The sequence below is a fragment of the Panicum virgatum genome, chromosome 5N, assembly GCF_016808335.1.
Source record: "Panicum virgatum strain AP13 chromosome 5N, P.virgatum_v5, whole genome shotgun sequence".
Taxonomy (NCBI): domain Eukaryota; kingdom Viridiplantae; phylum Streptophyta; class Magnoliopsida; order Poales; family Poaceae; genus Panicum; species Panicum virgatum.
In genome coordinates, this window is record NC_053149.1 from 24,073,999 (window position 1) to 24,195,894 (window position 121,896).

The following is a 121,896-nucleotide window of genomic DNA, read 5'->3' on the forward strand; positions in this document are numbered from 1 at the left end:
TAACGGTGAGGGAAGCTAGTCGTTTTGCAAGTAGCTAGCTATAGAGGAAATTAGAGGGTGCCAAGCATGTCAGAATTATAAGAATATGTGAGCACCCTCAGCAATGTGGAAAAGTGTGGGCTTAGATTACATTCGATTTCTCCTGTGCTAAAATATTGGAACAACAACATCTGTACATATCGCTCATGTTCTTGGCTTTCAGTAACCTGGAAAAAGCGGTGGCGGTGGTGACTGGTATTTCGTTCCTCGTACGGGTGGGACGATAACTGGTGGCGGCGGTGGTGGAGAGTAAACTGGTGGTGGAGGTGTTGCTGCCGGCGGTGGCGGAGATGCCACAGGCGGTGGCGGAGAGAAAACCGGCGGTGGCGGAGAGGCTGCTGGTGGTGGTGGAGACGACATAGGCGGTGGCGGCGGCGGGGATGCCACAGGTGCTGGAGGTGGTGGTGGCGGCTCGACCGATGGCCACCCACATGATTTGACCTTGGTGCAGTCCACCTGGTGATTCACCACCGGCGTACACTCGCCGGCACTCCTCTGCGCCGGCCTTGACTGCCCCATGCAGTTTGCCTCGTCATTAAAGGACCCGTTCATGTTCCTGTCCAGCGCGCTGCACGCGGCGTCCTCGCGCGTCAAGAAGTTATACGAGACCGACAGGTTCGCCAACGCCGGCAGCTCGCACAGGTCCCTCGGCACGTCGCCGGTGAACATGTTGCGCGACAGGTCCAGCTGCTCGACCATGGACAGCTCGGCCAGCGTCCGCGGGATCGCGCCGGTTAGTGCGTTGCCGCTGACGTCGAACACCGTCGCATTGGCCAGGAGGCCCGTCTCGACTGGCAGGCAGCCGGTGAGGCTATTGTTGGTGAAGATGAACTGGTCGAGCGTGGCCGCGGCGTCGCCGATGCTCCGGGGGATGCACCCACCGAGTTCGTTGTTGGCCAGGACGATCACCGTCGCCCTTGACTTGCCGATGGTCTCTGGGATGCCGGAGGTGAACCGGTTGTTGTTGAGGAAGATGGCGTCGTAGGGCTTGAGGAAGAGCTCCGGTGGGATCGGGCCGTCGAAGTCGTTGAACCGGATGTCGAGGTAGCTGAGCTTGGGGACCCCGAGGACGGCTGCGGGGAAGGGCCCCACGAAGCGGTTATTGCTGGCGTCGAACTCGTACAGCTCCGTCATGTTCCTGATCTCCTCCGGGATGACCCCGCAGAAGCGGTTGGAGTTGAGGTGGAGCACGGCGAGGTCCCTCATGAGGCCGATCTCCTTGGGCAGGTAGCCCGCGACGTCGGCGGCGTTCATGTCGAGCGTCGCGACGGCGCTCTCCGAATCGTTGTGCAGCGAGGGCACGCAGAACACGCCGTTGTAGGCGCAGACGTCGGGGCCGACCCAGTTGCCGGTGAAGTTGTTCGGGTCGGAGTAGAGCGCGTTCTTGAGCGCCTGCAGCGCCTTGTGCGCGGTGAGGAGGTTCGGGTTGGTGATCTTGATGTCGATGTTGATGTCGATGTGGACGTGGTCAGTCGGGTGGTGGTGGTTCTCGAAGGCGAGCTTCTGCCGGAGCGCGATGGCGGCCTCCTCAACGGCGGTCAGCGCCGCGGAAGACGAGGAGAAGAGAAGGGCGGCGACGACGAGCAGCGGGAGATGGAGGGCGCCCATTGCTGGGAATGGCTCGTCAGCCTTGGCCGAAGCCAATGGCTGGTGGACGAATTAAGAGATAGGAGAGAGAAAAACCGTAACACAATGTGTGGCGATAGAGGTTTTATAAGAAAAGAGGCAGCTTATAGTTTGGATGGTCGGGAGGATAACGAGGAACGAGAATAGGCTTTTGTGCCGCGATGTGGTTTTGTTTGCTACTAAATGAAAAGAGGCAAATAAAACTGTTACTGCTTGATAACATGGTACACCAAGATGCAACGGATGTAAACATAGCAGCTAGCACAGAGAGATATAACGGACATGATTATGGAGACGAATACACTACAACAATTCACAGTATACTTGACAGTGGAAAACTGTTGGCAAAAGCAAGGAAACTGTCAGGTTTGAGTTTATATGACAGTCGGCTGTCATATATATGCTGTCGGAATTGCAGTGTCAGAAATCTAGTGTGATATATGACATCCTTGTTGGTATTGTTGATTTACAACAGGGCATGCTGTCAGCAAACTTATGTGTCAGATGTGGCTTCAAACAAGGCATGTCCTTCTTATTTGATATAGGGCTGTCATATATCTTTACCCAGATCAATGACAAGCTTGTTGGAGTTCAAATTAAGCAGTACCGACAACACTGTTGTGTAAAGTTAATCATATATATGGAAGCCTTGTCAGATATAACATATCATATAGATGACAGCACTGTCAAATATCACCCTTATGATAACTGATTGCCATGTCATACAGTGTCTAAATTACCCCAACAGGCATGCCGATTTTTTAGAGGCATGCTGTTGAGTATTTTTCTTTTCCACATATACGCACCAGAAATCAACATTCAAATATGAACAAATTGATGTGCAAAGATAACATTGGAGGTTGGACACAAATTTCAATTCAAACATATATGTCCCAGGAGCTGTTGAAGTAGCAACAGAGATAAATATCTTTTTAGAAATAGCAGTAGGTGCTAAAACATGGACTCTGCATGATAGTAACCTAGAAACATGCCTGACTCAATCTTTTGATGATCATAACTAAGCTGATGATAGACTTCAGTTGTTGGAAACATAATAGAATGATGCCACAATGACACGTATACATTTGGCCCGAACCACATTCGAAGCTCGTTGCGCTCACAGTCAGTCATGTCATCATTGTTGCTTCTATGCTCGTAAGAGCTTGGATCATCATGTTGGGTGTTACCAGGGTTCCTTCCAGGCTGCTGTTGGAATTCATTTGAATAATTTGATGTTCCATCCTTCAAGCCTAAAACAGAAATAGGCTCAAATTAGTGCATAAGCTCTGTGATTAATTAATAGCCTAACATAAATATTCAGTACTTGCAATAAGAAGAGGTATATTTTCTTTTGCATTTGTACCTGAGCATTAGTAAATGAGGAGAATAAAGAAGCAAAATTGAGTTGTGGTGGAGGTGTGCTTCTCTGTCCCTGACGCATCATGTACTGCCAAAATAAAATTGTAGTTACAAACTCTAGTAAGCCAAGAGTTCCCAATAATTTAAATCAGAATAGGTATAGACACATTCATGTATAGTAACCTGACACATCTGCTGAGTGTATTGAAGCACTTTATGTAATGTTCCTTGATCCTCCTGTCTCTGTCTTTTTAGCTCTTGAACCTCTTGTTGTAGCTGTACCACTCTCTGTGTAGAACTTTGGGCACTTTGGGGCTGAGATGGATGTGCAGTGGTGGAAAATATTATGGTAGAGCTATCAATAGCTCCATCAGCAATGGCAAACTTCCCATGAGGCTTTCTTCCTGTGTTGTTATACATAACTTGTGCATCAAAGGGACCCCTCACCCACTGAACCTCAGGTCCATAAGTGTTTTTCATACCATCACCATAGTTATCCTGATAAAAATATGAAATTTAGCTCAACTAAATGGGGCTCCGTAATGTAGTCAAGGTAGCATAAATAAACACTAGAGGCAAGCTACTAAAGAAATATGAGCCAGCCAAATTTCTAAAGTTGGCCATGAAACAAGCACACATGCCAATACAACTACTATATTGGTCCAATATGGGAGGCAAGTGGAGGCAAGGTACTAAAATAGCAGGAGCTCGCAGAAGTAATGTCTTCTTTTATCAACGTAAGATGGAGATATATGTTACCAGATGATTTTGGGCACGTTCATTAGGAATAGGAGGCAGCTCATTGCCCTCTCCTTGTGCCACAGCATCCTTGGATGCCCCCATATGCACAGAGAATGACTCAATCAGGCTAAAAGGCCTCCCATATGTTTCCTCCTGCAAGTAATAATTTGATAGTCATCGAAATCAATATGGACATATATGCAAAAAGGTGAGGTAAATTATTTCATTGTTACTAAGCATTGCTGTGTACATGCAGTGGACCGCAATCCCCCATGGTTCTGTGCATCTGGCACACTAAGTCTTGCATTCCTCTTCATAGCACTAAGTCTTTTGAACTCATCTGAGCCCCACCAAGCACTCAGCTTGAACCATGTATCAGTGTTTGTCCAACGAAAAGGTACCAAAGTGTAGTCATATGAAAACAAATGCTTCAGTTTTGCATCTTTAAATTTAACTGGCCGGTGTATGATTTCTGCATAATAGGCCACCACTGCATATATCCGCGCATTGTATATCTGGTTTCGAGCCAATTTCTCACAACATCTTTCTAATGTCTTCATCCATTTATCTTTGAGTTCTGGCTGTTCACCGGCCATTTGTAGCGTGCCTAACATGAAAAGTATGTATTGATTACTCCATTCAAAGCAGTATGTATATATTATTTCTCCAGCAAAGTATGTACTGATTATTTCTTATGCAAGTAACAATATGAACATACCATGAAGTCATTCTTGACCTTCTCTGCACACAACTCAACAGAAGGGTCCGCATCTGGTCCCCTCATGTACCAGTGGCGCCACTTTGATGCTGCTTCATAAGATGGTGGGACCAGGGAGGTGTCCAGGAAAATTTGTGGGTAATGATGTCTTATCAAAGATCCAAGGATGGTGTTTGGAACACGAGCTTTCTTGTTAGGGTTTTTTTGATCCATGCCATTACAATTTTCCAACTTCTAAGATATGCCATTATAATTCACCTATTTTGAAAACTGTCATTACAATTTTTCATTTCTTTGAATCGTACCATTTTATACGTCTTTGATGCCCATGGACCCACTTGCAGACCCTCATATTTTCGTATGGCCCAAAATACCACTGCTGCTTCTCTCTCTACACTCACTGACGTGTAGGGCCCACACATCAGCTTCTCCTTCAATCTCCTTCCTCCTTCAACCTTCTCCTCTCCAAGGGCTGCTCACCTCTGCACACCCCCACGCCACGAGCGCCGCCGGCATGCTCCCCCGCCGGGAGAGCCCCCTCCCCCCCCCCCCAGCCGAGCCCCTCCCCCGCTTGGCCTTGCGCGGGCATGCTGTCGCCGGCGCCCCTCACGCGGGCACACCGCCGCCGCGCCCCCAGGCGAGCTCGCATCCCCTGCTCCGCCCGCATGCCGCTCTCGCCGCCACCGCTCCGACTGAGGAACTAGGGAAGCAGAGGAGGGCATGGAGTGGGGAGGCGGTTCCCCTGCGCTTCGGCTCGCCGCTGCCCTAACGCCAGCCATGGGCCCGCACGGTCGCCGCTGCTCTCGCCTGCAGTGCGCCACGCCGCGCCGCTGCTACCGCCTGCCCTGCGCCACGCCGCGCGGCCGTCCCGAGCGCTCCTCCACGCCACTCAAAGCGCCGCCGCTAGTGCACCTCCGCGTTGCTGCGGGGCCATCCGGAGCAGGGGAGGGGGGTGCCCGGCCCGCCGCGCGCTTGGCCGCCGCCGCGAGCTCCGCCGCTTGGCCCGCCGCGAGCTCCGCCGCGCGTTCCACCGTGCAGGCTGCCACACGCTCCGCCCACGGCCGAAGCAGGGGAGGGCCGCGCCCGCTCGGCCTGCTCGCCCACCCACGGAGCTCGCCCGTCCGGTGAGGGATGCGGGGTAGTGAGGCGGCGGGGGATGCAGGGGTGTGGGCGGCGGGGGATGCTGGGGAGGAGGCGCGCCGGCGGAGGGGAGCCAGGGGAGGGGGGTGCGCCGGTGGAGGGGAGCCAGCGGAGGGGATGCAGGAAGAAGAAGCACCGAAGGTTGAAGAAGAAGCTGACGTGTGGGCCCCACACGTCAGTGAGTGTTGGGAGAGAAGCAACAGGGGTATTTTGGGCCATACAAAAATATGGGGGTCTGCAAGTGGGTCCAAGGACATCAAAGACGTATAAAATGGCACGATTCAAAGAAACGAAAAATTGTAATGGCAGGTTTCAAAATAGGTGAATTGTAATGGCATATCTCATAAGTTAGCAAATTGTAATGGCATGCATCAAAAAAAACCCTTCTTGTTAAAGGGACGCTCCCTCCAATTTCTATATGGGCATTTGCACTGGAAAAGGCATGGCTAACAAACTCTTGTGTTCTTTTGCACCAATTAGCATTAGGACCTGCTTTACTCCAATCATCATACATCCATCTATGGTTCTCCGACATTGATGCTAAATTCTGTAAATTATCAAGAATATAGTTTTATTTAAATGTTATGCCGAGAAGTATCTACAGGCAGGTGATCTAGTAGTTCTTTGGTACAAAAAAAACTTCATGTATATCAGGTTTCAATAGTGATGCAAATTCATCAAGCAACAGACAGTGGAAAATTCATGTCATCAAATATATTCATGTGAATGACTTGCTGGAAGAACTACAAGAGGAGAGTAACTTACATGTCGATCTACTACCCTGGAATAGCTTGCTGAACTATCAATGCCGTACTGCTCCTATCAGAAAAAATGAGAAGAAATGGTTACCCATATCTTCAACTAATGTATAAAACTATAGCATAAGAAATAAACCAAGGCAAAACATTCATTGTCCTCTTCGAGGCAGAGCTTGGGGATGCGGAGAGGCACAGCGAGCAGCCAGCCATCGGAGGGGCAGGGCGGCGCATGGAGCGGGCGGCGGAGGGGTGCGGCGGCGCGGAGAGCGGCGCGTGGCAAGCCGGCAGAGGGGCGGCACAGCGCAGGGAACAGCTGCCCATCAGAGGGGTGGTGTGATGTGTGGAGCAGCGGACGGAGGGGCAGGGCGGCGCGTGGTACTCCGGGCGGCCCACCATCAGAGGGGCATCGCGGCGCGGGGGGCTGCTGGCGCAAGGGATTTGGATGTGGAAGCTGTCGCCTGAGAACTGGTCTATTTGGTGGATGGGGATGGCATGTGTCGCCGGCTCGCTGCCGCATGACCGTAGGGGTCAATACAGATACAGGAGATAAGTACCAATTCAGGCTGGGTCACCGTGCAATTTTTTTTGCAGCTGCAGTTCAATACATGACGAGATGCAGATGAAGAAGATTACAATCTTACAATTGGGGCTCGAGGTTGCCGCGCAGTAGCGCAGGACGGACTGATCGAGAGAGATGATCGGCTTCAGCGTGTCTGGTGCGGCCGTGTCGCCGGATATGTACTTCGTCGGAGATGAACTTCGTAGTGAATGCCGGCAGCAACAATGGTGAGAACTGCGGCAGCGGCTGCAGCACCGACGCCAGGACTCACGATCGCGAATACGAAGAGACGTGGAGGCGGTTGCCTATCAAGGTGCCGATGGAATCGCTAGCTGAGTTGTTGGCGGGCAAGATTGCTAGTGGGCAACGAAATTTTGGCGGCAGTATTTTCGCAGCTTGGCGCTGGTTGTTTGGTCTGGTCATTTTTTTTATCAACTTAGACGAATCTGAGTAGGCTTTTTCATCCACACGTTTTGCATGGACGTTCGAAAAAAAAAGTTACATCATCCACACACATATGCATGCAAGGTGCACACACCTTAAACAAATTGTTACACATATGGATCCATCCTCCGTGTAGCATGCATGTTAGATATAACTAAAATATATATTGTCTAATATAACCAAAAAGAATCGTTACACATATGGATCCATCCTGAGCTAATGTTATCTTTGCAATTCTCTATTTGCAGTACCATTCAAGTTATCTCTATGGATTTCCAAAAGCAAAAATATTCTTATTTCTAGATGACCAAATGGATGATAAGAACAACTAGAAACTAGGGAGTACTACTTGCCATCATTATTCTGGTAATACAATGGCACTAAAATCATCAACATACTATCTCTAACCTCGCAAAGCCTATTATTGACACCATCATCTTGTTCATGACGATCGAGGACGTCGGCATCTGCTTCTTCTTCCAGTTGCTGAGCGTGGCTGCCTAAGTACTTCCATGCATCACCTCCCTGTCCTTCAATGCCCTGAACCAGCTGCTCCTCAACGGCATTCAGAGGCTGATCCATGGAGGGCGCCTGCTCCTCGGTTTCAGGGAGGAAAGAGCCCTCATCACTGATTTCATCCTCTGAATCAGAAATAAAGAGGTAGTCACTGCCACCACCCTCATCTGAATCTTGAGCAAAATCAATACCTTCTTGAACCACAGCGCCCCTATCCTTGCCGCAGAGGCTTATCCAAAAACCACACCGCTCAGCACCTCACTGCCGGGCTCCTCCACCTCCGCGCGCCACTCTCCATTAATTGTTCCTATGCATTTCTCGATGGTTGAAGTTTATATGGCGGGTGCGGCTGCTCTTTGGAGCGGATCTCGCGGCCAATCAGTGCGGACTGTGGATGAGGACTGCGAATCGGATGCTGATTCAGTGCGTAAGGAGAACGAGCAATGCGTGAGGAGAACGAGCAATGGGGTGAGTGCATTGGGAGGGCAGATGACGGCAATACACATGCACATGCGCATGCAACCTTTTTTAACCGACATGCACAATCTTTTATCTAGGAGATAATTTGTAAAAACAATTGTGATTTGATATATGACAAGGCTATCACATATCTGACACAAAACCATGATAGCACTCATTTTAGTTGGGACCTCTTGCCGTGGGCAAATCAAGGATGGCACCATGCCAACATACATGACAGTGCTGTTAGTTATGCAGTGGTTGCCTGACATGGCTGTTAGATAAGAATATCTTAACAATAATAATGCTCTCACTAATCCTACCAATGACAGCCTTATTGCCCATCTAAATTCAATGTTCATCAATACTGTTGACAATCACTATAGCTGTTAGAGAAAACTGCAATCGTTGTAGTGATATGGCATAACCTTATAGAGCATACCTGCGGTAGAACGGAATAATTTGGTAAAACGTACGTTTGTCCCTGCGGCCTGCAGTAAAGAAACTCTTCCAAGTTCAGATGGCTAGCCCCTATGGATGAATTAGCAGTGTTAAGAATTCCACGAAGTAACTATTGAGCTCCTACCTTAATACCATGATGGTGCTCCACTCATAATCCACTCATGATGGTACGTACACTAGAGCTTGTACCAATCCCATATATACGGCCCTAAGGCCAGTCCCAATACAAGTTTCATGGAGGTTTCATGCATATTAAATGAGGTGCCACATAGGCAAAAATGATGACATGACAAGAAATTTATAAAGAGAGAGAAGAAATGGGTTTCATCTAGATGAAACTTGGGTTACACTGTTTTCAAGACTATGAAACTTGATGAAACTAGCATTGTGGGCTAGAGAATTTCATCTCATCTGATTTCACCCAATCACGTTCATAGTAACTGAATGCAATGGCTCGCCTATGAAATCGTGAAATGAAACTATATATTGGGAGGCCTCATTTCATCCATAGTTTCAAAAGTTTTTTGATGATATATCACTCTTGGTAATCGTGTATTGAAACCTTGCACTGGGATTAGCCTAATAATCTGAGTTTTGTTGGGTGTTAGCTACTGAATATAAAGAGTTTAGAGCCGTCTAAAAAAATGTAGACGTGTCCCTAATGGAAATACAATATACTCCCTCCGTTTCATAAAAAGTGTTATCCTGCATTTAAAAAAATCTCACAAAGAGTGCAATTTCAGAGATTGGATCTCACCTACCTACCTAATTAAGTGGTGCATTCCATAACTAACCGCATGTGGCAAATAAATGAGGATATTAGATTCTTTTCACGTTACCACTAATCGAAAAAATCTACAATTGCACTTTCATAGAACGGAGGAGATACGGCCCAACATCCAAAAGACTGTAGCACAACACCCTGATCGATTCTGTATTTTCACTTATTTCAAAGTCCCGTTGAATTGGATGTCATATTGATATGAGACAAGCAGCTATCACTACTACACGTCTCCTGCAATAACACCGCCCCTTTTATATTAACAACGGGCACTGTAGCAAGCGTTATTGCAGTGGGTGGATGATGATGTCACAAGACCGTCCGTTATTACTGTGCACACTTCAGTAACAGGCGGACATGACGTCAGCGCACCGAGAGTTTTTAAAAATGGAGGCGACGCTGACAATGGTTTGGACATGTCCAACGAAGGCCTCCTAAGGCGCCGGTGCATAATGGGGTTCTTGAGCGGATCGATAATGTAAAGAGGGGTAGAGGTAGACCTAAACTGACGTGGGATGAGTCGGTTAAGAGACACCTTAAGGATTGGAATATTTCTAAAGAGATAGCTTTGGATAGGAGCGTTTGGAGACTAGCTATCAATGTGCCTGAACCTTAAACTTATTTCTTTCGGGTTTCATCTCTAGCCTACCCCAACTCGCTTGGGAAAAAAGCTATGTTGTTGTTGTTGTTGTTGAGGGGACGCTGACACATACAAATTTCTATTTTTGTGATTTTGCCTTCAACATGTTTAACAAAACTAGTTCAACATTTCATAGAAATTAAATCAACATTTCACAAAAAAATTGAAATGTTATTTTAAAATTTTAAAATAATATATTCTAAATGTTAAGTTTTATGAAAAGAAATGAAACATTTAAAATATATTGTATAAGATCTTATTTCACTGGATTAATTCAGTAGAATGCGATGGTGCGAATGGATTTGAAACACATTTACCTTTTTAGAGATTGAAATTCATTCTAGATTCTCTACCAGCTGCACTAATCATGTGGTTTACACGTGTCCTCACCAAATGGGCACAGCTGCACCCACGTGACTGCTCGGCGTCAGCGACTCTCTCCGGAACCTGCATGGGATGCGATCTCAGCCATTAAACTTCCGTGCACGCATCTCAAACGTTGAAAAATGGATAACAAAAATCTTCTGTGCTGGCTAGTCTTGGCTTTGTTACAAGTAACATATCTGGTGGAAACTATAACTTCGTGAAAACTCGTGCAAACTACGGCAAAAAAAATATCGTCTAAATTCACCAATAAAATCACACATGTAGATGATATGATAATACTCAGTCTTGTAAAATATCTTTTCCAAACTCGACTTCGTTTGTGAGATATAAAATTAACAAATTTCAATCCAGAAAGTTGACCAGATGATTTTTTAGAAATTTATTATTTTTATATCTCACATGTGTAATTTTTCTGGTGAATTTAGACGACTTTTTTACCGTGGTTTGCACAAATTTTCATAGAGGTTGTGGTTTGGACTAGATACGTTCCCTTGTTACAAAGACCGCAGGCCCATAACGACAGAATGCCAGACAGCCTGCCATAAAGGTCGTCGAGTCCGTAACTAGCAAGCCCAACCAAGGCCGTGTTTAATTGCAGTCTATAAAGTTTTTGAAAAGGAATCTTTCTACATTTGAAGTACTAAACATAGACTAATTATAAAATTAATTACAGAACTCGTCTGTAAATCGCAAGACGAATCTAATGAGCCTAATTACGGCCTAATTAGGTTGATTAGATTCGTCTCGCGATTTACAGGCAAGCTGTGCAATGCATTTTTTATTTCGTCTAGATTTAAGTCTCCATGCAGGTGCCGGAAAAAAAATTGGAATTTTGAACTTTACAACTAAACAAGGGTTAGTCAATATCCTATGAAAATCCACAATCGTATTTCCGAGGTAGACCTGATTATCTGTCGAGTCCGGTCAAAAAAATTTATTGGGCTGGATTTTTCGGTCCAAGCCCAACCCGGTACGCGGTCGGGTTGGGTAAAACCTGAATTTTCAAATGTAATTTTCAGGTCAGGTCGGATGGGTTTGGTTCGGATTTTTTAAAGTTTCGAATAAAAATTTCAGCCTATATCTGGCCCATACATTCGGGTTGGGTAAAACCTGAATTTTCAAATGTAATTTTCAGGTCAGGTCGGATGGGTTTGGTTCGGATTTTTTAAAGTTTCGAATAAAAATTTCAGCCTATATCTGGCCCATACATTCATCTGGTTGGATTTTTTGGAACAGGTCGGCGGCCCATGATCAGATCTTTCTATTTCAAAGCTCTCACGGCGGAGCGCCAGCGAGGAGCTGATCAGCCGAGCAAAAGCACGAGAGGACGAGCAAAGCCAAGCGGGCAGGGAGGAAAGCGACGGTGTACCAACTAGACCTGGGCATGGGTCACCCGACCCGAACAACCCGACCCAACCCGCCCGAAAAAAACCCGACCCGACCCGACCCGAGCTACGTGGCGGGTGGGCGCGGGCCGTATTTTTTGACCCGCAACAATCAACGGGCCGGGCACGGGCCGTGATTTTTGACCCAAAACCCGACCCAACCCGAAAAACCCGACCCAAAGGCCAAAAAACCCGACCCAACCCGAAAAAAACCCGACCCGACACGCCCGCGCAGGATGCACGGGCCAACCCGACCCGACCCGGTGATAGGTACGGGTCGGGCGCGGGCTGTCCTATGTGACCCGTGACCCGACCTTGACCCGACCCGAACCCGACCCGACCCGACGTTTGCCCAGGTCTAGTACCAACCAGCCGAGCAAGCAGGCAATGAAGAACGAAGCGAAAGCGCTGTACTGGCAGTTCCCAACCACCTGCTTGCTCCTCCGCAACAGGGTTCACTTTTTCGTTTTTTTACGAATCCCGCCGATGACCGGAAACGGAATTCCGAACGAAATTCCGCCAAAAACCGTATTTTTCGAACGGAAGGTGAATTCAAATTTAAAAAACGGAATTCTGGAAATTCCGGACGAAATTCCGCTACTTTCCGGCGGAATTCCGGACTTTCTGGTGGAAAATGTCATTTTTTGACTACAAATGCTCCAAACATATGAAGAATTAAATAATTTAATAGAATATTTTTTGTATCTATTGTATATTGCAATGTACAATGCATATTAAATATATTACACACAAATTATTCATAACAAAAGTATATTGTCACATGAAATCACAAATAAAATGCATGAAAACTAAATTTATCACAATAACTTAAATTGCATAGACCATAATATAAGTTTATAATACATAAATTGCATAGTCTATATAAAAACCCAAGTTCAATCCAATAAACAATATTTATGTATATCACGTAGTACTTAATAATTAATGAAGATATGATGAAAGTGTAAGGATAAATAAAGGAGACCTCTCATTCCATTCAAAAGGTATACTCTTTTAACCCATTGATAGTACGGATATTAAAAAGCTATAAATCATACCTCATTAGACTACAAATAACCTTGTTTTTCAACTAAAATGCAATTTTAGTCTAGCAAATGATCTTAGATTTGAGTGTGTTCTAGTCCTATTTGCTCAGAAGAACACCTAGTTTTTTATCATATTTTTTCCCAATTTTTTACAAATATTTTTGAATTTTTAAATTTGAAAACGGAAAATGACGAAAAATACCGGAATTCCATTTCCCGGCTACTAGCGGAAACGGAAAATTTTCCGGTTTTCCGGCGGTTTTCCGGCGGAAAGTTTTTCCCTGCTCCGCAACTCGCAACATCACCAACCGGCCCCCATCCATCATCATCCATGCATGCATGATATCCTAAAGCCGTTTTCGCTAACAACCACTCCAATCAGAGGTCGCACCGAATCCTAATCCCCGGACAGGAAGCCCTTTTGTGAGCAGAGTGCTTCCCCTTTATCTATCCTAGTAGCCCGGGCCGGCTGCCCGGCCCCAACGGTCCTATGCACACGACGCGGTGTCGGTGGCTGAGCTTGCCGTTTCGTTTTCACTGTGCGTTGTTCCCTGGTGGCCAATAGGCTCGCTCTAGCTCCTCCGTGCCCTGCCCAGCCAGCCAGTATCCGACTAGTCCCTGTCTGTCTGGCCCCGACGGACTGAACGCGGGGAAGGAAAAGGGCTGATGCTTCTTCCTCCTAAACTAACGGCCGCTGCCATCAGCTTGCGCTATCGCTGACCGTTTCGTTAGGCCACTGGCCCACTGCTAATGAAGTAATCATGGCGGGCGGCTGCTGGCGTGGATTGGTTGAGTATCTAGCCGTAAATCCTAGCTGTCAGCGAGTATTCTATCAGCATACAGTATGACACAACAACTAGCACTACTACTATACTTTGCGTTGGAAAATTAGGAGTACGGGTTCGGGAAGGAAGGAAGGAAATGCAGTACTGTCTGTAGCCTTGCTGGACGGCAACGCTGCAGCTGCAGCTGCAGCAGTTATTTCTAGCAGTTGGTACACGTGAATGAAGAGTTGAGAAGAGAAGAAATGAGGCGCGCGTCCCTGACCCTGAGGGAGGGAGGGGATTCAGAATTCCGTTTCCCCCTCGTCGTCGCACTGAGTTTAATTTTTCAACACCTTAATTTAATGCACCCATGTGCCACGCATGAACGGTAGCATGAATGACCGAGTCAATGGCGTTGCAGGACGGAACGGAGTAAAGGATTCCCTTTCAGAAAAGAAAAACGGAGGAAAGGATCGACGGAACCAAGATATCTCCTCCCGAATCGCGTCCTGGGCTCCTGGCGATCGATATCCTCCGTTACTCGAAGAAAAAAAAAAGTCTATATCACCCTCTCACCTATGGGAGGTGGACTAACCTCCCAATCTATGAAATGGTCTATATCACTCCCCGAACTTTTCAAAATCAGTCAAATTACTCCTAAAAAAGTTTTGAAAAAGCGTAGTAAAAAACAGAAAAATTATAAAAATGGAAAATCTAATTGTGTTAGACTCCAAATGAGTAGATCTACACAGTGAACATATAATATGGTATGGTTTAGTATATTTTTTTGCTGTAGCTTTAGATCTATGCTTTTCTTCATAGTTGTAAAAAAATGTATTAAAACATATCATATTATATGTTCACTGTGTAGATCTACTTATTTGGAGTCCAACACAATTGGATTTTTTATTTTATGATTTTTTTGTGATTTACTATGATTTTTCAAAACTGCTTTAGAGGTAATTTGACCGGTTTTAGAAAGTTCAGGGGGTGATATAGATTGTTTCATAGGTTGGTGGGTTATGTAGTCCACCCCATAGGTGAGGGGGTGATATAGATTTTTTCCTTACTTTGGTGGCGATTATAAACGCGCAATAAGTCCTCATCCCGTACTACATGGAACGTACTATACTCCGTAGCAGCTATCAGCTGTTGGATGCTCCTGTAGCTAGAGACGAACTCAATTTAACACTAAGAGCAGCACAACTGCACAAAGTAACGGCTACTACGTCCCAAATCATCCAAGGAACCGAAAGCAAATGCTGTGAGAAATCAAATTATGATTCGAAGATATGTTTTGCAGAATCATTTTAGGCTTGGACGACGAAACACGTAGACCCAGAAACAGATTGCGATGAGAGGAAAGAAAAAAGGAACTTGGTCCAAGAACCCGTTCTTCTATTCTCGTTCCCGTTTCTAGAAATGCCTCGAGAGAAGAAAAGAAACAAAAAAAATCTAGTTGACCTCGCCTCCTCCGAGGCACGATCCACGGGCGGTGGCCGGCAGCCGCCCGGCACAACGGCAAGATCGCCTGGCACCCAAGCAAAATTTTGCAAGTTGCAAGCAGAGCAAGCAAAGAATATCGTTGCACTAGCAACTGGACGACTCTGAAAAATCAAGGAGCTAGCTGCGCAGCTAGTTGCTGCGACACGAATCCGGAATCCCTGGCTACAATCGCAATCAACACATGCAGGTTCGATCATCATCAGTTTATACACCAGTGGATCAATGATCACACAAATCATGCGCGCAATTTACAGGGCCGGACAGACACGGATCCGACTGGAATCGCGCGGGCGCCAGCCAAACCACCACCAATCATCCTCGGTTAAGCTTGGACGACAAGACAAATAATCCCAATACTACGAGCATCTCTAAATTAGCCTCCAACAGACTCTTCAAATAAATATTCAAAAATAAATATCATCTATTTCGGATTTCATGTTATCCAAAGATGGAGAATACAGATGGCTCTCTAGACTACAAATAAGATATAGAAGAGCTATTGGAAAAGACAAAGATATGAAAAACGATTTTCACTCAAATGACTCTCCAAATGATAATTTAGAATGTAGATTTTGGAAAAGCTAAGATACTCTAACAACAATAATTGATTAAAAAGGGCAGATGAACAGTTTCTTCTCTCTCTTTTGTTTTTTTCTGAACGGCGAGGGACTAACGGGATGAATTGAACCTCCTCCTCGTCCTCCCGGCAGTCGCCGGCCGCCTGCGCTGAAGCGGGCGGGCGGATCAGCCGCGGCAGCGGGCGATGGCGGAGCAGCCGCGAGAGTAGGGGTTGGCCTGCGCGCCGGGGCGGCAGTTGTAGTAGGAGGCCCCCCGCACGGAGCACGGCACGTTGTCCCTCCGCAGCGCGCCGTAGCTGATGTACCCGGGCCCGCCCTGCAGCACCCGGCGCGCCACGGAGTCGCCGCCGGCGGGGAAGCCGAACTCCTCGTCCTCCGCGGCGCCCACCACCCCGAGCTCCCAGCCCAGCGCCGCCGGCACGTCGCCCGCGCGGGCCGCCGCCGCCAGCGCCAGGAGCGCGAGGAGGAGGAGGAGCGCGCCGCGCGTCGATCTCGCCATGGAGGAGGACTGAGATGGGGGGCGGGAGGGGAAAGTGGTCGCTCTGCTTTGGCGCGGGGTGGGGGTTCTGCTATGGACTATGGGAGAGTGCAGCGGCAGCGGCAAGGAACGGATGCTGCGCGTGCTTCTTTCTCTCCTTTGGGATCGTCCTCTCTCTTGCAACCCTTGGTGCGGTTGGGTTTATAGGAGAGAGAGTGAGAGAGAAGGAGCGGTGGGGCGGAATGAAAATTTGGGAAGAATGCGCGTGGGGTGCAGGCGGCTGCGCGTTGGGGCCCGGCTGGCCGGCGGGCGTCGGGTGCAGTTGGCGTGTGGGTGTTTCGGTTCCAGAGCGCGGGCCCCGGCGGCTTGGTCCACCCAACGAATAGGCTACCTCTGTATACGACTGTACAGATGTTAATTTTTTTAGGATTCAAGGTTGCATAATTGGAGAGGATTTGAATCCAGAAGAATAAAGTTCAACCACGAGCGAAAATGTGCAGGGGTTAGATCTGACCAGGGTTTATGGATGAAGAATGTCCAAATGGTCCGTCATATACTGCTACTGGGCAAATTATGGTATTATTTGGTTAGTAGGGTGTACTAGGCAAGGTCTGAGAGCGGTGAGCGAGACTGAGATTTAATGACATTACACAGTGACATTTTTGGTGACATTAGTTCAGTGACATGTGAGACCCACTTGATATGAATCTCACACGTCAATGATTTAATGTTACCGTGCAATGTCAATGAATCTGTGTCCTGATGGGCCACGGGGATGAGCAGCTCCAGCGTGGCGAGGAGGGACGCTGCGTGGCTTACCGGGTAGCCTAGCGCGAGCTGCAGCGAGGATCGCGGGGATGCGTGGCCGAGCGGCGGGGCGTGCGCGGCTAAGCCGCAACGCGAGGCACGCTAGACTGTGGTCGGGCGCCGAGTCAGCTACGGAGGGTTGCAGTATGATGGCCAAGCTGCGAGTCCAAAGGAAATGAAAAAGTTTATAAATCTTTCAACATATTTTTTGAAAACAATTATAATCTTTAAACATGTCACCCCCTCCGAACTAGGTGTCTAACCACCTCACATTCACAAAACCAGACATTTAATCCCTTAAGGTAGTTTTGCAAGACCGGTTTCCACTACAGTGATATGGTTTTATCTTCATATTTTTTATTTTTTCCAATGAATCTTTAAAACATAGTAAATCAAAAAAAAATCATAAAGTATAAAATTCAATTTTGTTGGACTTTATATGAGTAGATCTACACAGTAAACAAATCGTTGTGTTCACTTGGTTTGTCAGCCAACCAGCCAGCAGTACTATTCTCTCATACTAAAAGTACCAGCCTTCAGCTACCAGCCAGTCAGCAGTATTATTCTCTTATAACAAATCAGCACCAGCCATCAGCCACAGCCAAGCGAACACAGCAAACATATTATGCTTTAGTACAATTTGTTTTGATGTAGCTTTAGATCTTTGTTTTTCTATAAGTAATTAGAATAATTCATAGATGCAGCTTCTACGGTTCAATTGTGGTGAAATGTTTATAATCGGCTAATTACAGTATGCTTGAACTGTAATTAAAATTTCATACAAATTGGATCATGTATAACTTAGTTATAAATAAAACATAGATTTAATAAGTATAAACCTAAATAAATCTATAACTAAGTTATACATGATTCAATGAGTATAAAATTTTTAGTACAGTTCAATAATACAATAATTCGTCCACCATAAAAGTTTCACCATAATTGGACCATAGAAACCGCATCTATGAATTATTTTGAGTAATTGAAGAAAAGCATAGTTATAAAGCTACAACAAAAACTTTGTGCTAAAGCATACTATATTTTATATTCGCTGTGCAGATCTACTCATGTGGAGTCCAACAAAATTGAATTCTATATATATTTTTTCTGTGATTTACTATAATTTTTCAAGATTCAACGAAAATAACAAAAAAAGAAAATGATAAAACTATGCCACTGTAGCAAAATCGGGTTGCAAAACCACTCTTGGGGATTAAATGTCTGGTTTTGCAAAAGTGATAGGGGAGGTGGGTTAGAGACACGGTTTTGTAGTTCAGAGCATGATGTGATTCGCCATTGATGCATTGGGGGTCATATAAACTTTTTCCAAAAGGAAATGAATGGAGGGGGCTGCGGAACTGCAAAAATAAGAAGACGGAGCTTGTATGACTGAAAGGACCTTAAATGTCACCTAGAGGGTGGGGTGAAAAGGTTCTACAAATTATGCAAATTACAAAACTCAAACCAACACACCGATTTGGGTGACTGGTCAGACCGGTCTTGTGCAGAATCTGCCCCAAATATCAGAGTATTCCACTCCAGATCTAGCAGAAAAACAACTTGATGTAAATCCCCTACAGGTGTTATCAAGTATATTTCAAGTCCCTACACGCACAGAAACAACACACCGAAGTAGATCGAAGCGGAAGCACAAAGAATAGCTAGAGCAACAAGTAGTGAGGCAAACCACAAGGGAGACACGAGATTTGTTTAACCGAAGTTCAGATTCACCAAAGTGAATCCTAGTCTCCGTTGAGGAACTCTTTAGGAACGTGAGTCTATTTTAACTCACTTCCATCAAAGTGGGTCTTCTTCCAACCATTTCCTCACTTTCACTATCTTGATCTAGATCACGCCCGTACAAACTTGTCACTACTCACCACACCATTGGTAGCTAGCCGGCGACTCCTAGCCGTCTAGGAAGCAAACCTTCAAAAGTAACAAATGCTTCATGAGTTGCCTTGACATAACCAAGAGTGCTCAAGCTAGGGATTGCTCATTGCTACTCAAATTTGAGCTCTCAAAATGCTCACGGATAAGAAATCAAGTTAGCACAATTCACAAAGAGTGTTGGGGAGAGGTTGCTGGTCAAGAGACTAGCTTCAAGTAGCTCAAAGATGCCAGGGAGCCAGCAACCCACAAAAGAGAGGGCCAAGGAGTACAAATACCCCACTCAAGAAAACTAGCTGTTTAAACTGGCAGTATAGACCGGACAAAGGATCGATCAGACTGGTCTCGTTAAAAAACTAGTCATTAGAGGTAGGACCGGTCAGACCGGTCTAGCACAGAGAAAATCCAAACCTAAGATAAAGAGCTCCACTTGGTCCACCAAGTAATCAAGATTTGATCATCCGTGTCACATAAAGTTAGTTCTCAGGAGTTTCTCTTAGGATTCTTACTTAGGTGATATATGAGCACTCTTTAGTGTTGTCAAACAACCAATATTGCAGCCCTCTTGATAGTATGGCATACTTATGCTCAAGATTAAATGTAAAGCACTATTCGACCACTTGAGTTTTGCCATACTTTGACTTTGTCAATTTTGGGATTTCACCATTGAACATCTTCTCTTGAGCAAATCCATACTTGAGCTAGTGCCTTCGAATTTCCATCATGCTTGCAAATCTATCCTTGAAGCTCTAAGTCACTCCATTGTACCATCCAAACAATATTTGGTGCATTGCATTGCTTCTCCCAATAAGACTTAGATATAGTACTTTGAATACCTTATGGATACTAACCTTTTCACCTTAGCAATTTGCACATGGTAAGATGTGCTTCACCAAAGATTGCTTAGTCCCTCGCTCTTGTAATCTTGGTTGGTTTTTTCACCACTTATCTTCACCTTATTGAGTTAAGTTTTGCACATCAACAATGAATTCCACTTTTCATTCTCATATCTTCATATCTTTATCTTGTTTTGTAATCATGAACCTTTTGATCCTTTTGACAATGAACTCTACATAATGCCAAGCTATAATTAGAAACCATCATTGATCATTGCATGAACATCTTGTTTTTGTTATCCTTCACAATATACTTGACTTTCAACAATATATCCCTTTGATTTTATTCTTTGATACATGAGCCAATGCCATTGATTCTTTTGCAAATAGATTCCTGCTCATGATATCTTCAACAAAAACATTAGTACTTTAATCATGTTGTCATTCAACTCACCAAAATCCATTAGGGACCTATATACACTTACCTGATGAGTGGAGCCGTCAAGTAACATTGTTATCAGAATATGTGGACTTTCCATCCCTCATCCCTCCAACCAAACATACAAATTGAATTATTCCATCCTTCCAACCAAATGCAAGGATATAATATCAAAACCACTCCATCCCTAAGATTAGGAATAGAATAATTCCATCCCACCTCGCTCTTCAATTAAACTCCAAAGGGTGAAAAGGAGCACGAGCACTTACGAGAAACTCCAAGAGACTCTCTTTTTTTTCCTCATTGTTAGGAATAATAAAGATTTTGATAGAAAAATACCCACCAATAGTTTCTCTAAGTGGTTATCCAAATATAGCCATCCTCCATTCCGCATTTATAGCTAACCAAAGATAAATAACGAAAATGGCTTTCTAGATATACACATGACATAGAAAAGCTGTTGTAGAGTAAAAACATATAGAAAGCGATTTTATGCAGAAGCCTATTCAAATGATAATTTAGAGTGTGAAATTTAAAAAGACTCTTGAAGATGCTCACGCTTATCTATATATCCTGCACATTGACTGTCATAAGAGGCAAAATTGCAAGGGTACTGTTGCTGATGCGTATCCCCTCCGCTTTTATTTACATGCCGTATTAGGGTTGTCCTAAAATAAAATTAACTAATTTTGATCAAATCTATAGAAAAATATAGCAGCAACTATACTAACCAACAAATGCAATATCAACACATATTTCATAAAGAATTCAATTATTTAAATGTTATTATTTTCTCTATAAATCTGATCAAAGTACACAAATTTTCTTATCCGAGCTCGCGAGTTTAATATAATAATGCAGGGAGACGGGCGGGGCGTCGCATCGCACTAGTAACCAACTTCAGTCACCACCATGGGCCGTGCGTAGGTGTGGTAAATGGCCTTTATTTTTTGCTTAGATAATTTAAGGACCGGGCTCTAAAAAGATCGGACTCTAATCTTATTCAATTTTGAGTTAAAAAAATTAAGCTCAAAAAAATTAAGGGCCAACTAAGATTGTGAAGAGAGTATTAGGGACATGATCCATTACCACTCCGCGCGTGGACGTTGCCTTCGAGTGAAGCATCAGCTGATCGATTGGGAGCGCAACCATGTCTGCGGCCCTGCCCCCTTTCCAGCTGATCGATGCCCCGGATGCCTCGATCACTACCGTCCGTTTTGCGCCCGTAAACCGGCTGCCACTACTAGTCTCTCCAGTGCGAAATGGCATCAAACTCTCATCAAGCTATAGCTTCATGTCCCATATGTACCAATTGGTGGTTGTGCGCGTACGGCGTTTGACCGTAACAACTAGCGAGCAAGTGATGAGCAGGTAACTAGCTGGCATGCATAATACATATGCATATGCATGTGCCGCGTCGACGACGACTTGTGCATCCAGAGGCAAATTAAAGTCAATTCCCACAATATATATACTTGCTCATCACCTAGACACACGAAAAACAGTTGACATTTTGGTCCATTCCGAAAAGTCGCCAAGTTGCACCAAACTTTCTTCACGTTGCTGTGTTCAATCCGGCGGTCCCCAGCCATGAACCGGAATATTAACAGCCAGTTCGGTTGGCTGATCAGCCATAGCTATGGTAGATACGAGAGACAACGGTAACAAGCCATCACTGTGTAACGGTCATCAGTCCAGCCAAAAAATCAGCTAAAATGTCCAGCCGAACAGGGCCTAAGTTATTTACTAAGATTTTTGCACGCTAGCCGCCTGATCGCCCGCAGCATGGACGATAAATGGCGGCATGGAGCGAATCCGTTGTTAATTCGTACGTATACTTGGAGTTGCATTGCAGCCGGGTAATTTTTTGTGGTGACAATAAATGGCGGCATGAAAAGGTTGGTGCGAGCGCTACGACGGAGAGGCTAAGAGGCGGCCGGCCTACGACGAAGGACGGAGGTCAGCTATGTATGCGGCCTATGCGTGTGGCCGCAGCCGGCCAGCCGTTGGGAAGCTGCTGCTGCTGGGAGCTGCGTCTCTTTGCGCGTCGTCCGAGTCGGGAACCCATCACCAGACATTAGCCCTTGTTTAGTTGGCTTCAAAATTTCAAAATTTTACAAGATTTTCCGTCACATCGAATCTTTAAACGCATGTATGAAATATTAAATGTAGATAAACAAAATAATTAATTATACAGTTTGTCTATAATTTGCAAGATGAATTTTTTAAACCTAGTTAACCCATAATCGGATAATAATTACCAAATACAAACAAAAGTACTACAGTACTTCACAGTTTCCCTTTTACACATCTAAACAAAGATTTAGTCAAAACCTAAAGAGTCCTTTTCGACTTATCTGTCCTGGCCCTGCCTCCGTCGTCGGCTTCGGTTGATCGGTTCGATCGCCGACCCGACCTTATTAGCTGGGATCCACCATGCAACGTACGTCCTCTTCATTATTCGTTTAGCCTCCACGCAACTGCTCCAGACTAACGTTAGTTAGTACTCCCTCTGTTTCTAATTATAAGTCGTTTGGTTTTTTTTATCCCAAATTTGACAATTCGTCTTATTCAAAAATTTGTACAAAATATCAATTCTTTTATTGTGACTTACTTCATCAATACAAGTTTTTTAAGAATGAGTTAAATTTGACTATGTTTTCATAAATTTTTTGAATAAGACGAGTGGTCAAACTTAGTGTCAAAAAGTCAAACGATCTATAATTTAGAACGGAGGGAGTATATATCAATATTAATTCTGCCATGAGAGGTGGAGATGACAAAAATATGTTCAGGGTCGCGAAAAAAAGAGAGAGGTGGAGACGATAAAGGAAGAGTGGAAAAACCTGCCGCTGATCATTGCTCGGTCGCTGCGCAACCTGCAGCGCGTTGTTAATTCGTACGTTAGGTCCCTATTTTTAATTATGCTGCTGCCTGCTAGTGGCTCGATCGATTGGTTCCAGCTGACCTCCACACCTGCAACATCAGCATCAGCAGCGGCCGCCTGGGCCGGACAACTGGGCTGGGCACATCCCTTTCTCCAAGCGGATCGACGGTCCATGTCGTCGAGCAAGGCGTGTTCGTTTCTGAGCTCATTCTTCTCTCTTCCCAGAGCCACACACGCATCCTTTATCATCGGCTACTGCCATCTCTTTCTCCACGTGCTGCGGCAATGAACTCCTTTTGCTTTTATGAAAAGGCAACATACTCTTTTTTTTGCGAGGAACATACTCTTTTTTTATTTTGCCCGACTGTGAAATGGAGTAAGCAGTAGATCGAGGAAAACACAATAGTCCCCATCAAAAAAAGCCGCTTGGTCGTTCCATTCGCGCCCAGCGAATCCGGTTCACGGCCGGCCTCTTTCGCGCGGCCATTTTTGCCATGCGATTATTCTTTCCGCCATGCTCTGGACCCTGATGATGATCCGATCAAGGCAGGCACAAACGAACACGATCCGTTTCCGGAAGCTGCAGCGATCCTTCGCTCTTCCAATGCTTCTGCGAATCCTTCTCGGCTGCGACGCCAATTACATCGATCCATCAATTTCTGACCTCTGCTACTACCAGACTCTCTGCCATCGAACTCCTGTCAGCGACCTGCAGCCCATCTTCGGGCCTCTGCATTTTCTTTATCAATAGTAAAATTGAGTGATGGGCCTGAACTACAGACTTCCACACAGTGCCATTTCGTCTGCTTGCTCAATGCTGACACAGCTAATTTTTCCTGCGTAATTTTTTTCAGACTATTTTACTATTTAGGAGTACCAAACAAGATCTGTTTATAAATTTTTTGCAAAGATAGGTGCTAAGTTGACACAGCTAATTTTTCGGTCCTGTGTAATTTTTTTAAGACTATTTTACTATTTAGGAGTACCAAACAAGATTTGTTTATAATTTTTTTTTGCAAAGTTAGGTGTTAAGTTGCGAGACGAATCTAATAAGTCTAATTAATCAATAATTTTACTACTGTGATGCTACAGTAACCATCCACTAATTATGGATTAATATACCTCATTAAATTTGTCTCGCAGTTTAGCATCGAAATTCTACAATTAGTTTTGTAATTAGACCTCATTAATACTCCTAAATATCAAAATTATTTTTAATGTGACATGGTCTAAAATTTAGCCCTTGAATCCAGTTTCAAGCTACAGAAAGGTCAGATACAGAGCAACAAGTCTACCGAAAGCGAACCCAAAGCATATGTACTCATCTATTCCAATTTAATTGGATCTTTGCAATTTCTTTAAAAAAAGTCCCAAAATAAAGTGGCGAGATGGCATATGAAGCATAACAGTGCAAGAGTACCAGGGTTAAAAATACCTGTCAAACTGGTCCGGACCGGTTCCGGTTCCGGCCGGTACCAAACCGGCCCAAATTCAAAATTCAAATTTGAATTCCAAAAAATGAAAAATTCCCAAAAAATTCCTAAAATACTTCAAGTTGCGACGAATCTAATGGTGTCAAATTTTTTCAAATATTCGTTCATTTAGTATACTTTGCGGGCATGTGAAATTAAACAAAAAAAATGGGCATACAAAAGTATACAAATACAATGTAAAAGTAGTACAAAAGAGGGTTTGAGGGTTCATTTAGACTAAAACATGTTATATAAACATTCATTTAGTATACTTTGTGGGCATTTGAATTTAAACCAAAAAAGAAAAAAAAATTGAATTTGGCCGGTTACCACTCAAACCGACCGGTAACCGGTCAAACTGGACCAGTAAACCGGTCGATAAGTCGATCGGAACCGGTTGAACATGCGATTTTGAATTTGATTTTGAATTTGACCGGTTTTAATCGGTAACCGGTCAAACCGGTCCGGTAAACTGCTACCGGAGGGCGGCAGTTTCATCGGACCGGTTGGGAAAAAAAAACCCTGAAGAGTACTAGTAGCTGGAAGCCTGGAACCGCCACTGTTGTTGACATAAAAATGCGAAGCTGCTATTAGAGTATTACTGTAGCAATTTAATATCTAATTACATTCTAATTAGACTCATTAGATTTGTCTCGCGATTTACAATCCATTTGTGTAATGTGATTTATTTTTTGACTATATTTAGTACACCATGCAAGCGATTTATAAAATTTTTGCGTTTTGTGTTTTTGCATCTAAACACAGTCTCATTAACTTAGACGTGCAAATATTGTGAGACGGAGGGAGTACCTCCTTATGGTCGAAGAAATCCCTAGTCTCACGGTGAATCTGACCGTTAGACCCGTTTCTCCCTGCCGTGTGTACATCCTATTAGCGTGGCAGATATCCTGCCATCCCATATGCTTGATGCAACAAAACGACCTGATCAGTCTTGCTTTGGTCCACGCGTCGACAGGAGCAGCAGCTCAGAGGCTTTGCCTTTCGCGTAGTCCGTCATTCGTGTCCCAGTACGAAATCAAGGACACGGCGATCCACTCGCCCCTTTCCTCACGTAGCACCTGCCGCCTCATCACTGAAAGGGTACGAGGCGACCGCATGAGCTATATATCGCTCGCGCGATGCCATCACCTGAAAGCGATTTTAGATGATTTCGGCCCAATTACCATTCACTACTGGAAAAACACGCATTCGTCCGCGGCCGTTAGTACCGGTCACGGCTTTGGCCGGTACTAACGTGCAAAATTTAGTATCGAGCCAAAGGAACAGTGGCCCTGGGAGCCTATTAGTACCGGCTGGTGGCTCCAGACGACACTAAAATGCGCCACCGACAGGCTCTGACCTCCGCCTGCAACAGCTAGTGACAATTTAGTATCGGCTAGAGCCACCAACCGGTACTAAATAGCCGCCAGGAAACTTAGTACCGGCTGAGGGCTCCAGCCGGTACTAAATGTGGCGCGTTAGTACCGGCTCGAGCCACCAGCCGGTACTAATGCGCCCACTATAAATTGGCGCATTCTTCCTTCCCGAGCCCGAGCCAGTGCCATTTCACCTGAGAAGCTCGAGCTCGGGGTTGTTCTTCCTCTTAGAGAGTTGCCGCCATTTGTTCTAGTTTTAGTGAGTGTTCTAGTCATCCAAGTGCGCCAAAGGTTTGCAACTTCATTCTCTCTTCATTGATAGTCTTTATTCTTCGTTTTATGCTCTATAGTTAGAGAAATTTGTGACTTTTGGAAATAGTGAGGATGAGCATGATTTCTTTGATTTATGCAATGATTTGAGATATATAGAACCGACGACTTGAATGTGGGAGTAGGTTTATTGGCTAGGTTGAATATGGAAAATTTATAGACATATTTTTCAATCATTTTCTATATATTAGAAATGACCGTAGCACATTTTTTATTTTTAGATTTAGATGAGCATGTTGATAGTAGAAATTTTTAGAATGAATGTAGACAAAGCATGTGATTATAGTAGATATGACCATAATGTGGATAGTTAATTTTTTTATAATGCATTAATGAAAGAATTATAATAGATTTTTTTATTATGAATTGATTATTTTGACACTCTAGTAATGTATTTATTCAGGCTCACATTGAAACCATCTAGAAGCTAAAAAAATTTATTTCGAAATAAGTATACGTCGTTAATCTCCATCCAACAGTGATGACGCTATCTTTCGGGGATACACTATGCGCTATATGGACGTCGCGAATCGGCTGGTTGCATCACCAGCACTTCAATTAATTAGATATTTATTTCAATTAATTAGATATTTATTTTAATTAATTTATTCAAGTTTTTTTGATTGAGAATTAATGTGATTTTGTATTTTAGTTCATAGACACTTACCAGCAAGTGTGAAATAAAAATGAAGTAGTGTTGCTATTGGGGCATTAGTCACATTGTGCTTGCTCCGTCACAGTTCTTTCTAGACCCTTCATTATGTAGATAGGGGTGAGGTCATGACCGAAGAAGAATAAGGGCTTACACAGAGCTGTGACATAACACGGCACACAATGATGACTAATGCCTCAATAGCAACTCTAATTTGATTACATTTCAGACTTGGTGGTAACAAGAGTACACTTTAATTGTAATTGTGAGAGCAAATTATTATTTTATTTTATTGTAATTATTATTTTATTGATGTATTGTAATTGTGAGATTATAGACACTTACCAGCAAGTGTGACATTGTAATTGTAATAGTAATTAATATTTGCATTGTAATTGTAAGAGTTTTTTCAATCAATTTGCAAATTAATGTGATATATTTTAATTAATTTATTCAGATTTTATTGTAATTGTAAGAATTTATAATATTGTGAAAAATAATAGTGTTTTCCAGTAAAATATGGCTTCAGCAGCTGGAGGGAGTGGCGCCGATGGGGGTGATCGTTGTCCTTCTGGAGAGAAGGACACAACTTCAGTAGGTCGTCGGTGCAAGAAACCTACCTCTTTTCATAGGGCAGCGCTCCGTTATTTAGAAAAAAATATATAGAGAATGTGTGGCAAGGGGCGAGGAATACCCGTTTGATCTTGAGGATTTGTTGCGGCGTTACGGTTCCTCACCACCAAATCGGGAGGTTCCAGCTCCGCCATCTTCTTCTGGGCCAGCTAGAAATCCGTCAGAGCATTCAGCGTTCCCACGCAAGGACGATTGAAAACCTATATGTTGTTGTGCGAATTTTTAAGTTGCATGTTTGTTTTTGGGATGTTTGTGTTAGTTTTCGAATGCAATCTATGTATGTGTTGTTGAATAAAATGTGTTGGATGTAATGAAAATATTTGTTATTACAAAATTGTGAAGTTCTTTTCCACTGAATGAAATTGCTTATCCAACGAGAATATATTATTTGTAGATGGATCGACAATGGATGTACGGCCATCATTGCACAATGGCGTGGATTAACGGTCTTTAAACTTTCCTCGATGCTGCTGAGGCCCACAAGTCGTCGAAAGGTTTCATGTTCTGTCCATGCCGCATTTGCAGAAATCAAAAGGAGTTCTCAAAAAGACATACTCTACATGTCCACCTTTTTGAAAAAGGTTTCATGGATAACTATACTCTTTGGATCAAGCACGGTGAACCTGGAGTTTCGATGAAAGACAATAAAGAAGATAATGATGATGATAATAGCCCAGACTGGGCTCCCTTGTATGAAGCGTGTGCCTTTGAAGATGAACCAATGCATGAGGCAGAAGCAAATGCTGCAGAAGAACAACAACCACCTGACGAACTAGGTCAGGTTTTAGTAGATGCACACAGAGACGCTGAAACTTTGAAGGAGTCAAAGAAGTTTGAGAAGATATTGGAGGATCACAGGAAAATGTTGTATCCAGATTGCAAGCAGGGGTTAAAAAAATTGGTTACCACACTGGAAATGCTGCAGTGGAAGGCAGCCAATGGTGTTTCCGATAAGGGATTTGAGGAGCTACTAGGACTTGTGAAGAAGATGCTTCCAAAGGGGAACGAACTGCCCCTGACAACTTACAAAGCCAAAAAGGTTGTTTGCCCTCTTGGGTTGGACGTACAAAAGATTCACGCATGTCCTAATGATTGTATCCTCTATCGCGGTGAATACGATGAACTGGATGCATGTCCTGTCCATGACGCAAAGCGGTATAAGATCAGGCAAAAATGATCCTGGTGATGTCAACGGTGAGCCCGCAAGGAAAAAAGTACCAGCTAAGGTGATGTGGTATTTCCCGATAATACCATGCTTGAAGCGCTTGTTCAGAAACAAAACAAACGCTAAGTTGATGCGGTGGCACAAAGAAGAGCGTAAGCAAGATCAGCTGATGAGACACCCTGCAGATGGGTCTCAGTGGAGAAACGTGGATAGACAATTCCCAGATTTTGACAGCGTCCCAAGGAACATAAGATTTGGTTTAAGTACAGATGGAATGAATCCATTCGGTGAGTGGGGGAGCAGTCACAGTACATGGCCTGTGACCCTTTGTATGTTTAACCTTCCTTCTTGGCTATGCATGAAGAGAAAGTATATATTGATGCCGGCGCTTATCCAAGGCCCTAAACAACCTGGCAATGATATTGATTTGTACCTAAGACCGTTGGTTGATGAGCTTTTATTGTTGTGGAAGCCAGAAGGTGTACGTGTGTGGGACGAGTACAAACAAGAGAATTTCGACCTCCGAGCTTTGCTTTTCGTAACCATCAACGATTGGCCTGCACTTAGCAACCTGTCCGGACAGTCGAACAAGGGATATCAGGTCTGCATCCATTGCTTAGATGAAACCGACAGCTTGTACCTAAAAAATTCTTGGAAGGTCGTCTATGTGGGCCATCGTCGATTTCTGCCCCTCAAACAACCCTTGAGAAGAAAAGGGAAACATTTCAAAGGGGAACCGGAAACTTATGCTAAGCCTATGTTCCGTGACGGAAAGCGTGTTTTCTCGATGATAAAGGATGTTCATGTAGTGTTCGGAAAGGGTCGCGACAACCAACCAGTTCCGAATGATGAAAACGGCCATGCACCGATGTGGAAGAAGAAGTCTATATTGTGGGAACTACCTTATTGGGAAGTCTTGGAGGTCCGCAACACAATTGACGTCATGCACCTGACAAAGAATCTTTGCGTGAATGTACTAGGTTTCCTTGGTACTTATGGTCAGGGAAAAGATACACTCGCGACCTGAAAGAAATAAAACAACGAGAAGATCTTCAACCTGAGAAGAGAGAGAAGGGACAACACTACTTACGTCCTGCTAGCTACACTCTCAGTAAAGAGGAGAAGCAAAGCATGTTTGATTGCTTGAACAATATAAAAGTACCGTTCGGGTACTCATCAAATATACAAGGAAGATTAAACATGAAGGAAAAAATTCACAAATTTAAAATCTCATAACTGTCATATCCTGATGACACAATTGCTTCCAGTTGTGTTGATGGGTATTCTACCGGAGAATGTTAGATTGGCAATCGTGAAGTTATGTGCTTTCCTCAACGAAATTTCATAGAAGGCAATCGATCCGAAGAAGCTCATACAACTACAGAATGACGTTGTGCAATGCCTTGTCAGCTTTGAGATGGTATTTCCACCTTCATTCTTTAATATTATAACACATCTCTTGGTTCATATTGTCAAAGAGATAAATATTCTGGGACTTGTATTCCTGCACAACATGTTCCCTTTCGAGAGATACATGTCAGTTCTTAAGAAGTATGTTCGCAATCGTTCTCGACCAGAAGGATGTATCACCAAGGGCTATGGAACAGAGGAGGTCATTGAGTTTTGTGTTGACTTTATTGATGATCTTAATCCAATAGGGGTCCCCATGTCACGCCACGAGAGGAGATTGAAGAGAAAGGGCATACTAGGGAAGAAATCTAATATGCACACCCCAGAGAGTGAAATCTGCAAAGCAAACTTCACAGTTCTACAAAATTCATCTCTCGTGGCTCCATATATGGATGAGCACATGAATATCGTAAGGTTTGAAAACCCAGGGAAGCCTGAGGCCTGGATTACTAGGCATCACATTGATGACTTTGCTGTTTGTCTTAGAGCAAAGTTGATGGGTGACGGCACGATTGCAGAGCAACTTCACTGGCTGGCAAGGGGCCCATCAATGACAATCATGCAGTACCAAGGGTACGAGATTAATGGGTATACATTTTACACAAGAGCTCAAGACAAAAAGAGCACCAACCAAAATAGTGGTGTGCGTATAGACGCAATAGGCAATGATGGAAATAAGGACAGCTATTTCGGAGTCATAGAGGAGATATGGGAACTAGAATATGGGCCTTTGATGATTCCTTTGTTTCGGTGACAATGGGTGAACCGAGCTGGAGGCGGCATAACGATAGACCGGTATGGGATGACAATTGTGGACTTAAAAAAGATTGGATATAAAGACGAACTATTCGTCCTAGCCAAGGATGTCGCACAGGTGTTCCACGTGAAGGACATGTCAAGCAAGCCTAGGAAAAATGCAGTCGCGTCCCACGAGGAACCAAAACACCACATAGTTCTTCCAGGAAAATGAAAAATCATTGGAGTTGAGGATATTTCGGACAGGTCAGAAGACTTTGATCAGTTTGATGACCGTTCTCCATTCTCGGTTGATGTTGACCCAAGCATCTTGTTAGCCAAAGAGGACGCTCCTTATTTACGTCGCAATCACGACCAAGGGACGTTCGTCAAAAAGAAAATTGTAAATGTTCCATTAAATAATATTGAGTCATAGTATTGTGTATCCATTATGTTTTACTTTATTGTTTATTTAATGAAGTGATTTTTGTAATATTTATTTTTACTTTGTGATCATAAATAATATAAATTAGTATTGTTTGCCTATGTATTAATTACTCGTTCAGTGTTTGCATCTTCAACATGATCCTCCACTATTACCATTTTTCTTGGTCTAAATAATATATATTAGCATTTTCATGATTTTTTTAAATATGTTACACACCAAAAACAATTAAAATGTAAATAAAACAATTTTCTATAATTTTTCCTGATGCAAAGTGCCCTATAAAATTTTTCATGACGTAAAGTGCCCTACAAAATTTTGCATGTTCAAAATATTATATCCTTCTATTTTTAAATGCCTTTGTCAATTTATTACACAATAGAAATGCATAATCCATAAATAAAATAATTGGTGCAAATTAATAATTTTGGAGTGCTAGTACCGGGTAAATGTAAATAAAACAATTTCTATAATTTTTCCTGATGCAAAGTGCCCTATAAAATTTTTCATGACGTAAAGTGCCCTACAAAATTTTTGCATGTTCAAAATATTATATCCTTCTATTTTTAATGCCTTTGTCAATTTATTACACAATAGAAATGCATAATCCATAAATAAAATAATTGGTGCAAATTAATAATTTTGGAGTGCTAGTACCGGGCAGGGCCTTGGCCCCGTACTGACCTGCCTCCACGAAAAATTCCCACCAGTGGGAGCACTTTAGTACCGGGCAGAACCTTGGCCCGGTACTAATGTGACCAATTTAGTACCGGGCCTTGGTTGCGCCCGGTACTAAATGTCCCAGGAGCCAGTTTAGTACCGGGCGGAACCACGGCCCGGTACTAAACTGCCCTCCCTATATAAGCTCCTAGGACTTAGATCGATTTCTAATTTGATCCCCTTTCGATCTCTCTCGCTATCGTCGACGTCGCCGGCCGTCGCCGACCCGCCCGTCACCGCCATCCAAGACCGTCGTCGCGTCCATCCATTCCGCGTGCTCCTCGACCGCCGGCCTACCGCCACCCCTCGACGACCGCTGCCGTACATTGTCGCTGCCCCGCCGCGCGCGCAGGGCCTTGACGCCGACCCGCCCCGACCCTCACCGCCGACTGCGCTGCCCCCTGGACGCCGACCGCGCGCCGCCCGTCGCCCGACCTCGACCGCCGCCGCGCCGGCCCTTTGCCTCCCCGAGCTCGACCACCTCTGCCCGGCCGCACACCGCCGCCCCTACCGCCACCACACATCGCCGCCCCGACCCGCCCCGACCCGCGTCGGCCAGGAGAAGAACACGGGCTGACGTAAGCCCTTTGCTGACGTCAGCACTGCTCTGTGCTGACGTCAGCAATTTTTTTTAATTAATTTAGAAATATTTGTAAATATATATGAAATAGGTAGAAAATTAGAGAAAATAGGTAGAAAATTATAGGAAATAGTTAGGAAATTGTAGAAAAATATAGGAAATTGTAGAAAATTATAGGAAATAGTTAGGAAATAGTAAAAAAATATAGGAAAACTATAGGCAATTGTAGAAAATTATAGAAAAACTATAGGCAATTGTAGAAAATATTTGAATATTATAGAAATTTATGCAAAAATTGTATGACTTTTTAGAAAATCATAGAAAATATATGGAAAATCGTAAAATGATGTACTTATTGTTGAAAATTATTGGAGAATTGTGGAAAATCGTAGAAATTAGATGGAAAATCGTAGAATCATGTATTTATTGTTGAAAATTATTGGAGAATCATGGAAAATCATAAAATCATGTACTTATTGTTGAAAATATGATGTACTTATATATGAGTTTAATGATTTTCCAGTTATTGCATTATGTTGTATTTAACTTATATCTGAGTTTACATAATTTTCATATTTTATGTAAATTTTGTTGTTGTTGGATTGTGTGTCACTTCATGATGTATTCAGCTTGTAAATTTAAATTCTAAATTTATCATTTATTGTTGCTTTAATTTCATGTAATTCCATACAACAACTCCGCGTCATATATAAGTCCATATAACAACTCCGCATCTTATACAATTTCGCGTATCACACATAACTCCGCGTATTATATATGTTTGCATAGGGATTGAGATGGATCCCTTTCAACGTGATTTCGAAGACGAGTACTTCCTCCATGAAATGATACAAGAAGGCACCCAGCCCGCAGGGTGTCTCCAAGAGGATCAAAACGAGGATGATGGCAGCCAGTATCTCAATGATACTGGTGATGGCGATGCAGAAACTATGGAAGATATGCATGTGGAAGATGACATCCCCGAGGTATATGGAATTCGATCATAGAATATGAGAAACTTATGTATATCAAACGTGTAGTTATATATATATGTATATATATACACACACACATTTCAGGCTTCCAGATCGAAGAGCTCGAAACATAAACGAGGCTCCAAGAAAAAGATGGAGGGGCGTACCACGATCATCTCGTTGCACCCAGATGGGGAACCCAAGTCTCCCAAGGGGGTTAAGACGACTGTGGTGAATCAGTGAGGATGTTATGTCAGGGAGAACATCTCGATTAGCTTCAAGCTTTGGAAGAAAACCAAAAGCACTAATAATGATGCTGACATCGTCCCTGAAATAGAGAAGCAAATGCTATGGGCAGATGTCAAACAACACTTCAATTTCCCAGAGGGCAAAGAAGAAATCTTTAAGGATTAGATCATGAAAAAGATGGTTATTTCTTTCCATACGTTCAAGAAGAACTTGAACAAAGACTACATTAAGAAGGGCCGCATGCCAGACTTCGAGAAGCACTTCAAGAAGCAACGTCCTTTTTGGGATGCATTTGTGTAGTACAAACTGTCCGAGACCAGCGAGAAAAGGACAGCACAAGCCAAAGAGAACGCGAGCAAGAAGAAACACTTTCATCATCTTGGGCAAGGAGGTTATTCGACGGCGATCCCCAAATGTCAGAAAATGGAAGACGACCTCACTGCAAGGGGAATCATACCGACGACTTTTGACTGGCCGCAGCGAGCAAAGCATTTCTTCTACGCTCATGGAGGCTCCCTAAACCCGGAAGATGGCTCGCTTATTACTAGCGACGCCATAAGAGAAGCGGCCAACAGGCTAGATGAGGCACTAAAGGCCGTGTCCGAAAAGTTTCAAGCCGGACAGAGAGAAAGATGAGCTGGCGTACGCTCTCGGGGCATCAGAACACACAGGACGTGTGCGAGGTATGGGTGTAGTTCTATGGAAGCATGGCTTCAGTGCTGACATTGAGACCTATCGAAGCCGATCCAGGAAGAAGGCTGAACAGGAAGATAAGATGCGTGCCCTGTAACAGAGGACAGCTTCGATTGAAGGGGCAATGGCAGGTAGCAGCCAGGCACACAAACAAGAAGCCAGATCAGCCTCCAATTTGGAGAGCAGCCCCGGCTCGCAACGCCGTAGCAGCGTCGCTTCCACGGAGCACCCAGCCGGAGGTCAACCCACAGTGGTTGCGGACGAGTTAGAACATTACCCGATGGATGACATCAGCGTGAGGACACCCTGCGAGCTTCTGTATCAGCAGAGGAAAAAGATCAAACTGGTCGCGCATGGCATTGCTGAAGTGCCTGTCCAAGGTGGGACAATTCATGGCAGGCCGATTCCGGAAGGATATGCTAGGGTCATGGTCGATCGAGTCGAGCCAGGATGGGAAGACCTTGACCTCGAGATCCCTGGAGGCGACGGAGAAGAGGAACTCGGACACGCCGTACACACATGGATCTGTTGGAACAAGCGGTACATACGATTGGCCTCTGGGATACAATTTGCCGATACATCAGCAACCCAAAGAGGTCCCAGTTAGAGTCCAGCTCCGAGATCACCACCGATAGCACATAAGAGTCCCAGTCCAGCTCCGAGATCACCATCGGCACCACAAAGGAGTCCTAGTCCGGCTCCAAGAACAGCACCGGCAGCAGAAAAGAGTCCCAGTCCGGCTCCCGATGATGCAAGGGACTCAAGTGCCAGCTCAGGGCCTTGGGTCCCACCGTCACCGCCTCCGAAGGCGAAGAAGGAGAGCGCAAAGCCTTCAGTCCCACCGCCACCGCCTCCGAAGGCAAGGAAGAGCACAAGGGTCGTGCCGCCTCCTAAGAAGAGGAACACCCCCAAGAAGAAGAAAGAAAAGCCTCCACCACCGAAGTTAGCATACCATAAGACTCAGGAGGAATTGGATGAAACTGTGCGCGAGCAAGTCAGAGCTCATTTCGTGCCAAAAAAGCCTCCACCGGTGCATCAATGGTCAGAGGCAGATAAGAAATACTTCATATCTTTACTCCAAACGAAGTACAACGCACCCCTATCAGACTACGACCGCCAGATCACAAAGTCCTGGGAGAAGCCAAGAAACCGTCTGCGCAACCAAGTTCCCCAGCTCGGACAACAGTCAAAGCAATCGATACCCCCGCTCAAAGTCCTCTCCGACCAGGATGCAGCTACTGCTGAGTTTGTGCTGGAAAGCAGCCTCACAAAAGCTCAGCTGCTCGAAGAAGCTCCAATCGAGGTTCACCCAGGGGCAAATAAAAAACCTTTCGTGTTGGGGGAACCTCTTATGCGGGAAGAGTTGATTCCGACGCTACCAACTAGGATGCGTGAGTTGCATGCATGGTACATGAAAGCAAGTGCATCGAAGGATGTATGTTTCCGTGCCCGAATACAAGATAGGCATTTCCATCGGGGGTTGGATGACTTATGGATTTATTTTGAAAATCTTTATGATCTGTACCATCAAGACGCCCTAGACAAGTCTCTCATCTGTGTATTTTGTATGTAAGTGTACTTCGTCATACCCTTTGTGTATAGTACCATAGCTATACTAATTATGTGTTTTCTCATCCTCTTCCTTCATTTTTAATCGTGTAGGATGAAGGTTCAAGAATGCCAGAGAAAAGGGATATATCACGTTGGCTTCATAGACCCATGTAATATACATGAGGAGAGTGTCAGAAAATGGCCTAATCGGACCGAGAACAACATACTCAGGGCCTTGCATAAGCAAAATACTTGTCAATTCATTCTGCTTCCGTACAACTTCGAGTGAGTTCTTTATCTTTTTTCTTGACTTCACTGTATATATGTGTATATATATCCAACATTTCATATACATATATGTGCATGAAACAGGTTTCACTGGATCCTTCTTATTATCGAGATCGATAGATGCCGAGTTCGGGTGTACGACTCCTTGAGGAAGCCAACATATTATTACCAAGACCTCATAAACATAATCCAAAAAGCATGGGCTCGCTTCCTCCAAAAACATATAGGAATATCGTCACCTCCAGCCCCGCTAGAATTCACAACTAACTGGCCGGTATGAATACATATCGCACATCTACTTTCATTTCTTTAATCAACATCAATATTTCATAACCCATATATATATGTATGTATGTATATATAGATTTTGAGACAGGCGGAAGGAAACAACCTATGTGGCTACTACGTTTGTGACTACATGATGGATTTTTGCTGCCGCAGCTCGATATCACAACATAAATTCAATGTACGTAGAACAACATTACTAACAATTACCTGCATTTAGTTCCGTCTAGGTACTAATTCAAAATATTGGTGTTTGCACTTGACAGATTTCTTGCATGGAGAATGACCTCATCCAACCGGAAAGAATCAAAGCAATTCAAGAATCAATCTGTGGATTCCTCCTAGATGAGGTCATAAATCCAACTGGAGAATTTTACGCGAATCCTAGGATAAGTGTGGGTCGAGCGGATTCGAATAAGGACATCAGCGATGATGAGGCGCCTAAAGACCCTTAGTATCTTGTAAAATTTTGTCGGACAAAACTTATGTGCACGACGACTTGTAAATATATTATGAATCCCGAGTTTATTATTAACATATTTATATTAGAAGTACATATAATATTTCAAGTTTATGTAATTATAATAAAGGTATTCAATTGTATGCTAGATACGAATATATACGAATACACAGATGTGCTATAATGTAAATACGCAGATGTACATGAATACGAATATGCAAACGTATACGAACACAAATTAGTTGAAACCCAAAAAATGGAAAAGCAGAAAAGAAAAAAAACATTTAGTACCGGTCGGTAACAATGCTCAGCTGCCGCGCCTGCGTGGCAGGCAGTTTAGTACCGGTCGGTGACCGACCGGTACTAAAGTGCACCTTTAGTACCGGGCGGCCTGACCGGTACTAAGTGGCGGCCCACTTCGTACCGGGCAGGCGGTACCGGGTGGGCGCCCGGTACTAACCGGGGGTTCCCGCCCAGTACTTATGCGCCTTTTTCTAGTAGTGATTTGAGCCCAGCTAGGTTAGGGTTTCGTGATCACGCCGCCCGCTCCCTCCTCCTACTCATGGCGCCACTCGCCATCGTTCGTTGCCATACTAGGTTAGGGTTTTGGGGTTCGTGGTTGGCGGGGCGACTGCTCACCGCCGGCCATAGAGGGAGGGCCTGGGGCGGTAGCGGACCGGTGGTGGTGATAGATTGTGGGCGGGATGGCGAGGTGGCGGGACACAATCGGCCGCGGGTGACGGAAGACATCCGTAGGTGGTGCTGGAATTTTAGTGGGCTTGGCCCACAATTTTAGAAATTCTAATAAATCTCAAAGGCCCATGTGTACAAGAGGATGTGGTGCAAGTTTAGTCCCACCTTGCTAGTGCAAGAGTAGGATGGCAAAAAAATATGGAAGTTGTCTCCACTCCTCCAAGCTATGTGATGGGGGAGAGAAGAGAAACACCACGCACATCTCGCCTTGCCGGGCTGGGCTGGGCCAGGCAAGGTGAAGGGCATGTGTTGGAAATATGCCTTAGACGTAATCACAAAGATGATCATATTTTGATGTATCCTTGTTGTATTATGTGTTCATTGAATACCCATGAAAAGCAACTTGTATTGATTGACAATTATGTGAATTATTGGTGAAACTCTTTACTTGTGTGGTTATTCTAAAGATGTTCTTAGTCAGAGTTCATGTGAAGATTAGACTAGCACATGTATTAGTTTATGACTATGTTTTATAAGTTATGGATATAGAGATGTCAAACTAATAATGTGGGCGCATGTATGACATGAGGCTGAACCAACCCAACGTGAGAAATAGTGATTCCTCATTACACAATATGTACGCTATGTCCATAGACCCGAGATTATCGCATGTACTTAAGATGTGAACCGACCAACTTGAGAGCCATCAAACGCTACTCCGTAACTGGATAGTCATAAAGGTGGTCTCGGGTTTGTCAAGAAGCATGCTATGAGACATGGTCAGCAAGAAGGGATTTGCCCTTCTCTACTTGTGAGAGATATCTCTGGGCTCCTCGAGTGATTGGATCAAGAAATGCATGTCCGTGCTAGGGTTAAGTGTTAACCAACAATTCTGAATCACAACATCGAGAAAGAGAGGTTAGCTTGGAGCTAGACCGAAAATCGTGAGGCAAAGGGAATAGCATGTATGTAAGATTGTGATGGCTCATCTGATATGATATTTGTATGTGCATAGGACTTGACCCATTTTGCTAGAGATCGAGATCAACTATTGGAGGAGTAGGAGTACTCACACTACCGGAAAACGGATGGTACCTGACGGCCTTTGGGCCAATCGACAGGAACGTACCGATGGTGGCCCGCCCCCGCATTCGCCCTATCTCAAGTCGACAGGAAAGCCGAAACACACGCCCAAACCCTATTCTTCTCCCTCTCCACCGCACTCAGCCACCACCACCACATCTCCATGCAACTGTCGCTCTCCCGAAGCTGTGCCGCCGCCACAGGCCTCCCCAATCCCCGCATCTCTCTTGTGGTGGTAGGATGAAGGTGCCGCCGCCGGTGTCCGAGGAGGGCGCGCGCCCCTGCTTCTCCGCGGCGAGCAGCGACGAGGCATCCGCGTCTCCTCCCAACGCAGGAGCGTCTGCCGGCCTTCTCCTCCTGGCCGAGCAGGTCGCAGTCCCACATCCAGCCCGTCTCCCCGTCACCAGCCGTCGACGCCGCCACTCCCACCACCGGCGATGCAGCCGACAGCGTCCCCTGCTCCTTCCTCCCTCCGGCTGCAGATCTGCAGCAGATCTGACCCAGCCCGGCCACCACCGCCCCCATCCAGAGATCTGGCGTGTGGCGGCCCCCTCCTCGGAGCTCGACGCCACGGTGAGATCCCGGTGTGGACTCGCAGGAGGCAGCGTCGTCGGCGATCGTCGCCATCGTCGTCCTCGAGCTATGCGGCCTTGCCGTCATCCCCTAGACGCGCGCTGTCGCCATGGGTCGTCCCCATCGCCATCCCCTCATGGTCGCGTGACTCGGGTCATCGTCCTCGTACTCGAGCCGGAGATACCGATGTGCCAATTTTTCCCATCTTGTTAGGTTAGCGATTCTGGAGCTCTGTTAATCACTTGGTCTCTGCTGTTTTTGGGTACGCACAGCTGGCTGAAAATTAATCTTGAGCTCTGCTATTTAGGGATAAGATTCAGATTCACAGGGACTTGATTCATCAGCAGTTCAGCACCCCCAGTTTTGCTTATAAGGTGAGACTAGACCTGGAAGAATCTTATCAATTTCTCATGACTTCCTAGTAGTTTGCGGCATACTCTCTATTTAGTTGTTGATCTCTCGGTAAAGGGAACTTTCTATTGCTGATCATAAGCTTATGCAATGACCTATATATTTAGTTATTTACATATTTCACTACTCATGAGTGAGTGTATAACTTTAATCTATTTTGTGGAGAACAGAATGTACTTGCTTGCTTGCTTATATTTGTCCTGGTTGCTTGCTTGCTTTGTAACTTGTATTTATCCAATAATAACAATTATTTACTCACATTATGTTAATCCGATAAGAACAAATATGTTGCATCAGAATTTCTTGTTTGATTACTGACCTTGTTAGCTTGTTTTGCTTTGTTGTGTAGTCAGATGATGGAGTAGTCCAATATTATTAAGTTAAAGCTGCAAGCACGCACTGAACATTGTGAGTATCTTGAACTACAGATATCCCACATAAATAGTATTTGATGATCCTTTACTAGTCTGTGGAGAAACTTCTGTTATATGTGTGAACTTTGAAGTTATTTCCAATGTATATAATAATCACATATATCAGGAACTCTGAAATTTCATCTAAATTTCAAGTATTGGTCATTTGGATCATAAATTGTTGGTCATGAGAACATGACTTGTATCACTTCTTCCATTATCTTACTATCTTTTTCTTGTACATTGGAACAGGTACGAATGGTTCATATTTGAATTGAAAGATTTGATACAAGTGGTAAGCAAGATAGTTAGATATAATATGGCCTTTAGTCTTTTACTTGCATTTATATGTTTATCAAAATAACAAGCACTTTGAGGACGTTGGAATAGCAATGATCTTTTATTCTTTAATTTTTGTAGCACAATTTTATTCTTGAAACTTTCTCAGGCTTAACACTACATTGAGTTCTGGAATTTATGAAGTCTGGATTTTGAATGCTCTGTACAATTTCTACCTGAATATTGTAATTACTGATTCGGGTGTAGCCTAATCATGGAATAAGAAATGAGCTATATGTGAAAAAAATTTCTGTCCATTCATTTATTCCAGACAGCCAGATTGGTTATTCCTGACGGTTTGGCACGTCATCAGACCATCGAACCACGGCACTGTACAAACCGTCAGGAGTTCCCGTCAGGAAAGGTTTCCTGACGGCCATCCGACGGGAAAGGTCGACCTTTCCTGTCACCGGACTCCTGTTGGCTCATTCCTGACAGTGGAATGACTTTCCCTGACGGTTTTCCGCTTTTCCTGACGGTTTTTGGCCGACAGGAATGTCCCTGTTTCTAGTAGTGTCAGGCTATGTCTATTTGCATGTGAGCCCATAGAGTCACACATTTAAGGGGCTAGAAGCCTAATGAGGGTAAGATCCAAATTAGAGTGGGCTTAAATGCACTAATGGACCACGACTAGGAAGCCCATTAGGGGGCACCTAGAGGTGCCTATATATACAGGGGTCGTGCATGGAGGGGTTAACCTTAATCCACGCCTGCTGGCCGCCGCCTGTTCCCACGCCCACGCCCTCGGTTGCCACTACAAAAAATGTTGTAATCCATGATGATCAAATTTCATCACAGATCATTGGAACCATCATAAAACAGTACGTGTGACAATCTCAAATTTTGTCATGTATTGAACGTCACATATTACACCTAGTGACATTTTTAACAAAATTGTCACAAAAAACTCAATCCATGACGTTTCGTAACCATCATAGATTGGTCTTGAGCCAAACGCACAAACAGTTGCTAATTCGTACCTGAATGAATAGCCATATCACCACTAGCTAGATTGACGCTGACGTAGCTGTCACCGTGGATGCTGATGTGACTGCCATCCTGGAAGCTGACATGACTTTCGAATTGCAAGCCCATTTTGTTATCGGCTTAGCCCAACTTACACAAAAGACAGCTATTTCAGCCTAAAAGATATACCAAATTTTCAGCCCGTCTGTCAAAATTATAGTATATATTTGAGAATCACAGCATATATTTAGAGTCATTATTGTAAGCGAATATGGCCAGGAAGATAATAGATTGATTAGGGTGCAAAGCACGATACAGGTACATATAGACAAGAATGCCGCGATGTATGGTAACAACCCTATCAGGGGGATCCTTGTCTATCCTAATCAACACAGATCTGGGGGGCGCACCTAGACAGGTGTGGTGCCCAGCCCTAATGGTCAGCAGGCCGACTAACCAAGAGGCCCGTGGGCCAGCCTATACATGTCTCTCTAACACGCCTCCGCAGTCTGATAGTCGGCAGTGTGAATGTTCAGACTGGACCTGAACTCCGTAAACACCAAAGACGGAAGTCCCTTGGTGAAGATGTCGGCATACAGAGATGATGTTGGAACATGCATGATGCGGACATCACCAACAGCAACACGCTCCCGCATGAAGTGAAGATCAATCTCAATGTGCTTAGTGTGCTGATGCTGGACATGTAAACAACACTGATGTTGTCGCAGTAGGCCAACAAAGCGCGCTGAGGCGGGGCATAGAGCTCAAGGAGAAGCTGGCGCAGCCAAGTGGCTTCAGCAACACCATTTGCCACAGCACGGTACTCAGCTTCAGCACTGGATCTGGACACTGTGTTCTGCCGCTTCGACGACCAGGAGACCAGATTGTCCTCGAGAAATACCGCATAACCCGATGTGGATTTGCGAGTATCCGGATAGCCTGCCCAGTCAGCATCAGAGTACACAGTCAGCTCGCTCTGTGAAGATGGCCGAAGAAGCCCCAGGTGCAAAGTCCCTTTGATGTAGCGGAGGATATGCTTGAGAGCAGCAAGGTGTGGCTCGCGAGGATCATGCATGTGTAAGCAAACCTACTGAACTGAGTAAGCGATATCCGGCCTAGTGAAGGTAAGGTACTGAAGTGCCCCTGCAAGACTCTGGAACTCTGAAGCATCCTGAATAGGTGGTCCGCCAGCCGCCAATTTGGGATTGGTGTCCACGGGAGTAGAGCACGGCTTACACTCAGTCATGCCAGCGCGCTCCAAGATATCCAGCATGTACTGCCGCTGGGAAAGGAGAAGACTCAGGCCACAACACCTGACATGCATGGTGCAGCTCACCAAGGTCCTTCATGCTGAACTCCTGTTGTAAGGCCTGAATAGTCTGCTGGAGAAGAGCTGATGAAGAAGCAGTGAGGACAATGTCATCCACGTAGAGGAGCAAATATATAGTGGAAGTGCCGTGGCAGTAGAAAAACAGAGAGGTGTCTGACTTGGCCTCGACAAATCCCAGACTGAGCAGATAGGCTGTGAAGCGACTGTACCAAGCACGGGGAGCCTGCATCAATCCATAGAGTGATCTGTTAAGCCGGCAGACGTAGTCAGGATGAGCAGTGTCCTCAAAACCGGATGGCTGTGCACAGTAGACTATCTCAGAGAGCGTGCCATGGAGGAAGGCGTTCTTGACGTCTAGTTGGTGAATGGGCCATGGGCGAGAGAGTGCCAAGGACAGAACTATGTGGACGGTCGCTGGCTTGACCACAGGACTGAATGCCTCATCGAAGTCCACACCTGGGCGCTGAGTGAACCCGCGAAGAACCCAGCAACCCTAGTACCATTCCAAAAAACCATCAGCCTTGAGCTTGTGCTTGAAGATCCACTTGCCAGTGACCAGATTGGCGCGCGTCGGCCGAAGGGACCAGATCCCACGTGTGGTTCTTCAGGAGAGCAGCATGTTCTTCCTCCATAGCCGCCTGCCAATTCGGATCGGCAATGGCGCTACGGAAGGTCTTCGGAACCGGAGATAGAGGGGTCGCGGTGAAGAGCGCGGGCTGCCGGAAGCCAAGCTTTGCATGGGTAACCATGCGATGCTGGTTGACAACGGGGGGTACCGGCACAGCGCCCTTGGGCAGGGGCTGTGCACCAGTGCTGGGAGGCGGTGGCGGAGCAGGTGTGCTGCGCCGTGTATAAACACGGTCAAAGGGCTGCACCGGTGGAAGAGGCTGCACCATCCGACGAGGAGGAGGGTCGGCAGGTCCCACCGGTGCGGCGGCCGGAGTAGCCGGACTGCGTGGGGCGAAACCTGGCGGGACCGTCGGGGCCGCACGTTGCAGTACGGGAGAAGACGCTCCAGAGGTCGCACGTGGCAGTGCAGGGGACGACTCTCCAGGGGCCGCACATGGCAGTGTGGGCAAGGACACTCCGGGGGCCACACATGGCAGTGCGGGAGACAATGCTCCGGGGGCCGCACATGGCAGTGCGGGAGAGGCGAGCCAGTGGCTGAGGTGGACACTGGCACCGGCACCGGGGCCGACGGTCCTGTAGGAGAGGCCAGGGCAGAACCTGCAGACAGAGAGGTTTGTGACAGTCCTATAGGAGCCGGCACAAAGTCAGTAGAGTCCTCCAGAAAATCATATGCCTGTGGGGTGGGAGGTGGAGAAAGCTCAGAGAAAGGGAAAGTGGACTCATCGAACACGACGTGCTGGGATATGATGACACGGCTAGACGAGGTGTCAAGGCAGCGGTACCCTTTATGGCGAGCGGAATACCCAAGGAAGACGCACGGAAGAGAGTGGGGCGCTAGCTTATGGCTCGCCGTGGCATTTATGTTGGGATAACACAGGCAACCGAAGACGCGGAGGTGGCTGTAGGATGGTGGCAATTCGTACAGGACCATGTGAGGTGTCGCCATGGCTATCGTCTTGGTGGGGAGGAGATTCCAGAGGTAGGTGGCAGTGGACAGGGCCTCGACCCAGTAGGAAGGTGGCAGACTCGCCTGGAACAGGAGCGAGCGGAGGATGTTGTTGACTGAACGAATGATCCTCTCTGCTCGGCCGTTCAGAGGCGAGGTGTAGGGGCATGACATGCGCAGGTGTGTGCCATGAGTGTGGAAGAAGGTCCGGGCGCTGGAGTTATCAAACTCGCGCTCGTTGTCGCACTGAATAGCTTTAACGGTGGCACCGAACTGTGTGGTCACATAAGAGAAGAAGTTAGTCAGGGTGTCATACGTGTCGGACTTGAGACGAAGAGGAAACGTCCACAAGTAGTGAGAACAATCATCAAGAATGACCAAATAGTATTTATAACCTGAGACACTAGAAATGGGAGAGGTCCACAAGTCACAATGAATAAGATCAAACTTGTTTATGGCTCGGGATGACGACACCCGAAACGGGAGATGGGTGTGGCGGCCGAGTTGACACACATGACAAGGAGATGAACTAACATCTTTATTACATGACAAAAGCATGGAAGCTAATTTGGCCAGGGCCGCCTGACCTGGATGACCCAGACGACGATGCCATAGAGTGGAGGTGGAGCCAGTAGCTGGGAGGTTAAGTGGGTACAACGGTCCGGAGCTATTGCACCTAACAATCACATTTCGAGTCCCGAGATCCTTCACAGAACAACCAGAGGGGTCAAATTCCACAGAGTAGTTGTTATCAGAAGTGAACTGGCGCATAGATATAAGATTCTTAATAAGTTTTGGGGAAACAAGAACATTATTAAGATGCAGGGGTCCTGACAGGTGTGCTGAGCTAGTAGAAGTGATGGGAAGTAAGGATCCATCACCGACAACAATAGCTGAGGGAAAAGGGTACCGCTGGGGAAAAATATGTGAAAGAGAGCGAGAATCAGAAGCCATGTGGGAGTGTTGGTGCTCCTTAAGTACCCATTTTATTATATGATTAGGAGTAGTTTTGCTAAATTCTTCGGGATGATTCATGTACTAACCCGCCACTTGGCTCCCGAACTTGACCGTTTTCGATTTTGTCTTGGATTTTGGAGCATGTTGTGTTTTGGCAGGAAATTGGACATTTTCGGAGATGTTTTGACGCATGGTCACAACTGGGCTAAGATGAGGAATAAGGAGAAGAGGCCGCACGCGAAAGATGGGATCGAAAGGGGCTAGAAAGGGCCCAGGCCGGCCGTCCTGGGGCCCTTTGAGCCAGCCGGCCTAGCCCATTCCGGGGCCCAATCGGCCACAATTTTCTTCAGCGCGAAGTATGCGTCCACCCTAATCTGTGTTTTACCAAAACCACCGACCGGAACTGCCTATATATACCCCGAAGCTGCCGTCAAAGAGGGGGATCGCAGAAGGATCGCAGAGAGATCGCAGAGAGAGCATCCAGAGACGAGTTTCAGAGATCCATTCGAGTTAGACACAAGAGAAAGGCGACACCGGAGGCCTCATCGTCCCTCGGCGCCGCTGCAAGTTGGAGGACAGCAAGGGATCCATCCCTTGCCGGAGATTTCATCACCATGATCGACTACGCTTCGCTTAGCTTCATGGGGTAAAGTCCTCGTTTGTTCATGGGGTTGTAAGTAGATCTTAAGTTGTAATTGCCGAATCCTTTATGAGATTGATCTATCACGATTCTTGTTGATGATGTTTTGATGCCTAATAGTTCGCGACTTGGCTTTGGGTTTGCTTTGCTCTTGCATGGTTTACTTAGATTACATCAACTATCGTGTTCTTGTTGATTCGTTACCGATTATCCTCGTGTAGTAACAGTATGCAGGAGGGAAATGTTTTGATCTTGGAACACACCTTTGGTAGATTAGATCCATTCTTCATTGCTTGGCGATTACATCTCTAGTGATCCTAGACCCTATGGACAAATGCTCTTCATATCTTGTGCACACACCTATCATTGATCACTAGTCTAGATTGGATTGGTTAGATTAGATCTATTTCACATTCAATCACTCAATATAGATCTTTTACCAACATCATTAGTGCTTAGTTAAGCATAGTAATACACTTGTTCCGTGGATTGATAAACCATGGGGGAATACTCTAAGGGAAAAGATACACGATCCGTGCGCTTGCGGTACGTAAATTGGCGCTCTAAGGAGCGTCAACAAGTTTTTCTGGCGCTGTTGCTGGGGAACAAGCGATTTTGTTACGTTTAACTTTGTATTAATTTTGTTGGTTACTAACACCTAACATTTTCCCTAGAAAATTTTTGTTTTCTTGTTTTTGTTTTGATTGTCTAGATGGCCCATCTCATTCAACACGTGGAGGAAGGAGAAAATTCACTAAGGGATTATGCAAGCCCGCGATCGGAGGACTTCGACATGCAAAAATCAGATTCGGTGTTGCGAGCCACCGAGTACGAGATCAAGCCTCAAATCATCAAGATGGCGGCGGCAAACCCCTTTAGAGGAGATGAGACGGACAACCCATATAGACATATCAAGTGGTTCACAATGCTATGCAACACAGTACAACAAGACGGAGTTCCGCTAGCTTGGTTTAGATGGAATCTTTTCCCATACTCACTTGCGGAAGAAGCGAGAAGATGGTTTGCACTTGCATCCTTCGAGGTAAAAGGAAATTGGGATGACTTGATGAAGAAATTTTGCAAGCGGTTCTTTCCGTTAAGCAAGGTTCAACATATTCGGAAGCAAGTGATCAACTTCGCGCAAGGAGAAAAAGAAGGAATAGATCAAGCATGGGATAGATTCAATGGATTGATTGAACAAGGACCGAAGCTCGGATTTTCCGGTGAAGTACTCTTGCATACCTTTTATTTTTCCCTAACCCCCGAGTGTATGCAATTTATTCAAATGTGTGCAGGAGGAGATCTCATGGAGAAAACACTCACAGAAGCCGCCCAACTCCTACAAAAAATAAGCAAGGGTGCGGCCATGCGAAGAGATTGGGAAAAACGATGTTCGGCAAGCTCCGAGGAAGAATCTCAGGTGCGGGTGCTTGCTGGAATTTTCAGAAAAGAGGCATCGGAAGTGAGGGAAGAACAACCGAAGCATGGGAAAGTCACAGAGACAAACCACGATGAAGAAGCATCGACCCGGAGTGCAACGAAAGATGACCCGGAAAAGAAAGGAAGAACCTTGGGCACCGCCAAATCGCTAAGGGAATTCGAGCAAATCGATTGGATACCAATTGACTTCGAAAGATTGTTCGACAAAGCAAGACCGCATCCAAATCAGCGAGGAATGGCGAAGGTGATAGCGGAAGACTTCCCGCCAGATAATCACACAGGATATACATTTGGCAAGGAATCGGCCGGTGATATTATTCGGAAACTTTTTGAAGAAAAAGAGGAAGAGATTGACTTGGACGAAGTGCTGGAGGTCAAAAGGATCATGGGAGTAAAATCGGAATCATCACCCTACGTGCACATAGTCCAAGTATATGCGATTAGAAGCGATCAAGATGAAGATAATCCATCACCAACACCTCGTGTTGATTGCATGATAGACAGAACAAAATGTTGCAATGTTTTATGTGACGTTGGCACCCATGTTAGTGTGATGAGTTCCAAGGTTTATGTTGAGCTTTTTAACGAAACACCAAACCTAGATGCTACAATCATTAAATTGATCATGGAAGATGGTAGATTAATCAAACCGCTAGGAGTGCTTAGAAATCTAAATGTTGCTATAGCGGGTAAAAAAATTCCTACCGACTTTTTTGTGATTAATGCTAGTGATGATGAGCATGAAGGCATAATCCTTGGAAAACCCTTTCTCAAATTAGTAAATGCTATTCTAGATGTTGGAAAAGGGATTGTCACTTTTGATCTAGATGGAGAAAAGCGCACATTCGAATTTCATTCGAAACCGTCTTTTGCTTCACCTCTACCTCTTGATAACGAAGAGGTAGAGAGCATTCGTTCCATCGATTCTTTCAGGGATCCTCTCCAACGCGCTTTGGAGAATGGAGACGCTCAAGATGATCAAGACGGAGAACTAGTGGAAACAATGGAAGAGTTGAAGCCGCAACACGGGAATTTGGAGGAAGAAAAATTTGAAGACATTGGAGAGTTAGATCAAGAAGAGGATGGTGCGCCCGATGTTGAGATGAAGCCACTCCCCAAGGGATTGAAATATGAATTTTTGGGAGATGGAAAGACTTTTCCGGTGATTATTAGCGACGAATTGAGCCGGGAAGAGACGGAGAAGTTGCTGAATTTATTGAAGAAGCACAAAAAGGTGATCGGCTACTCGATTAACGACTTGAAAGGTATTAGCCCCGCTTTTTGCACACATCATATACAACTCGAGGAGCAATACAAGCCAGTCGTAGAGCATCAAAGAAGGTTGAGCCATGCTATGCGTGATGTGGTGAAGAAGGAGGTTATCAAATTGTTGAATGCCGGAATAATATACCCCGTGCCACATAGTGAATGGGTAAGCCCCGTTCATTGCGTTCCAAAGAAAGGAGGACTCACAGTTGTGAAAAATGAGAAGGAGCAATTGATACCGCAAAGAACCATCACGGGATGGAGGATGTGCATCGATTATAGAAAATTGAATAAGGCAACGAGGAAGGATCATTTTCCACTACCATTCATCGACGAGATGCTAGAAAGGTTGGCAAAACATTCACACTTTTGTTACCTTGATGGATACTCGGGATTCTTCCAAATACCTATTCACCCGGATGATCAACATAAAACCACATTTACTTGCCCGTATGGAACTTTTACATATCGGAGGATGCCTTTTGGATTGTGCAATGCACCTGCTTCTTTTCAAAGGTGCATGATGGCTATATTTTCAGATTTCATAGAAGAAATTATGGAGGTATTCATGGATGATTTCTCGGTGCATGGTACTAGCTTTGAAAATTGCTTGGTAAATTTGGAGAAAGTTCTTAAAAGATGTGGAGAGGTTGATCTTGTGCTTAATTGGGAGAAGTGTCATTTCATGGTGAAAGAAGGAATTGTCCTCGGTCATGTTATCTCCGAGAGAGGGATAGAGGTGGACAGAGCAAAGATAGAAACCGTGGAGAAATTGCCACCACCTACAGACATCAAATCTTTGAGGAGCTTCCTCGGTCATGCCGGATTCTATAGGAGGTTCATAAAGGATTTTTCAAAAATCACCAAGCCATTGACACAACTTCTCCAAAAAGATGTGGAGTACATTTTTGATAGTGATTGTCTTCACGCATTTCGAACACTCAAGCAATCCCTCATAAGTGCTCCTATCATGCAACCTCCGGATTGGAATCTACCTTTTGAAATCACGTGTGATGCAGGCGACTACGCCGTAGGAGCCGTTCTTGGACAAAGAAAAGAGGGGAAGGTAAATGCTATCTACTACGCAAGCAAGACTCTTAATGAAGCCCAATTTAATTATGCAACAACGGAGAAAGAATTGCTTGCCGTGGTATTCGCCTTCAAAAAATTCAGATCATACATAGTAAATTCAAAGGTGATAGTTTATACCGACCATGCGGCAATCAAGTATCTCTTGTCCAAGAAAGATGCTAAACCACGCTTGATTCGATGGATCCTATTGCTACAAGAATTCGATGTGGAGATAAGGGACAAGAAAGGGGCAGAAAATGTTGTGGCCGACCACCTATCAAGGATGAACCATGGAGATGATGGAAAAGAACCTATCGAGGATCAAATGAGAGATGATCACCTATATAGAATTCTCGACAAAGATAGTTGGATGAATGAAATAATAAGGGCAATAAAATGGATGCCCTTGGATCACTTGGACAAGAATGCAAGGAAAAGAGTGATCGCGGAAAGAAGAAAATACTATTGGGATCCACCATACTTATATAGATATGGAGAAGATGGAGTCCTAAAAAGATGCATACCGAGGGAGGAACGTGAAGAAGTTCTAAGGAAGTGTCACTCGTCGGGATATGGAGGACATTTTGGGCACTTTAGAACACAAGCTAAGGTATGGGCTAGTGGATTCTATTGGCCCGAGATGCATGAAGACGCGAAAAGATTTGTTTCGACTTGTCCGGAATGCCAAAGGACGGGGAATATCTCGCAAAGAAATGCCATGCCGTTGAACTACAACATGCAAATAGATCTATTTGATGTCTGGGGAATCGATTTCATGGGACCATTCGTGAACTCACATGGGTTTGAGCATATATTGGTGATGGTGGACTATGTTTCTAAGTGGGTTGAAGCTATGCCATGTCGGAAGGCATCAATGGAGGAGTCCATACACATGATTAAATCGGTTATCTTCCCTCGATATGGCGTCCCGAGAATCTTGATAAGCGACGGAGGAACACACTTCACTCTGGGTGCTGTTTCAAGTGCCGCAATGAAATCGCGGATCTCCGCGCCACCATCGATAGGTGTCACGATCGAATCGTGGCAATGGATCAAAGGATGGACGACATCGAGAGCTTGGTTGAGAGAGACTACAACTTCCTTGTCCGCAACATAAGGAAGTTATTCAGGATGGTGGGAGATCTACAAAACCAAGGAGGAGGGCGCCCAAGATGCAATTGCCCTAGGTGCCGTTGAGAACGCCGACGAGCGTCACACCTGTCTTTTATATCATTGCGACGAGGACGCCGCATAATCTAAGCATGGGGGGGAAGGTGTGACGACTCGTAGATTGAATTTTGTTAGTCTTTGTTTACTCGAAAGTTCGTCGTGTGCATGTCTTTAATTCCACATGTGTGAGAGTCATAGTTTAGCGTTGTGTGCTTTATGTGTGAGAATGAGTCTTAAATTAGTGTTGAGTCATGAAAACAAAATAAAAAGAGTCTTTGTTTTTTGTTGGATCGTGCATTTTATTTATGCATTCAGTTTTACTTTATTTTCTTTAAAGCAATTGTTCACGAGCGTTGTCATGAAAATTAATTCGTATTTGTGGAGCTTAGTAAATTATTCGTCCATGTTAATACCCACACTTGAGCTTTGATCTAGCGCTTGGTTTTGATTACGCTTGCGAGTAAGGCATGATTTGGAGGACTTTAATTTCATAAAAATAATGAAACCCCTACAAACATAAGGTTGATCAAGTTCTTGGCAAGTTGAGTTAGGATTTCTTTCTCTTGGGAGTTTTAATTTCGAGCAATGATCATGTCCGTATTTTTCATCTCTAAATTGCTAGCTCCGAAAATATTCAGTAATGAGAATTCCTCATCGGAACAACTCATGAGATCTACCGGATTCCAAAACCCGAACCTGAGATTAACTTGTTTATTATCTTTTTCCTTGACCACAACCCAATTATGAGGATACGTTCTGTTTCTGCGCATGATTTGTATAAAACATAATTTTTGGATGAAGAAAGGAAGGAGTACTAGAAAAACGGACCGAAGCCGACCTGGGAAAGCCCTAGGCCGGCCGGCCTACAACACCCCTTGGGCCGGCCGGCCTAGGCCCCTCTGGCCTCGGCTCGGGCTCCAAAAATTCAGGGAGCCACTTCGGAGATTTGCCTATCTATGTTTTATAGAAAGTGTCCTATGAAAAGGTTCGGAAAAGAGAAAGAAAATTCGGGAGAAAGAAAGAAAGAAAAAAATGTATGAGAAGAAAAGAATAAATGAAGGGATTCTATGGTTAGAGAAGTGCAAAGAGATATCACCTTGTTGTTTGAGAACAATATCCTCAATTCCAACCATGTGCAATCCGACAATGAGGACGATGCTTGTGCCTTGAAGTCAATCTTTTTGTATGCCTTTGCACATGTCCACCATTCTAAATCTTCTTACCCTTGAACCCTTTACATTATGGAGAAACTCTCATGATCATTGGCTCGGAAGGTAAGCAATCATTAGAAGGTTTTCTTAATTTGACAATATATGTATATACTTTGCTAAGCCTCACCTATAGCCCCACTTTATACATGAGAGACTTTTGGGAGATGAGGGTTTGCAAATAATAATAGGATAGCCACTTATATCGAGAGACATGAAAGAACTTGTGCAGGAATTTTTGGTCTAACCTTTGTTGCAGGGTATTTTGCTTCTAAAAACTAAAAAAAAGAAGAAAACCCTCCAAGGATGGCAAGAAAAGCAAGTGTTGTCGATATTCAAGTTGCCGGCTAAAGGTAAGAGTCGTGGAGTAATATTGGATGAGTTTTTAAACGCCCATGATATGATTATCCTCGCTGCTCCTCTGACCTTTATTTGAAGAAATATTGTTAGACTTGTTTGCATAAGTAAATTTTGGAGTTTGAGAACTCTCGAGCAACCCATGGAAGGACTTGATGATTTGATTTGCTCGAGGACGAGCAAAAGCTAAGCATGGGGGGAATGTTGGCGCTCCTTAAGTACCCATTTTATTATATGATTATGAGTGGTTTTGGTAAATTCTTCGGGATAATTCATGTACTAACCCTCCACCCTGCACCCGAACTTGACCGTTTTCGATTTTGTCCTGGATTTTGGAGCATGTTGTGTTTTGGTAGGAAATTGGACATTTTCGGAGATATTTTGAACCATGGTCACAACTGGGCTAAGATGAGGAATAAGGAGAAGAGGCCGCAAGCGAAAGATGGGACCGAAAGGGGCCAAAAAGGGCCCAGGCCGGCCGGCCTGGGGCCCTCTGAGCCGGCCGGCCGAGACCATTCCGGGGCCCAGTCGGCCTCAATTTTCTTCAGCGCGAAGTATGAGTCAACCCTAATCTGTGTTTTACCAAAACCACCGGCCAGAACCGCCTATATATACCCCAAAGCCGCCGTCAAAGAGGGGGATTGCAGAAGGATCGTAGAGAGATCGCAGAGAGAGAGCATCCAGAGACGAGTTTCAGAGATCCATTCGAGTTAGACACAAGAGAAAGGCGACACCGGAGGCCTCATCGTCCCTCGGTGCCGCTGCAAGTTGGAGGACAGCAAGGGATCCATCCCTTGACGGAGATTTCATCACCATGATCGACTACGCTTCGCTTAGCTTCATGGGGTAAAGTCCTCGTTTGTTCATGGGGTTGTAAGGAGATCTTAAGTTGTAATTGCCGAATCCTTTATGAGATTGATCTATCACAATTCTTGTTGATGATGTTTTGATGCCTAATAGTTCGCGACTTGGCTTTGGGTTTGCTTTGCTCTTGCATGATTTACTTAGATTACATCAACTATCGTGTTCTTGTTGATTCGTTACCGATTATCCTCGTGTAGTGACAGTATGCGGGAGGGAAAGGTTTTGATCTTGGAACACACCTTTGGTAGATTAGATCCGTTCTTCGTTGCTTGGCGATTACATCTCTAGTGATCCTAGACCCTATGGACAAATGCTCTTCATATCTTGTGCACACACCTATCATTGCTCGCTAGTCTAGATTGGATTAGATTGGTTAGATTAGATCTATTTCACATTCAATCACTCAATATAGATCTTTTACCAACATCATTAGTGCTTAGTTAAGCATAGTAATACACTTGTTCCGTGGATTGATAAACCTTGGGGGAATACTCTAAGGGAAAAGCTACACGATCCGTGCGCTTGCAGTACGTAAATTGGCGCTCTAAGGAGCGTCAACAGGGAGGTAGCACCTGAATCGAAGTACCACTCGGTCTGCTGCGGCTGGTTCAGCATCATGGTGGTGAAGGTGGATGCAAGGGACTGTTGATTCCAAGACGGCTGACCGGCGGTGCTGTAGAAGCTAGGAAGCCCAGCCCACGGGTTGGGTGCGCCCCACTGTGTAGCAGGGCCGAATGCTCCTGGGCCGGCGGCGGCCCACGGCGCGGGCGGTGTCGCGGGGGAGACGAACGAAGCCAGCACGGGTGGAGGCACCCCCTGCTATTGGGCCAATAGGGCCTGCTGTGAAGCAGGTCGGGCAGCGGCCTGGGGGAGTAGGGGCCTTGGACCGGGCCACATCTGAATGGACTCGGTCCAGGGATGGTAGAACAACGGCCACTGGCCGGCCGCCGGTGCGCCACTCACGGCCTGCCTAGCGGGAGCGCTGGCGCTGGAGTCACCACCGCTTGGAGCGCCTCGCTTGGAGTCAGAGCGACCCTCGCGCTTGCAGCGCCGGTTCCGGCCGCCCCCGGAGCCGCTGCCGGCCCGCCCCCGGCCTTGGAAGGGGGGTGCTGTGGAGCGGAGGAGTGTGGGGCAGGAGATCCGGACGCGGCGCCGCCAGCGCCCGCGGCCAGGAGGGTGGTGGGTGCAGCAGAGTTCCGCTGGGCCGCGGTGATCTCCTCGAGCAGGAGATCATTGCGGACGTCGAGGAACGTCGGGAACGGGCGCCGCAACGGAGATGGCGGCCGATGTCGGTGAAGTTCTCGTTGGGGCCGCGAATCACGTTCAGCACCAAGGTGCGATCTGTTACAGGCTCACCAAGGTCGGCGAGGTCGTCGGCCATGGACTTGAACTTCCTGCAGTAATCGGTGATGGACAAGTCACCTTGGCAGAAGTGGAAGAACTGGGCGTCGAGATGCAAGGCGCGAGTTTCTCGATTGCCGAGAAACTGTGCCTCGATGGCGAGCCAGGCCACCCGTGCAGAGCCACTACGCCCCATCACAGCCTCGGCGAGTTCGGCGGAGATGGTGCCGTGAATCCAGGAGCGAATGACGCAGTCCATCCGCTCCCAATCCGGGGAAGAGGGGGGCGGAGCGTCGAGGAAGATGTGGTCCTGGAGGGCGAAGCGGCCGACGGCGAGCAGGACCTGCTCGCGCCACCGCGTGTAGGGGCCGGAGGTGGCGTCGAGGACGACGGTATGAGGCTGCGGATGTTCTGGACGCCGGCGGCTTGGGCGTGGAGGTTCATAACAGCAGCATCCTCATGGAGGAGCATGGCGGCGCGAACATCGTCGGCGGGAGGGCGATCGGTGTCCGCGTCGGCGTCGCGCTCCTGGTCACTGTCGACAGCGGTGGCGCGTTCCTCAGCCGCGAGGGCGAGCGCCTCGGGAATGCGAGCGGCGGCGGCGGTGGCGTCGCGCTCGGCGGCGGCGGCCTCGGCCGTCTTGGCGCGCGCGAAGGCGGCCTCGCGCTTCGCCTGGCGCGCCTTGCGCGTGTCCGCGAGACGCTGCTGCTCGACGGCGGCCGCAAGGCGCTGCCGCTCGGCGGCGGTGGAGTCGCTGGGGGGGAGGGTGCCGGCCATGGCGCAGCCAAGGTGGCGCGCGGCTAGGGCAGCGGAAGGAGGAGAATCACGGGGGAAACCCGGACTCTTGATACCATGTTAGCGAATATGGCCAAGAAGATAATAGATTGATTAGGGTGCAAAGCACGGTACAGGTACATATAGGCAAGGATGCGGTGTATAGTAACAACCCTATCAGGGGATCCTGACCCTATCCTAATCAATACAGATCGCGGGGGGGGGGGGGCGCACCTAGATAGGTGTGGCGCCCAGCCCCAATGGCCAGCAGGTCGACTAACCAAGAGGGCCGTGGGCCAGCTTATACATGTCTCTCTAACAATTATCTCAGGTTACATTTTGTCAAAAAAATATCTCAGGTTACATCATGTCAAAAAAAAGTATCTCAAGTTATATTCGTAAGCACATCAAAATAGCTAGTTACACTCATGTTTTCATCTTGCATCGACCGGACCTCCTCGTCAATAATCTGCAACCAAAATAAAAATATGCATCAGCACAAATATATATAGTCGTCCTTAACGAAAACAAGAGCATGAACTGAACTAACCTTATCAATTAGCTTGGTCAATTTTGATTAGTATTCAGCAACCTCATAATCTGGCAAATGTAACACAAATATCATAATCTGTACAAAAAAAAAAACTGGCACCCAGAAAATGACTAGAAAGATTTGAATACAAGCTAACTTGGTTGCAGCACTGCGACTACATGACAATTTGGGCTTTTTCATGCCCATCTAAGTTTCGCTAATTGTTCCTACCAGTTTCGTTCTTTCCAAGGGCCCAAAGCCTCCCCGCGGCAAGGATAGATTCGGAGACAACTCACGGCATGGACGCCTTCTTGTCGAAGACACAGCCGTTTTGTTCTTTCCAAATCATCCAGTCTGTAAGCAAAATAAAAGTGTCAAACCCTTTTCTACTCCGCTTTGGAAGGCGCTTAAGAGATGTAGTGGGAGCTGCTAGGAGTCACATATGTAACTGGCAGTCAAGGTTGTCACACAATCATTTTTTTTAGAAACCGTATATCAAAATCAAAATCTGACTGCACCACTATGTTTCTTGCGACGAAATCTACGAAATAGATTACACTTGGACAATTTTTGTGTAGAACATTTTCTTTTGAATGTGGAAAAATTGTTCTAGCAATATAAAAAACGTTCCGACTTGATGATATGACTGCTACTCATATGGATGACTCCTAATATTTCCAGATGTACTCCACCAATCTACAAATCAGAACTCGTTGACAGCTGGGGTGAGCTGCTGAAGGCTGGCCCATTGCAGCAGCCTATTCTACATCTCCCTGCTGGAGTTTGGACACGGTGAAAATGAACCTTCTTAAGAGATTTTGGGGGCAAAGGCCGTTAACACTTAGAGAGAGGGAGTCAAAGAGGGTGTTAAATGTTCCTTTCACGCATGACGCCCTGCAATCTAGGAAGTCATATTAAACGGCCTGCTCGGTGCAAAGGAATCGGATCACACGAATTCTGAGCACCCATGTATATGTGCTGCACGCGCACCGGCACATGGACCACGCACGACCGCGCATGAAGGACGCAGAGGTACACAAATTGGGCATCACGAGCAATCCGTGAAATTTTATAATTTGGATAGATTGGATTGGTTCCTCTCTACATAGATTAGTTGGTTTGTGAGAAGTGACAATCTGCACTGAAGTTCCAGGAACAGAATATATTCAACCCATTGGCGACCACTCATCCAATCGATTTACCATAAACAATATTCATGTATCTCTACCAATAAACTGTTTGTTACTGACATCAGAGGTAAAAACCTGAAATGTGAAAGCAAATACCTGTTAATTCACAGAACATGTTATTATTACAAAATCTTCAAGGCAATATAAAAAAGAAAAACACACATAAAAGCTTGACTTCTCTAACTATTCCAACAACTTAGTTGTATTTAATCATATTGTTGACAGCCAAATTTGGCATCTGCTGAGGTCGACGGTCTGACCGGTCGGGCCGACCGGTCAGACTGGTCTGGTCTGTACAGTCCGAGTAGAATTAGGGTTTTTGTAAAGAGTCCTCATGTAATCCTACTCGTGAAGGGGTACGTCTTCCCCGGCCTATAAATATAAAGGCTAAGGCCGATTGAGGTTGTTCCCAATCGAATCAATACAAAAATCGCAGTACTTTTATCTCTCAAACCCTAGCCTTTTCCAACCCTAGATTGCTTTCTTCCTTCGTCTCGACAGCGTTTGAAGACGTTCTGAGTGGCCTGCCGACCTCAGGACAACCCTACGTTCACGAGCTCCGACGGGGTCCCTCCCGAGCTCGCTGTTCTAGGTCTTCGCGAGTTCCCTGCCTGCACCGGTCAGACCGTCGGCGAAACCGGTCAGACCGGTCCGCCCAGGGTTTTCGCTGTGTTGATCATTTTGACGATCGTCGCATGTTCTAGCGCATTCGAGTGTGTTGGCGCAATTCTGTGTCAACACACTTTTTGGCGACTCCGCTGGGGAATAGATTAATCTGGTTTTAAAACCGATCTGATGTACTCCCTGAAAAAGATGGGCTCTTCAGAAATCAACAAGGAGAACATCATCACGGCTACCATGGAGGAGCTCACCGAGGAGGAACGCAAGGCCTACCTTCTTGTGGAGGAGCACGTCAAGGCACAATTCTTGAAGGGCTTCAAGAAGGATCGTGGTGGCCTCGTCAAAAGGGTGGAGGAGTTCGTGCTGCCGTCTCTCAAGCTTAACCAGGATAAGATTGAAGAGATCCCCAATGTAAGCCTTTCTCCATCTGATATGTTTGATAGGATGTCATCTTTAATGGATCAGAAGATTATTGCTGCACAAGCTGCCACAGGTGACATTTTAGTTAAATTGAGTAGTGATGTTGATGCGCTTAAAGGTAAGCAACCTATGTCAGATCCTAACTCATCAGATCCGAGTTCGGCTACCCCTGAGTTCACATCTGAACCACTTTATGGTATGCCGCCGAACTCGTTCCCAGGCCAAACCCCACCACCGTCGACCGTGCACACAGCATCGGTTAGACCGGTCCCACAGATCGGTCAGACCGGTTACTCAGTGACGCCTCTCGAGACAATTCCTGGTTCGGCTGCCCCTAGCCGAACTAATGAATTGTCACTTTATACACTGCCCCGCACTACTGTTGTAGCGGGAGGATCACAGGGATCTGGACCTAATCAAGGACCGATCCCAACTTCATTACTGACGATGGCGCATGGAAATCCTAATGCACATCGGTTTTTTGAGTTCTATACCAGCCAGCACTAACAAGCCGATCTTCTTAAGTTCAAAGAGGATCTGGCAAATGCGATTAAGAGTAGGCTTGGGGTGGATATGGGTACTACACGTTTATATCAAAAACCTTATCCCGCTGAGTTTGATTTTACTCCTTTTCCTGCTGGTTGGCGTATTCCTGAGTTTACTAAATTTAATGGTGATGATTCTCGTACAACTTGGGAACACGTTAGTCAATATGTATTGCAGTTAGGGGAAGCTGGTTTTAATGATGCTTTACGTGTGCGTTTATTTTCTTTATCTTTGACTAGAACGGCTTTCTCTTGGTTTTCTTCACTTGCTCCTAACTCTATTTGCAATTGGGCTCAATTGGAGCGTTAATTTCATGATCACTTCTTTAGTGGGGAAACCGAAGCGAAATTGTTGGATTTAACATCGATTAGGCAAGGACGTGATGAATCTTCTTCGGATTATTTCAAAAGATTTAAAGAAATTAAAAATCGGTGTTTTAGTTTGACAATTTCCGAAAAAGATTTGGCGGATTTGGCATTTAATGGTTTACGTTCTTATTTGAAAGAGAAACTTGAGGGCTTTGAATATCATACCGTGAATTTCTTGCAAGTCAAAGTCATGGGTTTAGAATTTAAACTTAAAAATGCCAAAGATACTTTCAAGCCTCATCGGTCCAACACACACATTCTTGATCATGATTCGTATGGTTCGGACGATGATAGTAAGGAAGTATATGCCGCTGAATTTGTTTGGCCATCAAAGGCCAAACCCGGTTCGGTTCCGTCTCTCAAGCCGATTCAAAATAATCGGCAAGAGGAGCCGAAGTTTACTTTTGATGTTTCTAAGTGTGATCAGATTTTTGATGAATTGCTTAAGAATGGTAACATCCGATTATCGCATGCTATTCCATCTCCCGATGAGCTTAAACGACATGCATATTGTAAGTGGCATAACTCTACATCTCATGCTACTAATGATTGTAATGTTTTTCGTCGACAGGTACAATCGGCCATTAATGAAGGACGATTAGTACTTTCTGAGATGCAGATTGACAAAACTCCTTTCCCTATTCATACACTGGAATTGAACAATCCAAATGTGCTCATTCGGCCGGAACAAGCCGAAGGAGCCAAGGGAAAGCATGTTGTCATCGGTGATCCAAGACCGATGAACACAAGTGACAAGATCCTTGCCCGAGAAGTTATCAAAGAGAAAACTGATGATGGCAAGAGTACTCTGAAGATCATTGTCAAGAATCCCAGACTCGGGGGGCAATGGAGCTCTCCACCAGAAAATCGGTCTGCTGGTCAGGCACGACCGGTCAGACCGGTGTCTCCGACCGGTCAGACCGGTCCGAACGGTCAGACCGGTTCTTCCAACCGGTCAGACCGCCCTGGTGACCGTCCCCGGACCTTCAAGCCAAAACGTCCGGAAGTGGGTACTTGGAAGACCAACGAAGTGAAGGTGTTGGGAAGAACTGCTAATCAGAAGCCACCTTCAACCAGTTGCTGAATAAGTACACAAAGGCCGTTCAAAACGATCGGCCGCTAAAAAAGAGACCGCGATCACCACTGCGCCAAGATCGTCCAGCGTCCCCGAGGAGGGAGTTCAGCAGGCACAGAGATGATGTTGTCACATTGTATCCTCCTCAGAAGATGTATGCTACCATGCCATGGATGCCACCGGCGTCAAATGCAACAAATCCGGTGTGGGAGCATGAAGGGATATGGATGCAGTGTTTTCCGATGCCTTATCCTCCACATTATCAGGGGGAAAGCTCCAGAGTACCAGTACATGACCAATTGGGATCACGCCAATCTGGTCCAATGCAGCAGGCTGCACCGGTCAGACCGGTCACCTCCGACCGGTCAGACCGGTCTCATCAGAGGCCGGGCCAAGCTCCTGTTCCAAGGTTCGAGTATCGCGTCAAGGAGAAGAAAGGGGAGCAGAAGCCTATGGCTGACCCAAAGAAGTTTAAAGCCAATGTTGTGATTCAAATCGGTGAAATCAAAGTGCCCATAAAAGATACGAGCAAGAAACCGATGGATATAGATACATCGGTTGATGTTCCTTCACAAAAGTCGGTCATGGCCAATGATCATGAGGCCAGTAGCAGCAGGGGTGCAGCGGATAAGTACCATCAGCCTAGATGGTGCCCTTCAGGATTAACTCATACGCAAAAAAGGAAATTGCAGCGCCTCCGCAACAAAGAAAAGAAGGAACAGGAGAAGGAGAAGATGAGGGATGAGGAATTCAACAGATACAGGCCTATGTTCCCTCAAGGCAAGGTGTGGAAGGCTAAGACAGCTGACCAGCCAGACAGACCGGTCGAACCGCCGCAACCGACCGGTCAGACAGACCGATCGAGCCCAGTACAGAGGCAACAGCCGAATCGGCGCCGCCTGTTTCAGTTTCTTCTGTTGATGAAGCCCCAGCAGTTCCTCCGACATCAGAAGACGAAGAGTTGGTAGACTACGAAGCGTCTCCAGAGCGCGCCAATATGGAGATCAATGTGGTGCACTTATCTTCGGATTACTTCGTGGTTCCGGAGGAGGATTTGGCTCATCTTCAGTTCGGGCCCCGTGAAGCTGTGTTCCAGAAACCAAGCGAGAAAGACAATCATCTGAAGGCTCTTTATGTGAGGGGACACATCAACGGGAAGCCGGTAACTCGCATGCTAATAGATGGTGGGGCCATTGTAAATCTTATGCCCTACTCGCTGTACAAGAAGCTCGGTGGCCAAGACGAAGATTTGATCAAGACGAACATGACCATCAGTGGTGTTGGAGGGAGCGAGCCCCTTAGCGCCAAAGGAGTTGCTTCCATGGAGCTCACCATTGGAAGTAAGACGCTTGCTACAGCTTTCTTCGTCGCGGAAATGCAAGGTAACTACAATTTGATTCTTAGGAGGGATTGGATTCATGCAAATCAGTGTGTTCCTTCTACCTTGCATCAGTTTCTTGTTCAGTGGATCGGCGATGAGGTTGAGATTGTCCATGGGGACACTTCATCCTTTGTTGCTTTAGCCGATTCGGATTCCATTAGTGCACACGACAACGTCAAGTGTTTATCGGGCGTGGACCTGTCCGATTATGATTTGATCAGTTGCACTAAGGATGGTTTTGTTTCTGCTGTACTAAAGCCGATGGATAATCGGCTAAATCATTTAATGTAAATCAGATGAGTACAACAGACACTCCAGAGGAGCCCGGTCAGACCGCCAGTGCCGACCGGTCAGACCGGTCCTGTCCCGTTCGGCGCACAGGGCCTACCGGTCAGACCGGACACCCCGACCGGTCAGACCGGTCCAACGCAGAGTGGCTGCAGCAGAGGCTAGATCAATATCGGGCGCGTACGAACGATATGTGTGAAGCCATTGAAGATTCTGGTGATCTAGATAAGTTGGGCCAAGGGTTTACATCGGCTGATCCTTTAGAAAAGGTAGACATTGGTGATGGAACTATTCCTAGGCCGACCTTTGTAAACAAAAATTTATCGGCTGAATATAAAGCCGATTTGGTTGATTTATTAAAAGAATATGTTGATTGTTTTGCTTGGGAATATCATGAAATGTCTGGTTTGAGTCGTGATCTTGTTGAGCATCAGTTACCAATTAAAACCGGTTTTAGACCATATAAACAACCGGTTAGGCGTTTCAATCCCATTATTTATGACCGAATTAAAACTAAAATTAATTGTTTACTTGATGCTGGATTTATTCGGTCTTGTCGAATAGAGATTGATCCTAAGAGAGTTGAAGCCATGAAGAAGGTTGAAGCCCCTACATGCAAAAAAGATTTACAGAAGTTCTTGGGCAAGGTAAATTTCTTGAGAAGATTTATATCTAACTTATCCGGAAAGATCGATGCTTTTACTCCTATTCTTTGGTTAAAAGATGAAACCGAATTTACTTGGGGGGCAAAATAGCAAGAAGCATTTGAGAAGATCAAAATTTATTTGTCTTCACCACCCGTACTCAAAGCACCTAGGAGAGGAGTACCTTTCAGACTTTATGTGGCTGCTGAAGATAAGGTTATTGGGGCTGTTTTGACTCAAGAGACCGAAGGGAAGGAATATATTATTACATATTTAAGCCGACGGCTTATTGATGCGGAGACGAGGTATACATTTATTGAGAAGTTATGTTTGTCTCTTTATTATGCTTGTACCAAATTGAGACATTATCTGTTATCTAGTACTTGCATAGTAGTATGTCAAACCGATGTGATCAAACATATGTTACAGAAACCGATTTTGAGTGGTAGAATCGGTAAGTGAGCTTATGCTTTGGTTGAGTATGATTTGACTTGTGAACCTTTAAAATCTATGAGAGGCCAAATTGTGGCGGATTTTATTGTTGAGCATCGGATTAATGACAAGCATGATTTAGAAGTCGGCTATATTACTTGCACACCATGGAAGTTGTACTTTGATGGATCGATTTGTGATGATGGTCAAGGGATTGGTGCCTGCTGCGTTGATGCATCCTATTATTAAACCATGGCCGTTCCGAGGTTGGGGGTTGGATTTCATTGGACAAATTAATCCTCCATCTTCAAAGGGGCATCGCTTTGTGTTGGTTGCTACGGATTATTTCACTAAATGGACCGAAGCGGTTCATTTGAAGAATATGACGCATAAAGAGGTAATTGAGTTTATTACTGATCATATTATTCATAGATTCGGCATTCCACAAACTTTGACAACGGATCAAGGTACTTCATTTATATCAAAAGAAGTGCGTGCCTTTGCCGAATCTTACAAGATTAAATTGCTCAATTCATCTCCATACTATGCTCAGGCCAATGGGCAGGCCGAGTCTATTAATAAGTTTTGATCAAACTTGTAAAGAAGAAGATAGAAGAAAATCCTAGGAGGTGGCATGAAGTGTTATCCGAAGCATTATAGGCTCATCGTATATCTAGACATGGTGCTACTAAGGTTACTCCTTTTGAGCTTGTGTATGGTCAAGAGGCCGTTTTACCCGTTGAGGTGAATCTGGACGCATATAGATTAGCAAAACAAAATGACCTCTCCGCTGTTGATTATCATGATATGATGATGGATAATATTGATGAGGTGACCGGCAAGCGTTTGAAGGCTTTGAAGAAAATTGAGAAGGACAAACTTCGGGTGACTAGAGCCTACAACAAGAAGGTAAAACTTAAGTCTTTTCAGGTTGGAGATCTAGTTTGGAAGACAATTTTGACTCTTGGGATGAAAAGCAACAAGTTTGGCAAATGGTCGCCAAGTTGGGAGGGTCCATACAAGATCGTCAAGGTTACCTCCGGTAATTCATATATGATGGAGACGGTGCAAGGTGAGCGTCTACCTAGAGCTATCAACGGGAGATACTTGAAGAAATTTTATCCTAGCATATGGCAAAGTGCATGAAAACAAAGACGGCCGGTATTATATATCGCCCTTAGTTTTGTTTTTAAACTTATATGCTCTGTGTAAAACATGTACATCAGGATAGTTCTTGCTTTTTGGCTTATGAAACTCACCAAAAAGCAGGGGGGCATATGTTGACAGCCAAATTTGGCATCTGCTGAGGTCGACCGGTCTAACCGGTCGGGCCGACCGGTCAGACCGGTCTGTACAGTCCGAGTAGAATTAGGGTTTTTGTAAAGAGTCCTCATGTAATCCTACTCGTGAAGGGGTATGTCTTCCCCGGCCTATAAATATAAAGGCTAAGGCCGATTGAGGTTGTTCCCAATCGAATCAATACAAAAATCGCAGTACTTTTATCTCTCAAACCCTAGCCTTTTCCAACCCTAGATTGTTTTTTTCCTTCGTCTCGACGGCGTTTGAAGACGTTCTGAGTGGCCTGCCGACCTCAGGACAACCCTACGTTCACGAGCTCCGACGGGGTCCCTCCTGAGCTCGCTGTTCTAGGTCTTCGCGAGTTCCCTGCCTGCACCGGTCAGACCGGTCGGCGAAACCGGTCAAACCGGTCCACCCAGGGTTTTCGCTGTGTTGATCGTTTTCACGATCGTCGCACGTTCTAGCGCATTCGAGTGCGTTGGCGCAATTCTGTGTCAACACATATATTACCAGCGTTTTGTTCTAGGTTGCTAGAAATGTCCACTCAATTGTCTATAAAAGTGTCTTTTTTTAGGAACAATTCCTTTGCTTGAGAACTAGCATGATTGGCAACTTCCACTGCTTTTTTTTTTCATGGTCCAAACTTCCACTGCTTAATCAAAGCACATATCGAGTATTTAAAATTTGATAGTTTAATATTCCAATTGAGTTTAGTTTCACAGATCTAGTTTGAGAGGTCATATATCATACTATACTCTGGATGTTACATTAGAAGTCCATTTCAGAGGAAGTTAGAAAGCAGCAGTGGTCCTCATGTCGTGAAAACAGTAGTTTTATAGGCCATGGCGGTACGTTTCTAAACATGCCTCAAGTAATCTAGATATTAAGTTACTATGCATCACCTTCGTACTGTTTTGATGGTCTTGTAATCAAAAGCTGGGGTTGAACTTACAATGACAACCACAGTGCTTTCCATTGTGAATTTTACTTGTTTATAGCATCTTTTAGGCTATTCACTTCTAACAGAAATAGCTTCATGTTCCATGAAACCTAAAGTAAAAGAACTCTTGTGTTGATTTCTTCTATTGTTAATATTTCGGTTCTTATTTCATCTATATGCATAAAGCCACTTCTTAAAGAGATCATTCCTCTATTTTGATGTCCACGAATGAAGGAAGAGCTTTGACAGGTCCACTTTTCGCAATGAAGAAGAATTTCAGTCTCCAGAAAAGTCACACTAGTCCAATTTTCACAGATAAGGGCATGAAGCATGAAATGGAGAAAAGAATAAATGGTCAAATTTCAGCTGTACACATGCCTTTTTCACCGTTCAAGTTTGCTCATAAGATCTTCAAGTCGTGGCAGTTCTTGTAATATGTCGTTCCAGTTTGGCATACCCTATAAGAACGAATCATACGCACATGTCAGTTATCATTATTCTCGTATTAGGGTATATTAGATTCAATGTTGTGTAAGCACTATTGGTGTGGTTCAATAATGTAATACCCAATAGTATTACATAATCAAGTCAAATAACAGATTTCTTTTCTAACAAAGTGAAATTGAGAGAAAAGGACAAAGTACTATTCCAGATCTTCTGACACGGCCATCCAGACGAAGGATTATGTAGACATCTTCACCAGGAGTGACGCCTTCAGACTCTTGCTGGTCACGTATCCAACTGAACCATAAGCAAGTAGAGGTCAAACTGGGGGAAACCTCTAACACAAAAAATTGATGCAACCAACTATGCTTTTTTTAGGGCAAGCAACCAACTATGCTAAAAATAACAGAAAAGGAACAGACAGAACTTGAAGTGTTGCCGTAGCTGTCCTTAGAAAAAGAAGTGATGTAGAGATAAAAACTACTAAAGTGAGTTGAACTAGCAAGTTATCATGAAATTTAGAAAAATTAAGGTACCTTAATGAAAAACCCAACATGACTTTCAAGTTTCAATGCTTATGGCATGTGATTTACAGGGACATCAGAATCTTCTACTTGTAGGGTTGATCTTTAGTTTATATATTTGTCTCATAGTTTTTGTTTTTTCCCTGCTATGCCATTTATCTTGTTGTGCTACGTTAGAATTTAGAAACAAAAAAATCATGAAACACAGTCTAATTACTTTTTGCAGTTCGATGAACATTTTAGGATTAAATGCATACATGTAAAGGGAGAAACTAAATGCACCTTTCCCACTGTTCAGGAGAGACAATATCTGCCTTAAACCGAACTTCAGCTTTCAAACGTGACTTTGCTGCAATAGATTCAGTACGTTTTTCAAAGTCACCCTGTCAAAAGAAAATTTGCAATAACCTATCAAAGAAAGGGGCAAAGCTTTTCGTACAAAATACACAAACTAAAGAGGCAAGTGAAGTGAAGTTTTTAGTATTTAGCCAATATGCTTATATGCAAGGCTGGTCTAACCCCAACTGAAGGAGCTGATGCAGCAGCTCTTCTTGTACCGAAACCCCTTGGTTTGGTTTGGTCTTTCTGAGAAGCGCCAAATATCACTGGAATAAGAAGAACACCTCGTTTGAGCAGTTCAGTCCGGTACCTCTCAGCTCTTTGCATGGCTCGAGTAACAGATGCTTTTGAACCTGCCAATATGACCTGTAACACACCTCAAACAACAATTCACTGAGTGAAAAAATTGGAAGCAATGAAAAAAGCTATTACAGAAAATGTTTGGTGGACATGAAAGATGAAAAATAAAATTATACTAACTGGCCTAGTAATGTCCCGGAGTTGAACAAGCTCAATAATGCGATTAGTTGACAGGCGCACAGGTAATCTCGAAAGGGTTTCATTACGAGAAATTTGTGTGATTTGCTTCTCTTCTTTCTTGTTTTCCCAGAAGTACAAAGCCACAAGCACAACAATACCTGCAGTATACTGATTTAAAATTTTGATCATTTTAGTGTAATTAATAGCAAAAGAAATAAAACAAAGTTGTTATTCGTATTTTCTAAAAGAAAATTGATTAACAAAAAGACAAACACATTAGATTCTTCAACCTCAGAACACTGTTAACTACATGCAAGGTATATCTTTTATTGCACGCCAATTTACCTCCAATATTGATGGCAGCATTCCCAGCAGTTTCTAGAAGATCAGGAGCACCATCACCTCCTTGAACTGCTAGTATAAGTCGAGGAATGGTAAAGAATGTTGAAATTCCTGCTGCTGCTGTTAAAGCTACATAGAAGAATCTTCGGACACCACGGAATGGTGCTTGTACTTCACTAATGAGTTTCAGGTCTCTTCGGAACCCAGAACCAATATCTTCTCCGCCACGTAAAGCCTGAAATAAAGTTTGAAGATCAAATTACTGTATTAAAGTGTGTTGTAAATCCCGGCGAGCTCCCGTCACCAGCGATCACCTGTAGGCACTCCCAGACCCAAGAACCCACGAGTTTGGGTCAAGAACACAACACGAACACTTGGACACAGATTTGGTGCTGCAAAAACTTGGCAGCCTTCTCTGTATGTGATTGCTGAATATAAAAGAGTACAAAGACTCGATCATGGCGACTATCTCGCCCTACATGTGCGGCATGCCACTTCCTTGGCCGTGCCATCCCACGTCCAGCGCCAACGCCGCACAGATCCTGAAGACGCGCTCCACACACAGGCATGGAGCTCCTACAGACTCGCTCAGCCATGTCTAACGGCTGGCTTATTCAGCTGAAGCTAACTACAACTAAAATGCGCAGGATTATAAGTATTCTTCTCCTAATCCTGACGCAGTGACTTGAGGTTGACAACGCCCACTCGATCACGTAGCTCCTGGAACAAAACGCAACCCAAGGACTTCATCAGAATGTCCGCAAGCTGATCCTTGGTAGAAATCTGCTCGAGGACGATCTTCCCACCATCCATGCACTCCCTGATGTAGTGAAACTTTGTATCTATGTGCTTGCTTCTTCCGTAATGGACGGGATTCTTGCTGAGATCAATGGCGGACTTGTTGTCCACCTTGAGTATTGGCACTCCAGGCTCCGAGCCAATTAGGTCCCTCAGCAGCCGAGTCAGCCATACTTTCTGACATGCGCCTGGTGACACTGCAATGTACTCCACCTCGCACGAGGACAGGGCCACCACCTTCTGCTTGCTCGATTGCCAGGTGATAGGACTCTATCCCAGACAATACAGCACACTGCTGGTGCTTCTCTGATCATCAATGTCACTGTCATGATCACTGTCAGCTGATGCTCCTCCCTCTTCCCCGTGCTGTAGAACACACCATGATGAAGTGTTCCAGCTACATACCGGAGAATATGCTTCACCGCTGCCCGGTGATCCTTGTGCGGCTCCTCCCATGTAAGCGATGTCTGGGCGCGTGTTCACCAAATACCGGAGCCACCCCCCCCCCCCCCACCCAACACTGTGGCACTCTGTCGCATCCACCAGAGGGCTCTTGCTTGTCTTGCTCAGCTTCAACCTGGACTCCATGGGCACAGCATAGACATTGCACCCTGCCATGCCGCTCCGCTCAACCAGCTTTTCAGGCTACTGGCCCGATGCTGATCCCTCCTTTCATCTGCCTTACTTCAAGTCAAAGGTAATAAGACAGCAACCCAAGGTTCCTCATCTTGAACAGCTTCATCATCTCGCCCTTGAACTTGTTGATGCCGTGACGTCCCGTGATGATCAGGTCGTCGAAGTACATGCCGACGATGAGACGCGCCTCTCCCTTGCCGCGCATGCACACGCCATGCTCCGTCGTGCTCTTCTGGAAACCAAGCGACAGAAGACTGCCGTCGAGCGTGGCATTCCAGGCACTGGGGTGCCTGACGAAGTCCATAAAGCACCTTCTTGAGCTTCAACACCTTGTGTTCAGCTCCTTCTGCAACAAACCCGGCTGGCTATGCAACATACACCTCCTCAGCCAAGTCCCCATTCAGGTACGCGCTTTTCACATCCATGTGATGGACCTCTCACCCTTCTTGCGCAGCGACCGCCAAGAGCAACCTGACAGACTCCAATCGTGCATCTGGAACAAAAACATCCTCAAAATCAATACCTGGGTGTTGAACATAGCTCTTCGCCACCAGGCGTGCTTTGTGCTTCACAATCTCCCGGTGTTCATCCCGTTTGACCTTGAATACCCACTTCAGCCTAATTGGCTTGTGGCCAGCAGGAAGGTTGACGAGATTCTAGGTCTTGTTCTCCTCAATCGATGTCATCTCCTCCTCCATTGCACGCTGCCAGCACTGGTGCTTCTCCGCCTCCTTGAACGACGTTGGCTCTTCTACGGTGGTGAAACACAACTCCCTAGCATCGAGGTCCTGTGCTGCCAAGCCAGGCGACGTGCTCGGACCCAGCACGTTGTCGAGTGTACGGAAGCGAACAGGGGCATTGTCATCGTGGTCGGCGTCCAGTGCATCGTGGAGGTTGCTTGGTGGCATTGCGAACTTCACGCGCTTGGGCGACGCAGGGGTCGCGATTGGTGTTGTCGCGGATGACATTGTGGGAGCCACCGGTCCGCAGATGTCCCCGTGCACCAGGTCGAGGATGTCCGCCACCCTCCGCTTTGCCTACGCCGGAACGCATTCCACCACTGCTCGCCGCTGCTTCCCTGCCAGATAGCTGTCGTACACCTGATCAACATGATCAATGTGCAGCAACCCACGCACCATGTCACCGTTGGAGAGCTTGCGGAGCACCTGGAAGCTGATGTGGCCGAAACGTTGTTGCCATCTCCACGCCGCGCTGTCAGACACACGGGACGTGCAATTGTGGAGGCGGATGGTTGTACGGACAGTTGAGGGAGCGCCACATCCGAGCAAGTAGCCTCCTCTGCTCGTCGCAGATCCGCATCACCCCATGCTCGATGTGGATGTCGTAGCCGTTGTCGTCCAGCTGACAAATGCTGATGAGGTTGGTATCGAGGCGCGGGATGTAGCAGACATCCGTCAGCTCCCTGTGTTCGCAAGTCTTGCAAGCGAACAGAATCATCCCGCGCCCTTCAATGTTGACGACAGAGCCATCACCGAACATCATCGTCCCGTAGACGCTGTCATCAATCTCGGAGAAGACGGCACGCGTCCCGCTCATGTGGTTGGTCGCCCACGTGTCGAGGTACCGGAGGGTGTCATTGACATCGCCCTTGACATCGATCTGCGCAAACGTCCTAGCCTCCTCCATGTGAACCGGTCCTCTCCACGGGACCGGCCTTGCCACTGCCACCGCGTTGACCCCAGCTGCTGGCGGCCTTGGGTGGATCTGGATGGAGCTCAACATCGCCATCAGCAAGGTGGGCTCCTCCTCTTCTCCTTGGGCAACATGGGCCGCGCCGTCCTTGGGCTTTGTGGGGCAATCGCGGGCACAATGGCCCGTCTTGCCGCACCGACGACACTCACCGCGCTTCACTTCCTAGCCCGGTCCAGCGCTCGCCCTGCCGCCGCCAGACCCGCACCACAGTTTCCCCGGCGATTGCCGAGCTTTGGTTTCCCTTAGGCTACCTTGAGCCGGCCGGTGACCTCTATCGGCAGAGTGTCGATGTTGAGGAGCATCTCGATGGAGACAACGAAGCTGCCAGTACCTCGAACGGGCGACTCGGAGGTACTTCGCTACTACCTTCGCCTCCGGCTCTGGGTTGCCGAGGATTGCCAATCGCTGCACGATGTTGGAAAGACGCAAGGAGAAGTCCTCAACTAACTCACCGTCACGGAACGCAATTTGCTCATACTCGGCGCGGAGGTACTGTACCATCGACTTGCGCACTCGCTCGTCCCCGACGCACATAGTGCAGATCGCCTCCCATGCCGCATTGGTCGACGACTTAGTTGCTAGGGTTGGGACCATCTCCGGCGGGATGCTGCTACAGATTGCCTCCAGCGCGGTGCGATCATCATGGAAGTCGACGCCGCCGACCTCGACTACTTCCCAGAGATGCGCACCTGCAGCTTCAGCTTCATCAGCAGCGACCATGAATCGTAATTCGTCTTCGTCAGCTGCGGCCAATTGCCGGAGCCGCCGGTCTCGCGGATGACGCGCTCGAGGACGATCTCTAGAGGACAGCGTGCGCCCCTGGTACGTGATCAGCGTGAAGGCGAATGGCTTGGAGACGGCGCGTGCTTCGGAGAATTCCCCTTCGGCGAGCGTGGTGGAGTCTTGTTGCCACCCGACATCCCGACCCTGTCCGACGGCTGTGACGACTGGCCACAGCCCTTGGGTGAAGCCATGGCGATGATGGTCCCTCTCTCTCGGTTGTGATGCCAATTGTTATAAATCCTGGACAGCTCCCATCACCGGTGATCACATGTAGGCACTCCCAAACCCAAGAACCCACGAGTTTGGCTCAAGAACACAACACGAACACTTGGACAGAGATTTGGTGCTGCAAAAACTTGGCAGCCTTCTATGTATGTGTTGTCGATCAAAACCCACCGGCGAGTAGTGACAGGCAACACGAGGAGCCGGGAGGCTGCCGGGGCGCTGGCTGGCACCGGTCCCTCGGTCAACGGCCCAGATCCTGGCACACGCCGTCGCTTCCGGAGATGCAGGGAGTGCCACCTGATCTATACCCGATCAGGAGGGTGCGAACGTGCCTTTGATGATTTGCCTACAAGCACAGACACGTGTAAACATTAGTCCGAGCCGTGGTCGGCTCCCCGGGACGACTCTTGCATCGGCTTTAAAGAGCCGATCGAGTCCCGGTGTCAGATTGGATCTGCATATCCAGATGTTAATGGATAAAGCAAATAACTGCAAAAACTGCTTCAATTAAATCTAGCTAATCTAATCCATGACGGTAAAAGCTTCACTGCTAGATCGGAACATCCTACACGTAGTTAGGCCTAACGAGCGTAAAAGATAACCGAACCTTGACCAGAAAAGAGGCCTAAGAACAAGCGAAAGCCGATTCCCGGATCAATCCCAATTAAGATCAAGGCAAAGCATCTAATACGTCGCCGGATCGTCCAACCCGTTTGCGAGGCCTAAACTAGCAGATATTACGCCAATTCTTAAGTATAAAAACTAACCATAACAGATTAGATCTACTAGATAAAAAAGGAGTAGAGTGTCATCTCTACGCGACTAATTCCATGCAACGAGAATTAGTATAAGATTAAAACATGATCGCGCAGAGATGACATGATGTTCGTAGATGATAAGCAACAAAAGCACGATGAATCTACTAAAAATCATGCTACGAAAATCAGGATAACTAGCACTACTCGCTATCAAAAACGCTTCAGTACGAGTAATACCAAGGTAAAAGCAAGAACAACACTGTCCTGATCGCAAGAAGCGATCGGGGCAGCATGGCACTTACTTGGACGAAACCCTAGAATTAGGAGTGGCGGTGCGCCGAGAGTTGTTGTTTGCAAAAGTTGATGACGTTCTTTCTTTACGAATGTCAGAGGGTACATATTTATAGTCTTGTAGACTTGACGACTAAGTTAAACAAAACCTAGTCCAATACGAAAACTAATCTATCTCTAATAATTACAGATAAAGAGAGCCCATTGGCTCCCGACGCACACAGATAAGAAGAGCCCATCGGCTCTTGGCATGGACCACAATCGCCTCTTCCCTGGACAATCTGTATAGGCCCATCGGCAGCTTCGGCCCATATCCTTCTCGACCAAATTCTGGTGGTAACACAGCCGATTCACGAGCCTTCTTTAATTTCCGCACTAAACCCAACTTGCTCTCGTCTCATTAATTAACCCTGTTAATTTATGGCGATAACAAGATTGCTGAATATAAGAGTACAAAGACTCGATAATGGTGACTATCTCACCCTACTTGCGTGGCATGCCACTTCCTGCCGTGCCATCCCACATCCAGCACCAACGCCACGCAGATCCTGAAGACGCGCTCAGCACACAGGCATGGAGCTCCTACAGACTTGCTCAGCCACATCTAACGGCTGGCTTATTCAGCTAAAGCTAACTACAACTAAAATGCACAGGATTATACGTAACAAAGTGGTCAACCAATCAGACTTTAAGTCTTCAACTACAATCCACAGATTACTTTCTTTATCATCATGTGGTAATGCAGTAAAGATGGAAATTACAAACCTCTTCTTGAAGTTCCTTAAATTCTGGCGATGCTCTGAATGGCGCCAAGTCTGGATCATTAAGTATGGTACCAAATTTGAGATTGTAGTCCCGCAAAGCTGTCCTTAAACATTCTGCGGCCTTTTTGCTTTCTTCTCTGGTCCAAACAGATGCAGAAATTAAAATGACCAATAAAAAATTATGAATATGTTTATGGTGGCATCAATAGAATATAAATGAGGCATGCATATATTCTACCAAAAATTCCTGAAGACCTTGATTTCTGGCTATTGTAGTTTTGTTTAACAATGGGTTCTAGTGTTTTGCTATTTTTTGCCACCTACTGACATTAATGCGAAGCATTACTACACATGATATCACTGCTTCGTAGGTGAAAATTCTGATGAGCAGCCTAAACAAGCATGGTGCAAGGGTGCAAACGTTCAGTGGACCAGGAAAGTATCCTCACCTATAAGCATGGCAGCAGGCCTTGTTATACAGGGCTGCCTGGGCTTCAATAGGTGTCGGATTCAGCTCCAAGGCATTCTCAAATTGCTCAAGAGCATCCCTCACCTATACAGGTGCAAAACAAAAATGACAACAGAATGCAGGTATGAATCATATGATTATAGACGCCTCTCCAACAAAATGATAAAAAAATTGAATCCACAGAAGTGTTTGCTCAAACATGCAGTCTCTTGAGTGAGCCCATCTCAGAAATGTACTATGGACTTGTAAATACATCTAGGCAGTATAACAACAACATCATTGGCATTTATCTTTACCAGCTTGCTGATTCTTTTTTTCAGCAGAGTTCTAATTCCAGTTTCATGCCAGCCTAACACATGGCAGGGTAATTATTAGGAGAGAGAATGGGAAATTTCATCCCATGACACTCATCCGGAGTTAGCATATTCATAATCTTGGTAACTGTGCAATCAAACTAGCGTTAGAGTCGAGTGTCACTCGAGAACTGCAACAAGGCGCCTCGGGGTTACCCTGCCCTTGGATAAGAGCTCGAGGCCGAGGTTGACGCAGGATTCCGCGGTAGGTAACGGAACCGCCTCGGCCACCGCCTCCTTCTCCGGCGTCGGTGGGGAAGACGGGGACGACGAGGCGTTGGGGACGAGTACGATGCGTCCACGACGGCCAAAGGGAAGGGGAGAAACAGAGGGCTGGATTTGAAGGGTTGTGCTGGGGATTGGGCCGCCGCCGCCGGAGAGGAGGGTGATATGGGGCCGGAGAGCTGCGGCCGCGGCTGCTGTGGCGGCCGCCATTGCGGAGAGAGATCGAAGCTGAGGTGAGGTGGTCGTTTTTCCTGTTATCCTGAAGGAATTTTTGTTTCTTCCCTCTTCTTTTTCTTTCTCCGTCTCTGTCTAATGGGTAATTTGTTGGTGAAGGGGAAAAAAAGGAAAAGTTCAGTACATCTCTCCGAACCTCTGGATTTTAATCCGATGGCTTAAAGTTTATCTTTAAACTGCAGAGGATCTGTTCTGCTCAATGTTTGAAATTCATGGTTTTCTATTGTGCCGCGTCTACCTAAGTCCTACCCATAGTTATTAGGATCAAATCGGTCCGATCGTTAAGGGGCTGATTGGTTAACCGGATGGTCTGTGCCTGCATGGCCCTAGCGAGTCAGGCTGCCCTGGGCCAGGCTGTGAGCATACCTCTCTTGTTTGGTTGCACGCATCTATGGAGCATGGTTTTGGTGGGCAGTTTATTGGTTGGCAGGATGAGGATCTGCTCTAGCTATTTTTCTACTGCATGTGTGCTCAACCTGCATTTCGCGAGCCAGGCCCGCCAGAAACGGCCGATTCCCACATCTCTGCAGAGCCTGGCTACGAGGAGTGATTTGCACGTCGGGAGCCTGGCTCGTAGACTGGACCAGGCAACCAAACTGGTTCCTCCTGCATCCAGCGAGCTTGGTTCCTCCGCGTGCAGGTAATCAATCAGACCCTAGACCCTAAAACACCGAATCAGATATTATAGCGGTTTGGTTCATTTCACAGACTATTTATATAATTAGATCGGTAAAAACTGGTTAGACCTGGCGGTTTTTACGGAACCGGACGGTTTCAATTGAATCGGACTGTTTTTCATATAAAAATCATATGGGCCCCAAGTTAGACAAATAATATGTCCATTTTGATTCTTTCGACGAACTCTTTGCAATGGTGAACTTCACTTACACAATGTAACTGTGGCGACAAATCCTTTTATGTAATCCAGGGCCAATTTCTTATTCTCCTCAACTGTATTGATTAGTGCTTTCGAATTGAGAGCTCAAACCTTTTACTCGGAACCGTGAGAGCTCAAACCTTTTACTCGGAACCGTTTCATATTCATATGCAATTTCATATTCTATATTTATCCTTTCTTGGTTTTATTCTTCGATTTGCTTTCAGGAAAATTATTTTTGCGCGAGATCAATTAAGTTGTGCTTGGTTGATAGTTAACGGAGCAGCGGTGTAACGGTTGCAAGGGTTTGAACCGTGTCTGATTAGAGGTGTGGATCGCCAACGTTAAGTTCTCCACCAATCAAATTTATCATACTTATCGGAAGATCAGACTAGTGTTACATCAGTTGTGGTGAGGAGCTAGCTAGGGGGCTAGTGTGGAGGAGAGAACGAAGGAGAGATCTGCGAGTAGTGGTGTGAGCAGCGCAGCGAAGGCCACGCGCCGCGGCGTGGACGGTCGAAACCTAAGGTGTGGGGCTTGGCTTGGCCATGGTGGAGAAGGAGAGAGAGAAAAGAGCCAAATGATGACAAGGGACCATATGTAAGTGAGGGCGGAAGAAGCCACGTTATTACAACAACAACATAGCCTTTGTCCCAAGCGAGTTAGGGTAGGCTAGAGATGAAACCCAAAAAACACAAAGGTCACGGTTCAGGCACGTTGATAGCTAGTCTCCAAGAGCTCCTATCCAAAACTACCTCCTCAGAGATGTCTCAATCTTTAAGGTCTCTCTTAACCTACTCGTCCCAAGTCAGTTTAGGTCTACATCTACCCCTCCTTACCTTATCGACACGCTTTAGCACCCCACTATGCACCGGCGCCTCCGGAGGGCTCCGTTGGACATGTCCAAACCATCTCAACCGATGTTGGGTAAGTTTCTCCTCAATTGGTACCATCCCTACCCTTTCCCGAATAACTTCGTTCCAGATTCTATCTCTCCTTGTGTGCCCGCAAAATCACCGCAACATCCGCTCTCTGCTACACTCAGTTGCTGGATATGTCGCCTTTTGTAGGCCAACATTCAGCACCGTTATAACATTGCCGGGCGAATCGCTGTCCTATAAAACTTATCTTTTAACTTTTGTGGCACCCTCCTATCACAGAGGACACCAGAAGCTTGACGTCATTTCAACCAGCCAGCTGAGATTCTATGCCTAACATCTTCATCAATATCGCCATCCTTTTGTAGCATCGAACCTAAATACCGAAAAGTGTCCTTCTGAGCCACCACTTGCCCATCGAGACTAATGTCACCACCCCTCATGCCTAGATGCGCTGAAATCGCACATCATGTACTCGGTCTTGGTCTTATGAAGTCTGAACAATTTTGACTCTAATGTGCGTCTCCACAGCTCTAACTTTCTATTATATTAACCTCTGCTCTACTCTCGTCAACTAGCACCACATTATCAGCAAAGAGCATACACCAAGGGATATCACCTTGTATGTCCCTTGTGATCTCATCCATCACCAATATAAATAAGGGCTCAATGCCGACCTCTGATGTAGGCCTATGTTAATAGAAAAGTCAGTGGTGTCGCCACCACATGCCCGGACAAACGTCATCGCATTCTTGTACATATCTTTGATGAGGATAATGTATTTAATTGAGATTTTGTGCTTCTCCAAGGCCCACCACATGATATTTCTCGGTACTTTTTCATACGTCTTCTCGAGGTCAATAAATACCATGTGCAAGTCCTTCTGCTCCCTATATCTCTCCATCAATTGTCGTATTAGGAAAATCGCCTCCATGGTTGACCTTCCAGGCATGAACCCAAACTGGTTTTGGATCACACTTTTCACTCTTCTTAGGCAGTGCTCGATAACCCTCTCTCAGAGCTTCATCGTATGGCTCATCAGCTTAATCCCACGGTAGTTAGTACAACTCTGAACATCTCCTTTGTTTTTGAAGATCGGTACTAATATACTTCTTCTCCATTCTTCAGGCATCTTGTTTGACTGAAAAATGAGATTAAAAAGCTTAGTTAACCATATAATCGCTCTGTCACCTAGACATCTCCACACCTAGGAAGCCACGTTATTAGCAAAAAAAAAGTTATTTTCAAAATTGCTCTGCACCGCTGCAGAGGTATTTAAATTGTTTTTAGAAGATAAGGTTGTATAATATCTAGTTTTAGAGGTAGGGTATTCAGGTTGTGTTTAGTTCTAAAAAAGTTGGATGAAATTCACTTAGGTAATTTCAACCAAAGATTAGAAGGACTAAACATGATCTAATTGTAAATTAATTATACGGATGGACGGAAAATTGTGAGACGAATTTATTAAGCCTATTAATTTATCATTAGAGATTGTTTATTGTAGCACAACATTATCTAATAATGATCTAATTAGGTTTAAAAAATTTGTTTCAGAATTATACCTAAATTATGGAATGAATTTTATCAGTTATCCACCTTTAATACTGTTAATTAATAATTAAATATTCAAAGTTAGTGTAGGGCTCAAATTTTTTTTTGAAGATCTACGAAATGGACTTTTCCCTTAAGATTTTTGCGCCGCCGGTCGCTATCTCCGCTCCACCGTGGGCGCCGCCGCGCCGTCCGCCGTGGACTTTCGTTAATTGGTTCCTCATCCAGTATTGAGAGGAGGAAGCCTCGCACCGTGGCCACGCCTCGGCCGTCATCCACGGATCCACCCGACCACCGACGCCTCTCCAGGCCGATGGCGGCACAGCTCATCAATGGTGACCCCCCTACCGCCACTTCCCTCGCCGACGACCTCCACGCCGTAGCCGAGATCCTGCTCCGCCTCCCGTCGCCGGCTGCCCTCGTACGCGCTGCGCTCGCCTCGAGGCGCTGGCGCCAGATCGCCTCGTCCCCCGGGTTCCTCCGCAGGTACCGCTCCCGCCACACGTCGTCGCCCCTGCTCGGCCTCTATGTCCCGCGCTCGCACGCCGGGCTCCCCTCTTTCCAGCTTGCGGATTCGGTCCGGTCCGACCGCGCCCTTGCCAAATTTGTGCGCGCGGGCGATTTCAATCTCACCGTCCTCGAGAGCCACCCGGAGTGGCGCCTCCTTGACTGCCACAACAGCCGCCGCCTCCTCTCTAGAGACGAGTCACGCGCCGTGTACAACCCCGTGTCCGGGCACGAACCCTTATGGCTTCCGCTTCCGCAAAATAGTCCCCTCGAAGGCACCTTCATTTCTGAATGCTTGTTGCAAGGCCATTGCGACAATGAGGCATCGTTCCGCGTGGTCAGTGTGCAACACCGTGGCTGTGACCAGATGGTGCGAGCTGCTGAGTACGACTCATGTACTCGCCAGTGGCGTCGCCATCAGTGGGTGAAGAACATCAACAGACCTCAACATGACCAGGCGATGCACGCCGGTAGGCTCATCTTTTGGAGATACGAAGATACTTCATTGCTTTTGCTTGACACAGCCACTGTGGAATTTTCCATACTTGGTCTCCCCTTCACCTTCTTCCAACCGTCAATGTATGCCATAGGAGACACCGTCGATGGTGTCTGCTGCCTTGTGGGCCTTGTTGGGAGCCTTAAGAACCTTCATTTGCAAGTGTGGCTGCTAAAGGAGGATGGTGTTACCAAGACGTGGGAGCCAGAGAAGAAAGTTCCAGTTAGCCAAGTGCTTGGCAGGGATGCCCAATTGCATCAAGTCCATGTTGTAACCAATGGAGTAGCTCTTCTAGCTGGCGATCGGTGCCACCAATTTGCCATCAATCTGAAGAAAATGTGTATCGATGCTGAGTTTGAGTGCAGCACTCTTGGTTATCCTTTGCAAATGCCATAGCCACCTGCTGTGTTGGTGGAAACTGGTAGGGGTAAGTGATCTGCACTTGACACTTTTGATAGATGTTTAACAGAAAAGTATGAGTGAACTGCACTTTTGTTTACTACTTACACTGGTCAATTGTCGTAACTTTGCTGCAGAGACTATTAATTATGTTGTGGATGTTGTAACAAAAAAACTTTCTGCAATTGAAGAAACTGAGGTATTTATGAATTTTACCCCCCAACTTGTATTTCTATCAAAAGATGTTCAAACTTTTTGTGTACCAGCCATACATGATAATTGCCTAACCATCTTTGTTCACTCAAATTTTGTTTTATAGCAATTGTTTATCGATTTTTTGCCACTAAAATTAAATGCTGCTGCAACTAGTCTTGCAAAACTTTGTTCATTAATAATTCTTGCAATTGTTTCTTATTATTTATTTTGTTAGATGAATATGATGTTTGGCGTCCAATGTGACAAGATGGTTAACAAAAGCAAGACAATCCCTACTAGCAGGCTAGATCATGTTGGTGACATGATCCCCTATAACCAAATGATCGTCCATGGCAGTGAGATGGTTCAAGGTATTCATACGACTCATGGTAATGACACTGCTGAGTCAGTGGTACAAACCAAATCAAGATGTGACTGCGAGATGGTCTCTAGTGATCATGGTGGTAACATGATCAACTTTAAACAAACAGTCATATGTGGTAGTGAGATGGTTCAAGGTATTGAGATGACTCATGATAATGGCACTACTGAGGTGACTACTGCATCAAGATGCAGCAACCGGATGGATCACAGTGATGAGATGATCCACTGCAACCAAATGGTTATTCGTGGCAGTGAGATGGTTCAAGGTATTGAAATGACTCATGGTACTTGCACTGTTGAGGCGGCACCTACCACATCAAGACATGGTCGTGAAATGGTCCCTGGTAGGAAGATGGTTCATGGTTGTTCAATGATCCGCTGTAATCAAAAGGCCATCCATGACAGGCAGATGGTTCAAGGTATTGAAATGCCTCATGGTAATGACACTGCTGAGGCAGCACCAGACGCACCACCAACCACAGCAAGACGTCGGAGAAAGAACTCCATCATCTGGCAGCATTTCACAACTGAAACCGATTCTGATGGATGCACACGAGCATGCTGTAATTATTGCAAGAGAACCTTTGCTTGCTCCAAAACAGCAGGCACTAGCCATCTAAAGAGGCACATTACCCTGGGTTCATGTCCTGTGATGAAAGGTCAAGTGCCACCTTCATCAGGAAGGACAGGAAATCGTGGCAGCTGTGCTGCTAAGAGGCAATGCCTACATGCTGGCCCTGGAAACGATACATTTGATCGTAACGGCAATACATTGTATCTGGGGAACATGGACATTCTGACTGAGGTATTTAAGATTTTTTTCCTTATTTCTGTTTCTGTTTAAAAGAATGCAGCAGTGTACTTTGCAACTACAGGAGTCAGGAGGTAGTTTGCCACTGAATCTTTGTTCTGTCACATGTCCTTATTTAGCAATTGTGTTTTATGACATTTGACTCCTGGTCCTTTAGTATGGAAAAGTGCACCTTCAATTATTGCCTTGGTCTATTTTTCTGTTGTCTTTGCTAAAACCATTCATTTTTTATAACTAGAACCATTCATTTTTTATAACCAAATCCATTCATTTAGCAGCCTCTAGCTACAAAACAAGGAAATGAATACTCAATATCAAAATGCTTAAAAGTGTTACATGACATGGACAATGTGTCGGATGAGATCAAGCATCTTGCCTTTCATGTTCTCAAGGATGCAACAAATCGAGAGATATTCATGAGCTATGAATCAAGGCTCCGTGGTTTGTGGTTGAAGAAGGAAATTAGCAAACTTTGAACATAACAGACTCTATGTAAGTCTTGCTTTATTTTCCCTCTACTTTGTAGCTCCATTTTGTTTGCATTTGTTCAAGGTTGAATATTTTAGTTTCAAGAATCAAGATTGCAATTTTTTTGAGTAATGCTTAATGAGTGTTATATACCAAGTGCCTTGATTGTCAGTTAGATCCCTATTACAACTTAAATATATTTCTTATGAAAACTTACAAAATTATCTACTCAAGTGCTCCGGTCAATGGTGAAAATACACTGTTCAGAACAAAAGAAGGCCGTACCCAGTGCCGTAGGCTTCCCGCACTGCGTAGGGTCTGGGGAAGGATTGTTTTAAGCACCAAGCCTTGCCCGCACAAATATGCAGAGGCTGAGGCTCGAACCTGGGACCTTCCGGTTGAACAGCCTACCGCTGCACCAAGCCCGCCCTTCTACTGTCCAGAATCAGTATCACATTTTGATGTTGGTCCACCATACTACAAAATTCCTACACAAACAAAAACAAGCTCGTATTCTTCTCAAGCTGGATATTAATAAGGCTTTTGACTCAGTCTCATGGCCTTTTCTCTTGGAAGTTTTGAAGCAGTTGGGTTTTGGACCAATTTGGTGTGATATCATAAGTGGGCTGCTTCGAACATCCTCCACTCAAATACTACTCAACGGATCTCCAGGAGCAAGGATACATCATCAGCGCGGCCTAAGACAGGGGGACCCATTGTCACCCATGCTTTTCATCCTAGTCATGGATGTGCTTTGTCACTTAATAAAGAAAGTGGCAGATGAGCAAATGTTACAACCACTTGCCAGAAGGGCATTGCAACATAGGATCTCCTTATATGCAGATGATGTTGTGCTTTTCTTGAGGCCTTCGGCCAATGATATTGAAATTACTCTAGATATCCTACAGCTCTTTGGTAATGCTTCTGGGCTCACAACTAATCTCCAGAAGAGTAGTGTGCTCCCTATACAATGCACTGAAGATGACAAATTATTCTTGCAAGAATCCCTGCCATGTCAGATCTCTGATTTCCCTTTTAAGTATTTGGGAGTTCCTCTCTCTCACAAAAAACTAGAGCACAAGCACAGCCCATTGTTGAAAAAATAGCGGACAGACTCCCAAGCTGGAAGGCTGATTTGCTCACCAAAGCTGGTAGAATGATTTTGGTACAGTATGTGCTCACCTCAATGCTCACCTACATTCTCTTGGCACTCGAGCTACCACCTTGTACTTTAAAGGCAATCGACAAGATAAGAAGTTTTCTGTGGAAAGGCAGAAAAGACGCTAGAGGAGGGCACTGTCTGCTTGCTTGGCCAAAGGTCACAAGACCAATTTGTTTGGGGGAGGGGGGGGCTTGGCATCTCTGATCTCCAGAAATTAGGGTCAGCCCTGAAACTCAGGTGGCTTTGGTTGCAGAAAACAGAGCCTGAAAAGGCATGGGCTTTCTTCCCCGTCCAAGCCCAGTCCCAGGTCCAGTCCTTTGATATGGCTGTTGAAACAGTAATTGGAAATGGAAAAAATACACGTTTTTGGATGGATAGCTGGTTGTTTGGTCAAAGCTTAAAACAGACCCTGCCACATTTGTTCAATGCAATTGCAGTAAGAGCAAGAAAAAGAATGGTCTATGATGCTATCACTGGTAGAAAATGGATTTTAGATATTAGAGGAGGAGCTTTGAATGTGCAGGTTCTGATTGAATATCTTCACTTGTGGAACCTTTCCAATGTTGAACTACAGTCAGAGGTGGACGACACACATATTTGGAAGTTCTCAACTTCTGGAGTATACTCCACCAAATCAGCCTATGAGGCTTTATTCATTGGAGCCACGGAGTTTGGTTCATGAGAAAGAATTTGGAAGAGTTGGGCTCCAGGGAAATGCAAGTTCTTCATGTGGACTGTGGCCCATAATCGATGTTGGACAGCGGATAGACTTGCTAAAAGAGGCCTTAACCACCCACCGAAATGCCCACTTTTTGATCAGGTTGGAGAAACAATTGATCACCTGTTGGTCTCTTGTGTTTTTAGCCGGCAATTTTGGTTCTGCATTCTGCAGCATTTTGGGCTGCAAGCTGCTGCGCCACAGTTGGATGATCACTGTTTTATTGACTGGTGGGCGGGAGCTAGCAGCAGGTTTTCTGGTCAGGTTCAGAAGGGCGTTAATTCCATCATTATCCTAGGATCTTGGTTAGTGTGGAAGCACCATAACTACTGTGTGTTTGATGGGGGAACCCCTAATTTGTCCCGGGTGGTGTCTACCTTTAGAGAAGATGTCCAGCAGTGGTTTGTAGCAGGGGCTCGAGGAGTTTCTTATCTCCTTGCCCTAGCTCCTTCCACTTAGATGCCCTGGGCAGGTGGTGTGTGGTCTGGTCCTGTAGTAGTTAGTTTGTATAAGAGAGTTCCTCTACTTTAGGGTGTGTTACAGACCCTTTATCCCTGTAACTTTTTTGTTTTTGGAGGCTTTTTCCCTCCTTTTTATCTTCTTAATATATTGATGCGCAGCTCTCCTGCGCATTCGAGAAAAAAAAAGTATCACATTTTGTTTTGTAGCTCCTACCTTGTGGTCCAGTAGATTACTAGCATTTATACATGAAGGAATGATATCACCTCCCATAAACTGGTGTAATTCAGTTGATATAACACCTGATTGATTCCACAGGTTGTCCGACATGGCACCTCATCAGCACTGTTTGTACATATATCAGTTTCTTATTTTTCGTCTGGCTGCTGTATAATCTGAGTACACAAGAGAAGCTACAACAGGCTGCAAAACATACAGCTGTGATTTTCTTTCTTTGAATGCTACACCATTCTTCTTTTTTCTAGTTCGAGACGCTACCTTTGTTCACTGTGCAAAACATAAAATAGAGGCTTTTTTAAGAGAGAATTTCTTGAATCCCAAGGTCATCTGATGAATCAGAACTTAAAGTTTTGTGGTTGGAGGAGGTTTGTGGAAGTTCTGTTGTTTTGCCCTCTTTTTTACATTTATCTTTTTGAGTACAACATTCAAGCTTGGATATTTCTGTTTGGAGAATGATCATTTGATGTAATGTCCTTCCATTGTTTGGCCAAAAAGAAATGCTGCATTTATACATAAAGTCATGATGTTTCGTGCCTTAAAAAACTTCGAAATTATGTTGATAGCTTGATACGATGCCTGATAGCTCATTGTTTAGACCATTGTTTGTCATAACTATTAGAGTATATTTGGTAGTTATAGATATACGTATCGTAAACTGCCATATGTATCCCGGGGAGCCTTGCTCCCCAAGTCTTGTACTCTCATATATACCGGCCGAGGCCTCAGTGCAATCCATCCATCCATTACACCAATCCTATTATTCTACGTGGTATCACGAGTTTGGGTTCTAACCCTAGGCCTCAAACCCTAGTTTTCCACTGCTCGCGCCGCCGACGCCCCTCCTTTCCCCGCCGCAGGTGCTCCTGACCATCACGACGCGCATCCAGCGCGCCCTCGCAACGATCTGCTAGCGCCCCCCCGGGAGATGTTGATCTCCGCGGGGGGGGGGGGGGGGGGGGGGGGCGCACCCTCCACTTCTTCCCAGCAGATCCGTCGATCTGCCATACTTCTAGGTGTCGCGGCAGATCGATCTGATACGCCGCCGTCGTCGTCGTCACGCAGCAACAGATCGTGAAGAACTCACCCGGGTGTCGCCGTCCGCGGGCTGGTATTGGCCTCCTTCCTTCCGCTCCTGCCCTGGCAGGATCCGCCGCCGGCAGGTCGGCTCTGGTCGCCCTTCTCTGGCGGACTCCACTGGATCCGACAGCATCTTCCACGACCGACGGCGTGGCTCCGCCCGCTAGGCCTTGGCCCGTCGGCGGCCGCGGTGGCCGCGCCTGGCCGCGCCTCCCCTTCTACCGCTTCTTCCCTGGCGGGATCCACCGTCGGCCGTCCGGCTCCGGCGCACCTGCCTCCTCCGGTGAATCCACGCCGGCCTCCGCCCCCGACCGTCGGCGCAGCTTCGCCTACCGGGCCTTGGCCCGTCAGTGGCCGTGGCGGTGGCTGGCCCCGCCTCCCTGTCTACCGCTTCCTCCCCTGGCGGGATCCGCCAATGGGCTTCGATGCGCCGGTCTCCCGCTGCCGCCTGGCGCCAGGACGACCCGGCGGAGCCGCCTCCGCCCCCGGCGGAACCGCCTTGCCCTGCCTACCACACCGCCAGCGGCGGCCCGACCCCTCCTATGGCTCTTCTTTTTTCTCGCACCATGGCTGGCAGAAGCCTATTGACCGTGGTGAGCGACAAGCATGAAAGAGATAAGGGGGTTGGGGGGTCTCTGCTCTGTGCACCCGGAGATTCTACACAAGAAGTTGCTGCTAGTTTATTTTTGGTTAGTTTCTCTGATTTTTCACTCGATCATTGATCGAGATTGAGTCGCCCACCGCCCGTCGACCTCGTGCCTCTACTTCGACGTCAGCATCGACTTCACCAGCCTCTTCTTCATCATCGACATGCGATATGGTGACATGGACGACGCCCTAGGGGACGCCCATCTACACCGCCCTCCTCACCGCTTCGTTCGCACGACAACCCATGCCGGCTTGTCTTCGTCTTCACCGATCGGGACGCCTTCGCCGACTTCGCCCACCGTCGTCTCGCCTCACGCTAATCGGTCTGATCAGCCGATCTGCGTGATCCACCCGGCTCCCATGACGTCCGTCCTCGTCGAGCGCGCCCTTCACCGAGCACGGAGGGCTGCTACTGCATCGCCTCTTCGGGTAGCAGTGGTGTCACCCCGTGGTCTTCTCCGCCGTTGCTTCCTCACCGTCGCAGACCACGTCCCCGACCTCATCGTCGACTCGTCGCTGCGCACCCCGCGCATGGTCTTCGTCAAGCTATACGAGTTCTTCGCCGTCTCTTTCGAGCGCCACCGCCGCGTCATCCGGATCATTCGGCCTTGTGCTGGAAAGTCTTGGTTCCCCTTCTCGCTTCGTCTAGCACAACCACGTCACCAGCGTCGCCATCTCGTCCCCGACTACTTCGTCTACTCCAGCAACAGCAAGTGTTGGCACCTTCTACCCCGCCTTCTTCTGCGCCTGCGACCGCCATGGAGGCCTTCTCTGCTGGTCCCCCCGGCGACGGCGCCTGGTTGTGCATACTCCCTTGCACGTCCGGTATTGGCAACACCGGTGCGTGCCCATCGTCCTCGATGCGTTTCCGAGCTTGGGAAACTCGGGCATGTGTCGCCCGATGGTATGACTGCATCGACTCCGGTATCGCTCCCTCTACGATTGCCTCGACGCGTCGCCATCTTCATCTCTGGCGTCTTCTCCATTACGCCATCACCATGGCGCCTCCTCGTGCGCCCGTGGCTTCATGTGCAGTAATCTCGTCTTCGGCAACCTCGACAGCTCTACGTCGACCACGGCTATCCTATGCACGGCATCTTCGACCATGGTTCCTCGCCCTCCGGCTCGGCTACCTCGACATCGGCACAAAGGGCTACCATCCGCATGAGTTACTCGCCGGTTTTCTCTCCAGTCGCAGCATCCGCACCACACCGACGTTTTGACTGTCGGGGGATGTTAGTTCGTTGGCTCTTGCTTTCGGCTTCTTCTCCAGTCTCACCGTCTGCGGTGCTCCCGCTGTGATTGCGGGGGAGTATTAGAATATATTTGGTAGTTGTAGATATACGTATCGTAAACTGCCATATGTATCTCGGGGAGCCTTGCCCCTCAAGTCTTGTACTCTCATATATACCGGCCGAGGCCTCAATGTCAAACCATCCATCAATTACACCAATCCTATTATTCTACAATAACTGCCTTGCTTCTTCTGGCATTTTAGGTAGAAAGTGCATGTCTGCCAAGGTTACAAGAAGGGACCAAGCTACAGTTGCTTCGACCTTACAAGAGCCAAGGTCACATATACACATGACTCATGCTGACCGTTTATATATGTGTACACAGATTTACCTTCTATAAAATTTGATGTGTTATTTACTTTTTTAGAACTACTTTTTATAAAGGATAACTTTATTTAAGGATCAAAGACAAGTTACAGAAATTAAGCATAAGTCGCCCATTGAACAGGTTGCAGAGATTGCTCTTGAATGTTGCCAAGCGCCCAAGCCTCTTTTGTTAATGGACCAATCCCCTCTATGCCACTGAAAATTCATCGCCGAGCTTTGGGAGGTTCAGGTTGCTAGGACGAGCTTCGACGGCCGAACTTTGGGAGGTTTAGGTTGCTGGGACGTCGCTGGTCACTGGCGGCCTTAGAAGCGGGGGAGGGGGCAGGGAAGCCCGACGCTGGAGGCGGGTTGCGGGTGGCGGTGGTCGGCGGCGGGGACGCCGCCGGCCGGGGGCGGCGGGTTGATATGTGGTGGGCCAGGCTAATTAGTGTCGGCGGCGGTGGAGGATGGCGCCGGAGGCGGCAACGGAGCTAGGGGCAGCAGAGGAAGGCGGGGGGGGGGGGGGGGGGGTCTGCGAGTGGATTGATTCCACTCGCATATGCGGGGAATAGCTCTGATCATATCCTTTGAAAAATTAAGTTGAACTTAGCTCGACTCAATTATGCTATCATTACTATCATACCTAAGGAAACTTCCCTAAAAATGTTTAGGCTCATAAGCCTCATAAACATAGTTTCAAAATTAATAGGCTCATCAAAGTCTGTGAAAGACTTATTTCTTCAAACGGGACAGCCTTCATAAAAAAACAGGTTTATCTTAGAAAGTGTAGTAGCTGCTCATGAGATTATTTGTAGGAAAGGTAGGATGCGTATAATGTGGTCGATGTATTGCATTGAGCTCCTAGGGCGAATATATAGGAGTACATGGCTTGGAGGGCAAGTAGCCTCTCCTAGAGATAAGGAAGATTATCCCGGGATTACAATCAATCCTAAACTAACCATATCCGGAGTTGCCTAATATACTCTAACATCCCTCTGCAGTCGTAGCGGTAGCAACACGAATGGTCAGACTGGAGAACGATGAAGACGTATCCCCCTGCAGTCGGAACGCCGGTGTAAAAGCTGTGACTGGAGACTCATGCAGATGATAGCCCTTTAGTGCCATAGTAGCCGAAGTCGAGGTGGACGTGGTCGAAGCCGTGGAGGGGGCGCGGGTCGAAGCGTTGTCGAGGTGCTCGAGTACACAAACTCAGCAGCTTCTTGCCGAAGACAGCAGGTTGACGGTGCGGCGGATGATGATGGTAGACGGCGCAGTTTGTGACTTAGGTCACGCTCGAGATAGGGGTGGCGACGGCGCAGGTTGCAGCAAGTGTCGCGCTCAGATCAGGGGTGGCGACGACGTCTTCCCTCAGGAACATCGGCGGCAATGTCTGCGTGAGAACGGCTCGAGGCGCGGAGGTGGATCAAGCGCCTGCTTGACGAAGACCAGCGGCGAGTGGCGCCATCGCCTGAAAAAGCGACGACACCAGCAGGGTGGCTTGATCACGAATGTCGTCGCTGCAGCCTGGAAGGGCGCGCAACAGCAACCTTGTTCACGGGAGCGTCGACGACGATGCGGCGACGAACGGCAGGGCGACGCAAACCGATCTTAGATCGGAAAAGAAAAACAGCAGCAGGAGGACCATGGGTACCACGCAGGTGCGCAACCAGAGCCCGGCGACGATGATGAAGGCATGGGGTCGAGCCGCCACCCTGGCGGAGAAGGGCGGCGCGCGACCGTCGGGCGCCCCCGATCTTGCGGCGGCGGCGCTGGCGACGAATCCTGGCGGCGAGGTAGGTCCCCTTGCTGTGCTTGGCGACGACAGGCACGACTGATCAGAGGGATCCGCCGGGCATCCTACGAGGGTGCTGCCCCCGGTGGAGATCGATCTCCCCGGGGGCGGCGGCGGCGGCGGCGGCGGCGGCAGCGGAAGCCTAGTTAGGTCACAGGATCGTGACCCTCTGACACCATGTAGGAGAGATAGGATGCGTATAATGTGGTCGATGTATTGCATTGAACCTCTAGGGCGAATATATAGGAGTACATGGCTTGGAGGGTAATGGCATCCTAGAGATAAGGAAGGTTATCCCGGGATTACAATCAATCCTAAACTAACCATATCCGGAGTTGCCTAATATACTACATTATTCATGAGGTAGCTAGGAGCAAAAAGAGGGAGTGATCTTAAAACTTGACTATGAGAAAGCTTACATAAAGTCAACTGGAACTTCTTAGAAGATATGCTCAGATCTAGATGCTTTAGCCAACGATGGATCGAGTGGACTAATGATATAGTCAGAGGAGGTTCTATGTGTGTGGGAATTAATGATGAAAATAGCACGAACTTTAAACCAGGCAAGGGATTAAGGCAAGGAGATCCTCTTGTTGGTGTATATTGAGCCCATGTGTATAGAGGCTCATCTAGAGGCCCATGTATAGGAATTATATATACCCACTCTTTTAGGGTTGGAGAAATACATCCATTATTCTCTCCATCATTGTATCATTAGCATAGGCTCCTCTCCTCTCCTCCCAGCTGCCGCCGCCACCGCCACCATGGCTGGCCGGTAGCCGGCGTCGCCTCCCTTCCCTCCCCTCTCCTTCCCTTCCCTCTCTTCCCCTGCTCTGCAGCTCAGATCTGGCGCCGACCCGTCCTCTGTTCCGGCCGGCGCCTGGACCACCTTTCCCGCCGGCGCCTGGGCCGCTCGGCCGCCCTACGCCGCCGTCGCGGGGGCTGCAGGGGACCCGTCCTCTGCCAGTTTCCTCCCCAACCTCTCTGCTCCGGCCGTCGGGGTTTGGGGCTGCTCGCCCATATCCCCTGCCGCTGCGGGGGCTGCAGCCGCCGCTGCCGCGAGATCCGCCGCCCTGGGGGCCGTGGCCATTGCCCAGTTGCCGGGTGGGGCTGCCGGTGCCGCGGCGGGTGGCGCAAAGCACGCGCCACCACCGCCAGGGCCGCCTCCCCAGGGGCCTCCGCCCCCTGGACCGCCGCCCAGTGGGCCGCCTCCTCCACCGCCGCCGCCCACCGCGCCGCCGTCGCTACCGGCAAGCAACCTGCCGCCGTCGACGAGCCCGATCCTGCGTGGTTTGGGCTAGGGATATCGCCCGCGGATGCGCCGCTCACCGCCGCCGCCCTCCGTGGGCAGCAGGCCGATGCCGCTCTCGCCACGGCCCTCCTCGCCGCCAAGTCGGAGGCTTCGGCGGCCCAGGAGCGGGTCCGCGTGGCTGCCCTCGCCTGGGAGCGCGAGCGCGCCACGGCCGACGCCCTCGCTATCCGGGTCGCCGAGGCGGAGCACTTCCTCCGCGTCTTCTCCGGCCAGCCCGTCGTCCCCGAGCCTGGCGCCTCTTCCCTCCACCAGACCCCGCCCGCTGGATCTGGAGCCCGGTACGATCCGACCGACCCCATGGTCGCCCATCTCCACCTCCAGGCCGCCGGCGTCCAGAACATCAGGGCTCTGGTCACCATCCTCCTCCTACGGACGCTGGCGGGACTAGGTCCTCACTAGGGATGGCAACGGATTTTATCCGCGCGGATACCTATTTCATATACCCGTACCCGCGACCCAACATCCATGCCCGTATCCGCGCCCGCCACCCGCAACGGGCACAAAATCATGCCCGAACCCGCTATCCGCGGGTATCCCGTGCCCGCGGGCACACCCGTGTACCCGGCGCGAGCACGGTTCCTGGGAGAAGGAAGGGGGACGGCGGCGGCGTGCAGTCTGGAGGAGGGGATGGCGGCGTGCGCGCTTGGAGGCCGGAGGGGCTCCATCGCCGACAGGGAGGAAGGTGGCGGCGCCACCCATACCCCAGCAGGGAGGAGGGCAGCGGCGCCCGCACCCAGCAGGGAGGAGGAGAAGGAGACGACGGCACTAGCTGGGCCGAAGAGGAGCCGAGGGGGTGGCGCGCTGCTCACGCAGGCGCCTGGAAGGGGGCAGCGGCGGGGCCTCCTGGGCGCCGCCGCCAGGGGGAGGAGGGCAGCGGCGCCCGCACCCGGGCACGGGGAGCAGCGGTCGGCGGTGGAGCGGCGGCCGAGCGGGTCGAGGCTTCGGAGGGGGCCTGGCGGAGCGGCGGCCGGTGGGGGCCTAGCGGAGCAGCGGCCGGACGGGAAGCACCGGCCGGAGGGGCCCTGGCCGCTTGGGGAAGGGACGCCGAGCCGCCGATCGGAGGGGGAGCGCCTAGAAGGGGAGGCCGCCGAGACGCCGAGCTCGCCAGGGATAGTGGCGGCCGGAGGGGGAGCGCTTGGAGGGGGAGGCCGCCAGGGATTGCGACGGCCGGAGGGGGAGCCCGCCAGGGGAGCGGCGCCGGGGGTGCGATGCCTGGCAGGGAACGGCACGGGGTTGGGGCCGCTGGGTTTGGGGGTCGGGGTGGGAGTCTGGCGGCTGGGAGTTTGGGAGCTGGGATGGGAGTGGATGGAAACAAGAAACCCAAAAGCTCTTTTATATGGAGATGTAATTGGACCCACATGTCAGCGGATTTGCGGGTTTGCGGGTTCGGATATCAAATTTTGAAATCCGTTAGTAAATACCCGTTGGGTTTGAAGTTGTACCCGCGCCCGTGCCCGCGGGTACAAATCCAGACCCGAATCCGCGCCCAACGGGTTCGGTATCCGCGGATTTGCGGGTATTTTGTACCCGTTGCCATCTTGACTCCTCACCCTCCGCCGCTACGCCCTCGACGACCACGTCCTCGACGACTCGCCGATCGAGACGCGGGACGTAGTGTGGCTGCGCCTCGACAGCGTCGCCATGTCCTGGATCTTCAGGACCATCTCCCTAGATCTTCAGGACCTCGTCAGGACCCACGGAGGCACCGCGCGGCAGGCCTGGGTGGCGTTCGAGGGGCAGTTCCTCGGCAACGCCGAGTACCGCGCCCTCCAGCTCGACGCCACCTTTTGCACCTTCGTGCAGGGGGACCTCTCCGTTGGTGAGTACTGCCAGCGGATGAAGGGCATGGCCGATGCTCTTCACGACCTCGGGGATCCGGTGTCTGATCAGGTCTTGGTGCTCGATGTCCTGCGAGGCCTGAGCAGCACCTATGACCACCTGAAGAGCTGGATCGCCCGCCTGAGGCCCTTCCCCTCCTTCCTGCAGGTCTGGGACGACCTCGCCCTCGAGGAGATCACCAGGGGTCTCGCGCACGAATCGCCCTCGTCCACCTCCACCGCGCTCGTCGCTGCTCCACCGGCTTCCTCCGCCGCCCCTGCCACCTCTTTCCTTAGTGCTGCTCCCGCCGGGCAGACCGGAGGTGGGGGGAGCCGTGGACGTCGGCGGCGTCGGGGGGGGGTGGTGGTGGTGGCAGTGGTGGCCCTGCTTCTGGGGGTACCGGTACCGGTGGGGGCCGTCGGGGCGCGCCGACTCCGGCTCCGACTCCCGCTTCTGCCCCTGCCCCTGGAGGTACGCCCTGGCCATCCTTCAGCAACCCATGGTCAGGGCGCATCTCGATGTGGCCGTTCCAGGGTCCGGGAGGGGGGCCTCGTCCTCAGCTCCAGCCGGCGGCCATGTTCACCGGTGCTGCTCCCCTCTCCGCGCCGTACTGAACCCCGCCCGCTCAGTCCAGCCAGCACCGACCTAGCCTGGGAGGTGGGACCAGGCCGCTCTGGCGCAGTCCTTCAGCACCATGGGACGGACGCCGCCGGTCAGCACCGAGTGGATCGCCGACTCGGGTGCCTCCTTCCACACCACTCGTGGTGCCGATATCCTCTCTTCTATCCGACCCCCACACCCCTCTTGTCCTTTTTCTATCATGATTGGTGATGGGTCTTGCCTTCCTGTCACCGTCGTGGGTTCTGCTCCTCGTCTTCCTAATGTTCTTGTTGCTCCTCAAATGGTTCACAACATTCTTTTCATTCGCCAGTTTACTGCTGATAACTCTTGTTCTATCGAATTTGACTCTTCTGGTCTTACTGTGAAGGATTCGGCTTTCCGGCGTCCGCTCCTCCGATGTGACAGCCCGGGGCCCCTTTACACTCTTCGGCTTCCTGCTTCTGCTGCTCCGTCTTCGACTTCTTCTTCGTTTACTGCCTTTGCCGTGACGCCTTCTTCCACTACCTGGCACCGCCGGCTTGGTCACCCCGGCCGCGACGTTTTGGCTCAGCTCCGTCGTAGTATCGATGTTTCATATACTAGGACTCCTGCTGAGCACCTCTGTCATGCGTGCCAGTTAGGTCGTCATGTTAGACTTCCGTTTTCTTCTTCTTCGCGTGCTGCGCATGCTTTTGATCTTATTCACTGTGACCTGTGGACATCTCCTGTACTCAGCATGTCTGGCTATAAATATTATCTGGTCATTGTTGATGATTTTTCTCATTACTCTTGGACTTTTCCTTTGCGCGCCAAGTCTGAGACCTTCCCCACTCTCCTCCACTTCTTTGTTTGGGTGTCCACTCAGTTCGGCCTCACCGTTAAGGCCGTCCAGTGTGACAACGGGTGGGAGTTTGATAACTCCATCTCCCGTTCCTTCTTCCTCTCTCGGGGTGTTCAGCTGCGTAAGTCTTGTCCGTATACCTCTTCTCAGAACGGCAAGGCTGAGCGGATGATTCGCACGACGAACGACGTCGTGCGCACCCTTCTGATCCAGGCCTCTCTGCCCCCGCGCTTCTGGGCTGAGAGCCTCCACACCGCCACCTACCTGCTCAATCGCCTTCCGTCCACTGCTTTTCCTGCTCCCACTCCACACCACGCTCTCTTCGGTACCCCTCCTCGCTACGACCACCTTCGGGTCTTCGGGTGTGCGTGTTACCCTAACACCTCCGCCACCGCTTCTCACAAGCTGGCGCCCCACTCGACTCGTGTGTTCCTCGGTTACTCCCCTGACCACAAGGGGTACTGATGCTTTGACCTCACCTCTCGCGGCGTCCTGATCTCCCGACACGTCGTCTTTGACGAGTTGGATTTCCCCTACTCCACCTCCTCCACTCCTTCTCCTGACCCCGAGCTGGAGTCTCTGTTTCCGACTGACCCGGTGGTTCAGCCATTGTTACATGTTTGTCCTTTCCCTGCAGATTTCCCGGCGCACCGGCACCGCTTCCGGTGATCCTTGCTGCACCGAGCGCGGCCCCGGTACCCGCGGTCGCGCCACGCGCGGCCCCCGGACCTCCGGTAGTGCCGCGCGCGGACCCGGTGTCTCCCGCTGCGCCACGCGCGGCCCCGGTGCCTTCCCCTGCACCTGTGCGGTACGCTCAGCCGGTGCAGGTGTACCAGCGTTGGTCGGCGCCGACACCGGCGCCACCTATTGCTCCGGAGGGTCCTGCGACGCCTACACCGGAACTGTCGCCGCCGCCGCCTCCTCCGGCTCCCTCTTGAGCCGAGCCGGAGGTGTACCACCCGCTAGTCATCCATCGGGATCCTCGGCATATCCATCCCATGGTGACTCGGCGGATGGCGTCTCAGACCGCGACTCTCTCCGCCACCGATGGGGAGCCGTAGGTCTCTCCAGTACCCTCCTCTGTCCGCGATGCTTTGGCGGATCCTCACTAGCTTCGCGCGATTGAAGAGGAGTACGCGGCTCTTCTTGCCAACCAGACATGGGACCTCGTACCGCGTCCTTCTGGTTGTAATGTGGTGACTGGCAAGTGGATCTGGACGCATAAGCGTCGGGCTGATGGCACACTGGAGCGATACAAGGCTTGCTGGGTTCTCCGGGTGTTTACTCAGTGACTTGGTGTGGACTATGATGAGACCTTCAGTCCAGTCGTGAAGCCCGCTACGGTGCGCACGGTCCTCTCGCTTGCGCTCTTGGCCCATGCACTAGCTGGACGTGAAGAATGCGTTTCTTCACGTCACTCTGTCAGAGACTGTCTACTGCTCTCAGCCAGCGGGATTTGTGGACTCAAGTCGTCCGGATATGGTCTGCCGGCTCAACAAGTCTCTCTATGGTCTGAAACAGGCTCCTCGGGCTTGGTACTCTCGGTTCGCCATGTTCTTGCTGACATTGGGGTTCACCGAGGCCAAGTCTGACACGTCTCTCTTCATCTACCGCCGTGGGGATGAGACTGCCTATCTGCTGCTCTACGTCGATGACATTGTGCTCACTGCCTCCAGTCAGCGGTTGATTCAGAGTGTCATCTCCTCTCTGCAGCAGGAGTTTGCTATGAAGAATCTTGGTAAGCTCCACCACTTCTTGGGCGTCACTGTTGAGCCTCGCCCGTCTGGTCTTCTTCACTAGCGGCAGTACGCACTCGATATTCTGAAATGGGCTGGGATGACTGATTGCAAGCCCTGCTCCACTCCTGTCGACACTCAGGCGAAGCTGTCTGCTGATCTGGGTGATCCGGTGGCTGATCCTACTGCCTACCGGAGTCTGGCCGATGCTTTGCAGTACCTCACCTTCACCAGGCCGGACCTCACGTACGCTGTCCAGCAGGTCTGTCTCCATATGCATGATCTCCAGGAGTCACACCTTGCTGCCCTGAAGCGTCTCCTCCGCTACGTCCGTGGCACAGTGGATCTCGGCCTGGTGCTTCACCGCTCGTCCTCTGCTGAGCTGGTGGTCTACACCGACGCTGACTGGGCTGGCTGCCCGGACACTCGTCGCTCCACTTCCGGCTACGTCGTCTTCCTGGGCGGCAACCTAGTCTCCTGGTCGTCCAAGCGGCATCCGGTTGTCTCCCGCTCCAGTGCTGAGGCGGAGTACCGGACTGTCGCTAACGGCGTGGCGGAGGCGTCCTGGCTACGACAGCTCTTGGCGGAGCTCCACAGCCCGCTCGTCAAGAGCACGCTCGTCTACTGCGACAACGTCAGCGCCGTGTATCTCTCCACCAACCCTGTCCAGCATCAGCGGACGAAGCATGTGGAGATTGACCTGCACTTCGTGCGCGACAGAGTCGCCATCGGTGATGTTCGGGTACTCCATGTCCCGACTACCTCCCAGTTTGCTGACATCTTCACTAAGGGACTGCCCTCCTCGACCTTCTCGGAGTTTCGCTCTAGCCTCAACGTAGCCGGTGGCTAGTTGTGGCTGCGGGGGTATTAGCCCTTTGTACTCTCTTCTTGTCCAGTCTTAAACACCGCTGCGCCGGTTGTTCAGACTGGGGGTGTTAGCTTTCTTGTTATCCAGTCTTGAACACCGCTGTGCGGTAGTTCAGACTGCGGGGGGTGTTGGTGTATATTGAGCCCATGTGTATAGAGGCCCATCTAGAGGCTCATGTATAGGAATTATATATACCCATCCTTTTAGGGTTGGAGGAATACATCTATTATTCTCTCCATCACCTCTCTCTCCTCTGCTCTTTAACTTGGTAGCTGATGTGTTTACTAGAATGATGGGTAAAGCTGCCAGGCAATATCTTATTAGAGGTCTTATGCCTGATGCTTTCCCAGCAGGGATTGTCAGCCTGCAATATACAAACGACACCCTTTTGTTCCTTGACAATGACATGGAAAAGGCAAAAAAATTTAAATGGATCTTATCTTGCTTTGAACAACTCTCGAGCATGAGAATCAATTATGATAAAAGTGAGTTGCTAACTCTTGGGCTTAGCTGAAGATGAAAGCTACCTCTTTGCTAGGCCCTTTGGCTGTAAGAGGAGTAACTTCCCTGCTATTCAATATTTACGCATTCCTCTTCACCATTCTAAACTGAGGGAGGATATCCAACCTATTGTGGGTAAGCTTGTGAAAAAGATTGCTGGCTCGAGAGGGCGTCTCCTCTCTTATGGAGGAAGATTAACCCTTATTAGAGCTTGCCTAGCTAGTATCCATAGAGGGCGTCTCCTCTCTTATGGAGGAAGATTAACCCTTATTAGAGCTTGCCTAGCTAGTATCCATATCTACCTTATGTCCATGATCAAATTTCCTAGATGGGCAGTAGAAGCTATCAATTCAAAGATAGCTAACTTCTGGAATGACCAGGAAGACAAACATAGATATCATTTGGCTAATATCCAATTGATATCTCAAAAGGAGTTTGGGGGCTTTGGTATCCCTGACTTAGGGAGCCTGAATATCTGCTTATTAAGCTAGATACCACCTGAGGGAGAATGTCCTTTGGAGGAAAATTGTGGATCACAAATATAGGAATGATGGACCTAATCTGTTTTGCTCTCCTTAAATAGGTGCTTCCCCCTTTTGGAAAGGAGTGCTTTGGGCAGCAAAAGCTGCTCAAATGGGTTACAGTTGGAAGATTGGGGATGGCAAGAATGTGAGATTTTGGGAAGATCACTGGTTTGGGTCTTGCAGCTTGGCCATCCAGTTCTGGCCAATCTATGTTCTTATTAATTAAGGAGCAAGGTTGCTGCGTGGCTGACCTGTGGGATGGGTCTAGCCTGAAATGCACTTTTAGGAGAGTTGTCTGAAAATTTGATGAGAATGTGGGAGGATATTATCTCTATTGCCCAGAGTATCACTTTTACTGATGATTGTGATGCCATTATTTGGAAATTCAACTCTAATGGTCGTTACTGAGTACAATCCCTCTACTCTGTTATCAGTTTTAGAGGGATTAAACCTATATACACCCCAGTAATGTGGAAACTAACAATCCCCTCATGAATACATGTTTTCTTGTGGCTAGTACTCCCTCCGTTTCAAATTGTAGATCGTTTTGGCAAATCTAGATACATAATTTTTATCATGTATTGAGACATAGTGTTTATCTAGATGCATAGCAAAAATTATGCATCTAGATTTGCCAAAATGACCTACAATTTAAAACGGAGGGAGTAGCCAACAATAGATTGCTCACTAGAGACAATCTGGCTACGAGGAAAAATCTGGACGATGTCTCTTGCATTTTCTGCTGTGAAAGGGAGTCTGTTGTCCACTTATTGTTTGATTGCTGTGTTGCCAGACTTGTCTGGTGTGATATTTCAGACATCACTGACAAAGCGGTGGGCGCTGATTTTGAATAGGTGCCAAAATGGTGGACCAGTAATAATAAATATGCTGCCTTGAATGTAATCTGTGCTGCTACTCTATGGTCGGTTTGGAACTTACAAAATGAAATTTGTTTTCAGGGTGCAGTGTGGAAAGATGTTCGGGTATTGCTGATCAAGAGCAAGAACGCTGAGGTGGAAACTGGTCTACAGAGAAAAAGACTGGCCGTGCCTGGAAGAATGGTCTACTGTACTAGAGATGAAGGCGGCGCAACCTTTGAAGCTTGGGTGGGAACTATCCCAGCCAATGACTTCGCATACGTTGGCCTCCAACCATGCGTCGGGGCAGGAGTACGCGAGGGTGTCGACTCCAAACGCCCAAGAGGATCAGTCTACTGAACAGGGCTTTGTTGATGAAATACCGCGACAGGATGTTTAGCTTCCCGTTTAAATTTTGAGTGCTGGTGCTCTTTATCTGAACTTGCTCTGCAAGCCTGAAACCTGCATCGACTTTTGTTTCTGCAATGAAACAGGGGAAACCTTTTCTTAAAAAAAAGATAAAGTCTATTTTTTGCCATCCAACTCTTGCCCGAGTTTTATTTTGGCCATCCAACTCCAAAACCGGGCATCCTTGACCATCCAACTCTCAAAACCGGTCACATTTGGCCATCTGGTGGTTTTGAGTGTGGTTTTGCTGACGTGGACGACACATGGCGGTGGGGCCCATCTGTCAGCCCTCCTATCCCCCTTCTCTCTCTTTCTTCTCTCTTCTCCCCCTCCTCTCACCCTGCATCGGCCGCCGCACTCCCCCCGCGTGCCTCTCTAGCTCGCCGGGCCGGCGGTACGGGCCTGCGGCGGAGCTCGAGCGGTGCAGGCAGGGCAGGCCGCTGCCACGCGCCAGGCCCCGGCCATGGCCTGAGCTCGAGGCTGCCCCGTCCCCGTCGCCCGCACTCGCCGCCACCGCTCAGAGGGGCCGCCCGCCCGCCTTCCCGCGCGTTCCTCGAGGACCTCGGGGTGCCGTCCATGCGTCCCTGCCCCTGCTCGCCCCGCGGACCACCCTGCTCCTCTGTGCCGCCGTCGATCCCGGGAAAGCAGGGGGCGGTGGCGCGCGCAACCTTCTCCCCCACCGCCGGCCGCCCTCAATTTGTCGTCTCCGGTGAGGTTACCTTCAATTACCTTCAATTTCTTGCGCAGGGAGCTTCCCCGTCCTCTCCTCGCCCGATTCCAGTCCTCACCCGGTCGATTCCCCTACCGCAGGTCCTCCTCAGCGGAGCTCCATCGCCACCGCCGCCGGACGTCGTCGCCCCGCCTCCTCGTCGCCGCTCCCCACGCTGAGCTTGGCCGGTGAGCTTCGCCATGCCCTTGGCCAGCTCCACTAGCCTCCTGGCCGCCTACCCCAGCCGGCCACCGCGCCAAGCCGTCGCGGCGTCGCGCCGAGCGTGCGCCGCGGGCGTGGGCGCTGCGCCACGGGCTGCGCTAGCTCGCTGGCCAGACACGAACGAACGATGGGCTCGCCGGCGGCAGCAAGGGGCGGCGGCGGCGCTACTCCCGCGGCAGCCTAGCGGGCGGCGGCCATGGAGGGGCGGCGGCGCCGTTCTGGTCTCCGAGAGGAGCTCGGCTTGGCTCTGGGAAGGAAGAGGAGTGGAGAGGGAAGTGGGAGGCGTCGACGCAAAGTGAGGGAGGGGAGAGCTGGGTAGGGGAGGGCGCGGGGTGAAGGGCGCAACGCTCGTCGTGGTGGCCGGCAAGGCCGCGTGCGGCGCGCCGGGAAGGCTTGTGCATGGCCGAGACGATGGGACGAGGCGGTGGCGGGTGCAAGCTGGTCGGGGCGTCATCCTTGGCGTGGCCTGGCCGTCAGGCATCGCCGGCCACTTGTGCCGGCGGCCTCTGCTGCGGCACAAAACAGGGGAGGGTGAGGGAGAGGAGAGAAGAGAGAGAAGGGGAAGAGGAGTGCTGACAAGTGGGCCCCACCGCCATGTGGCGTCCACGTCAGCAAAACCACACTTAAAACCACCAGGATGGCCAAATGTTACCGGTTTTGAAAGTTGGACGGTCAAGGCTACCCGGTTTTGGAGTTGGATGGCCAAAATCAAACTCGGGCAAGAGTTGGATGGCCAAAAATAAATTTTATTCTTAAAAAAAATGCAAAACAGAATGTGCTATCATGTCATTGTGTATCTTAGGTTTAATGCTACATGCTGGCATATATGCTCACAACTTTTAATATAAAGGTACTTTATCTACTTAGGCTACAACATTAATATTCACTCCATGGCTTCTTCCAGTGGCAGTAATCATGGATGAACACATCACTCCTGCCAAAAAAAACAAAATAAAGATACATCCTCCACTTTTGACATCTAGATGACAACTCCAGTCATTTTATTTCTCTACCTGTATACACATTACAACCCTTATAATTCACATCCTGAAGAGCGAAGAACTAGGAGACCATACCCTCATGCTTCTGGAATTACACCATTAGAAGTTCTCCTTGTGAAACTCAAACTTTGTATTTGTCTTGTGGGTGAAATCTGCTGACAGCTGCCGTAGCTGCGGCACCAGCACAGGCTCCCCACAGTAGAAAACTCCTGAACAAAATGTTTGTGTTAGTAGGCGTCTAGGAGATGAAGTCAATTGACATTTCGCACACCTGCTTTGACAAGATGGGAAGATGACATACCGACGCGTTGGTTGTCATGGTTCACTGCAACATGTTTGAAGACACTTCGCCAGTTAGGCCGTGCAAAATGTGTCTTGACGCTAGTTCCAGACAAGATATCCACTCCCTTCTTTGCATGTTGGAGCTCTTGCAGCATGACAATGAGTGCAGAACGTGCATCCCCTTCCTCGTAGACGCTCGAGCAGTGATTGTGGAGCTCAATCACTCCATCCTTGTCCTTCTCAGCAACCTCATTCATGACCCCTCGGAACCATTCAAAGGATCCCTCTTCTCTCGTCACCCAGTAGAAATAGGCCCTCTTTGTCATGAATGGTCTCTTCTTTGTCCTGCCCCTGCCCTCAGGCTCTGTGCCTGCAACAGATCCCCCCTGCTGAATGTGGTTAAGCACATCCTTCACAATGCTAATCAGCGGAGTGGCTCCAATGCCTAGTCCAATGAGCAGTAGCACATCATATTCCCGGTAATCTTGCGCCGGAGCACCATATGGTCCATCAATGAGAAGTTTTGGGAATCTAGAGCATGTCAAAATTCATGATCAAAATGTAAGAAACATATATTGTACTGTACAACATTTTGGAAACAATTCAAAGAAATTCCACCTGGCGTTGCTTTCAGAAATCCCCTTGGAAAGGTCGGCTCGAAGGAGTCCACTTTCTCCGTCAGTTGGAGGTCGGCATGCCTGATTGAAATTTACAGTAATTATCAGTTCCATGATATAAAACAATTGCATTGGTATAACAAGAACAGACTTCACAAGTCACAGTTTTTTCCATATTTAGGAGTTTGCCTTGTTCCAGTAGCTCATTGAGGGAGTAGAATTTTTTTCCACAAATATCTAGGAGATTAAGTCTTGTTGCACCAGTAGCTTATTGAGTCCATACAAAAATTAAGGAGCTAATTTACCTCAGAGAAGACAGTCCTAAGCCGTGAAGTCCAATCGCCCCTTGTGCGAATGTGAACACTAAGATAATCGTCTCCTGGTGCTGAAGTGATAGAAAATGGGTGCCTGCAAGAGAAACAGATTATGCACTTTAGTCTTCTCTGTTCTGCTGATCGTATAGTCAAGGAACTTTTTCATCAAGAAAGGGTATAATGTGTCTACCATTCATATGGAGACACGGCACGGCAGTTTATAAAGATATACTGCCCACTCCGATATCTGAAACCAGATGGTTTGGACATATAGAGAGCCAAGACATTCCCCGGATATACAGCAACCTATTGAGAGGGAACAAAGTTAAAAGATACAAAGGAAAAAACAACACTTAGTAAATGAGTTCTCATAATAAAGAAAATGAAAATACTATGGAGGAAATAGTTTTTTGTAGCATGAACAAAATAGGCACTCAAATTCTGTTTGAGGAGTGAACACCGATGGTAGGGGTGTACAACCACACCTCACACCAAATGAAGAATGAAAGATGCCTAGTTGTGGTCACATTCAAGTTGAAAAAGACAAACAAGGCAAAACTAAAGAGTCAAAATTTAAGGTACCTTCTGAATCCTAACTGCATCATGGCTCCTAAATAGCCGAAGAATGCGCTCACTTACATACAAGAGCACAGGAACAGCAAGGTACATCCAAGTCTGTCAATGATTAAAAATGCTCTGTAAGTATTAACTTTCAGAAAATATGTGTTATATTGCCAATAGGATACTGATGTTTACCGTTTTCTTGTACCATTTCCTGCTTAGATATAAGCAGATCCCATGGACGATGAGCAGTGCATATACAATAACGAACAAGTGGTGGGTAAACCAGAAGGCATTGAAGCCGGTCATTTTCTTGAGGGGATTAGAATCCTTGAGCCTGTTACGTCTAAACCATGGTTGGGCTAATACAAAAGCTATAGTCATAAGTATAACCATGACCACACCTGTCCACCCTTCAGTTCCCTTTACAAACCACCAGTAATTTGGTGGTCTTTTGTCCCCAAAGAAAGGCTTCATAGGTTCATAAGCAGCATCACTTGCATGGAGCAGCCGAGGAAAATCACATGTCAGGTGAGCACCTGCATGCAAAGCAACGCCTACTGCAACACCTGCTGCTATTACCTGCACAAATATTATATCATGTAATTTCCATCTTACTCATAGTATGTTCAATGCAGAATTATCTATCAGATTAGCATGTTAACAGTTCATTTTGGTTGGTCCTCTAGGATAAATAAGGGCTATGTTGTTGGAAGGGAATGGATAGCTCCATTGGAAAGATTCATCGCAGTGGTCAAAACTAGTTGAGTCCACATGTTTTACCTTATGAAAGTTTATGTTGTCATTGAAGGGCACAATGGCTCCGATCTTTGTCTTGGACCGAATCCAAGTTATTGTATTTCGGCAAACAGGAAAAAGAACCAAGGCCATATTGAATTTGAGAGTCTCTGCAGCACCTTTTGCAGTTGTCACACAATAACCCATAATGTTGAATACAGCTCGATTACGGTATTGGATAAACTTCCAAATGAAGAGGGCAATGCAGATTGAGAGCCAGAGAGTCATAACCCAAATACGCTTCCAGTTCTCCTCAAGGAAGTACAAGAACTCTTGCCAGTAGTGGTAAAATTGACTTGTGTCCTTGTTCGTAGCAAGCCTCATGCTAAGAGCTTTGCTAAGCTTTGAGCTATGTGTTGTACTTGATCTTGCAGCAGCTTGAGATGGTGACTGCAGCAAAAGTGCCTCCAGATCCTCAAGCTGTTATTTGGTTTAACGTAAGTTAGTACATGAAATGTGCCAGAATTGTTGTGTTTATGAGTAATATTGGACAGACCTCTATGTATCCGAGATTAGTAGGGTCAAGTTCTTCCATGATGAGTGCTGTGTACTCATCAGCTCGTTCCTTCAGCTTGGAAAGTTTGTTTGCTGATGCACTAAGGGTAATAATCTGAAAAGGGCAAAAGGCATATTAGCGCTTTCTTAAAATCTAACAATGCACAAACAAATCACATAACTCTTGGACTAACTGACCTCCTTAACCTCCTCAGCTGTGATCCTTCCATCAGCATTTTTATCAACCCTGGACAGAGGAAACAAAACACGCTAATTGTGGAACTGTTGAACAAACAACTGCTGCAAGTTATGTACAATAGCTTTGTTTGATTTTATTTTTCTGAGATTACGTGCTAGAATAGCAAGTATTTTCATGTAGAATTGGATATGGAAAACTACCATATTCAGTATTATATGTATAAAGGAAACCATGCCAAGACTGAAAGGTTTTCATTAAAATTACTAACATGTCAAAGAATGTCCGGAGACGGTTGTCAAAACCCTGATCACTGAGTTGCTCCCAGAAATCTTTCAGTTCATCCTTAGTCAGCACCTGCTTCACCATCCCTCTCTTCCTTGCCAATGAGTCGAACACTTGCACTGCAAACTCATCAGATCCTTCCATCCCTGCACAATCCAAAGCAATGCTTATATTGGTATTCTACAAATAGCTGTAAGGAAAATACAAATTAACTACAGCCGCTGAAATTACCAATGCATTTCCCAAATCTTGAACGTAGCAGGACGCCATCAACCTGTAGCTGAATGAAGCGCTTCTCCACTGCAGCCCAACCATCATGGCCAACTTTCGCAGTTACAAACTGCAGGCCCTTCAACGCCACAGCAGCACCACTCTTGCTTCTGTCCAATCTCTTCCTCGTGTTCTTTCCCAACTGTGTCTGTTGTGCCTTATTGCTTGAGTTCTTCAGCTTTAGCCCATTTGTTACCTGCCTTAACTTTGATGCGAGTTTGCCGCTCCTTGATGAGGAAGGTGACACTAGTGACAGGCCGTCAAACCCACCACCATGCCCTGAGCTACCATCATCAACAGCTCTGACATCTTCTATTGCCACTGAATCACGCTGTACATCAAGAGTGATCTCCACAACCTCATCATCATCTTTGAACCTGGTTGTCTTTATGCCCCTCCGGCTTGATTCTTCCAAGTTGCCACTGTGTGGGATTAATGTTGCTGTGCCATCTTGTGATCTCCGTGAACTGCCCAGGTCTGTGGCAGCTTCAGTGCCTGCCATCTTTCTCTATCTCTCAGGTCAGAATTCTGCTTATGCTCTGGTCAATGGATAAGTTAGTAACTAGCAGGAAAATGGGGGAAGAACTTTAGTAATTGCAAACAGTGCTTGTTCTTGCAACAGTCAATTATACATCCTGCTAGAGTAAAATATCAAAGAAAAGTTCATTTTTGATGAAAAAATTTGTTCAATAAGATTGAAACCATTTGCGGTCTAGGACTCTAGGTACAGAAGAAATTCTAAAAATACTGGCAAGCGCCAAGCAGACAGGGAAGTCCAAGGGAAATAAGACTGGTCGTCTATGGTTCAATCAGATCCAGAGCTCGCATCACAAAATAGAAATTTGCATAGAAAAAAAAGACGAAGATGTTACTTAACTACCAAGATGGTGGGGATAGCAACCCCAACGATTTGCAACCTCGACAACGCCAGCAAGGTAAGGAACAAATGGGACAAATTCAAAACTTTTCCAGAAAGAATCAGGGAACACTCCCAGACTGAAAGAAACTACCCCCAGATTTGAAATAGGTCCACACGACCAAACCAAAATGCCTCCTTCCGCTCAGATCTAGTGGTCGTAGCTCTCAATTAATTCGAAAAACGCAAAGCGCCAACCTTCCGCTGAACCGCGTATTCATTTGTTGCTCCAAGAAACGGCAAATTTTAAATGGAAAAGAAATAGAGAAACGTTTAGGAGGGAGTAGCAGCTTAAGAAGAGCGGGGGGGAAACTGAAACCAAGTGGTGAAGAAAATCAAGAACAGAAGATAAAAAGTGAGAAATCCGGGAAACCGGGATCATGGAGAAGAACTCTACCTTAAACCCTTCCAGAAATTTCAGCCAGGGAATGGAACTCCAAGCATTTCTTGAATACCTCACTGAAGAACAGAGAAAACCCCAAGACCTCAGTCTTCAGCACACAATGGGCTTGCAGGTAGAACCCAAAAAGAATAACGAGAGTAATTTCAGGGACTAAATGGGTAAGCGGACAAGGTATTACCACACAGCACGCGGCGTACGGCGAAGTCACCGGTACACAGGGCACCGGCACCGGGCTTCAGCAAATGCAGCTGCAGGTGGGTTCGCAGCAGCCGGAGGCTTTCAGGGAGGCAGATGCAAGTGCAGTGTGCAGGTGGTCGGGTACTAGAAAGCAGAACCACCCCTCCACTCAATGCGATGAACAATTAAGTAGTCCCTTGAGAAAACAATTAAGTGGTCCCTTGAGGGAGCGGTGGCGTGGTGCCCTGGTGCGTGCGGGACAGCGGGAGGGCCGTAGGAGGCTAGGACTAGGAGCAAGCAGGGTGGCGTTGCTGTTTCTGTCAGTTTGTGGCGAGCTGTATTTGTACTGTACAGTATTTGTCAGGCTGGACAGCTTGACACACTGGAACTGTTACCTGCAGAGCGCATGTTGCTATTTTTTTTTTTGTCACCGGTCAAGATGGTAACGGATATAAAATACCCGTGTACCCGCGGATACCCGACCCGCTGGGCGCGGATTCGGGTTTGGGTTTGTGCCCGCGGGCGCGGGTACGACTCTAAACCCAACGGGTATTTCATAACGGGTTTGAAAATTTAATATCCGAACCCGCAAACCCGCTGACAGGTGTGTCCTAACACAGTAACATTTTTTATATAAATCATCTCTACTCTCTAGGGTTTCTCTGGTTCCTTTCCTTCCCCACTCCCGAGTGCCAGCCGCCGCACCCAGTCCCCCACCCAGCCGCCGCCCCACTCCCGAGTGCCAGCCGCCGCCCCCAGCCCCCTACCCAGCCCAGCGCCGCTCCCTCCTCCGGTCTCTACCCTCCCCCTCTCCCTCCTCTCTCTCCCACCCGCGCCGCCCCCTCCCTGCTCCGGCCCTCCTCCAGCTCACGGGCGGGACAAGCCACGCCGGCAGAGGCCATGGAGCGGTGGCCTTGAGCTCCGCCGGTGCATCCTCCCTCCTCCTTCCTCGCACTCCGGCGGCGGAGGCCATGGCGCAGCGGCCTCGAGCTCCGCCACGCGGAGCTCGCGCAGATCTTGGTGGCTCCTCGAGCGCTCCGGACGCCTCGCTCCTCCCTCCTCCCTCCATGGCTGCAGTGGATCCACGCAGTCCTCCCGCGCCCCTCAGCCAGCGGTCCGCCCCTCCCTCCTCCTCGGGCCGCCGGCCGCCACTCCGCCAGCGGCCGCCGCTCCGCCGCCGGCCGCCGCTCCGCCGCCGGCCGCCGCTCTCCCTCCTCCTCAGGCCGCCGGGCGTCGCTCCACCGCCGGCCGCCGCTCCCACCCTCCTCCTCGGGCCCCTGGACCGCCGCTCCACCGCTCGGCCGCCGTCCGCGTCACCCAGATCCACCCCAGCCGCCGCTCCATGGCCGTCTCCGCCACCCTGACCCCGGCCACCGATGCGCCTCCCTAGGCGGGTACACAGGCATATCCGCGGGCAAGGCATGCCCGCGGATAGCGGGCACGGGCGTAATTTGCTACCCGTGGTGGGTAGCGGGCGCAGGTGCGGGTGCTGGTTTGTGACACTGGTATCCGCGGGTAAAATACCCGTTGCCATCTATAGTCACCGGGGTATCCCCACCTAAATTATACTGATAGGGTTTTTTCCAAGCCAAATGCCATTACATCAAATTTTGAGCGAGGGAGAAAAAAAAAGGTGCTGGTAGCAGTTTTACATCCGGTTTGTTCTAGTACATGGGAGACAAGGCTTGGCAGCGGCTGTTGCTATTCGCTGTGTTAGTTTGGTTGTGGCTGGTGGTTGGTGTTGATTTGTTATGAGAGAACAGTACTGCTGACTGGCTGTTAGCTGGTGGCTAGTGCTGATTTAGTATGAGAGAACAGTACTGCTAGCTAGTTAGCTGACAAGCCAAACGAACACAGTGATTGTCTTTGGACCTTGGATCGGGGAGGTTGTCTGCTAATTTAGTTGAAATCACCTCACGAGAGAAAAAAAAGAAACTAATTATGTGAATGCACCACGGTAAAATTAAAGAATGGGACAGCTGTTTCCTCTAGCGCTTCACAGTTCAGAATTGTAAAGCCATTTAACACACAGAGTGATGTTAGGGTTTTGAAGCATTCACATTAATTTAAGATGCGTTAACAAGGTGAAACTCCCATCTCTTTCAATGGAGTATATAAATAGGCTTCTATGATAGAGCAAGATATTTAAAATGCATCTTTTAATTGTCTGACAGGTTTAGGTGAAACAAAACACTCATTCTGGTGGCCCGGAGCACCCCATGGCCAAGCGGGGCGCGATTGGAAAAGAAGCTCGTCGAAGGAGGAGAAAGCTTTCATGGTGACAATGGAAATGGATCATGACCGTTGGATTGTATGCATCGATGGTCCAAATTTTGGGTGTAAAAATATTCGGGTGGCTGTAGCCATAATTTAACATGGTGTTTTGTCGAGTTATGGTACTAGAAAGTATCAAGTGTTTCTTTGAACTTGGTCTACATTTTTTTTTACGAAACACACGCATACACGCCCACCATGAAGCCTCCAAGAAACTAGACCCAACAGACCCCTCGTTTTTTTTGCGAAAGGGGATACTGTATTAAGCAGACATACAGTACAACCCTGCGTATTTGCAGGAAACACCCTGGTGTACAAGATAATTAAACACACACACCCAGGAGCTTCCACCGTCTTCTTGAACCCCCGGCGACTCCAGCCCGCTAGAATCCATCCAAGTCCACCGTCCTTCTCGCCATGGAACCCCAAAGCCTTGGATATGTCGCAAGATCCGTCGCGTAGCAGATCCACGACGAACTGAAGCCACTGAAAGAACATCGACCATTCCATCGACAAAGAAAAACAGGGACAACACCATCTGCCACCACCAGCAAGAAAACCGGTGGCCGGAAAAGATTCTCCTCCCGCTGCACTGAAGGACACCAAATGCTTGGCAACTGCTGCAAAAGCCAGCACCTCAGAACGTCCTAGGCACCTTAAATCCGATGAACGCACACAGCCATCCTTGCAACGCAAACGAAAGAAGAAAAAGATCCGCCCCGGCAACCAACAAATCACCGGTCGGAAAAGGACTCCTCATGCCGTCGCCGTCGTCGGTGACGGAGAAGCCGTCGGACGCGCCGAAGACGAAGCAGCAGAGGAAGAGGTGTCCCGCCCTTACGCGAAGAAGCAGGAAGACAAACCTCGCAACGCCGGCGACCTTGATGCTTGAGAGGCTCGGATCTGCAGAACAACCCGCGACGCAAGCCAGCACCAAGGCAACAGACAGGAGGAGGAACAAAAGCTTCACGCCGCCGCCGTCTCCGCCGGTGGGGAAGAACCCGACCACCCCATGGCGAACTTCCATGGGAGTCTTATTTAGCACCTAAACTAGAAATCTAGAGCTAAATATATACAACACCTGGTAGATCGAGCTTCCCCTCCCCCTCCGGCGCCGACGAGGCCACCAGAGGGGAGGGGGAAGCGCTGGGATCTAGCCGGAGCCGAGCAGTCGCCTTTCTCCGCCGCTCTGAACTGTAGCGAAGGGGAAAGCGAAGTGAACAACTTTTTTTCTCGTTGTTGAAGGCCATATCACATCTAGAAAAATATATGCACTTCTCATCCTAGGTACGTACAGATAAGAATGCATGATGTGACAAAATGACATTATTTTGCCACTAATTCATTTCCCTTTCATGCATTCTTTCATGTTTCTCTGCTTTCTATTCATGTGTTCCCAGCGTGGTCTGCTTGTTCGGACTCTTTTTATATATGCTGCCATGTAGACACTACCAGTTTCAGTAATAATCAATCATGCCCGGCCAATTCTAATGGGGTTTTATTTTGACGTTTCCAAGTAGCCACATAAGCAACAAGCAAAAAATCAAATGGTGTTTGAAACTATCTCTCATGTGTACAACTTCATTGTGGTTTCATAGGCTCCGAATAACAGTTTCATAACTCATCAAGAGTTGATATCATCATGCTTCCCAAAAGACCATATGATTAACTATTTGGGACCTGGTGATAAATGATACTATCGGGAAGTGCATTGAAAATCGTCCATTTTTCTATGCCCAAATAAGTGAGAAGCACAATAAAATTAACGGTTAGACCTGGGAAAAGTAGGATCAGCACAAAAAATTGTGCACTTGTGATGTTTCAAACTGAGAATCACACGCAACCCTTGAGTTGTCGGTATTCTTATCTAAAGCCTATTTAATACCTTGATTCTTCGTGGGAATTCAAATGTATAGAAATCTTTTAAACTTTGTTCAAGGCTATGCTCGTGTCCCACATTAGAGACATATAAACGGTTTGTTTAATTATTCAAGCAACGTCCAATTAATAACACAAGCCCTAACTTACGCCGCGGATTAAGAAAAGTTGTCAATGGTCCCGTTGCAAATACTTTTTTTAACATCCGTTGCAACTACTTTTAGTGTAGTCAAGTTGCGTTGATTTTTCATGTAGTTAAACTGACAAAAAAATTAAACAAATGTAAATGCAGATGCTCATCCCAATAAAAGCACACATATGCACATCCTTACCCTATGCATGTTTGCAAGAGAGATCACATGTTAAGAGTTCAAAAGTCACCACAGGCTTAAATCGATGTGCATGTCGCTTATCATTAAAAGAATAATTAGTCCCGAATGCAAAGCACCTATTATGAGTCAGAGACTCGAACCTAGCTGGAATAGTTTCAAAAAAAAAAAGAATCTAATCAACTGTTCTTCATTCAGTTCACTTACATTGCCATGTTTCACATTGTTCTTGGATCCCTAGCTAGGAACTCCAGAAAGTACATTTTTCCTGAACAAGAAATAAAAAGAAATATAAAGGACAAACCGTTATCCAATTTCCAATGTGTGAATAACTCAATATTCATACAGAAACACAGCTATTTGAGCGTATAATGTTTCCTTGTAGGCACTTTGTCTTCCTCAGTTCTCAATAGAAAATTAGTCAATGATCGTAAGCTTTTGAAAGCTGCATCCATGTGCCTGCAGTTGCGTGTTTGTGACACAACAACCTGTAGGCTGTAGGATTGTAACTACGCCACTAGAGTAGTTTCTTATCTAGCTGCTCTCAAAGAAGGTTTGAAGTTTCTAGAGTAATAGTAAGCTGGTGATGATCAACCACATGCGCAATGCATGGGAACTTGGGAACACTAGGCTACTAGAGGATAATTGCGCTTTATTTGCGTCCCTCTCATGATCAAAGTATTGATGTGATCGATCTGGTTGGAGGTATAGAGATATGTGTGGACAAATTACAGATGTTCAACAAATAAATTATATCAAGTTTGAAACTGACGTGGAGTCTAGCATAGTGCCAGAGGTGAAGCCCCTCAACTCAAAAGTGACTTGTGTGAAATATTGGAAAACTTAGTAATTAGTATATGTAGCTAAACTTTAGCATATGATGCATGTTAGAGCCAGAAACACCTAATTGTTTTTTTTTCTAGGAATCAAGGGACACCGAGATAGTTGCTGGGGTCAACATAGGAAGAGGATTTGTAGGGTGTGGTGATATTTTTTATTTGTGTACTATATCTTGGATGTTATGTGTCCTATTGACAGTGTTCCTCTTGATACTTTTGGAAATTATCTTATTTTTAGGACACAAAATAATTTCCAAATACTACAGTTTAGAAGCACGTTATGAAATACGGCATGGCGCTTGCATAGAATGGCTTATCAGACGAATATTTTTATAAAAAAGAAGTCACTGACAATAAATACAATGAAAATTGCACTACGCAAATACAAGCAGAGGCCAACTTTACTAGACGAAGCCGATTTTACAGTCGTTGAAAGTCATCAAAATTATAACTATATAGAATTATTACCGGTGCTAGTGTCTCTCGATGCATCATATCTCAAGTGCTGTAAAAAAGGCTCGAAACATACCTCTTAAAAGTCTTTCGTGATGACGCCGTCGGTGCGAGGCCTATATATATATGTATTTATATCCACGATCGAGATGAAAATGACATTTATAATTCCCACTAAACAGGGAATCGACTTTGAGCTCCGATGATGATTCCATCTCCTGAACTCACTTCAGTTGCAGCTCTTACGTCAAAAGCACTTGACCTAATCAGCTAATCTCCATTCTCGTTATGCAGGCCGGCTGTGCTTATCCTCGCACCATGATGATCCTGATCCGCACATGCGCGCGTCACATCGCACACATACATATATTCAGAGCCGCCGCGAGCGGGACCTGGATTGGTAATTAGTCAACTCGATCGCCAATCGCGCGTAGGGCAAGAAACAACCTCGCTAAAATATCTGAAGGAACTTGAGATCAAATTTATTTATCACGCTGTTGACACGTAATCACGCCAACACACTTGAATGCGCTAGAACGCGTGAACAATCGTCAAAACGATCAACACCAGCAGTACTCTGGGCGAACCGGTCTGACCAGTGGCGCAACTGATCTGACCGGTCAGGTGCAGAGAACCACGTCGAGCCTAGAAACGCGAGCTCAGGAGGGAGCCCGTTGGAGCTTGCGCAGATAGGGTTGCTTTAAGATCGGCGGGCCACTCAGAACGGCTTCAAACGCCGTCGAGACGCAGGAAGAGCAGAATTAGGGTTTGGAAAAGCTAGAGTTTAAGAGGAACAAAAAGTAGATGTATTTTTGTATTTATTTGATTGGAAATACCTCAATCGGCCTTAGCCTTTATATTTATAGGCCGGGGAAGTCGTACCCCTTCTCCAAGTCGGATTACACAAAGTTTCCACAAATAAAACAACTCCTACTCGGACTAAAACTGGGCAGACCGGTCTAGCCGGTCGGCCCGACCGGGCAGACCGGTCGGCCTCTGACTTGCCAAATTTGGCTGTCAACATATGCCCCCCTGCTTTTTGGTGAGTTTCACAAGCCAAAAAGCAAGAACTACCCTGATGTACATGTTTTACACAGAGCATACAAGTCTAAAAATAAAACTAAGGGCGATATCTAATACTGGCCATCTTCGTCTTCACGCACTTTGCCACACACTAGGTTAAAATTTCTTCAAGTATCTCCCATTGATAGCTCTAGGTAGACCCTCACCCTGCATCGTCTCCATCATATATGAATTACCAGAGATGACCTTGATAATCTTGTATGGACCCTCCCAACTTGGCGACCATTTGCCAAACTTATTGCTTTTCATCCCAAGAGGCAAAATTGTCTTCCAAACCAGATCTCCAACCTGAAAAGCTTTAAGCTTTACCTTCTTGTTGTAAGCTCTAGCCACCCGAAACTTGTCTTTCTCAATTTCCTTCAAAGCCTTCAAACGCTCGTCGGTCACCTCATCAATATTATCCATCATTAAATCATGGTAATCAACAGCAGAAATGTCATTTTGTTTCACTAGTCTATAAGCTTCCAGATTTACCTCAACGGGCAAAACGGCCTCTTAACCATACACAAGCTCAAAAGGAGTAACCTTAGTAGCACCATGTATACATATACGATGAGTCCACAATGCTTCGGATAACACTTCATGCCACCTCCTAGGATTTTCTTCTATCTTCTTCTTGACAAGTTTGATCAAAATCTTATTACTAGATTCGGCCTGCCCATTGGCCTGAGCATAGTATGGAGATGAATTGAGCAACTTAATCTTGTAAGATTCGGCAAAGACACACACCTCTTTTGATATAAATGAAGAACCTTGATCCATTGTCAAAGTTTGTGGAATGCCGAATCTATGAATAATATGCTCAGTAATAAACTCAATTACCTCCTTATGTGTCATGTTCTTCAAAGGAACTGCTTCGGTCCATTTAGTGAAATAATCCGTAGCAATCAACACGAAGCGATACCCCTTTGAAGATGGAGGATTAACTTGTCCAATGAAATCCAACCCTCAACCTCGGAACGACCATGGTTTAATAATGGGATGCATCAACGCAGTAGGCAGCAATTGCAAATCACCAAACCGCTAACATTCTTCACATCCTTTATAGTACTTGAAATAATCGGACATCATGGTGGGCCAATAAAAACCGACTCTTCTAAGTAACCACTTCATCTTGGGAGCTGATTGATGAGTACCACAAATACCTTCATGAACCTCACCCATAGCAACTTGGGCCTGATCCGAGTTTAAACATTTGAGAAGTAAATCTTTGGCAGTTTGACGATAAAGCTCATCGTCTCTTAAAACATACTTGAAAGTCAAACGCCGAATATTTCTCTCTGCATCATGACCAGGATTTCTCAAATATGATATAAGAGGGACCCTCCAATCCTGGACTTTGGCCGAGACAACTGAATCATCCTTTTTGGCCTAATTAGGATCAACAGCAGCATCACCGGTCAGATCGGTCTCTGGACCGGTCAGATCGGTCTGGGCGGTCAGACCGGTCTCACTAACCGGTCGGACTGGTGCGTCCAGAACCAAAAACTCGGCTTTCGTTTGCATCGACTTGCGAATGTTGAAATATTTTTTCGTAACATTATAGCCAGATGCTTGCTGAGCCAGAGTGTTTACCTTTTCATTCTCTTCCCTCGAAATATGTTTAATAATAAATTCATCGAAGAAAGAAATAATATCAAGGCATTTATCAAGATACGCATTTAGAGAACCATTATAGCATTGTCATACCTTGGATATTTGCTGCACCACCAGAAGAGAATCTCCAAAGGCTTCAACATGCTTCACGCCCATGGATTGTAAAAATTTCAAGCCAAATAGAAGCGCTTCATACTCGACTTGGTTATTTGTGCATTCCTCTTCCAATCGGTTTGAAAATTCAAAAACAGCACTACTCGGAGAAATAAGAACAACATTAATTCCTTGACCATCATCACAAACCGATCCATCAAAGTACAACTTCCATGGTGTGCAATTAATATAGTCGACTTCTAGATCATGTTTGTCATTAATCCGATGCTCAATAATAAAATCCGCTACAATTTGACCTCTCATAGCTTTTAAAGATTCACAAGTCAAATCATATTCAACCAAAGCATAAGCCCACTTGCCGATTCGACCACTCAAAATCGGCTTTTGTAACATATGTTTGATCACATCGGTTTGACATACTACTATGCAAGCACTAGATAGTAGGTAATGCCTCAATTTGGTACAAGCATAATAAAGAGACAAACATAACTTCTCAATTGTATACATTGTCTCCGCATCAATAAGTTGTCGGCTTAAATATGTAATGATGTACTCCTTCCCTTCGGTCTCTTGAGTCAAAACAGCCACAATAACCTTGTCTTCAGCAGCCACATAAAGTCTGAAAAGTACTCCTCTCGTAGGCGCTCTGAGCACGGGTGGTGAATACAAATAAATCTTGATCTTCTTAAACGCTTCTTGCTGTTTTGCCCCCCAAGTAAATTCGGTTTTATCTTTTAACCGAAGAATAGGAGTAAAAACATCGATCTCCCCGGACAAGTTAGATATAAACCTTCTTAAGAAATTTACCTTGCCCAAGAATTTCTGCAAGTCCTTCTTGCATGTAGGAGCTTCAACCTTCTTCATGGCTTCAATTCTCTTAGGATCAATCTCTACTCCCTTCTCATGAATAATGAAGCCAAGAAACTTTCCAGCCGATACTCCAAAAACACATTTGAGTGGATTCATTTTCAAACCATACCGGCGCATCCTCTCAAGAGCAAGTCTCAAATCGGCTAAATGATGATCCAAAGTAGCCGATTTAATGACAATAACATCAATGTACACTTCCAAGATGACACCAAGCAAATCATGGAAGATTAAATTCATAGCTCTTTGATAAGTAGCACCCGCATTTTTCAAACCAAAAGTCATAACAACCCACTCAAACAAGCCGACAAATCCCGGACATCTAAAAGCCGTTTTAGATATATCTTATTCGGCCATAAATATTTGATTGTAACCGGTATTACCATCAAAAATTCGAATAACACGATATCCGGAGGCCTCATTGATTAACATATTGGCTATAGGCATAGGATATTCATCTTTGGGAGTAGCTTTATTAAGATATCTAAAATCAATGCACACTCTAATTTTTCTCGAATTCTTTTTCTCAACGGGCACAATATTAGAGATCCAATCAGCATAACGACAAGACCGAATAAATCCAGCATCAAGTAAACGATTAATTTTAGCTTTAACTCGGTCATAAGTAATAGGATTGAAATGCCTAACCGGTTGCTTATAAGGTCAAAAACCGGCTTTAATCGGTAAATGATGCTCAACAAGATCACGACTTAAACCAGGCATTTCATGATACTCCTAAGCAAAACAATCAACATATTCTTTCAACAAATTAACCAAATCGGCTTTATATTCAACCGATAAATTTTTGTTTACAAAGGTTGGCCTAGGAATAGTTCCATCACTAATATCTACCTTTTCTAAAGGATTGGCCGAAGTAAACCCTTGGCCCAGCTTGTCTAGATCATCAGAGTCTTCAATGGCTTCACACATATCGTTCGTACGCGCCTGATATTGATCTAGCCTCTGCTGTAGCCATTCTACATTGGACCGGTCTGATCGGTCGGGGGGTCCGGTCTGACCGGTCGGCCCTGTGAACCGAACAGGACTAGACTGGTCTGACCGGTCGGCACAAGCGGTCTGACCGGTCGCTTCTGGAGCCTCTGTTGTACTCATCTGATTTACATTAAATGATTCAGCCGATTATCCATCGGTTTTAGTACAGCAGAAATAAAACTATCCTTAGTGCAACTGATCAAACCATAATCGGACAGATCCACGCCCGATAAACACTTGACGTTGTCATGTGCACTAATAGAATTGGAATCGACCAAAGCAACAAAAGATGAAGTGTCTCCATGGACTACCTCAACCTCATCGCCGATCCACTGAACAAGAAACTGATGCAAGGTAGAAGGAACGCACTAATTTGCATGAATCCAATCCCTTCCAAGAATTAAGTTGTAGTTACCTTGCACCTCCGCGATGAAGAAGGCCGTAGCAAGAGTCTTGCTTCCAATAGTGAGCTCCATGGAAGCAACTCCTTTGGCGCTAAGGGGCTCACTTCCGCCAGCACCACTGACCGTCATATTCGTCTTGATCAAGTCTTCGTCTTGGCCGCCGAGCTTCTTGTACAACGAGTAGGGCATAAGATTTACAATGGCCCCACCATCTACTAGCATGCGAGTTACCGGCTTCCCGTTGATGTGTCCCCTCATATAAAGAGCCTTAAGGTGATTATCCTTTTCGCTTGGCTTCTGGAACACAGCCTCACGGGGCCCAAACTGAAGATGAGCCATGTCCTCCTCCGGAACCACAAAGCAATCTGAAGATAAGTGCACCACATTGACCTCCAAGTTGGTATGCTCCGGAGATGCCTCGTAATCCACCAATTCCTCGTCTTCTGCTGTTGGAGGAACTGCTGGGGTTTCATTAATAGGATGAACCAAAACGGGTGGTGCCGATTCGGCTGCTGGATCTGCACTGGGCTCAACCGGTCTGACCGGTTGGTCAGAGCGGTCTGACCGGTCTGTTTGACCGGTCTGACCGGTCGGCTGCGGCAGTCCAATCGGTCTGGCTGGCTGATCAGTCATCTTGATCTTCCAAACCTTGCCTTGAGGGAACATGGGTCTGTATCTGTTGAAGTCCTCATCCCTCATCTTCTCTTCCTCCTGCTCCTTCTTTTCTTTGTTGCGAAGGTGCTGTAGCTTCCTCTTCTATGTATGAGTCAAACCCGAAGGGCACCACCTAGGCTGATGGTACTTGTCTGCTGTGCTCTTACTGCTACCGGCCTCATGATCATTGGCCATGACCGGCTTTTGAGAAGGAACATCAACCGATTTCTCTATGTCCATCGGTTTTTTGCCCGTATCCTTTATGAGCACCTCGATTTCACCGATTTGAACAACAACATCGGTTTTAGGCTTCTCTGGATCAACAACAAGCTTCTGCTCCTCCTTCTTCTCCTTGATGCGATACTCAAACCTTGGAACAGGAACTTGGCCCGGCCTCTGATAAGACCGGTCAGAGGCGACCGGTCTGACCGGTGCAGTCTGCTGCACTGGACCAGATTGGCGTGGTCCCAATCGGTCATGCACGGGCACTCTGGAACTTTCCCCCTGATAATGTGGAGGATAAGGCATCGGGAAGCACTGCATCCATATACCCTCATGCTCCCACGCCAGATTTGTTGCATTCGATGCTGGCGGCACCCATGGCATGGTGGCATACATCTTCTAGGGAGGATTCAATGTAACAACATCACCCCTGCGCCTGCTGGACTCCCTCCTTGGGGACACTGGACGATCTTGGCGTGGTAGTGATCGCGGTCTGTTTTTTAGCGGCCGATCTTTCTGAACGGCCTTTGTGTACTTGTTCAACAACTGATTAAAGGTGGGCTTCTGATTGGCAGCTCTTCCCTGCACCTTCACCTCGTTGGTCTTCCAAGTACCCACTTCCAGACGCTTTGGCTTAAAAGTCCGGGAACGGTCACCAGATCGGTCTGACCGGCCGGAGGCACCGGTCTGACTGGTCGGACCGGTCTGTCCGGTCGGAGACACCGGTCTGACCAGTCGCGCTTGAGCAGCAGACCGACTTTCTGGTGGAGAGCTTCCTTGCCCCCCCCCGAGCCTTGGGTTTCTGATGATGATCTTTAGAGTATCCTTGCCATCATCAGTCTTCTCCTTGATAACCTCCCTAACAAGAATCTTGTCACTTGTATTCATCGGTCTTGGATCACCGATGACAACATTCTTCCCCTTAGATCCTTCGTCTTGTTCCGGCCGAATGAGAACCTTTGGATTGTTCAATTCCAGCGTATGAACAGGAAAAGGAGCTTTATCAATTTGCATCTCAGAAAGTACCAATTGTCCTTCATTAATGGCCGATTGTACCTGTCGACGGAAAACATTACAATCATTAGTAGCATGAGATGTAGAGTTATGCCACTTATAATACGCATGTCGTTTGAGCTCATCGGGAGATGGAATAGCATGTGACAATCGGATGTTACCGTTTTTATGTAATTCATCAAAAATCCAATCGCACTTAGAAACATCAAACGTAAATTTCAGTTCCTCTTGCCGATTCTTTTGAATCGGTTTGAGAGACGGAACTGAACCGGGTTTGGCCTTTGATGGCCAAACAAATTCAGCAGCGTATACTTCCTTGCTATCATCGTCCGAACTATCCGAATCATGATCAAGGATATGCGTATTGGACCGATGAGGCTTGAAAGTATCCTTCGCATTTTTAAGCTTAAACTCTAAACCCATGACTTTGACTTGCAAGAAATTCACCGTATGATACTCAAAGCCCTCAAGTTTTTCTTTCAAATAAGAACGCAAGCCATTAAATGCCAAATCTTTTTCAAAAATCATCAAACTAAAACACCGATTTTTAATTTCTTTAAACCTTTTAAAATAATCCGAAGCAAACTCATCATGACCTTGCTTATTCGATGTTAAGTCCAACAATTTTACTTCGGTTTTCCCACTAAAGAAGTGATCACGAAACTTATACTCCAACTCAGCCCAATTGGGAATAGAATTAGGAGCAAACGAGAAAACCCAAGAGAAAGTCGTTCCAGTCAAAGATAAAGAAAATAAACTCACACGCAAATCATTATTGAAACTAGGGATGCAAGCGGGGCGGGTTTTGTCGCAAGCCCGCTGGGCAAACCCGCGGCGCAAGCCCGTTAAGCGCCGCAGTTCAGCCTGCATAGCTGAAGCGGCTCTTTGCGGCGTGCCCGCAAGGCCCAGCGGCGCCGTGAGCCCGCAAAAAGAAAGGACATCACGGGACAGGGAGGCGAAGGGGAGAGAGGGCGTCGACCTGAGATCCAGAAGCGAGGGCGCCGGTGCGCCGCCCCCCGCCGGCCTCACGTGCGTGCGTCCATGGCGTCGTCGTCTTGAGCGCCGCCGCCCGCTTGCGTGCTGCTGCCACCAACTGCCGATGGATCCACAGCTACCCGCGATCCGTTCTCGCCTCTTCTCCCCTCTCCACGAGAACAATGAGAAATCAGTGCAAGTGTCTGCGGCGATGGTGTGCCCCAAGTGTAAGATCTCGCTTCCTCCTCCCTATCTAGATGATTCTCCTGCTGAATTTTCAATTCCTCTTATTTCTCTCTGTTGTTCCCTAAGAGGAGTTTATTGGATTTTGGATGCACGTTGGGAAAAGCTAGGGAAGGAAGGCTGGAACAAGGGCGCCAGCTGCATAAGCGAAAGCAGCGGCGGCAAGAACAACAAGATCGGACTCCTCCCCAAGAAACCAGGTCAATGGTTAGCCTACCTTCAATTAGCCATGATAGTATTAGCCTGCACTGGATACTGGATGCTTGGCAATTCTCTGTTTTCAGATAGCTCTTGCAAATAACAGGTTGGTTGCCTGCTGTGTAATTTGCTTATTAATGTATATGTGTCAAATTAGAGGCTATCTGTTTGTTGATTGCTGCATTCGACCACTTGTTCAATGGTTATCACATTGTTCATTTGTTTCCTGTGAGGTGAAGGTAATATGCAATATGAATCTGAATTTAGAAGTTCATGTTTTATGATATCTCTATCAACATTCAGTCTATATATCCAGTTTCAATACTACAATCAGCAGATTCTTGTGACTAGTTGGACAACTCATGCAGTTTCTGTAAGAGCTTAATGAATTCTACATGTGAGATGAACACCAGTTTGCAATAACTGAAATTTCAAAAAGAAAAAATTGTGGCTCTGACTTCACATCCATTGATGCTCCAATTGATTTGGTTATATGTGCACACAGGAGAAGATGCCAAGCTCAACGCGATTAGTGTCAGTGCTTACTATTGTAGTAAAAAAGTTAATGTCCATAAGTTATGTTAGCATTTCCTTCCATATTATTTTTTCGAAGAATCGTTTCCTCCCATATTCTAAAGTTAACTTTACTGCACTTTAGTCATTGAGCCATTTGCTAATTCCTTGGATTATAGTTGCAATATATCTGAATGACTTTTTCATTTTGGGATTGCAGCAAGGCGATCGTTGTCACAGTTCAAGAACCTTATCATCTCTTTATTGGGGCATGTTTTATTTGGGGGCACATTAGTATTTGCTTTGTCAGGAAAAAAGATATGACTGCGCAATGGTGTTTCAGATTGTTGAAGCCTGAACTTTTGACTGCGCAATAGTGATTTCTGCTCTTTTGTACTAGTTCACTAAATTATAGATGGGTGACATTTTGCTGGTTGTTCTGCAGACGGATAGGAAAATGAAGCATGAGAACTACTTTCCCATTAGCATTGCTGAGTGTTGTCGATTTAGCCATATTTCAGAAACAGTTGTGTTTCATTTATCCATTGATATGTAATAAGGATAAAGTTGTTTTTAAACAAAAAAGTATGCTTTTATTCTTTGTCTTTGATTCCATAGATATTTCATTTAACTTGTTCATTATCGGTACTGAATACTGAGACAAGCTCAAAAGTCATGCAAAAGCTTACAGCCTGCATGTGTAATACACTAGTACAATTATCCCGCATGTCTCTTCAGCTACATGCGGCACCATGCGGGCTGCCGCAAAGTCCCACCTAAATAATGCGGCGACATGCGGGCTGCCGCATCGGCCCGCAAAACAGATTGCGGCGTGTGCGGACGCGGGGCGGCCATCCGCATCCCGCCCCGCTTGCATCCCTAATTGAAACCGGCTTCTCCCAACTGCAAGACATATTGACTAACGTGCTCCCAAGTTGTACGAGAATCATCACCATTAAATTTAGTAAACTCAGGAATACGCCAACCAGCAGGAAAAGAAACAAAATCAAACTCGGCAGGATATGGTTTTTGATATAAACGCGTAGTACCCATATCCACCCCAATCTTATTATTAATCGCATTAGCCAGATCTTCTTTGAACTTAAGGAGATCGGCCTGATAGTGCTGGCTAGTATAAAACTCAGAAAATCAATGATGTGCATTTGGATTTCCATATGTCATCGTCTGTGAAGAATTCAGGATTGGTCCTTGGTTAGGCCCAGATCCTTGTGACCCTCCCGCTACAGCAGTGGTGCGCGGTGGTGTATATAGCGACAACTCATTGGTTCAGCCAGGGGCAGCCGAACCTGGAATTGTCTCGAGAGGCGTCGGCGATGGTACTGAGTAACTGGTCTGACCGGTCTGGTAATCGGTCTGACCGGTTTGTGGGACCGGTCCGGCAGGTGCAGTGTACACAGTCGATG

The 121,896-nt window shown here is 47.1% G+C and overlaps 8 protein-coding genes and 1 long non-coding RNA gene across 20 annotated transcripts; 4 read left to right on the forward strand and 5 right to left on the reverse strand.

Moving 5' to 3' along the window:
• Nucleotides 1–55: 55 nt before the first annotated feature.
• On the reverse strand, nt 56–1,694 carry LOC120676309 (pollen-specific leucine-rich repeat extensin-like protein 3). Its single transcript, XM_039957545.1, has one exon. The coding sequence runs from the start codon at nt 1,645–1,647 to the stop codon at nt 199–201; it is 1,449 nt and encodes a 482-aa protein (XP_039813479.1). The 5' UTR covers nt 1,648–1,694; the 3' UTR covers nt 56–198.
• A 922-nt stretch (nt 1,695–2,616) lies between these two features.
• Nucleotides 2,617–4,696, reverse strand: LOC120674680. The gene is made up of 5 exons (XM_039955817.1): nt 4,484–4,696; nt 3,784–3,918; nt 3,208–3,522; nt 3,029–3,112; nt 2,617–2,907 (listed from the first exon to the last, which is right to left on the reverse strand). Exons 1-5 carry the CDS (start codon nt 4,694–4,696, stop codon nt 2,617–2,619), a joined length of 1,038 nt encoding a protein of 345 aa, XP_039811751.1.
• A 10,797-nt stretch (nt 4,697–15,493) lies between these two features.
• LOC120676763 (rapid alkalinization factor-like) lies at nt 15,494–16,604 on the reverse strand. Its single transcript, XM_039958097.1, has one exon. The coding sequence runs from the start codon at nt 16,405–16,407 to the stop codon at nt 16,075–16,077; it is 333 nt and encodes a 110-aa protein (XP_039814031.1). The 5' UTR covers nt 16,408–16,604; the 3' UTR covers nt 15,494–16,074.
• Nucleotides 16,605–39,034: 22,430 nt separating this feature from the next.
• LOC120674070 lies at nt 39,035–40,566 on the forward strand. The gene is made up of 3 exons (XR_005674960.1): nt 39,035–39,825; nt 39,920–39,986; nt 40,373–40,566. It is a non-coding gene; the product is annotated as an uncharacterized LOC120674070 (long non-coding RNA).
• A 15,485-nt stretch (nt 40,567–56,051) lies between these two features.
• LOC120673857 (protein LOW PSII ACCUMULATION 1, chloroplastic-like) lies at nt 56,052–75,340 on the reverse strand. Of its 3 annotated transcripts, XR_005674892.1 has the most exons (11): nt 74,547–75,340; nt 74,018–74,121; nt 73,570–73,705; nt 67,604–67,835; nt 67,259–67,416; nt 66,959–67,144; nt 66,722–66,822; nt 66,116–66,212; nt 65,850–65,929; nt 56,286–56,335; nt 56,052–56,204 (listed from the first exon to the last, which is right to left on the reverse strand). XR_005674892.1 is itself a non-coding variant. In XM_039954899.1 (10 exons), exons 1-9 carry the CDS (start codon nt 74,823–74,825, stop codon nt 65,855–65,857), a joined length of 1,368 nt encoding a protein of 455 aa, XP_039810833.1. In that variant the 5' UTR covers nt 74,826–75,340; the 3' UTR covers nt 57,301–57,532; nt 65,850–65,854. The 3 variants fall into 3 exon arrangements, 2 of the variants coding, with proteins under 2 accessions (XP_039810833.1, XP_039810832.1); XM_039954899.1 differs by lacking the exons at nt 56,052–56,204; nt 56,286–56,335 and adding an exon at nt 57,301–57,532; XM_039954898.1 differs by lacking the exons at nt 56,052–56,204; nt 56,286–56,335 and having other exon boundaries at nt 65,701–65,929.
• A 3,017-nt stretch (nt 75,341–78,357) lies between these two features.
• On the forward strand, nt 78,358–81,346 carry LOC120672445. The gene is made up of 4 exons (XM_039952842.1): nt 78,358–79,585; nt 79,695–79,756; nt 79,988–80,941; nt 81,226–81,346. Exon 1 carries the CDS (start codon nt 78,469–78,471, stop codon nt 79,552–79,554), a length of 1,086 nt encoding a protein of 361 aa, XP_039808776.1. The 5' UTR covers nt 78,358–78,468; the 3' UTR covers nt 79,555–79,585; nt 79,695–79,756; nt 79,988–80,941; nt 81,226–81,346.
• Nucleotides 81,347–88,963: 7,617 nt separating this feature from the next.
• LOC120674681 (basic proline-rich protein-like) lies at nt 88,964–90,413 on the forward strand. The gene is made up of 2 exons (XM_039955819.1): nt 88,964–89,113; nt 89,952–90,413. The coding sequence occupies exons 1-2, from the start codon at nt 88,964–88,966 to the stop codon at nt 90,411–90,413; spliced, it is 612 nt and encodes a 203-aa protein (XP_039811753.1).
• Nucleotides 90,414–100,282: 9,869 nt separating this feature from the next.
• LOC120672633 (respiratory burst oxidase homolog protein B) lies at nt 100,283–106,046 on the reverse strand. 3 transcript variants are annotated; one of them, XM_039953138.1, is made up of 14 exons: nt 105,825–106,046; nt 105,641–105,702; nt 104,289–104,866; nt 104,044–104,203; nt 103,775–103,823; nt 103,578–103,691; nt 103,067–103,501; nt 102,479–102,865; nt 102,305–102,397; nt 101,913–102,028; nt 101,714–101,816; nt 101,410–101,489; nt 100,811–101,322; nt 100,283–100,718 (listed from the first exon to the last, which is right to left on the reverse strand). In XM_039953138.1, the coding sequence occupies exons 3-14, from the start codon at nt 104,827–104,829 to the stop codon at nt 100,609–100,611; spliced, it is 2,700 nt and encodes an 899-aa protein (XP_039809072.1). In that variant the 5' UTR covers nt 104,830–104,866; nt 105,641–105,702; nt 105,825–106,046; the 3' UTR covers nt 100,283–100,608. The 3 variants fall into 3 exon arrangements, with proteins under 3 accessions (XP_039809072.1, XP_039809074.1, XP_039809073.1); XM_039953140.1 differs by having other exon boundaries at nt 104,289–104,855; nt 105,825–105,999; XM_039953139.1 differs by lacking the exon at nt 105,641–105,702 and having other exon boundaries at nt 105,825–105,996.
• Nucleotides 106,047–119,420: 13,374 nt separating this feature from the next.
• On the forward strand, nt 119,421–121,073 carry LOC120676182. 8 transcript variants are annotated; one of them, XR_005675708.1, is made up of 3 exons: nt 119,428–119,745; nt 119,831–120,065; nt 120,693–121,073. XR_005675708.1 is itself a non-coding variant. In XM_039957413.1 (3 exons), the coding sequence occupies exons 1-3, from the start codon at nt 119,643–119,645 to the stop codon at nt 120,847–120,849; spliced, it is 393 nt and encodes a 130-aa protein (XP_039813347.1). In that variant the 5' UTR covers nt 119,432–119,642; the 3' UTR covers nt 120,850–121,073. The 8 variants fall into 8 exon arrangements, 4 of the variants coding, with proteins under 4 accessions (XP_039813347.1, XP_039813348.1, XP_039813349.1 ...); XM_039957413.1 differs by having other exon boundaries at nt 119,432–119,745; nt 119,836–119,968; XR_005675707.1 differs by having other exon boundaries at nt 119,435–119,745; nt 119,831–119,961.
• Nucleotides 121,074–121,896: the final 823 nt, after the last annotated feature.

Bases quoted from the DNA above. Each gene is read 5' to 3' on its own strand.
- LOC120676309 (XM_039957545.1), bottom strand. From the start codon at position 1,647: ATGGGCGCCCTCCATCTCCCGCTGCTCGTCGTCGCCGCCCTTCTCTTC.
- LOC120674680 (XM_039955817.1), bottom strand. From the start codon at position 4,696: ATGGATCAAAAAAACCCTAACAAGAAAGCTCGTGTTCCAAACACCATC. The intron at 3,919-4,483 runs GTATGTTCATAT...TATTACTTGCAG, and splicing joins AGGTCAAGAATGACTTCATG to GAGGAAACATATGGGAGGCC. The intron at 3,523-3,783 runs GTAACATATATC...TATTTTTATCAG, and splicing joins AACGTGCCCAAAATCATCTG to GATAACTATGGTGATGGTAT.
- LOC120676763 (XM_039958097.1), bottom strand. From the start codon at position 16,407: ATGGCGAGATCGACGCGCGGCGCGCTCCTCCTCCTCCTCGCGCTCCTG.
- LOC120673857 (XM_039954899.1), bottom strand. From the start codon at position 74,825: ATGGCGGCCGCCACAGCAGCCGCGGCCGCAGCTCTCCGGCCCCATATC. The intron at 67,417-67,603 runs GTAAATTGGCGT...AGTATACTGCAG, and splicing joins TGCTGCCATCAATATTGGAG to GTATTGTTGTGCTTGTGGCT. The intron at 66,213-66,721 runs GTGCATTTAGTT...CTTATGGTTCAG, and splicing joins TCTCCTGAACAGTGGGAAAG to TTGGATACGTGACCAGCAAG.
- LOC120672445 (XM_039952842.1), top strand. From the start codon at position 78,469: ATGGCGGCACAGCTCATCAATGGTGACCCCCCTACCGCCACTTCCCTC.
- LOC120674681 (XM_039955819.1), top strand. From the start codon at position 88,964: ATGGGTACCACGCAGGTGCGCAACCAGAGCCCGGCGACGATGATGAAG. The intron at 89,114-89,951 runs GTAGGTCCCCTT...CCTGCTCTGCAG, and splicing joins CGACGAATCCTGGCGGCGAG to CTCAGATCTGGCGCCGACCC.
- LOC120672633 (XM_039953138.1), bottom strand. From the start codon at position 104,829: ATGGCAGGCACTGAAGCTGCCACAGACCTGGGCAGTTCACGGAGATCA. The intron at 104,204-104,288 runs GTAATTTCAGCG...TGGATTGTGCAG, and splicing joins AAGATTTGGGAAATGCATTG to GGATGGAAGGATCTGATGAG. The intron at 103,692-103,774 runs GTCAGTTAGTCC...TGCCCTTTTCAG, and splicing joins CAGCTGAGGAGGTTAAGGAG to ATTATTACCCTTAGTGCATC.
- LOC120676182 (XM_039957413.1), top strand. From the start codon at position 119,643: ATGGATCCACAGCTACCCGCGATCCGTTCTCGCCTCTTCTCCCCTCTC. The intron at 119,746-119,835 runs GTAAGATCTCGC...CCCTAAGAGGAG, and splicing joins GGCGATGGTGTGCCCCAAGT to TTTATTGGATTTTGGATGCA. The intron at 119,969-120,692 runs GTTAGCCTACCT...TTGGGATTGCAG, and splicing joins CCCAAGAAACCAGGTCAATG to CAAGGCGATCGTTGTCACAG.